Source organism: Micropterus salmoides, unplaced genomic scaffold (assembly GCF_014851395.1).
Source record: "Micropterus salmoides isolate LMB-PRFRI ecotype aquatic unplaced genomic scaffold, ASM1485139v1 Ms_hic_scaffold_5, whole genome shotgun sequence".
NCBI classification, from domain to species: domain Eukaryota; kingdom Metazoa; phylum Chordata; class Actinopteri; order Centrarchiformes; family Centrarchidae; genus Micropterus; species Micropterus salmoides.
Window position 1 is genome coordinate 32,213,925 of NW_024044237.1, and position 121,740 is coordinate 32,335,664.

General features: G+C 39.8%; 1 protein-coding gene across 1 annotated transcript; it reads left to right on the forward strand.

The window, feature by feature from the left end:
- The first annotated feature begins 24,484 nt into the window (after positions 1-24,484).
- On the forward strand, positions 24,485-117,872 carry ppargc1b (peroxisome proliferator-activated receptor gamma, coactivator 1 beta). Its single transcript, XM_038698848.1, has 12 exons — positions 24,485-24,604; positions 84,791-84,976; positions 90,509-90,712; positions 100,597-100,722; positions 103,173-104,202; positions 104,759-104,804; positions 106,696-106,760; positions 107,224-107,881; positions 109,003-109,060; positions 109,458-109,576; positions 111,530-111,657; positions 112,051-117,872. The coding sequence occupies exons 1-12, from the start codon at positions 24,524-24,526 to the stop codon at positions 112,140-112,142; spliced, it is 2,793 nt and encodes a 930-aa protein (XP_038554776.1). The 5' UTR covers positions 24,485-24,523; the 3' UTR covers positions 112,143-117,872.
- The last annotated feature ends 3,868 nt before the right edge of the window (positions 117,873-121,740 follow it).

The following is a 121,740-nucleotide window of genomic DNA, read 5'->3' on the forward strand; positions in this document are numbered from 1 at the left end:
CTTCAACTCTCTGTGATTTGTGGAGTTTCTGATGGACAGATAGCTTTATTTGGAAAGTAACCGCTATCTACACAGCTAACTGTAGCTGTTCAGGTAGTGGTACTATTAATGCCAGCTGACTCAGCCTTGACTAGGAGCTTGGAGCCCTGGGGGAGCGTTGCTGTTAACAACGCTTGCACAGGATCTGCGGACCGCCTGGAGAAGGTATAACTTAATAAAGCTATTGAAGAGAGAGAGGGATGTGGCACAGCAGCCGGAGGACAGCAAAAACCAATAAATATTTTTTCCACAAACCATGATCCGGATTCTATGTAAGCCCTAAGAGGCCATACATTCATGCATTTTGTTTACTCAATTTTCCTGTGATAACGAGTTATTATTTGTGACAATAAATATTGTTTTTCCGCAAGACATTCTCACTCCCAACTCGGCACATATGGACGCTTCAAGACCCCTTGGAATCGCTTTTCAACACCCCTTTAGCGTCATTTTTTGACATTTAGGGCTCCATGGCAACAAAACTACTTGGTTAGGTTTAGGAAAAGATCATGGTTTGGGTTAAAAACTTTATTTTCATTATACAACCATGTACCTTGTGCCTAAAATAACCCCGTTACTTATGTCAGTTCACTTACATAAGTTAAGTAACGTTACTTGCTAAACTTATGTAACCTTCATAACTTTAATAAAAACATTCAATATTGACTTTTTCACACGGGAAACAAACGCTGGCCTCCTGGATGAAAGTCCAGTTTCTGGCGCACTGTCCACCCCAACCACCTCCTTCCTTGATCTGTTCTGTTAAAAATCGTACAGCTACTTTAGTTCATAAATGACGCTACAGGGTTTCCCCCAGTGCCTTTAATTATGATGCTAAGTGCCTCCCCAGTGCATTACAAACTGATGGCAATGGGTCTTTACTATGCGTCCATTTGCGATGACTTGGGAGTGTCTCTCGAGATAACTGGATAATTTTCTCAAGATAACAAAGCTTCGTTTTCATGAGATAGTGACATAATTAATTAGAGAACTCCAGAAAACAAAACGATAGACTAGTGTGTTAATTGACTACAGTAAACAACATTCAGTGTAGCAATGTCACAGGAGGAGAAGAATACTGATCACTGCCTCACATATCTCTTCAATTAAGGCCTGACACCGGCTGAAATAGCTTTATGCCTTACAGATTATGTACACATCAGTGTGCGTCATCTAAGACGGCGGTTAGCAAGGTTATAGCTTTATCAGCACCTATCACAATAAATTTATTATTGTTTTCTCAAGATCTCAAAATTATTATGTCATTATCTTGGGAAAACAGTTTAGTGATCTTGAGAAAACAAGTAATCATGGGAAAACATGAACAGTAATCAGTGAGGATTTAATAAGACAGGTGTGAACTGACGTACTTGGACCTGTCCACCTTTGATGTTTTTACCGTTTTGTCCTGTTCCTTTTGTTTCTACAAAAAACTAAAATAGAAAATCCCAGATGCATTTGCACTCTGTTTATTTTCTACTTCTTGGGGTAGCTGGATACTAGTGGAAGATACAAATCTTATGGTTGTGCGAGTGCTCATGTGCAGCTCAGCTAGCGAGATGGCAGAGAGGACAGCCTTTTTGTTCTAGAAGTAAGTAACTAAGCATTGACCTAGTTAACTGATTGCATGTTGAAACATCAACCTTAAGATGTAGTACCCTGTGTTTTCACAGAGGCAGCTGTGCTTAATGTGCCTCTGCCCAGTTTGCTGTCAGATCTTTAGCAGCCAAAAGGATGCACAGGTTCCACATATCAGGTATCCTCGGTTTCGATATACATTCATGTACTTATATATATATATAAATAATTTTTCATTGCAGTTGCATTACAAAAATGTACAAGTATGTACTTGTTAGAGTATTTGCATTGAGCCTTGGTACTCTCTCGATATGTCATACACCATTGAGCTGTAAAGGGAATGCTGCTTCTGTAATTCTCGTTATTAGCTTGAAGAGTTATGGATTATAGGCCATAGACTAGGCTGGGCTGTAAGATACGCATGGGATTTTAACTAGACAGGAGTATATTTGCAGGAGTGGGATGTGACAGAAGTGAAAAAAGAAATATTAACAGGAGAAGGACAGAAAGAGATCGAGAGTGGGGGGGAAATGGACAAAATTGATAAAAAATGAAGAGCATGTAAACCATATACAGCCTGCTTTGTCAATGCTGTACTTTATGGTTATGTCAGTAAAGCTAATTTTAATTTGCATTTAAGAGGCAGAGATTTGAAGATTCTGGGATGTTTACTGTGGGATAATACATGTTCCTTAATCTACTTCTTTGATTTACATTTGTTATTTCATACTTTGTTGGTTAGGATGAAGTGTTCTAAAGAATGCAAATGAAGTCCATTAAATCAGAAACAAAACATGAGAAACCAGAGAAAGAAACAGATCGAATGGTAGCAATGAAGAGAGAGCAGACACTTGAGAAGAGAGGAAAGAAAAAAGGCGTGGTGAGAAAGAGGTTAAGAAGATAACAGATGGAAATGAGAGAGACCGAGTGTGAATGCAAGATAGAGGAAAATAAAATAAAATAAGGAGGAATGAGAAAGTAACTGAGGGGGAAATTAAAAGGGTGGAAAAGCAGTGCTGGAGAGACTGGTGATGGGTAAGTGGGATGGAAGATGAAGAGAAAAAGAGAAATAGAAGAACAGAGAGCATGGGAAAAGAAAGAGCAAGGGAAAGGCCAAAGCATCAGCAGAGAAAAGGATCATAGTGAGAATGAAAAGACACAGGTAGAGTGACAGAGAGAGAGAGAGTATTGAGTCATGTGACACAGCAGCACGTGTCGGCCAGCAGTTTCAACTCTCTCTCTCGCTCTATCCCTCTCCCTCGCTCCCTTTCCTTCCACTCAGATACAAGAGATCCTCTCAGCCAATCCAGACGCAGTGTCTCTGTGTCACACTGCCTTTCTGTCTCTTTCTCTCTCTCTCCTTCTCTGTGTGACTTTGAGTGGCTGTGTGACCCACCAGCACACACACGAATGGAAGGTTTCTAGATGTTGTGTATTGTCTGCCATTTTTCCTACATTTACAGTGACATAATTTACTTAAATTTAAAGTTCCATGATTTTGAACAACTATTGGCTACACAGTACATACTTCTAAAGACTATCCTGTGGGCAGGACAGTGGGATTTAAAAGCCCCTGCACACTAGAGCTGAAAGGATTTGTCAATTAATCTACAGAAATCAACAGAAAATAAATCCTGAAAAATAAACTAGTCTTTGTCTAGTCCAAACAAACATTTTTGTGTTTTGGATACTTAGTATGACTATTTTTCACATTTTATAGACCAAGTGATTAATCACATTAGAAAAATATTAAGGAAAAAGCAGACTGATCAATAATGAAAATAATTGTTCAAACCCACACAGGTGTTTGTTAGTTTGTTTTGTTAATTGCTAAAGTTGAAAATGGCCATTGCTATGCTTAAAGTTACATGGGGTCACCAGACTCATGTCAGAATAATAACATGTATAACAAAGCAGTGAGTCAGAAAGACGATAAATCAGTACAGTTTGTACAAGCTCAAACACTCCTCCAAAGAAGAGTGCAGAAATGCTGGAATATATATTATATGGGTAAAGTAATAACACCGTTTTACTAAGCTTTATATATATCTTGTAGTTGGTTTATGTACATCGATTAACTGATAGAAATATGAAGTTTAAATGAAACTAGCACATTACTTGTTTTGAATACAAACCCAGTCCACACAGCCTAATCCTATGTTGTCAAATTAACTTTGCACTATTCATTCCCGGCCCCTCTGCTGCCTCGCTTTAGTAAGCTAACATTTGCCACAAGACAGTTGCATTTCAAAGTCGAAGTCAGCAGCCCCAGTTTATCCACAATTTTTCCATCTGTGGTGTTGAATTTAAATTGCTTCTTAACTTTACTTCTCAGTGTAGTGTCATGATTATCCAATTCAGCATGGCTCGCTAGTTTTCTTCATTAGAGAACAATAACCTAGTTTACTGAGGGCAACATGACATACAATGTTTCAAATGGAGTACCGCAAGGCGCTGCCTGTTCGACGTGATCCGGATATTGTGTACGTGCTTTTGAAACGTGTACAATGTTTAGTGTATGGTAACTGTGCAGGTAAATTACTTAACTTTAACTGTTCATGAGTGTGATGTAGTGATTGAATGTAAACATTTCTCTTTAATAATCACTCACTTCCCGTCATTGTCATCTTACTATAACTCTTTAAATGTGGATGCATATTTCTATCTCTCTGTTTCCATCTGTTTTACTTCCTGACGTGTGTTTAGTCATGGATGAAAAGCTCACACACACTAAATGACTAGGTTCAGCACAATGCATGTTAAGCCTCCAAGTCAGCATGTGGCAGATGGAAGGAGGGAGCAAGGGTGAGATACATTCTCCCCCTCTTAGCAAATGTACTAGCCCTGCGGCCGCAGCCTCCAGTGTTCTACAAAAGCTCCAGGGTTTATTGCCATCATTCCCCTCTTCCATTACAAGAGTAATAGTCCCCGTGGGAACAAATTACAGTCCGAGTAGACCAAATCTCTTTAATTTCCTAAAGCACGGTCTCATTCCCACCTGGTCGTTTCAGCAGAATCCTTAGCCTCTGTAGAAATCCACTAAGATCCTTAACAACATGGTTAAGGATGTGAGGGAAATCTAATAACCAAATGCAACCATAGAGTCCTAACCCATCAACAACAGTATCATACCTGCTCGTCCTGATGTGCCTCCTGATGTGTCAAATCAGCATTGCAGTAACTTTCTCTCTTTCTTTGTGAATTAGATTAGAGACGTCAGGGCAAGAATCGTCCCCTCTTCTTCTCCCTTTTCTGTTTATCCAACTAGGCCATCAATTGTGAACTGTGTCACTCCTATTTCCCTGCAAGTCCTCAGTGAACAAAAACAAAGAATGAATTGCTGACCAAACCTAAATAACTAAGAACAAATCTAGGAAAATAAAACAGAGAGCACAAAACAAGAGAGCAAGGACAAAACAAAACATAACCATGGACAAGGAACGAGAATACAGAGGTAGGGAGTGATGAAGGACAGAAGGACATTAACTATGAACAAACTCAACATAACTCAAAAACCATAACTACAACAGTAGATGTGCAGCCTACTTGTAAAAAAATAACCATGATCCATTTCTTCCCAGATACTATCGGCCTATATTTAAGATACATTTTTCCAAAAGACATTTAGAGAAAGTTGCTGCCAAACAGCTCATTGCTCTCTTGACTGAACATAACATTTTAGATAAATTCCAGTCTGGTTTTCCATCATTCCACAGAAACAGCTCTTCTCAGGGTCTCCAATGACATAATAATGTCTTCTGATGCGGGTGAATGCTCTGTTTTGGTGCTGCTGGATTTGAGCTTTTAATACTGTAGATCACAGCATCCTGACTGAAAGGCTTAGACAGTGGGTGGGTGTCTCTTGGAGCGCCACGGTTCTCCTTCTATTTTTCAGATTCCTATGGTGTGCCTCAGGGTTCTGTCTTTGGGACTATATTATTTTCTTTGTATATGCTTTCCTCAGGTTTTTAGCAAATTTAAAGGTATTTCTTATCACTGTTACGCTGATAATAGCCAGACGTATGTCTCTTTTGCCTGATGAGACTGTTTTGTACAAGTGTCTCACTGCCATTAAGGACTGGATAGCTAACATCTTTTTACAGCTCAATGCAGATAAGACTGAGGTCCTTATTGTTGCTTCAGATAGCATAGATTTCATGTTTGCTCAGTGTATTGGGCATCTTGTATTTGATCAGGCTATGTACTTTGACCAACATATTGAAACAGTACATGTTTTTTTCATTTAAGAAACTAAACAAACAAACTCAAGTCTGCTGTATCACAACCTGAGCTAAAGATGACCATTCTCTCGTATATATAATATAATCCCGGTTAGACTACTGCGATTCTCTTTTCACCTGCCTCAGCAAGTGGTCTGTGGACCATCTACAAATGGTCAAAAATGCAGCTGCAAAGCAGCTGACCAGGTCCAGCAGGTGGAGTCACATCAAAACCATCCTGTTGTTTTTACAATTGGCTTTCAGGTTCAGGATAAATTTTACAGTTCTTGTTTTCACATCCTGAACCTTGAGTGGTCAGGCGCCTGTTACATGTCTGATCTGCTCCACCTTTTTATCTCCAGTAGGTCACTTTGGTCGTCTGACTAGGGCTTACTGGTCATTCATCCGCTCGACTGCAAACAAAAGGTGATCATGCTTTTACACTGGTGGCTCCATACTGTGGAAAGCTCTTCCTGCAGACTCTGTTGACGCCATAATAAGGCAGCTGAAGATTCGAATAGGCAATTGTCTGTCCTTGTGCTGTTTAGTGTTTTTAAGGTCTGTTGTTGAATGTTTGATTGTTTTGAAAAATTCAATCTTTATCATTATACTGTTGTGAAGCACTTTGTAAAGTGCTATACTAAATAACTTTACTTACTTACTTTATTTTATCCCTTTTATTTTATTGTATTTTACTAATTTTATATTAATCTGTATTTTAGTCTTTTCAATGTTTTCATGCTCTTATCTTGTTTTTTTTTGTATTATTCTTTACACTTGTTAAAGCACTTTATAACTTGTTTTTGAAAAGTGCTCTACAAATAATAAAATAATTATTATTATTATTACCTGCATGCGTGCCTGCGTGTCTGTTTACATCTACATTGTATGGACACTGATGACAAATTTGTGTGGACTGATATACATGATGTTATGTGAGTGAACATGGCATAACCAGTAGAGGGCTGGAGGAAGAAAGCTGAAAATGGAGTGGTAGTATGTTTGTGTGTTTGTGTGTGTGTATGTGTGTGTGTATGTGTGTGTGGGTATGCACATGTGTGTGCATGTGTGCGTGCCTGCTTGTGCGTGTGTGTGGGCTGACAGATGTGACTGTGTAGTCTAATCACTATGTTGAATGTAAACATTCCTCTGAGGAAAACGACATAAGCCTCAACAGAGATTATGAGTATTTTCCCCTTTCTTTAAACCACTATTTCTATGCAGCTGTCATGCAGAAAGAGACCCCTATAACATTTATAGTATTAAGAGCAGACTAAGCATTTTGTTTTTAGTCTCTGTTTAACAAGGAAGTCTCTTGAAATACAATATACAATATGTTTAACAAAACAAACCTGATCAAAATGGCAGCATATTGAAAAACACATTTGCAAATAGTGCAACAATAAAGTCCATGCTTTTATCTTAAAATGGAGATACAGAAATACAGTGTAAGTATCAGTACAGTGTATCAACTAATGGGTGAACAACCTTGATGGGCTGGGAGATGATTAAACCTCTGGATTATAGAAGGATAAGGAGCAAACATATAAGAAGTCTTATTGTATTGATTAAGAGAACTCATCAACAGAAAAAGCACTCGTCACATGTCCGTACACTGGTCTAATTATATTTTAAGAAATAAAATTGCCAGAGGGGATCTCTAATGTGACAAGTTGACAGCGAAGTTGCCATGTTGACATTAGTGTCAACATTCTTTGATTTACAGCAACAGGCTCGGTGTTAATACATCTGCATAAAACAGGGCTTGTGGTCTCCACGCAGAGTCATGGGTTATGCTGCTGACACATTTATCTATTTGCTCAAAAACTTATTCATCCATAATTCACTGCCATAAATCTTGTGTGTTTCTCCTTAGGTGAACAGATAGATATGCATTTAAAGAGAAAGCAAATAACAGAGGAACAGAAGATTCATCAATAATCCTACCTGGATCTTCCATCATATCCATCTAGTAAATACGCCAATGCACACCAAGGATACTGTGTAAAATCCCAATGCTTCACATCATGTAAAAACAAAAATGAAACAGTAACAGGCGTTGTATTTTAAATGATATCAGTCTCCCTACCTCCCCATATACACAACTACTTTACCTGTGTCTCTGACAAGTTTGCAGTTGCCAGTGGTCTGAGAAAGTGTTCAAAAACAATACACACAAATCACCACTTTTAGGACTAGTTCAGGTTTGCTTTTAAACACTTAGGAGTCCTCTTGGTTAAAGTTAAGAAGCTACACTCATATCTAAACTAATTTACTTTGGAGCTTGGAACTAAACTTTAAAATCAGAGCAGGCATGAATGTTTTTTAATGAAAATGTACTGATCAAGGACGTACAGTGTTATGAAAGCAAATACAATGTTGGGAGACTAGCCTGCAGGGCCTGTCAGGATGGCGGATATGTCTAAGGCGCCAGGCTCATGGTTCATCCTTCCCAAATAATGGAACTTCTGGTCTCTTAATTGAGATGTGGGTTCAAACCCAACTCCTGAGACAACCTACAGTTATTCTTCCTTGTTTAGTGAAGTAGAAGTAGTGTATCACAATCAGCACAGCCTGAAATTGTCTTTCATGGTGATGGGATAGTCTACCTAACACTACAAAATTTATCGTCTTTTAATTAAGTATCAAACCAGTCACACCCTCATGACCATTGAAAAAAATGTGAAGTTTAAGGTTAAGTTGAGCAGAAGTCTTCGATCTCAAGAGAGAAGGTAGAGCTGAGAGGGAGTGCATTAAAAAAGGAAAGTGCTAAATGCTGTAAAATTACAGATAACTCCACAAGCAAAGGACGTGGTTGGTATGTAAAAAAGAACAAAAAATACTAGCAGGGCCTTTCCCGAGTTTATTCTATGTTCTTTCAGGTTGGAGTGTCTCTAGTTATTCAAAGCTACCAGAGCTTCATGATGATAAACAAAAGTCCAGTCAGAGCTCTGAAGAAATGTCATGAGTAAAACAAACATTCCAAAAGTGCACAAAAATATATATATGAATATTTATTCTTGTTGCCTTAATTATGAAACTGAAGACACTTTTGATGTTGTTTTAAAGTAAAAGATATGTTTCTGGCATAAACAGTAAACAGATAAATATTTAATTCAACAGCCCTTAGGATATGGGGTCAATTGTGAATAAAATGAATGTGATTTGCCTGACATTCGATTCCTGGTGTATATTATTATCCCAGTCCAGCCCTGTTAGAAGCTCACACTGGGGTTCATTCACATTAATCACAGTAGGCTACTATAAAATGTTTCAAATAAAAACCTTTTCCACATAAACACCATTTTATTTTTGCATGCATTTTTATTCTTGCTGCATAATTAGTAGTTAGCATACAGACAGATCTTGCTGACAGACATGCACCAACTCTCTCCCTGTTTAGCTTTGGAAGAGGAGGAATGCACTCCTGTGTCCTAGTTTTCACAGAACACTTTTGGGTCCTCTCAATGGAAATCAAGCAGCAAGATTATGGGAATCATGTAGTTTTTAGGATGGCTTTTACAGAAGCACCTCACATGAGGATAGCTGTTCAGCAGTCAGCTTTTATCTCCCAGGTCGAAGAGAATGAGCTAGTCAGGATGCGTGCCTGGTGATCCAAGACCTGCAATTCTGCTCATGGAGGCTTGAAAAATGCTGGCCTAAAGATAGAGTGTGCCAAAGTAAATATAGACAGTGGGATGTTTTAACGCTGCTAGTGCATGACAACTTAACTCCCAGTTCTGGTCATTTTTAACGTTTGGAACTGAATTATACTCAAGTGAATAAGATTTGTGACATCAGTACACTGCCAGCCCACTGCAGAGGCCTTAAAAACTTTCCAAATACTGTCAGCCCAAATACTGTCCTTAGAACCAAAATGCAAGTTTGGTGTTTATTCAATATTTTGTCATCATAATAATTTCACACGTTTTCTCTTTTAGGTCTTAAATGCAATGACATTTGACTTTTTGAAACAATATTTAACTCCTGCCCCCTGTCCCCCAGCTATATAACTGGTAATGGAAAGTGGCAGAAGACTCTAGTGCTAAATTAATGAAAAGGTGGAACAAAAGGTGATTAGAGTTAGGTGTTTGCTGTGGAAGCTGTTAAATTTGCAGATACTGTGAAAGAACTGAAAAGCTCTCCTTTCTCCTCTTTATCAGGAATTAGTGCTCCGTGAGACAGCATATAAATGAGGATACTTTAAAACTCTGCATGTTTGCACCTCAATTGTGAGACAAAAAGAAGACATATAATACAGAAATGAGAATGAGGATGATGATGATGATGATAGGGGAGACAGAAGGTGGAGAGGAGTGGAGTTAGAAAGAGGAGGAGCAAGGGAAAAAGATGGAGGGAAATGTGGCATGAGAAAGAGCAAAGTAGGTTCAAAAGGAAAGCTGTAAGAGGGAGCAGTAAATACAGTGGGGGTGGTGGAAGAGAGATGGCAAGGAAGGATGGGAGATGGACAAACAATATAAAGGAGAGGGGGCAAGCTATTAGAAAAGAAGAGGTGAAGGTAAAGAAGACCAAGGAAGGGGAACAGAGGAAGGTGTTGGGCAAGGGGACAAGGGGGAAGAACAGAACAAATGAATGAAGATGAGATTATAATGAAGCGGAACATATTGAGGGGTAAAAGTGGAAGAGGAGAGAGCTGAAGGAATTAAATGAGTGGGAATGGTGGGGATAATGATATGGAAGTAGGTAAGCAGGGAAGACAAAAGAGGAAGAGGAGAAAAAGGTAACGGATAGGATGAGAGACCACCACCTCAATTGTTTGCACTGTACTTGAGAGGATCCTCACTGACAAGATATATTCCCAGAATGTAACATTGAGCATCACAGCTACATGTCTAACCCCAACCATATAACCATAAACTACTTCCAACCTTAACCCTAAATCTAAGCCTTAACCTTCAAATAGCCAACTGAAGACAGAATCTGATCACTTTCCAAAAATATCTGTCTTCACTATCAAGGTCTCAAATTGCTCTTCACAAAGACAGACACACATAAAAGCAACACTTCAGACAAAGATAGAAGAGAATGTCCCTTACGTCCCCCTTGATTTTGACAGACCCAGACACACACACACACACACACACACACACACACACACACACCATTTCTGTCTAGCTGTCTTTACACATAATGTCGGCACATGTTTTCTGCATTACCAGTGGTGATGGTTGGTTTACTCTGTTCACACTCCGAACTGTGAAACCTCATTATTCCTGTCATTCATATAACATGACAGGCCTTGATGTTACTTTTAAATGGGCACTCAAATCCAACAAATAGCCTTCCTTCAAAATGTGGATCTGTACTACAGCTCAAGAAAATTAGACATACTGTACATTGAAGGATCAGTTGGGAAATAAATAAAAACATCAATATTAATTGTATCTAATGACTTGATACATATGAAGGAACTTGTACCCTGATCCAAGCAGTGGCTGAACACTGGACACTGACACAAGATTTACCGTATTGGTTATTTCTTTCTGTTAGTTATGTTGGGCTGTGTTTCTGGCATGGACGTGGGTGTGGTGGATTTGGGCAAGGGTCTATACATTGAAAATGTGATTAAACTTCGCTCGTCTCAATCTCTACAAAACAGTGTTTTTATCGACCGCCTGCTTTGGCACAGTTGGGGTTGCACATGCTTCCCCTCTCCCTGCCGATCAATGAACACATGACCCGTCTATGAAATAGGCCACGGCACTGATAGATAACTACAAACAAGACAGATAAATAAAGGATGTTGACTGTGCTGCTGTGTGTAAGGCTTATATTATATTATTACATTTACATATATACAGTATAGTATATAATAGCAGCCTTATACTGTATATATACATGAAGACAATTCATTAAGCAGGATTTTGGTGGACAGTTTTAGTGTCCCATGATGGTCTAAATGCTGTAATCAGTGTCTGTATCAATGGTTGTTCAATTGTTTATGAGTAACAAATAATGGGAGAAACATTGTGAAGTGACCCTTTTATTTTAGTTTATTTTTATCTAGTTCTAGTTCTTGAAATAAAAACAGATGATAAAGATCAAGACCCACATTTGTATCCTTGTCTGTACAATGCAAACAACAGAGCAAGCTCCCTCTTTGTGTAGGTATTATTGGATCACTGAAATGATATAGTGTAGTTGTAATGGGAATACAATGTTGTCTCGGTGTAAATTGCATCATTATCACTGCTGTTTAGTGTGAGGGAACAACATTCTAGTGGGATGAGAGAAAGTAATAAAAACATGAATGAAACATTTAATGGGACGATTGTATTCATCATTGACAGGCATTGAGAGGGAGGGAGAGAGAGGTTGAGCTCAGCAAAATGAATGATTATCTGTGTTGAGTTGTTATAGCAAAACACAGACATGTTTACTAATTACGTTCCCATTAAAATGCTGCACGAGTTTTAGGCAAACTCCTGAACTTTTGCTAAAAGTTGTGAATTAGAGCTCAATTCCATCTACTAGTTTTATCCAAAGAGGCTATTTATAGGATTTGCCAAAATTGCATAAAGAAAGACCAGGAAATATGGTACATCATTGCATTTCATTGTTGCTTCCCTGTTTTGATGTGTGTATGTGTGTGTGTAGGACTGTGGATTTTTTCGCCCATTGCTTACAGTGAAATTGCTATAAGCGGGGATCTCTTTGCAGCCAGTATGTGACGAGAGGAACAATTACAGCAACCAATAACTCCTTCAATGTACATAGGGTCATCGTAGAGTAGTTTGGAAAAAAGTTAGAATTTTTATTTTAAAGTTACTTAAAATTACAAAGATTGCTGAGATCTACTGATGTGTTTTCTTGATGACAGACTTGATGATGCTGTTAATTCTGCTTCCAAAAACATGTTCTGCTATTCTCTGCTCTGCTGCTCTCATGCTGTTTCCTCTCCTCTCCTCCATTAGATCTTATCAAGTCTTATTGGTTCTTTTTCAATACTAAAAGTGCTGTCGATATATGTATATTATTTGAAGAGAGAATAAATTCAGAACAGAATTAGAGATATTATTGAATATATTCAAATGTTAAATAAGGGGTGGTGATAAGATTCCTTTGATGTGAGAGACCTGGGTTCAAATCCACTGAGAGACACCATTGTGTCCCTGAGCAAGACCCTTAACCCCTAGTTGCTTCAGAGGTGTGTGACTTATGAAATATATAGCAATTGTAAGTCGCTTTGGATAAAAGTGTCAGCTTAATGAATAAATGTAAATGTTGTTTCTAGAGCAGCAAGTGTAAAGTTTACAACAGCAAAGTTATACTCTCTACATTCGATATATGCTTTATTTATATGTTTATGCTTGTTGAACAGGTGTACTGATTAAGTACTGGCTTTTTGCAGTCGAAGGTTTTACTGCACCTACTTACGGTAACAAGCGCGTTGTCGTCAACTCAAGTAATCTTGGAGATATCATCACTTCACCTGGCTAACTTCTCTGCTCGGCTGACCACTGACTTTGTCCCGTATGTGTTTGTGTAGAAGCTCACAGAGAACAGGATTTCTATGATTTCAGCACAGATTTGTTGTTCACAATGTAAAGCATAATCAGCATTATCATGGGGGAAAAAATAGGGTGCATCAATAGTGAATTTACTGCGTCCTCCAGCACACCTGTAGCCAGTAGCGATGATAACACTGACACAGAAACACTACTTTGAGGACTGGTTCCAGGGACACATTTGTGGTGCATAGAAGCATAAAAATCATATTTGTTTCATGCACAGGCTTTAGAAACAGTGTGAAACAGCTATAAGGGATATTCCGCCAACTTTACTTAAGGGATCGGTGTTCACATGCGTCCCCCACCCCCATTACCACCAATGTTCACAAGGCAGTGTGAATGTGAAAAACTGTATATATGTTTACTGTCAAGTCAGCACTTTGTGGGCATTGTGTGCATGTGTGGGTGTATTTAATTTCCATATTCAGTGTATTATTCTTTATCTATGAATGTATGGAGCCTTGGGCAAAGGGAGGGTATATGAGTAGCTGAGACCAGCTGCTCCAAGCTGGTATGTTTTTATTTTGTTTTATCGTTCCAGTTTCTAGCAGCATACTGTACAGATGACACATAGCTGAAAAGAGAGATTTATGAAAGAGATGTGTGAACAGCTGAGGTTGGTTTGCAGCTGAAGTGAGCGAATTATGGAGAGAGAGTGGTTGGGTGTGACTGAAGACCTGACTAGTGTTCTCTTCAGTGTGTTCCAGTGCTGTAAAAAGCTGGGGGGTGGGGCTGCTTAAATCAAGTCTAATGCGAACCTGTGAAGCCTATAATTCACCTTAATGCCTGAAACAAATAACAAGAAATTTAAAAATGTATGCATTTTATAGATAACTTTTAATTAAATTAAATTGACCTTCACAGTTACGGCAGAGTTAAACCAGCTCAGAGTGACTGTATGCTGCTGTATGCATAGATATCTTAACAGCACCGCTTCATTACAATTCAATTTCCATTGAAAACTGTAATTTCCCTGGTTGTAAGCTTCACTCTACAAGGCTGTGCATGTGCACTTGTCCACCAACTATATTTACAACAGCACTTGAAGGCAAGCAGCACACTCATGCAAACAGTACAAAAGATAATGTCAGTTACAAAACCAGAACTTTTTGAACAGCTTGAATTAGGGTTTTCACCTAAATGTGTTTTGCCAGGGCCTTCAATTACATTATGTATGACAAATGTATGAGAAATGTGACTATTGTGTCTTGCAATGAAATATTGTTTTGTAAGATGTCGTCAAATGAACTGCTTCAAATTAATCTTCTGGTTTCTTAATTCTGACCTTGAAACTTAAAATCACAAACACAATCAAATCTACAAACTACAACCAAGTCCTGGGTGTTTTGCAATCCTAGTTTTGGGCATGTAGGATGTTGACGGTGTAGGGCGAGAAAAAGGATTACACAAAGACAAAGACTGAAGGAATGAAGGAAGTAAAAGTATACTACTGTACTAAAGTACTAAAGGCATGTGTTGCTCACCATACAGGGTTGCCAGGCAATAGTACAGTTGAGTTCCCCACCCATTTGTAGCATTGGGGTGCTTTTTTTATTTGAGTACACACAATGGGACATGGGACTAATATGACAGATAAAACCAAATGTCAATTCAGTTTATACACCTTAGATTAAAACTTTTCTTTAAATTATTTTCAGTTCCAAAGTCATGGCTCTGTGACAAAATACTTGAAAAATCAATGCTTCTCTCTGTTCATATAGGTGAAGACATTTATACTTAATGTAACAGTATCAAAAAGAGACTTGGTAGAGATAATTTTTCACTATACAGTAGTAACATCGTTTACTCATAGTCTACTGATAAAACAGAGGCCCATCTTTATTTCTCTTCCTACACTCATCATCAGCCACTGAACATATTAGGGAGACTCTGCGAGCTCAGTATTTCTTTGTAGAACCACAGGACAAACCCAATAATGGCCAATACTAATACGTTCGATATACAGTATGTGGAGTTGTTGAGATGCATGCATAGTTGCGATATAGCTGCATGTGTGAAACATTGTTATTATTTTCATATCCCTCTTCAGACTAAGAAAAACAATTGGTCAGCCTTGAGGCTCAGACTGGGCTGTTTGATGTTAGTCAATCTGGCAACAGTGACAGCATATCACAGTAGTCTCCAGTCAAGGATACAAAATATCAGTCCAACACAAAAGCAACTTTTGCAGATTATCAAGAACAAGGGAGAAACTTATTAGTGAGCTGCTCAAGTGTTTAGTAGGTGAAATGAAAAACTGTCCATGGATTCTAATGAAAGACAGCTGGTACAACCTTGCTCAATACATCCTACTGCACAATTTGGTTTTGGTTTGTTTTTGTAACAGGTGTCTGTGTCTGACTTGTAATCCAACAGCATCAGCAACCACATCTCTCCTTCACCATTTTATATCACTGCAATTGCAAGAAGTGTGAAAACAGACAGGCAGGCGACAGACATGTCGATAAAAATGCCAAACGTCACATGATGGGTTATTAATACAGCAATAGTATTTGACAGGTCACTATGTGAGGACATACCCGATAAAATCTATTTACAGTGTCTTCTTACCAGACCTTTCATAAGCATCTTAGGCTGTGATGTAACACCGACTTGGAACAGCGAGCCTGGCTTTAACCCCAGATCATGTCATAAATTATATCACAAATCACGGATACACAAGAGGCTACATGAGAACCCTGCAGGCTGCTGCCTACAGGCAGTGTTACATGCAGCCTCTCCGTACACCATGGAGCTCGGAAATAACATCTGTTTCTACAAGTAAGCATTAAACCGATATCTTATTGTTTATACAGCAGTTACGGAAGCCCATCTTTTGTTCAAATTGCATTTTCCCCTTAAACACAGAAGGACTGCAGAGGCAGCAACTTGCCTAAAACGTTTCACCTGCAGTAAATCCAGGAAACCTTAAGGTGCTCTTAAAGTTGAAAAAAAAAAAAGAAGATCTTAAAAAAGTAAAAGTAAAGCAAGAAGTAAAGTTATGTTAAAAGCCTTTATTTAGTCAGGCACAATGGTTTTATCACATTTTCAAGACAAACCATGAATGAGTTAATGAGTCCATCCGTGGTGGTGACCATACAACAAAAAGAGGAAAACCTATTACCTATTTTCTAATTTGAAGCCTTAGTATATTTGGGTCTGAAGAAAGAAATACTATTTTTAACCATTCTTATAAACAAAATGAAGTATTGTACCCATTATTGAGACTGCATTATACATTATAATACAATTTGTATGGTTAATACTTAATCACATTTGTATATTGATGTTGTTGTGATAGTTTCTTGTCTCATATAGAGTACCATTTGTAATAAATATGTTTTTATTATGTCTGCCTCTTTGAAGATGTGATCAAAACCAGGGGAGATTTATGGTGTTTTAACATAACTTACGATTTGTTCTTTTTTCTCACCCAGAGTGCCAACCAAACCAAAAAAATGATGAACTGCTTAAATAGAGTCCTCATAGTTTGGTCCCCTTAAAATGTTATTTAAGACATTTTATGTAGTTTGAAAGGCATTTGGAAGCCCATATGTGATTCATGATCACAAACTCACAAAGAAATCAAAACCATTTTCTTCACAAGATGTTTCCATTGGGATCACTGAACTGATTGTTTAGCCATCTTATCATACTTCTACTTTTATACACATATATTCTTACAGCAGAGAAAACAAAGCTGGTTGTTTCATAAAGTAATTATTTATTAGTGGGGACGAGTCCGCCTACAGGTGAGAGATCGACCATCTGGTGACCTGGTGCAGCCAGAACAGTGGAGATGGTCGCGGACTTCAGAAAGAGCCCAGCCCCACCCTCCCCCCTCATCCTGTGTGACTGTCCACCACCACTGTGGACTCCTTCCGCTTCCTGGGCACCATCATCAAGTGGGAACTGAACATCACCTCCATCATCAAAAAGGCCCGGCACAATGATGGTGCACTTCTACACCGCCATCATTGAGTCCATCCTCACCTCCTCCATCACCATCTGGTACGCTGCTGCCACTGCCAGGGACAATGGCAGGCTGCAGCGCATCATTCACTCTGCAGAGAAGGTGATTGGCTGCAATCTTCCTTCTCTTCTGGACCTGTACTCCTCCAGGACTCTGAGGCGTGCAGGAAAGATTGCAGCTGACCCCTCCCTCCCTGGACACAAACTGTTTCAGACTCTCTCCTCTGGCAGGAGGCTGCGGTCCATCAGGAGCAAAACCTCTCGCCACAAGAATAGTTTCTTTCCAATGGCAGCGGGCTTCCTCAACAAGGCCCGGGTCCCCACTGTCAGTGAGTCTCATGTCCCCCTCACCAAACTCACAAACACTCATACACTCTCCTGACCCCACACTTTACAACAACACTCAACTGTGCTTTATGCTCACGTGGCCAACTTTTGCACATACTTGTCAGCATTGTATAGTATTATTGTAAATTTTTATATTTTTTGTATACTTGTAAAGTTTTATATATTTATATTACTATTTATGTTATGTGTACTGTAAGCACCAATTCATACCAGGGCAAATTCCTCTTATGTGAAAATGCAGCTGGCATTAAACACGATTCTGATTCTTATTCTGATTCTGATTTCAGATTGTGAAAAAAACTAAATTTGAGAATATGACACTCGATGCCTTGCTGACATATCTGATTTAAGATGAAAGAAATTATTCATCTTGCAATGAGCAAATAATACGTGAGTTAGAAGTGACTGCAAATACTAGCTTGGATTTGGGGGTTAAAGGCACAACACACATAAATTGCATGGATGTACATAACCTTAACACGTTAATAAGCATCTAAGTAAAGTATTGCATGGCTGTATTTGGACGCACCAATATTAGAGCGGACAGACACACACATGACACACTAAGTTATGCAGTGCAAAGGTCAAGGTCTGCCGGCAGCTGAGTGAGCCAACGGATGATTGAAGAAGCGACTGTAGGAGAGAAAATGGTTGAACAAGCATGACCACAAGTGAACACACCACACAGGATGAATTAATACCTATATCACTCAGATTCACTCTCTACACAGTATATTTCCTGCAGCCTTTCACCAGATTGGCCAACCAAGTAATGAAATTCCCCAGTTACATGTCAATGATTCCTGCTGCCTTGAATTAAATACAGCCATAAATCAGAGCACTCTCGATTCAGTAATGTCCTCTGCAAGATGCCTTTAAGGATGAGAAATGTAAAATGATTCATTTTTAGGATCCCATGCCTAAATATAACACAGGGAGAGGCAGAGGTAAGTGGTGAGTCTGGGAGCTAACATTGGTTTTTGCATTTATACTGTTTAAAATGAAGGTCAACAACAACTCAATCACAGAGGAAACTGACCTTTGCTTGAGATTCATCTTGTAATTTGAATATCTGCCTATAAAAGCTTTCACATAATTTACAGTTAATGTTTAAATGATCAAAGCCCAATTACAGTGCCAAAAATGATTGTGACTTTAGAATTACTGATGATTTATTAGTTCTTTATGGAAATACTTGATACTATATGTATTACACTGGTGCACACATCACACATTTTATTGGCCTATTTCACAGTAAAATACTTTTCATGGGTCCCGCTGTGAGGCTGCTCTGTTGGCTCAGTGGCAGCACGGCTGACTGTCTTTAGTGTGTCTGGCTAGTGACTGCTTGGCTTTCTCACAGACTGCTTCTCTGTCTATTTAATGCTTAAAACTACTTGAATACTTTTTGTACCATAAGTAGCAATGACTGAATATCAATAAGACAATGGAACCACTTTCAAACAAGTCCTGCATTTAGAATTTTACTGTTTAGTAAATCAAACAAAGTATTAGCAATACAATGTACCTAAATGCCTAAATTGTTACTTTTTGAGAGTATTCTGTTGACTTTTTGGCATGTTAGACAGAATTTTAACCTGCCAGGTAGTTCACATATTGGGTACAAATACATCATACTGCTGGAAATGGTTGGGGAAAGCATCATATTTTATAAGCTCATCAGATGTCTGGAATGTAAACCTTTACCCTTCTAGTAATTACTGTTACTGTTTTTAATTGGCGAGATATAAATACAACAGAATTGAATAGATTTAAACATTGCCTTACGTAAATGTACCCTGTGGAGTTTTTTACACAAGTAAAAACCAAGTAGCGCTATGGAGCAATGTATACCAAGTGCTTCCCCGTTTTACTTGTATTGTGCAACAAAAGCAAGGAAAAGGAGGATTGCTAGCAAAAAAAACATGGACGCAAACAGTGCATGATGGTATATATTGAAACTTTTTGCAAAGGTTTTATGAAGAAGAAAGTGCATTCAATGCTTTAGTTAGATCTCATGCATGCATTTTGGCGAGCACTGAATTTTAAAAGAAATCTTGTTTACAAGAATACTCCATCGAGCACCTTAAACATGCAGTCGCTGCATGTCTGGATAAGTATGTACCAATGTGTTCCCTAGCCCTGGCTGGTTATATTTGAAACATCCATCTTAAATGACTGGATTCCTCTCAGCCACTGACTGACTAACTGTTTAATCTGGAAATCCTGAGATTCGTTAACATACAGTAGGTGTAACTTATATAACAGTTTGCATGGTTTCGTAGTAATTTATCTGTATTGATGTGTTGCAGCAGGAAGGTTTTGACAGTAGTCAGCCTCTCCACTGTGAACAAAATGCAAAAGTTCAAAAGCAATTTTCAACCAACAAAGGCACTTTAAAAGTGTGGTAATTTCATGTGTGACAACTCTGTGCTATGCCAGTGTCCATCTTAATGACTATTCTCTCTGTCCTTTTTCATATTGTTGTATTTTTTGTTGGAAAATGTTTTTTCACATGAGATACAATTTAATACTCAGTCTTAAAATAGAAAAACTCAGCAATTGTTGATCCTTTAAGAAACTGTTCTATGAAAATTGTAGTACACGACAATACACATTGTGAAAATCAATGCATCTAACGAAAAGCACAAAAACTTCCTGGTGCTAAACTGTTTACATTCATTACAAATATTTCACCCAAAGAAGCTAAGCTTGTTTGGTTTTTTTGCTTATTCACCATGACCGTGAAAGTGCGACACTGGAATGTTCAATTATCCCTTAAGTCATCTGAGGTCAACCTGACCGTTCAGACGAGTTCAGAAGCTCACTGTGAACAGAACAGTTATTTTTTGATAAGCAGAAATCAAAGCACAGAGGGGCTGAGGACATAACCTGGAATATTACTTGAATGACCACCTGACACATACCAGCCCTGCTTAGTAACAATCTGACCTTAGATTGCAGCCTTGTTTTTGTATGGGTGAATGCTTCCTGAGAACTAAACATTATTGAAATGTCAACTTGGATGGTCTGGATGCTGCTAAAACACACATCATCTCAGCTTACAGTTAAGACACCTGGATTGCTTTTAGTGTTTTGGTGGTGATCTGCTGCAGCTCAGTGTGATATACTGAGCCACTAACACTGCCTGCGTTTCTGCAGCTTATAGCCTGTTTGTCATCTTGAGTGGAGTTTTCTTTTGGGTTGAGACATTTGTTTTGTAAGCCCCCACAGCATTTCCTTGTCTCTCCGGCACATTTTGTGTTTCTTGCCATTCTCTTTTACTTTTGCATGTTTGCACACAGAGGTAACTAAATATAAAAAATGCACAACAATGCAGTTGTTTGTGGTCAGGAGATGTTTCCCTGAAGAGTTAGTTATTTTAAAAGACAACTTTGTTCAGAGCTTATATTATAAAAGCAAACTCTTGTTCTGTTTGGCTTTTCTGCATTCAAAAACCTTTCTCCAGTCTTTCTTTATCTCTTCTCACTGATCCAAAATCTCAACAGGAATATTTAGTTCCATTCATCAAGTCTCACCTCTGACCTTTAACCTACTGTGTAGTTTCCTATGATTCTGATGATTTAGAGGTTATTCTGCTGTTGACCTCCCTGGCAGTCTTTCTGGACCGCAGAGATGGCTCAAGGCCTAAAATGTAAATAGAAAAGTAGTAACATAAGAAGAGGTCATCACTGGAACTTGGAACAGTTTGACGGCATTACAGTAATGTTGGCTTCTACTTCTGAGGCCACTGCCGATCAGACAACATGCAATATGGCAGGTTAGCAAATTGAATTTATTTAATGTTGCACTCCCATCAAGTTGGTAGACTTGTAAGCGACATACTAATACAAACGGTCAAAATGGTCCCAAAAAATGGCAAATGGCAAATTATTTATGCTAAACCCTAGCATTTCAACACAAGACAATAAACTATTCTGAAAGCAGAAGAGCAAAGTCACATTGTGTAATGATTGGGAAATAAGTGAAAATTGAGGTTGGTTAAAAGTCCTGTGGTTGCGCAAGAGCCACGATTGGTCATTTACTCAAAACAAAACCAGCTGTTTGCCCCTAATGTTTTGACCAAAACATGTTCTGCATTCAAACTTTAAGCTACTGGAAATGTCTGGATATGGAATCACATTTGTCTCCTCTCACTTCTTCATTCAGTGACCAAACACCGCACAACTACAGTAAATTGAGCAAGAAATACAAAGTACATATCCAATGGCATATTTTACAACAGTTTTTAAGAGTTTAAAGGAGGAATATTTCCTGGCATTGCATATTTATATTTGATAAGGAGATCTAGGTGTGGTTTATGATATTTGACGAACAAGCTTGACTGTACATGTGGTTTAATGAGCACTTATTTTACATACCTTTTGATTGCAACACCGTGACAAGTAGAAACAAATAGAGATCCACAATGTTTTTGATTTAAAGCTGCTGGTGACTGAAAACGTATATCTTTAATACCTGCAGTCTCACCATCGACGGTCTCCACTCTGTGTGTTATAGTATCTTCAAATGACACACATAGTAATATCTAAGAATGCACAAACATTTGACTTTTTTCTCTGTTAAACACATCCTCTCTTTTAACACATAAATAAAAACGTCTTGTACTTGCGATGACTTTTTTGCAAAATGTTTTCCATAGCTACATACCCTCTTTACCTCAACCATAAAAGATAATTCCTGTTTTTTACAATTTGGGTCTTATATTTATAGTTTCAACCCTGATTTTTATCGGTTATGATAATATTTGCTGAGACGCGGTCATTAGACTGTGTTGGGTGTTTCCAACAGACAGTTCAGGAAACTGTTTCACTTTTTCCTCCAAACTAATTTGGCTAACCTGGGTGGCTATGTTTAAAAAAGAGTCTGATCAGCTTGTTTTTGTCTTTCCAGCGACAATGTAATTGTTACAAATAAATGATGATGACCCAAGTTGTAATGAGAAGACATGTGGACCACAGAAAATGTTTTAACTTGTCCTGTCTAGTTACACTCATTGTATTAATGTCAGTGTTGTCAGGCAGGCTTTTTGAAAGACACCCAGAGCTCTGTATATGGCCATCATCTGCCTCAGATGACCAACACACACGCACGCACGCACACACACATTTACAGAGCATGAAGCCATGTGAGATAATATTGCAATCATCGCTGTTAGTGTGTGTGTCCTAACGTTTTATTCCCCCCTCTGGTCTATATTATCTGCTTGTGGCAATAGCTGCAATTGTGGAAACTCATAGCACAGAGTGCCATAAAAATGTCATAAAATCTGACATTACACTGAAAGTTTAGATTCCATCATGTAATAATTCTGGTGCATGATGTAACATCACGCACATGGTATTCTGAGATTTTTTTTAAGAATAGGTTATTGTAATAATTTCACATTGAATAAAATACCAAACTAGTGTAAAATCACATTCAGATGTGAAGTGTGCTATCCTGATTCATGACATGTTTTGATGTTGACACAAAGCTGACTGCCTGCTCATTCACTGTAACTCACTGGGATCACATCATCCCTAATGTATTTGTCTTTATGCAAACTGCATAATTCACTGATGTGAAACTAATCAAACACACTTAAAGGTTTACTTTTATACCCAAAGTCACACACACACACACACACACACATCCCAAACCGGCAGCTACAAACAACATGCGGCAACTGCTTGCACATACAGTGAGTTTGTAGCAAATAGCGTTTATCTGCCCCTTATTTAGTGAAATTTCCTTAGTTCCCTTAGATTTCGGCTCTGTGTGTAAAGTTAACAACAACAACAGAGTGAAAACATTGAATTTCAAAAGTATATCTGCTTCTTAGTGAAAAAAGATCAGCAAAAACACTGCATATCGCTGACTTTTTAAAATATAACTGGAAAAGTGGCTGTTAATGTCCGGCCTTTGACACCAACTGAAGCACCAAAAGAAAAAAGTAAATAAACTGCACCAGTGTTGCGACTGCAGCTTTTTCTTTGGTTACAGTGTTACAGCAGCATCAGCTAATGTCATCAACGATGCTAGCTACATGACTGACAGAAGTTGGTTTTGCAGTTGCCCGGCAACAGCAACGGGGTGATGCTAACGCTTATGTCTGCTGGCTTCTCAAAACAAAGGCAGAGTGGTTCATCAGGGATTTTCAAGAATACAAAGTGTGTCCTGAGTGATCAGGCCCTTTGTATTTTGTGTTTGAGATAACGACTGAAGTTACTCAGCGTCCAACTGGACAACCAGTTTTTTTTGTGCTAGCTTGCTTGCTTGCTTTTTCTGGCTTTGATAAATGTAAAAAATGTTGAACTCTTGATCTTAGGTGCTGCACATGGAGTTTTATTACCACTGAATCTGTATTATAGGCTACTGATGTGGAGAAATTACTAATCTATAAATAAGTAGTAGTAACCATGTTTGTTGTGGATTCCTTTCCAAAAATCTATCAATCTATCAATCTATCTATCTATCTATCTATACTAGTATGCTAATACTGAATACCTTCATATTTGACATTAACACTTATAATTTCAAGTAATTTTTTGTTAAACTTTAAAATCATTTGTTTTTGCAAATTCTCTTTTGGCAATAATTTTCTTTTAATCCAATCAGAAAGAAATAAACCCATCCTCATTTTATTGTGGGACCAAGTGGAGCCACTGCATTGACCCCTGGAGGTTCCCAGACCCCACTTTGGAGAGCCGCATGTCTTGGTTTGTTTCTGTGCGGTTTCAACAGATGCGCCCCCTGCAGGCTGCCTTCCCCACTGCTCCTCCTCCACCTATACTCCGCTTTCTGACTCCACGGCTCTTCATTCACTAGAAGATGGCGGACTGCGCTCCACTATTAGATGAGGAACTCTCGTCCTTTGTCTTCAATTACCTGACAGAAAACTCCGGAAGCCAGGTAAGATCTTGGCGTCTTTGGACACATGGGACATTGGGCTTTCTAGGCCGGGGTGCATCTTTGCACGTCGCCGGCCGTGGCTCACGCTTTGCCCGGTTGATGCGAGGCTTTCGCCCGGCTTGTCAGCAGCATCTCGCTGGTACAGCGCGAACCGGTATCACGGTCTGTGTGCGTGCGTGTATGTGTGAATGTCTACTATGTCTTGACGTCTGGCTTTCACGTGTTTTTCGGAGGATATGTCATCAGCCATGGTGACGGATTTAACGAATATATTTTTGTGTTGGTGCTTGAAGCGGAGCGCAGCCGGTGTATGTCTGCTTGGGGAGGATTATTTGGTATGCAGAGGGGCGCCTTGGAAACTTTTGACGCATTCTTGAGGGAAGTTTTAATTGCAGTGCCGGAGACTTGGACACGTGGTGCGCCTCTGAACGCATGGACTTAGCCTGAAGACTATTATGATAGTATGACATTATGGTATTAATCCACTGGCTACAAGACTGACTGGCTATAAAATTGTGCAGAGAAAAGGCATTCTTGCGTGTCTTTCGTTGATGCGTTACTCGGCTAGTTGGATATTATGCTTTATTTATTTTTCTCGCATAATCGAAACGGTTGTTTAATAAAGTGTCTGTCTGTGGAAACACTACAGTACATCAGTGATGTCTAATGTTATTTACCCACTCCACTAACGTATAAGCTGCTTGCCACAGCACCGTGAGCTTAACTGGGGATCTCTGTCCATCCGCAGGCTGTTTCAGCGCTTCAAAGTTGAGCAACTCCCACCTATGATTCCTGTCATTTCTTCAGATTGGTCAATTTATCTGACCACATTATGCAAAGCAATGAGATGAAGAGGAGACAGTGGGTTTTAGTCAGCTGAGAAAGTTGGTGCGATTTTTACGTTTTCATAATCGTTTGCGTAATCGTTAGACGACGGTTACAAAACGTCTGTCTGGTTCACGTGGTTGTATGCTTTGGCAAACTGGGTAGTGTTTCTGAATGAGTGATGATGAAACACCGTTTATTAATCCACGGTGTGGGAAGTGGTTTTTCATTAAATTTCAAGGAATGTCAAGCCGCCAAATTACGTTAGAAAATCTTGTGTAATTCATTGCTTCTTAGCAATGATGAATATGAACATGTGACAACATGAACGTGAATATAGTCTACTTCTAATTAGGCTAAGGGGTAGCATTGAATTCGGTATTCGGTCAACACACCAAGCAGCATTTAGTAAAACAATATGTGAACTTGTATAACTGGCTGTCCTGGTAATCCCAGAATAATCTCCTGCACAAGCACCCGCGCAGGGCGGTAGAGAGTGGCGGTTCACAGAAGTTGAGATTTCATCCAAAAGAAGTGATGCTTTGCACATAAAATGCATGCCGAATTTTCTAGGAGAAATAATTTTTAGCAGTAGCTCATAGGCTGTATCATATAACATGTGTCGTCTTGCTTTAATGGAAGGAAACAATACATTTGCATATTTCCTAATTGGCTTTGGTGTAAAAATTCAGATTCTCACACAGCAGAACGGAACCTATCAGATCTAATCTCGATCTCCCTCCTGGCTGTAGAGTCTTGCTTCGGAAATGCGCATGGATCATTACCATGCAACTAAACCCATAACAGGGACTCTCATAGGAATTCAGGGCCCGCGGTGTTTACCGCATCACAATGTGACGTAGTTGCGTCGTTATGATTGTTATTGCTGGCAATTGTTATTGATTGAAGATCATCCAGGGTGCCATGGGGGTGGGTGATGTGTTTTTGTTTGTGTGCGTGGAGGGGGTGTCTGTCACACCTGATTGGCACTGAAGCAGGTCACTTCAGTGTGTGGTGGGATCAAAGGAGACTGTGGGCTATTGATAAGGTGCAGCAATGAGGTGCTTCCACAGAACACATAGGCCTACATATCTAAGATGTAAAGGAGAAGAAATACACCAAACATTCCTTAATATAGGAGCTAACACTATGCCAACAAATGTTAGTAACATCCAGTTCAATATAATTAGATACTGACATTCTACATCGATATGTTATGTCCTATCGCTCAACTATAACATGCCTATTATATACATGTAGGACTCAACAGATACAGTTATTGTGAGTTTATACAATGGCTTTATCATACTTTTAAAATTGGTATGTCTCATGGAGTCACCACAATACAATATACCCAATGGTAATATTTATATGATAATCGCAAAGATCCTACAATGTGTCTGTTCTCAATCAATGTCTATATGCCTTAAATGCTATTACTAACTCACACTGTGCAGCCAAACATTGTTCAAACCTAGTGGAGAAGATCCCAACGTTTCCAAAGATACCAAATATGTCAGGCTGAATTCTGGGGAAACGTGATGTTAAAGGGAAATAATAAGACGTCTAGAATATCTCAATTTGATGACATGGCGTTGCCATAAAAATCTCAGGTTTGAATGTTTCACTGAGCGTAAACATCATACAGCTTCAGCAAAGAGATAGATTATATAGAATGTATGATACTGTCAGACAGTGCTACTTAAATGCAAACATTAAATACAAAACATATGCATGCTTTTAGTAGCATGCATGCTAGTATCTTTGCTGTAAAATCTTTGCAGCTCTTTCTTCTCAGACTTGTCGTGCTGGATAGCTCCAAAGTCCTTGAGTGATACAGAGGGAGAAAGATCAGGAAAGGGACCGGAAAACAATCTAATTGTACATTTTATCACTGCTGAAGTTTTTTCTTCATGTGTAGTCTGATAAGATTATCTATTCTACCAATGCTGTGTTAACATGTTAATATTTACTCAGGGTTATTAGGGCAGGCTGGTGGCTTTCTTTTGGTCCCTCTCTCGCTCTCTGTCTCTGTTTCAGTGTGTGTCTATGCCGCTCTACCCTGCCGGCCGGTTATTGTAATACTACTCTATCCTCGTGACTGGCGTTACAGAACAGGGCTGCTGCAGTCATGTGAGTTGTAGTGGAGGGAGGGAGGAAGGGAGGGAGGCGTTCCCATGATGACGTAGACAGTGACAGACAGTCCCCCCCACCTCCTCCCCTTCCTAACATGTGACTGCTCCCCCTTCTCTCTGTCATACAGTCTCTACCTCCCTCGCTTACTCTATTCATACATACAGTACACATGCTTGCTGTAATTTCTCTCCCTTTTCTGTCTTTTTCTCATTAAAACACATTCTTTTTTTCTTCCTGTTTTTCAGAAGCAGTTTATGGTATATTTGAATTGCATTTGCTTATTGCACATGGAATCAATGAAAATTTGAACCTTTGCACCTCATTTTTGGAAATGAGAATGGTCCTGATTAGCAAAGAATTGTTAGCTTCTCATGTCATTTATCAGCTAAAAATGACAAGAAAGGCTGCTGTTTACTAGTGACTGTACTGGTCACCTTGACCATGTGGCACAATTGATTTCTTTCTGCTCTTTGCCAGTAACAAAACACTCAGTATTTGCATCAAAGCTCGATTTTTTTTGTTAATTTAACCACCAAGGCACTTACATCATCTGAAGAGCTATACGTGCTTCAGTGGAAGGGATGGTGGTGAATGTGATGTTTTTCTAACAGCAGTCTTTGGATATATTCTCCTTCAAAGTGATCACAACTTTGTACAGGACCATTGACCACATGCTCATGTGTTGTCTCATTGGTTGACCGATGCCTCACTCTTTGGTTTAAATACACTGTGCTCTAAAAACAAATATGTGGTTTTCATTATAGCACGTCATTAGTGTCTGGTTTGTGCAACTTATACTACTGATACCAAATATGATTTTATATGAATTTAAGTAGCAAAGAGTATACTGTAGTTTCACAATGCTGCATTGCAACTTGCTGAGATAATATTCAACATCTCTAAGATTTAGAGGACTTTGAAAATGTTAGCAAATATTTAGATCTACAAACAATTCATTCCAATTTAAATAATGTGTTTATTGGCGATTTAGCCAGTAACCAGCCAGCAGCCTCACTGAGCAAAGATGTTCATGTCTGTGTGGAGCTGACACTACTTGCCTACAAGTCGGATACGTCATTTTCTAAACAAATTCAATCAGATGGGTTATTAGTGAAATAAATCCCAAATCATTTTTTGTCACTTTTTCTTTATAAACAGCAGATCTGGAAAACAGGTCTTCTTCATTAATTTGAGACAGTCAAGTCTGATGGTAGCATAATCATAGGCAGTGTTCTGAGTGGTACCTCGAATACAGCTGCCACGGGGGCCCCTGAAAGCCCTAAACATAAAGCTCATATTCCGTGATTAAAAGAAACTAAAAAATCTCCAGCTATATGACTGAATTTACTGAAAGGTTGCTTTAGAGTAAAGTTGGTCTGCCAGATCTATTTCAGTGTTAATCATTGACTGGCAAGTCTGGGTCCATCCAGGGAATTGAGTCTGGGAAGATCAGGCCGACTTAAAGTCAGTCACCACATCCTGCTATAACAGGACACAACCAGCCACAGGGAATATGCTAGTAAAATATTAGCCGTGGCTTGTCAGATACTCTACCTCCAGTGTGGCAGCTGAGCAACCTTGCTGTTGAAGAGAAAGTCGCATGTACATTCAAGCACATCTCCCACTTCCTATTTGAAATTTGCATATTTACCCCTAAGAATGACGTTCTGAGGCTGGAGGTCCAGTAAAATAGCTGCACCAGTTTCCTCACAGGGATCATAAATGTTTTATGTGCATCCAAGTTATTCTGCTTCGCTGTTCTACTGTAAAAATGTTATCAGGATCTAAAAAAAAGTCCAAATGGTTGACTGATTTTGACATCTTGTGGAATTAATAACAGTTGTTTTATACTCAAATGTAATGACTTTCAACTGCAGCTATTCACACCATTAAATTCATACTTAATTGTGAGGGTGTGATCAAAAAACCACAAAGAAGAAAACAGTTCCTGCTTGAGGGACTAACAAGATGTGAGTACTACTAAGAACACATTGTTCCCTCACATCAACAAATTGCTCACTGCTTGCATGTTTTCCTCCTCTGTGACCCAAGATACATGTAAACTAATGAAGATAAAACTCAGCCCTTAAGTGCTTAAAACAGTAATTGCATCTCTGAAATGATGCCTACACGTACCAAATGGAAAACTTAATAAAGCTTAAAGCCATTACTGTGATGCTGTGTAGCCCTATAGAGCCTCAAACTGTCAGTCAGCACTATAGGAAATAACCAGGGATATAACCATAATGTGTGTGTGTGTGTGTGTATGCATGCGCTCCTACACAGCAGGCGGTCAGCTCTCATCCTTGGCTATCAGATGATCTTATCCAATTTCGTATCGGAAGTCACGTGGCCCCTTTCTGACTACATTTAGCTAGATGGCTGGACATCGGATATAAACCACCCTTACTTAATCTGGGAGCAGGTAGATGTGTCACTTTCTTGATGTCCATAAATCCAATTTAAATTGGGCAGTGAAGGATCCAGACAGCCAGGTAGGCAGATGGACAGGTGTATAAATAACAAGGCTTTGAAGTTCCACCCGAGAGTGATGGATACAAGTGTTATTGGCAGTGACTGGGATTTGCACCGTGCCAGGGACAGAAAGACAAATTCTCTTTAACTGTTTCTTTCTCTTTCCGCTGATTTTTGCTTTTCGAAATGTCGTCAGTTTTTAGTTTTTTTCTCTGTTTTTTGTCTGCCGCTCCCCGTTTTATCCCCAATTTTGCGTTATTATCTTTCTCTGTTTCTTTAATGTCTGTCTGAGTCGTGATGTGCAGTGCTGCAGTGCAATGTGTTCAGCTTGCAGCCTTGCAGTGACTCACCTGTCCCTTCTGTTACTGTGTACTGGACACACACACACACACACACACACACACACTTGAGCTCATGAGCATCCCTTGCACATACACACATGCATACACTTACAATAGTTTGTACACTATACGTGTGAAAATGTGCTAACATGCACATATAAGCTTTTACTATGGTTACATTTTTAAATTACAGCATTGATACTTCAGGGATGTATCAGAGAGAATACTATAAATCACAATTACTGCAACCAACAGTGAGCAGCTCAAAGTTCGGGGGGTCAAGGCATTGTGTCAGTAGATTGTGTCAATGCGTTCCCTTGTCCATAATATGAGAGAGTAAGATAGGAAAGTGTAGGGAAGAGCATGGTCTTCTGATAGTGGATTTCCTCTGTGCTAAGATGAATGGCAAAGTGTTCAGTTGATGAAACAGATACAGCTTCGCTCTGTGATTGCCGCTAGAATTGACTGTTCTGGGTAATGTTTCTTAACTCAATGTTGTGGGAGTCTGGCTGTTCGCTGGTGATTACTGTGATGCTGCAACGAGATGCCTAGTAGATATATTTGTGTGTGTGTGTTCACGTGTAGTTAACTGTTCATTTGTGTTTATGTGTGGTTGATCCTCCTCGTGTGTGTGTGCGTCACAGTGGGCGCTGGGAATATGGCTGCTTCCTCCCAAATCCCTCTGAGGTTTATCAGGCATCCGGCTTAGACGCTGACCCCCCCACAGGGCGACCGAGTGTGTCTGCCTGTAAGCAAAGATCATAAACTGCGTGTCTGTATGTTTCTGTGTGTTATATGTTGGAGTGTGCTGTTGATGGCAAACATGCTACCAGAGGCGAGGTGAGGGGTCTCTCAATAATTAATTGCGTGGAGATTCGTCAGCTGCTCACTCAGGCCTGCCTGGCATCACAGGCTATATACTCACATTAGGGCTGCAAGAAGAATCATGATTGAGACTCAGATTTGAGATTACAAATATCTCACTGTGCTTAGAGGAAGCCAATAAAATAGTGCCTCTGTAATGTTGTTCCTATGAGATCTTTTCTGGTGTGCTCATGTAATGCATAAGGCTGATGTCATTAGCGCAGTCAGTTGGTTTTCCTAATCTTTTTAGATTCATCATCACCTGAAATATCAGGTGGTTGTATGCTCACAAAATATGTCCCAACGATCTGCATAATATTCTTGCAATATAAAAAGCTCCAAACAAAAGAGAGTACCATGTTATTTTCCAAACTGTGGATCTATTTGTTGACGTCACTCAGAAGTAATTAAAAGCTCTTGATTCGATGCATCAGTTATCCCTGCTGATGCAAATATTGCAGAATTGATTTCATTGAGATTGCATAAAGATATGAATCCAAATTGCAAATTTAATGTGATTAATTGTGCAGCTCACACAGGATAGAGAGCGACTAAAGATATCACCCAGATTCATTAAGTGTTTGCTACCGATTGTGAAACGTTATCGCTACGAACCAGCCACTGACGTCCATCGTGATAATTTGTCATTTACAGATTCTCTTTTAATTGGTTTTATCTTTGGTCTTCCCTAAACAAAACAGTAAGGCTGTGACAGCGCTAACCGTTAGCCTGCCTTCTAACACAGGGATAAACAGGCCTAGCAAAGGCTTACTGTAGCAGCAGAGTTTAGGACACAACACACCTTCATAATTCTTCTTAATTAGAATAGTTTCCACTAGCAAGGCTATATCAGGCCACACCTCAGCTTTCTTTCTCTTGAGCCTAATTTGGACCTACAAAGAGTGTGTAGTCTTATTCTGCAGCCTGGTTTCCATCACAGGACCTACTAAGCCTAATTTTTATAGTAGTGAAAATGTGTGATAGTAAATATGAAATGAAGTAGCTTATGATTTATCAGTTACTTTACAATTTTTTAATATTAAATTTGACATTTTAGACTAATCTGTCTCTCCAGAGTAACGCAGTGAAATGAATGCCTACAGCACAAGGGAACCGAAAGAGTCAGAGGTCACAGTGTCAGCAAAAGAAACTGCTCTCAGATCAGGACATGGACAGGGCAGGTCTTTATAGACTGAGAACTGCTGCAGAATCTCTAAAACCAGTTTGCATTCACACTGCAGGATTTTCCAAGCAGTTCTTCCCCTGAGGTGGAGCAGAACAGCACTCAACCGTGCAAAGTGTCCAACATGCACAGTGGCTTCATTGCGTGTATTACAGTGCTAGGCAGAGAGATCAGATATGGTGGGAGAAAGAAGATGGAAAAAAAACAACAGCAAAGGGGACACCAGTGAGCGAGAGTCTTATTAGGTATTCATCATCTGCCGTCTTAATTCATACAACAATCTATTTGGTTTGCCGTTGTGTTCCAGGTTGTTGCCGTTCTTGCTGTGACTCAAACCGGAGTGGGATGTGAGGATGTAAATTTCTTCTCCATCTTTTTTTTCTCTCTCTCTCTTTCCAGCCTGTGGTTTTAATACAGATTATATACTTTACAGTCAGAGCTGTGATTCACTGTTCAGTTCTCATCACATTTTCTTCCTTCTTTCCTTCTCTTTTTTTATCTTATCTTTATGCCACATTCAGACACTCAGCAGACCACAGGGAATAGATCATTTTGGTTATTTACTGTTAAATCATCATTTACATACCATTTAACCTTTGCAGCTCACTGGTGGGGAGCAGGTTCATCTTGCCCATGTCATTTGAATAAATGAATGTGCTTGCTTTTGGGGTTTTAACCTAACACTTTTTTCCTGTTGTGGTCCAAGGCTCAATACCAGGGGCACACAAAAACACATTTTATTGTATTGTGTTTGTCTTTGTTTTTGCTTCAGGTGAACAATAAAGTGGCCTTGTGTCGTGTTAAGACAATCTGTTCCTCTAAGCATGAAGGATGAAATGTAGAAGCACAGGATGAGTGTTTGTATACATGTCGCATTTTCGCTTTAAAACTGATGCATGCATACAATTCCTCCTCACATCCAAGCACACGTTACATCATGTTGTATATATGTGCAGATGTGTGTGTGTGTGTGTGTGTATGGATGCCAGCTGTCCTTAGCTAACCTTTACTGGCAATTTGTAGTCGTCACAGGGAACCTGTTCGTGTATTTATAGCGTCAACATGAGCATGAGGCTGCTTGTCATTCTCCGCACACGGAGTGGTCACACACACGCGGCAGCTTTGTACAACACCTGAAGGAGAGGGGAAGGGGTTGAAGGAGAGGGAATCCATTCTCACCCAGCAGCTCAGGAATTTGTAGGGATGTATGTAGAGGGCCAGAAGTTGCGGAGCTAGCTGGTTGCCCTGTTTCTGTAAAGGTCTCCTCCTCTTTTACCTAATTTATACCAGGGGCAGCCACAAGGGAAATGGCTTATTTGAAAGCAGAAAGAGCATACTCAGGGCTCTGTATCTTGAGAGTTCTTCATACAGAGCCTGATGTTAGTAATCTCTCCACATCTGTACAAGAAGTGGCATTTGAGGCATTGAAGTGGATGGATTGGATGTTGGGAATCTGGGGATTGCACATTGTAAAATGGAAGTGAACTACTGTGTTGTAAAGGGAATTATACAACTATATTTCTGCTAATGGAATGTGACAAAAAAAAAAAAAGAAATTTGCAATTTTTCAAATTGTGTATCATGGGATGAATGATACTGCAAAAAGTGGATATTTTATGATGCTTATGACTAGAATAGTGGACATATTTATTTCTTTTAAAACCGGGTGTACATTAAAGGTTAACCAATATGTTTTTATTGTTGTCCACAGCTGTAAAAAGTGTGGCTTGTTCATTGTCTACTACAGTTAAAATATTGGACTTTGACATTTTCTGCTGTTGTTAAAATTGAGACTTTGACGCTGCGCAACTCTGTAATAAAACATGGGAGATGAATGAGAGTTGTTTGGGGGCTGGAGGTGTAAATGCTGCTCTGATATTGGTTTGGGCTCCCACAATGTAGGTCTCTCTCTCTCTCTCCTTGACGTTTTGCCAGTGTTTTGGCTGGGGATCGCCCCGACTTAGCCGCCAGACAGATCGAGTTGTAAAGATGTCTGGATTGTGGATGGGCAAACACCCAACTGCACAAACACATCATCACTGCTCTGACACCAACACTATAGTCTGCTGGACCGAAGAGGTGACACACACGCATGCATGCTGGTAGTCTGCCAACCAAAATGTATATACCTGTATTTCTTTCCCCTCCCAATATCCACTGATCCAGCAGGATTATTGTATGTGATTATGACTCATGCTGCACAAGGTTAGGGATTACCAAGTACGTTCATGGGTAATGCATAGTTTCTCATGCTGGGCTTAATAAAGTATTGCAAAAGGGAAGAATGCGAGCTTGTTAATACACTGACTAGACTAGAAGTAGTACACATGATAGTAGTGAGAGTTAATGCGGTGGCAGAGCTTGTTGTAGCAGCAGTTACAGATGCAGTTGTATCAGTAGGAGAAATTGTGAAACTTGTAGTAGTAATGCCATTGATGCGTTAGTAGTAATAATGCTAAAAATATTACTAATTACTAATAGTATTAAAGCAGTGATGGCAGCAGTACTGCAAATAGCAGCATCAGTGGAAGTAGTAGTAGTAGTAGTAGTAGTAGTAGTAGTAGTAGTAGTAGTGGAAAAAGTTATTTCTCCCCAGCTGGCCCGCATGTGGAAGTGTCCTTGGGCAACATACTGAAGCCCAAATTGCTGTTGCCATCAGTGTGTGAGTTTCTTTCTTATGAATAATTGGCACCTTACATGGTAACTTCTGCCATTAATGTATGAATGTGCGTAAATGTGACATAGTATAAAGCGCTTTGAGTGGTCGGAATACTAGAAAAGCTCTATACAAGTACAGCATTTACCATTTACCAAAGGAAATTTCCATGGCATCGTGTCAGAGGACACGCACAGACAAACAAAGATGCCAGGATGGCATATAGTCGTGGCAACCAGGTGCCAGGGGAAGGCAAGCACAGACTGGTGTGAACATGCACATTAACACAAACACACACACTCACTAAGCTGGCTGCACTTATCTAGAAACACAGCCAATCACATTCAGTGCAGTGTTATTTGATATGGTTCAATGCAGTAACGCACACTAGAAACTCTCCTCTTCCATTACTCCACTTTAAAAACCATTTGTTGTTATTTTTAGATGTTGTTGCTTCCTCAGATAAAAGGCGCATTAATGTGTTTGTGTGTGCGGATGTGTGTGCTACAGCAGCAAATGTGTGTTTATAAATAGGTTTCTTGGCACAGATCGCACTCGTCACTGTCGCATCACACACATTTGACCTGTGTGTGACCTCTGGTTCAAAGTCATAATTACTAGAATATCTCCATGTGGGTTTAGGTAGTTATAGCACTCAATCACAGCTGGAACCACCAACCTTGATTCCATCTCAGCCTACAAAATAAAAGAAAGTAAATTACCAGTTACAAGCCTTGCAGTAACTTAGTAACTGCCGACTAATGCAATAACTCATCAGAACTTAATAAATTGCCTTTCTGTGGGAGTCCAAAATGTAATAACCCCGATATTGTGATATATTCTCCTGATAATGTGATGTAATTTCACTGATAATTCATAATGATAAACACATCAGGGTGGAATTGGCTTGCAGTGATGGAGTCAGGCTGCTCCACAGGGCTTAGTAATGGAAAGTTTAAAGGTGTGTGTGTGTGTGTGTGTGTGTGTGTGTGCTGTAGAGGTGCTCCAATCAGGATTTTTTGGGCCGAGTCAAAACTGTCATCAATGAGATTTGAAAATAAGGGAAATTTAAATAAATAAAAGTACAATGTTAAGTCCACAATATTTTTTGTGTATTGGTAGTATTACTTATAGGTATGTTCATTATAATTTCACATGGTTTACCACTAGTATAAGCCTAATATTATTTCAGTGGGTATTCATTTATTAAATCCTTGAAGCACAGTCTAAATCTTTTACATAGGCCTACTGCCACCAGCTTTCCCAGAGAAGAGAGTAGCAAACACTTTAAATACGACCAGTAGGTTTTTATTTGATTTTATAAAGGTTAAAGATACAGGGGATTTACAGTGAAACGGGAGGGTTGACATGAGAGGAGAAGAGAGAGGAGTGGGGTAATGTGAGGCTACATCCACACTAAACTTTAAACAGTTTTATAACTAATACAATCTTCTCTGTCCACAGCAGCGTTTTAGCTGCGTTTCAGAGTTGATCTCCCTCCATATTAAAACGACTGAAAACGCATCTAGTGACCGTTCACGTACACTGGGCATGCCCGTGCCGGTGTAAACATGAAGCAGATGGTCTACTTCGTAGTTGCAGAAGATTAGGCGAAAGAAGAAAGTAATACAGACGAAGAACCACAGAGGATTTTTTTTTTGCATTGACCAACAACGAAGTGGAACTGTTTCTGAAAGTAACACGGGAGTACAAAGAGACTGTGACGGCGGAAAACAGACTTGGAGTCGTTGCAAAGTATACACGGCGCCATGCACAGTAGCCTACAAGTGTTATTTACACAGTACAAAATATTTTAATAAAAATACCGAAACTAAACCTGACTGATGAGAGCAAATCAGAAAGCCAAATGTGAGTGTCTGGACTTTATAAAGCCTTCCGTTTTTGCCCACGGATTCACCGTTTTAATCTGGACGGGAGGTGGAAACACATCAAAAGGAGAGAGAGTGGCAGTCTGCTGATTGATTGATCGTAAATGATTAACTTGGCGCATAAATCGATTCCTGTCTGAAAAGGAATTTGGTGCTAGCTAGCTTTGAAAACTGCTCTGACAGGGTAGTGAAACCATTTTGAAAATTTGTCTGGCCAGTATTGCATCATCTGATCGGCTTTCTTGATTGGCCTTTTTAAAGACCACCGTCCTTATCGGCCGATTACGATCGGTGACCGATCGACTGGAGCACCCTTAGTGTGTTGTGTCTGAGTTTGTGAGTCGTGTGTGTTGCATATGGGAGAAGTGAGAGTGAGTCACAAGTGAGTCAGGGCATCAGTGTCCTTTGGGATGCATATACAAACACATTGCCACATGCATTTTTACTGCACACGTCAGCATTCATGCCATATATGGCATGTGTATACATGTTCCCAGTAAAATCCTGCTAGTTTCTCACTGGTAACTTTCCACTATCATTTCTCCCTTCTGCTTCTGCATGTGTTCTTATTTCTTCTTCCACTTTATATACCGTCATGATTTTTTTTCTCTCTCATTCATCTCTTTCTTTCTCTCTCTCTCTCTCTCTCTCTCATTGACCTACTTCCAAAGGCTGCTCAGGCTTGCGTGACCACAGTACTACAGTGATATGGCATTACAAAACACACTACACCCACATGCATAATACTTCCGGCATACATATTTACAGCTACACACACATAAGCGTTCGTGCCATGCATGAAGAGAGTAGACCCAGTAGATTAACAGTGAATTAATAAATTACCACCCAGCCCTAGCAATAGTTCACTGTATGGATTTGATTGCAAAATCCAATATCACTGTTTTACAGTGGCAGATATTTCACTGTCACAATCACCATGTCCGCAGTTATTTTGCATCATCGAACAGCTTTAGTCAGATCCTCTTTTTTATTGCAACCTTTCTCTAATTATTGCAATCAGTTGATTTTGTCAAAAACTGCATGCATTTTTCAACTTACTCGTGTTTGTTTTCTGCTTTTGTAAAATGTTCATAATTTCATGTGAGAATGCGCCATAATTGTCAAAATTCACCTGCAGTCTGTTGATCTGAAGCGCTGTCAGATGCTGCACAGATTGATCTAATAATTTGTATTAATTGCTGTAATTACACAACTGACACCTGTCTGGAGGGAGAATCAGGTTGAGGTTAATGAGGAAATGATTTCAAATGAACTCTAACTTATTATTATTGTGTGTTGTCTCTTTCACATCCTCATTCTGTCCGTCTGTAGCCAGTGAATATCTCATCGCTATCAACGGATTAAAAAGGAGCTGCCTCTTGATGATTGCACCTCGAAAATATTGACACACCCATGCTGTAGTGTGTAGTTTGTTTCTGCTCCCCCTTTCCTGTTCATAGTTTCCCTCTTACACACCGAGGTGGGGGTGCTGTTGACAGGACAAACTTCACTACTTTGATGCAATATAAATACCACGCCAAATTCTTTCATGGTGTGTGTGTGTGTTTGTATGTGTTTGAACATGTGTGCAACTGCAGGCATGTTTTATAGGCTGTGTGTGTGTCAGAGGTGTTTGTTTTTAAGTGGTTATTGTATTTGTTTATGTGGGTAAATAAAGGCTTTCCTTAAAGTTAACTGAATTTTGCCTTGTAACATGAACATACATCTACAGAATAGACCAAGTATTGGCTAAAAAATGGACAGGCCAATCAATTGGTATGCGGTAATAACTTTAAGCTATTTTTCAAAAACAGAGTAGGCCTTTAACTGTACTGTATAATTACACTGGGTCTCCAACTAATGACACTGTATAAAATACTGTAAATTAACACATCTCTCTGGCCTCTCAAACCCAGTGTAATGGTAACCTAATAAGCCTGTAATGTTACGTGGTAGACAATAAACCTGTAATCTGCCTGTTGCCGACGTTAATAATGAACACAGTTTTTCTCTCGGTTTTATGTAAGCCAGATGGTGGAAGTGGAACGTGGAAGATTATGTTACCCGACCATTTATATATTCATTTCAAAGCCAGCATTTGGACAAGTGTGTCAAGCAAAAGCATCTTTACAACACTCATATTTTAAAATATTCAGCGAAACTCTAAAGCAAAGTCTAAATAGTTAATCTCACTTAGCTACAAAGCCATAGCAAGCTAACGTTAGATAGCTAATTCTGAGTTAAACATGTTTCCCAACAGTCCAGGTGACTCACCTATCTCCGTTTTCAGGTGCCTGATAAAGTTTGATGCGGTCAATCCAACATCTTTTATTTTGATACTGCAGATGTTGCATTTAGTGATTATTTTGTTTGGGACATTTCTGAAGTTATTATAGCCAGAGATTATGACAAATGCAGCTGTGGATGTGCTCGCTGTGGTGTTGTTTCTGCAGCTTTACCGCACCAGTTGCGTAAGGTTACTGTTAGAAAATCTAGAAAATTTTGATTTGAGCTTCTGCACTGATAAGGAAACAACACTTCTTTCCTCCACCCTACTCTGAGGAATATAAACATTTTGGGACTTTGGAACTTCAGCAGCCATACGAGAAGTTGGCTTAAATACATTACAATCTAAATTAAGCAAAACTAGGAAACAATGATTAAAGAATAATGAAAATAAGACGAAAAATCTGACCAAGCTTACAATACCAGCTTTCAATTCATGACATTTTTTGATGCTACGGACAGATTTTAGTTAGTAAAACATACTGAGGTCTGACACCTCACCACACCACACCATTACTACTTCTACTGCATAGTCATAATAGGCATAATCTCCATAAATTGCCCTTTGATGTTTTATTGTAAGGCAGGGCCTTTCACCCAGTGTGATCTGGGACAGGCTTCTGACCCCAACAACTCCATGGCTGGATATAATAAATGCATGATGGTCTGCTTGGTGTTGTGTTTGTAAGTTTATTTTTGTTTAGTCAGTGTAACCTATAGAAGGGCTGGGTGATTATTCGAATTTTGTTTTTTTGATTGTGATTTTGGCTACCAATTATTATGAAAATAAGTAAATCACCCATCTTAGGATGGGTTAAATGCAGAGAACGAATTACCTGATGGGGATCAATAAAGGATAATTTAACTTAAATAAGTCATTTGCAAAGTTCAAAGTTCAATAAAGTCAATGAGTAATCATAAAATATTAAATATTCATGATCTCAACATTGACCAGCACCATCATGATTATAATTATTGATCTAGAAGCCCTAACCTATAGTTAGGTCACTTTCACCAGTGAAAGTATTGATCCAGCATTAAGCAGATGTACTGCGGGTAGTTCAAGTAATCAAACTGTGTTCCGATACAATTTTAACAAACTTATCTGATGTGAGGACATGTCATTGTTTAAAAGCTGTAAAAACAATGAATATTGGCTGCAACAACCTCATCAGTAGCTGTGCTATTGGTTTTCGTTGCCTGATACTTCCTTAATGTGTCAGCTAGTAAGTCACTGGTTAATCATGTCGCTGGTCACTGTTGGTTACAGACACATTATGCTGCATTCAGAAACCCACCTTCCAATCACAGCAGCACTTTGTGTGTCGTTTGTGTCTTTGAGTGTACGTGTTGTGTGCAGAGTGTTCAAGCCCCAAGCCTTTCTCGGTCTGTCTAGCCCTTCACACTTCTCTTTGCTGTCATCACACACCTTTCAGTATCTCCCTTTTACTACACACACACAAACCTCCTGTGTTTCTCTCTCCTGCTTTGTGCTTTTCCCTCAGCTCTGCTCTGCTTTGTGCTTTTCTCAGCAGCGCCTGACCTCATTTCAACTCTCTCCTTCTCTTTATTTCTCTCACTCTTTTCACTTTTCATTTAATCCCTCTCCCATTTGCTCTTTGGCAATGTCTCTCTCTCCCCCTCTTTTCACTCCTCCTCTCCATTTACTGTATTCATTCCTTTCACTCTTTTCTCTCTGTCTGATTTGCTTTCGTTCTCTTTGAGCATTGCTCTCTCTCTCTCTCTCTCGCTGCATTTTACTTAAATATCTTTTTACCAATACACACATCTTTTTACACACACACACACACACACACACACACACACACACACACACAGACACAGTGACATGTACAAGTTGCCATAAGTGACTGATGGATGTTTTGTCAATCAAATCTGGGATTTAGTTTGACAGCACACACTTACGCACACACTCCCACACCGACAGGATCAGGGGCACAAACACTGTCAGAGGCAGACTGAGAGCCAGTTGACACAGCATGAAATACAGAGAGAGAAAGTCTGGGAGTCTTCATGGTCTGATAGCTTATCGATTCCTCTGCAGGTGATTTCAGGAGGAAGACAACTGGGGGAGGAATAGAGAAAGTAGTCAAAAGAGGCAGACAGGTGAGGAGAGTGGGTGAGAGAGATAGTGAAGTAAATATAACATTATTTAGGCAGAGGAAAGCAGATGTCGAAAGAGTCTACTCTGAGATAAAGTATGATTTTGAAAAATAGAGAGGGAAAGACCTCTGACCTTTGATCTTCCTGCTTTCAGCTACATGTAGATTTGTTTAATCGCCTTTCTAGGAATTGAAGCTTATTCAGCTGGTGCACTCACATTATATTCGGGTGAAAAATTAAGTTTTCATCACACAGATAAGTACCAAAGTTATCGTTTTAAGGACTAACAGAAATGGAGAATAAATAACTTAGGATTGTATAACTGAGTTTGTGGCAATGAGTGGAAAGCAAGCTAATCAGTAAGCCTTAGAAAAGCTACATTTCAACCTCTAGTAGACGTCCTGGCTGAAAAGTAGCCATTTATGGCCCTGGTTTCTCCTGCTAGGCTAATTAGTAAGCCCAGGAAAGCCCTTTCTGGCCATTATAGTGGGCAGCAGGGTGAAGAACAGTCCTGCAAAGCGTTGTCGTGCCCTGCAGAGCAAAGCAGGCTAATGAGCATGTGTTGGCTAGTACTTTATACCTCTGCAGTTGATGTTAATACCAACAACTAAGCATCATATAGCTATGTTTCGTCGTGAGACACCATCGCAGCACAGGCCACTGAGTACATCTTGGTCAGTCCGGTGTGACGCTGCAGTATAGTCTTGGCTGCATCTCCATTTAAATTTAGTTAATTGAGTGAGCCTTGGTTGGTCCCTATTGATTCTGCAGTACAAACCATGCTAGTTGGAAGGCCTTGTTTAGCGCCAGTCTGGCTCTGTGCCGGAACACAGGGTAATGCTATTTGATACTCAGGTCAGAGCCAGGTCTGCCTTCTCTCGTTTGTGGCTTTTATGTGTGTTTGGTTGGTGTTACTGCTATATTGTCTGGTAATATAGTGGACCGCCTACTAGGAAGACTGAATGATCACCCTGTGTGTGTATGTGTGTGTGTGTGTGTGTAAGGGTATGTGTTTACGTCTTGGTCTCATGAGAATAGCAGCCTCGGTCCGGTTCATTAGCCCTGTTGCCAGCAGCTGAATGAGGAGCTGAACACCTTGGAAACCAGCAGAGAAAAGCTTTCTAGAGCTTTCTGTGCTTCCTAGCATTCTGGATGTGTTCTTGTATTGTGGCCACCAGCGCAACAGGAAGACACACTGCCAATACAAAATTTCATCTGTCCTGACAAACCAACAGTTTGCTGTGTGCAGGGATGCTCTGATGCTGCCCCACAACTTTGCTTAAGTGTCTGGATGTAGGGATTTTTGCATGCAGAGGTGTAAAGCAGAAGACTAAGTGAAAATCTAAATAAAATAATCAAATGATCCAAATTAATATTTAACAGTACCCTATATGTGAAACAAATGTACTTTATCAGGCTGTTCACTTTTCTTTATAATGTCCTCTTAATGGATCAACTGATGTCTCAGGTTTTTCAGCCTGCTTGTCAACCAAAGGAAAATCTGAGGGGTCACGAGATTAACAGGATAGAAAAGAAGACAAAAGATATTTCTGCTAAACAAAATTATGTATACTGCATGAATAGCTTTTTTCGTAGTCTACTTTTATCTCCAACGTTCTAAGGAAGGACAATCTAAGGAAAATCAGCCCTTAGCTTAAATGCTCACAGGTCTTGGACATGTGCAACCTGCAGGTGGACATCACTAAGCATCACAAATCAAAAGATTTATTGGTTTAATTATTTTGACAGTAAGAAACCAATTTTCCATTGGATCTGGTGATAAAGTCAGACACAGCTTGTCAAAGAGACAAAAGCCATTGTATGTTGCTGTCAGGAGGGTTACCATTGGTAACAAGGCTTGAGCTGCCATCAAGGTAAAAGTGCAATAACAATCCTGTACCTCAAATCTTAAATCCTAGAGGGATTACTACCCTAGGACAGGTATGTGAGTGAATATTTTCTAGTAATAATGGGTCAGTCTCATATTTGCTGCACCCTATGACATGAAAATACAGCATTCTCTTAGTAGGATTGTAGTAATAAATGACTACTGTATGAGGTTGTATAGTTATCCTGCTCGGTTGATGATTGACTGGAAGCAAATGTGCCTGTTTCCTGTCAAATGGAAAGAAATGTCAAGACTGCTAAGATGACTAACGCTTGCATAAGAACATCCTACACACACACACACACACACACACACACACACACACGCACGCTCGCACACTTTACAGCTCGTCAAACACCCACAAATTTGCACATTCACAGAGTGACAGTGTGTACTTCCATAATTTATCCCCTATTTCGTGGAGTGTGTTTCCTAGAGTCCTAGAGAGAAGGGGGGGGGGGGGGGGGGGGGTGTTTGTGACAGATAGATACTGGAGAGTTGAAACATTGTTCCTGGTTGGACAAGTCTGCTTTATAAAGTTAAATATGTACCTGATTTTCCTTTGAACCTAAGCTGTTGCTTACGCACACACACACGTACACACACACACACACACACACACACACACACACATCATGACATGCACTTGCGTTGGTTTTGTGTGCGTGTGTGTATAAAAGAATGAGGGTGATAGTAATAGAATGAGGTGGTGTTGTGAAGGTCGTTCTGCCACTATAAATATGGCCGCGCGCACACACACACACACACACACACACACACACACACAGCACTAACACACAAGGTCTCACATCAGCTGTCTATCCCACCCTGTGTGTTATTTACTGCGACATTTTTCCAGCTAACCAGCTACCTGAGCTTTGTCTGAGTGTGAGTGTTTGTGTGCGCGTGCATGCGTGCGTGTGTGAAGGCCAGTTCCAGCCTGCCAGGTGAAAGATTTGCTGCAGATAAGGTGACAGCGAGGGACATTTACCAAAGCAGCTGCTACATGAGAGAGAGAAGAGAAAAACAGAATGCAGATATTTTTCTTTTTAGGCTCTTTGAACAGATTTTTCTGACATTTGAATATGAGTGAAAATTAAATGAATGCTCAAGCAAGAATGATAATTAAGTAATCATTTATTAACCAACAATTCCAATTTTTCACTGGTTCTAGACCCTTAAATGTAAGGTTTACCTCTTCTCATAATCAATAAATTATCTATGTTGTTTGTGTGGACAAACCAAGCCATGATGACAAAATAAAGAGGACTTTGTGTTTCTGTGTGTGTGCGCGCTCAGAAGCTCTTTTTATACATACAGCATTTAGCATGTCTTAATGTGTGCGTGTATGTGTGTGTGTTCTTTTTCACTGTGTTTTTGTGAGGCAGCCAGAACATAATGGTAAAATAAAAGTGCATGTAGTGTGTGTGTGATGTAGAGAGGAAGCAGATCTTTTGATGGGACAGCTGGGAAGTTCAAAGCCCGCGCGGCTTCACATCTGATGATTAACACACACTTACAAACACGCACACACACACACACTTATTCTGGTTTTTGTACTTGGCACAGCTGCAGTGACACTCTCACACAAACACGTGCACACACGCGCACAGACACACCTCTCAGAAGCAGGTTCACTTTTTTTGCAGAACTGTAATGTATTCAGAGATAAACCAGGAGGTCAAAGGTTGTAGTACAGAGTCTGTGTCTCTCTGTCTTTGTTTCTCTCTGTCTTTTCTACCTAATATGGCTCTGCTGCTGCATGAGTCTCTCCGTCACGTGCTTTGCAGTCCAGCGAGGAGACCATACAAACATACACACACACGTACAGTTCACTGTAAGACGTCTCATATGCTGTGATTCTTGTTACTCCAGAAGTTGCTGTATTGTGTTAAGTGTTTGATTTGTTGTGTGTGTTTGTGTGAGTGTCCATATTTCCTTCTCTTGTTCCATCTCCTTTCTCTTTGTCTCTTCTTCTTTCTGCTCATCTCCACCTGTCTTCCTCACCATGTTTTCCTCCATCCTTGTCTCTCCTCTTCTCCCCTACTTTTCTCCCCTTCTTTTAGTCTTATATCCTCTTTTCTCCTTTAGCCATTTCCCCTCCTACATATCCTCATTATTCTCCTTATCTGTCTCCTTTTCCTTACCCCTTTCTTTTCTTCCTTTGATTGCTCCTCTCCTCTCCTCCCCTCCCTACTTTTCAGATGTCAGCTTGTGATTTCTTGTTTTCAGACGTTTGTTTGATTGGGAACATTTTAAGCTCTCTTTTATTAGTGTGTGTGTTTGGGTGTATGCATGCAAGTGTGTGTTAGGACAGACCGTTGTTGTGTTTTACAGGCAAATCTCAAACGTTTAACCATCTGTGAGATTAGTGAAATGGGTCCTTTCTTGCCGCTGCAGCTATAAAAGCGCCTTTAGATTCGGGGAACTTTAGAACAGAAACTGTCACTGGGAAAGTGAGCCATTTTGAGAAAATGTTTGAAAAAACAAATCTATTTCTATCGTGTTTAGTACGAACACCACTCCTGTGTTTTTGTTTTAGTGTTCAGTGACATTTAAATTGGTCTGAAACACAGCAGTTTCAGTGTGTTGGACTGGAACTTCCGGAGGAGTACAGCTGGTTATAATGGACTAGACCTTTAGGCCCTCCTCACATTTGGCTAACCAGCATATGTGATGTGGAAATAGTGTGGACCTGCTCTAATGACATTGTCTTGCAAGTACAGACTGAAATTGCAAACTAATTTGAGCGCTAAATTGTAGAAATGACAAAGACATAAAAAATTACCCTCTTGTCAGAAAGTAAAATAAGGTGTGCATGTTTTTTTTCAAATCAAACATGTTATTTTAAAGACCTAACACTAAGCTAAAAGCAACATCTGAAATTATATTATAGCAGAAAACGATGACAAAAAAGCTTCAAATACAAAAAAAGATAATAATAAAATGAGGGAAAGAAGGATAAAGAGAGAATATGAAGCATCTCTTCAGTTTAATTGAAAAATGAGAGTGTAAAAGATGAAGACATAGAAGAAGAGGGAAATTGAGAGAGAAAAGGGGAAAGGGCTACAGAAAGAATGAGAGGTTCAGCACCATTCCTCATCTCTGACAGGAAACAACCTAAAATGTTACAGAATTGGAGGAGAATATTAAGGTGATTCACAGACACACAAAATACAAATTTGACTTCTAACCATGTCTGTGTTGAACATGACATTTCAGCTTTTCTAATATACCACACATGTGTGTGCATGTGTTAAAGCATGGACCTGTAAAAGCTGTAGTTTATTGCTTTGTCTGTGCATGTCATGAGTCTGTGTACATGCGTGTGTGTTTGTGTGTGAGCTGCCTCTGCGATGAAGTGGCTCCCTGGCATTCCTCACTCCGCTCAAGGACAGAGGCGCTGATTGCACTGGCCACCCTCCACTGCCTCTGTGTGTTTGTGTGTGTGAGTTTGAGTGATAGTATGACGAGTTGTTTGCATGAGCGTGCATCTATGCGTGCGCATGGGTTTGTGTGTGCGTTGGTGTTCTTGTAAATTTCTTTGTGTATGTGAAATGCTGACAGGTTGCCCGTGGTAAGAGGTGACTATGTGGGGGACTAAGGTGAAGGGGGGGGGGGGGGGTTATAGATATACGAGCAGATCCTGCACTTGATACAGGTTTGTGTGTGTGTGTGTGTGTGCGTGTTGAAGACACACACTTGTCATCATGGCAGAGGTGGGAGGTCTGATACTTGATCATAGCAGCAACTGATATGCCACTAACTGCCAACCTGTGCGGCTCTCAGTGTGTGTTGGATGTTTGTGTGTGTGTTTCTGTCATGCATGTGCTCCCGTGCATATCTGTATATTGTGGGAAATGTGTGCACACTCTGGCCTTGGAAGGCATATGCAAGGACTATATTTTCTTTGCCTTGTTTTGTCAAGATCAAAATGGGTTTGACGCCATGAATCTGCTGGTTTCTCTGCTGGAGCTCTTACAACAAACTTTCTATACTATTATTTGTTTTTTTACTTTTACCTCTTTTTATATATGTGGCTTTGACTGTGTTCTGACTTTGTTGTTTATCTGCAACCTGTCTGTCTGTCTCAGTGCTATTTGCTTGGCAGGTCTCCCTTGAAAAATGTTCTTGATCTCAGCGGGGCTAACCTTTTTTGAAAGTATGGTTAACCAAGAACACAGCGTTAGCTTTGCCCTAACAAAAATCTTTGGCAGGAGCTGCTAGTGTTCTTCTAAACTTACCAGTGAACCGGTAACAGTCATCCCAATCGTCTACATCTGAGTAGAGGAAGGGCATTAGAAGTCATGGACCGTGTGTCATTAAGTTTTAATGACGTGACCTTTTAGGAAGGTGCTTACAGACCAACTGTTTCATATCTGCAGCAGTACTGGTGCTCTGTGTTCCCACAGAGTTTTACAGTATGTATTTTTGTGCTGCAGCCATAAATATCTGCATTTTAGTCAGCTTGCTAGCTCCTAAGAAGGGTTAAGAGGTCAAAGGTCAAGGCCCTGTACACTCTGTATATTCTAGTCACGCAGACATCAAGCCCCGCGTGCTCTTGACCTCCATTTATGTTGTGTGCAACTGGCTCAGCATTAAAAGCTCCTGTAAGTAGATGTGTTGATGCCCAATCATTCTTTTCATTTTTCCCTTTCCTTGCTTTTCTGTATGCATATGATGACAGTGATGGATAGTATGGGCTTCAGAGCTAGGTTTGCATCTGCTGTCACCTCTCTGCACGCGTGCACACATGCATACAAACATGAAAGCAAGCACGTGCAATGTATTTATAGCTGTGTGTGTACTGTGTGTTGTAAGTGTACACGTAACTAAAATACCCTGTTCTGTTTTGGCGTGGAAGTATTTGGTGTGCCTAGAGGATGTGCCCAAAAAGCTCCCATTATCTGCGTGCTTGTGAGGTCATTCTTTTATTTTCCCCTTTCCTTGATTTTCTGTATGCATATGATGACTTGTGTAGGCACTCGTGGGTATATAGATATGCATGGGTGTGCGTGCAAGTGTGTGTGTGTGCATGTGATGCCTGTGCCAGAGGACAAAGTGCTCTTGTGATGAAACTGAGGCCCTTGAAGAAAAGTGAAAGGGCTCATAACGACATTATTTTCTTCTGGCTCAAAGTTTCACTCATTTTTGTTTTACTCAACACCCACTCGACCTCTGCACAGCACCCGTCACCTTTAGACTCTAAGTTCATATTGAGCAACCTGATTGTGTGTGTTGTTGCTGCAAGAGAGGCCAGCATCTTTGATTGGCCAGTATGCCAGCCTATGCTTACTGGTGGCCATCGCACAGGCTGCTTTTGAAGTTCTCACATTGAATTTTGTAGAGGCTGTTTTGGAGTCAGAGGGTGGTTTAAGCCTGCCAGAAAATGTAAGAGAAGCTGTCAGGATGCTTAAAGCCTCGCGCATCTTAATGTTGTTGATCTCAGAAACTGAAGCTCATTCCGCTGCTGCATAAGAGCTGATTAAAATGGGCTCTGCTGAAATTGGATCTTAAAGAGAATATTGTTGTCATTTAGAGGTACAGCCCCCTTAATTCTCTCTATATCTAGTTTACATTTTGTCCAGTCATTACGCAGCACACTCCTTATGTAATTGGATTTGTTTAATTTAGGTGATGTTCAGATGCAACAACTGGTATTCAAGCATTCAAGTCTAATTAATTATAATTGTATTTGATGATAATTAAGTTGCAGTCTTTTTATGTTCTTCGCAATCTCTTTCATATATTAACACTTAACTGTCATTGAATAACATGAGGTTTTACACAGTTGTATCTATCGTTAGGAATTTTTGCACCTTAAATATAGACTCTTATTGTCACATAATTTGCTGCATTTGCCATTAAGGGAGGCTTGTATTGTCAGTCTACATTACGCGTATTATAGCACCAGACGGGCTGTTACTGTAGGTTAGCCTTGTGTCTATCTGGGCCATGCACAGTGTTCTGAGCCCTGGGGAAGAGAAACACTTTCTTAGCCATCAGACCTCGGTAAAAAATAGAGCCTCAGTGAAAATTGTTCTAGATAAAAGCTGCAACGCACATGATGCGCTCTTGGTGTAGACTTGAAATAACTGCATGTTTGGAAACTGCTTCACTTACTAAAAACATCTGAGCGTCTTCTACAAGTTGAGCTAAATCAGGTGCTTAAAACATAATTAGTGGGATATTGAGCTACACTTTTGACAAGCCAAGCAAGTTAATGTATTCTGACTGATGTTTTCACATAAACAAATCCATGGCTTCTGTAGCAGCTCAGATATCATGAAATAAATCAAAACTAAAGCAATACAATATCCCCAAAACAACATCGGTTGCCTAAAATGCAATAATTGTGCAAGTAATCTTTCTTTTAGATCTTTCCTCACCAGATATCCATTAATAAGCTCTATTGAAGTGAGTAAACACTGATGATAAAAATAAATGAAAAGCATGATGTTTCAAGCAAGCATAGCAAAGTGAATCAGAGTGAATAGATGAGCTTTTGCAAGCTTGTAGAGAGACTGATTGTTAAATATTAAAATACATTTTTTAATAAATCAACCCGTTAGAAACAAATAAATTAACTCCAGTGAATTTTACGTTTATTGTCCCATGAGAGTCTGAATACGGAAGTGTTACCAAACTCACAATAGGAAAAACCTTGGAATAACAGTGAGACTTTGTAATTGTTTGTCATAAAAAGGGTCACATTTGGAGCTAAACTAATCAATTTTACACATTTGTCATTCCAAATGGCATTCACAGGCAAGAGTTTGAATAATTATAGCTTTGATAGGCAGAATTCCCATTAAAAGACATGGATAAATGGCATACAACATGCTCACGCTAACCTGTTTGGTTAGTTTGTTTCTTTTTACTAAGAGAGTGATAAATGATCTATCTATCTTTCACAAAACATTCACTGTTTATGAATTCAAATACATTTGTGGGCTTTTAGTTGTGGACCTGATCTGAACCATTTGTCTTTGATACATTCTCACATTGTGATGTGATTAGTATTGGTTTCAAGGTCGGCCTTCAAAACCCATATAGGCTGGGCCCCGGTGTGGGTAACTAGATGCTTTTCCATGGATCCCATGTCTATAAATAAAAGAGAGATGCGGAGATGAGAGGTTGCAGAGCTTCAAGCTGAATTCAATAATTCTCTGACATGTCTTGTGTTCTGTTTCTTTGGTCTTTGGTGTAACACTTTTACACTTACAGGTATTGCAGGCAGCACTACAGAGAGCAGAAGGAAGGGAGGAAGGATTCAAGGAGCCATACTATATTTATAGCTGCACTGTTTCCATGCTACACTCACATGTCGTACTGCATAGTAGCATATGCTGCATCCGCCGACGTTGCGTGCAGGGAGCTCTGCGACCTTCATGACTGCTGCATATCAGCAGATATGGACGGAAGAGGAGGAGGAGGAGATGGGGTAACTCAAGGAAAGGAGGACAGAGGAGCAAATGAGATGAGAGCAAAGGGGAAAGGGTGGGAAGGAGGTGAAAGGAGAGGAGACGGGTTGAGAGGAGGGAGAAAGGAGAATAGAAGGAGGTGAAAAGTGCGATATCATTTAGGAATGTGAATAACAGCATTCGCACAAGCTCTTCTGATGGAGCATACTGGCCCATTAAGAAGGAAGGAGAGTAAGTGGAAGAAAACGGATGAAGTGAAACAAGAGGGAGAGAAGAGGTCACACCATGTGAAAAGGTCAAAAAAAGAGGAAGGAAACGATGACAGGGAGTAAAATCAGCGGGAGGAGACGAAAGAACAAGGGGAGTGGAGGAAAAGAGGAAGAAGAAAATAAAGAGAAAGCAAATGTCTGAGGGGAGTAGAGGAATAGATGTGGAAAGGAGATTCGATAACAGGAGAAAATGAGAGTTGAGGAAAATGGTGAGCGGAAAAGAGCAAAATAGATAGGAAAGAGAGTTAGAGGAGAAGGTAAGATAAAAGAAAGCAGATGATGAAAGGGAAGAAGAGGAATGGGGGAGTGGACTCTTCTTCGTCTTTAGAGAAAGCAGTAGTTGTGAAAGTGCATTTGAATTCAAACAGAGCTCACTTTTTCTCGAACAGTTGGCCTCAGAAACCATCCCTCTCGCTCTTTCTGTCTCTCCCTCTCTTTTTGTTGAGTGCCTAAGGCGAGATCATGTGTGTGTGTATGTTCACGTATGTGTGTTTGTTCTTCAGTGTGTATTGTGGGTCACATGAGAACGACACAGCCTGCCAGTGTTACCCTCTTCCATTTTTCTTCTTCTTTTCCACTTTGGCTGCTAAAATAAAGACGATTCACAGATTAGAGTGTGAGGGGAGATAATTAATAGTGTTTATGCGTGTGTGTTCCTCTATGTCTGTGCGGGCCAATTCTGTAATGCTGACCGTCTCCAAGGAGATGCAGGAGACAAGGGAAGCAGCCAACATGGTGTAGTAAACCCAAGAAATGTCATTGTGTGAGTGTGTGCGCGCGTGTGTGTGTGTGTGTGGGTGTGTGTGTGTGGTGGCAGGGGCGTTAAAGTAAACCCTTTACCTGCTTATTTGTTGCCTAGCAACTGTGTTTATGTGTCTTTCATCTCCTTCTAGAGATGCTTGGTCACAGGTAGCCCAGGTGTTTTTGGGCAAGCGAGGTTTTCAAACATGCCAAAGTGTGTGAGCGAGAGATTATGTTACAGCCGCGTGTTTAATTGTCAAATCCTCTCCTCCCTATTTTGTTTCACTTGTTAATTAACTTTTTGTATCCCTAATCCATCTATCCTTTTCTGTCTTCCTTTCATCACTGGGCACCTTTATCCCGTCTTACTTTGCCATCTTTACTTTTTTTATTTCCTTCTCCTCCTCCTCAGCCTCACTTCCTTTGATACTTTATATTTCCCATCCTGTTTCCTTTATTTTCCTCCATCCTGCTTTGCTTTTCACCATACCTCTCTTACCCCTCCACCCCCTTTTCCTTTCCTCTCTTCCTTACTTCTTTGGTTCCTCACTTTCCTCCATTCTATATTTGGACACCTACCTCAAGTCTGTTTGAACAGTGAGGTTAAAATTTAACCAGACTTCATCTTTAGGATTTCCTTTGTCCCAACTTTGCCGTAGATTTAGTTTGATATGGTGAAAGTAAGTCTTTGTAAGTTGTTGAGTGCATTTGTCAATTATACTGATCTGTAGCGTTCAGCAAGTTTGCTTCCTTAAGTTGGATCAAAGTTGAGAAGCTGTTCTAAAGTTTTCACACAGTCAGAAATTTTAGATATTTAGTCAATACTTCAGCCTGCATGGAAGCTTGTTTTGTCATACAGAACATCAGAAGATTGTTAAACGTATAACATCAGTAGAGTTTTGGGTTTAAGGATTTGATAGAATTTGTGAGCTTGGTCTTTCACTCTCTACAAACAATTTCATAGATTCATTATTATAAGTCATGTGGACAACAAGTTGAGACAAGTCAGATTTACAAACATCCTATCACTGGCAGTGGGTAAAGAGAACTCAGTCTCACGATAGTTTTGAAGAGTCTTTTTCTATGGCGCCCAGTGGTTCAATAGAAGAGGATCCTCTGTTTTAAATGAAAACTTCATCTGGGTCGAGGATTGAAGCTGTGTGACATTGCATTATATTAGTTTAACAGACTTCACAGGTAGCCCAGGTGTGATATTTTCAATGATATTTTCTGGATCCTGCTTCTGTTGAATATAATACAGATAATAATGATGCTTTTTCAGCTCTGCCTTTTATTTATTTTTATTTAACCTTTCTTTAACCAGTGGAGAAGAACCATTGAGATAAATGCCCTGCTTTTGTTTGACCTGAGTTTCAGAATATTAGAGTGATGAGTTTTGGGTAAGACTGGACTCCCTATTGTCCTTTTACCCCCCTAGCACACAGACTGTTGAGGCTTTGTCGTAAGATGTTAATTTGTTCTTACGTAAGTGCTGTACTTCGTATTAATGCTGCCAGACCCATCTCAAGTAGCTTCCTAAGGTAAAAAAAAACTAAAACTGAGTGACTGCCAACAGTCCAGCAGGGATACGATAAAGTTGCCATAGTAACGCTGGTCCCGCTCAGGTTAATGAAATGTTGATTGCAGTCCCAACTATTGTTGTTGCTGTTTATACAGAGCGCAGTGTTTGATGAGCAAATTAAATAATTGAGAACAAACTGAACAAAGAAGGAGAAATCTGGGTTGTTAGAAAGATAAAAACTCCCTGTATATTGCAATAAAAAAAAAATGATTTGAAGGAATTCTCCGGTACAAAAAGAGTGTTTATCAAATCCTTTAGTTCCTCGCAGAGTTAAATTTGTGTCTAACTCTACAAAATATATTATTAGGATGCTGTATGCAGCTGGGCATCCCCCCTTACAGACGCAAACACCATTCCAGGTGCCGTTTTCTCAGCTTGGTCAGTTGTCTGAAAAACAAAGGTAGGAAAAAACAAAAGAAAATGTAGCCTATAGAGATTTCTTCTGTTGCTTACAGTTTACCTGATTGTTTTATATCCTGATAATGAAGCCAAATTAGTAATCAAACAATAGACATTTCCGCTTCAGCTGTCTGAAATACTATAATTACGCAGTTTGTTTGTTTGTTTGTTTGTGTGTGTGTGTGTGTGTGTGGCTGGAGAGAGATGAAGGTTTGTGTTGGCTTCTGGCCAATAATGGGAATTACAGGTTATTTGTCAGAATAATGCTGTCAGTTAACTGGAGGTGTGTGTGAAGCGGCAGAGTTGGATGACTTTGAGTTGTATTTTTGGTACTTTGTTAATTATGTGCGTGTGCGTTTACACAACACTGAACACAGAAAAAAATTACACATTTTGTCACAGTGGATCTCTGTCTATTTGACGGAATACTTTTGTTTCTGACACCTTTGTAGATCTTCTCATTATAATTAAGTTACTTCAAAGTTTGTATTTATCTTGCAAAGATAAATTACCTGTAACACCATATATTTATGCATGTGCTTGCATGAGAATCAGCCAAAGCACTCTCCTTTCATAAGCTGGTAAAATCATCATTTGACAGCAGTAGTGCATCAGTAATCATGTACATGTTTGCATTTTATGTCACCAATGACTAGATACCCGCTTACCCTAATTTCATGGATATATTGCTGAATGAAGCCTTGTATCCTCAGAATGTAAACTTTTTACCCACTTAGCATTTATAGTTTCAAAATACAAAGTCTCATTTCTCAACCTGTTGATGGGCCTGCTTTCCTTCATCAGAAGTTTCAACATCCACCATAGCATTACCATGCTCGGAGTTACAGGGTTTTTACTTGATAGCGCTGATAATAGCGTAAAGGCCTAATTCACACAGTCACCCATGTATGACCTTGGCGTGCCAGTTGCCAGTGTAATCTCGGATTTGCCAACAGTAATTTATAGTCACTCAACTTCTCTTCCTGCATGTACCCCCCCACCCCCCACCAACACCCTCCTACATGCTAACAGCCTTTTTCACCCCCTTTTTGATGCATCTTTAAGCTGCAAATCTCCTACCTCACCCAAACAAGGTCTCCCTCTAATCCCTCTGTATTGACTGGCAGATGAATTCTGGGAACAAGGCGGCACAGTGCACTACAGAGAGGTGATTTTGCCAATAATTGCAACAAATGCAGTTTGCTCATAATAATTCTCTGTGGTGTTATCAGTATTGATTTTTTTCTTTCTTTTTTTGTAGACTTCTAGAGTCAGAGGAAGTAACAATAGCGGAAATTGTTCAAATGAGTCAAATTTGATATAGAACAAATTAAATGATTTACTAGTTTATTATAAGGTATCACTCTAGCTAGTTACCATAAGAAAAAACTTACTAAATCACTTAGCTTTTTCTAGCTCTGGGTAGACACCAGACTCACGTTAAGCTCCATGTTGCCTTACTTGGCTGCACAGCTAACCTTTGCGTAGCCTTTAGAAGCCCTGCACCCAAAGTCAGGCTAAAGATTAGCCAAGTAGAGCCTGACTTGGCCTTTAGCTGGAACCAGGCTAATTACTATGCCTTATTTAGCCTTGTAGACACAACCAGGCTAAAGATTAGCCCACAGCTACAGGCTACAGGATGTTACGTCTGTTCAAAGAAATTAAGAACAAAATGTACCATATGAATCTGCATCCTCTTTCTGTTTAAGCTGAATTTATTTCAGCCAGTCAGTGTGCTCTCTGAGAGCAATGTTGCCATGTGCCGGTGGACGTTGCTTTAAAAGTTGCTGGTGTGCGGTTGTCTTGTGAGCAGATGGCCCAGCCGTCTGTCTCCACATTAGCAAGATACTGATGAGATGAGTCACTTAACAAACACACACACACACACTTCTTTTTCCATTTCTGTGTGTGTATCAGTGTTTCTGTATTCTGTCATATTCATGTATGAACTAGGCTATGTTCCTTACCCTTTGCATATGCACACACCTACCTGTGTGTGTGTGTTTGTGTGTGTGTGTGTGTGTGTATATGTGTGTGTGTTATTGCTCACATTCTCCTCTGTTCTGCTTCCTCTGAGACAGCAGGGAACATCGCTGACTCACACTACCCACCACAAACACACACACAAACACACACACACACACACACACACACACACACAAAGTGACTGTGTTGTGAACGACTGAAACACAAAAGCTGCCGGGGAATGCAATTGCTTTTTCTGATAGAAAATCAATGTATTTCTGATAGAAAACTGTTTTTTGAACGCAGAATCAAAAACAATCAAACTCTGAAGAGAAAAACATCTGTGTGTGTGTATATGGTGAGTGGCCTAGCCTTGAAAACACACACTTAATGGCAAGATGGGATAACATATTCAACTCTCAACGCCTGAGTGCATCTGATAGACAATCCACTTTATGATGCATTTGGAAGATGTGGGGGGAAAATTTAAAAAAGCCATGATGGATGCAAAAACAGAGTTAGAGCTAGAAGAGTGAATGTAAAATTCAACACACACAGAGAAGAGATGGGCGTTTGATTCAAACACCAGGGTGCATTGATTGAGCTCACTCTGTGTGGAGGGTTGTGCATTCTGTGGATCAGACTTGAGATATTCTCAAACAATTTGGTTTGTTTGCTATCAGTCTGATAATATTAAACCACTAATCTGACACCTTTACCAAGTAAGCAGGCAGGGTTAACTCTTGTTCATGCTCACTTTAACACTTAAGAGGGATTTCCTTTGTGTAAAGGAAAAAGAGACGACAGTGGAGGCATTGTGTCTCATGTAACTCACATTAGCATTCGGTGTGTTTGGACCACATTTCCCTAAAAAACATTTTTGTTGGAGGGAAGATGCATGTTCAGTTAAAGGTCTTCCTATATTGGAAGCAATGATTTTCTTATCGATCAGTTTTTCATTGCTTGCACCCAAACCTCTAAAAATCTGTTTGATCTGGAAGAACAGCACCCTTTTGTTTTGTTATTGGAGCAGATTTCCCTCCTAATTTAGAGGCTGGCTCTTTTTCGGGAATCCTTTGGGTCATGAGATTCCTGTGGGAATACCGCGGGATCTGAGTCAGTTTCACTAATTTCACGTGACTGGGATGGCACAAGTCAAGGGGAATAGGCTGGAAATGATTCATAGTTGAGTTTTTATATATAACTATGCAGTTCTAATATGAATAAATGCTATTATACATTTTTATGAACTGGAAGGGATGGTAGTTATTCTTTCGGGAGTGGAATGGTACAAGAATAAAAAATCCACTCCTGTGTCACCCTTTACCATGTAATTTACAATATGAAAAAACAAGTACATGCTGTGAGAGGCTGACAGTCGTTACAGCAAAGATCTTGTTCTTCATTAGATTAATACGTCTTGTATTTGCTTTTAATGGTAAACAAGAGGATTCTTTTTTTAAGGAATATAGTTTCACATTTTGGGGAATATATTTATTCAGTTTTTCCGCCAAAAGTAAAAATAAAATAAAATCTGCATCTAAAGATCAGTCATTAACATGCTATATCTTCTTAAATCTGTCTTGGCCGGGAGCAGTGACTTCGTCACAACAAGACTCCACTTCTGGCTGACAGATATGACTCATATCTATCTTCTCAATCAACTCTTGACAAGAAATATATAAATAAATGTATTTGGCCAAATTTATATGTATATGGAAATGTAAATACATTTACTTTTACCTTATTTGCTGTCTTTTATTCTTTCTTAAATACGGTATAATAATCTAGTGCATGCATGCAACTGAATGTGAAGTTAAACTGTGCTTAGAGCACACTTAATAAATATATATTTCAATGCATCCTCACCTAAACTGACAGCACAGAGTTTCCCTGCTCAGTTAGTTTTCCCTGAAAATAAATCCGAAAGATAGAAGAGTCAGAGGTGAAGTTTGCTGCTGACTGCTTATGATGTTTTATAGTGCGGTTGGTTGTGTTAGCAGATCCAGACTCTGCTTGCTGTTCTACTACAGCAAAACTGATTAAACTGCTCTGCGCTACTGCTAGAAATTTCAAAGCAGGGTTATTGTGTCTATGCGTGTAGGAGCGGAATAAGCTGTCAGAATGGGCAGGAAAACTTTATAAGGCTTGGCAATTACCATTAGCTGAAATAACACGCACAGATACATAAGCACACACACGGTGTTAAGAATTGCTGAACACACTGGCTGGCTCAGTCAGTGCAGAGTGAATTTGAGATGCATGTGTAGGGCATTGAGACTTATAATCTTTTTATTACCTATTTATTAGAAGTTAATTCAATACCAGGGAGACAGTGAAAGAAAGAATGAAAGATGATCGTCCTGATAAGTAAGAAAATGCTGGATGATGTCTTTAAGCAGTACATTGGACGGTAACCTTATTGCTTTTTAAACAAGGGTAGATGAAGAACTCTTGTGTTTTTCCAATAATAAATGTACAATTTTACCTTGTTATCAACTGGTAGTTGCCTGGTTTGATACTGTCCAATTTGTAGACATCCAATTTAAATATCAACAGCCTTAATGGTTTTCAAACTTCCAATTTTCAAATGAAAAAGAACTGCTGCAGGGTTCAGCTGGTGGAGACCTCGTTGCTTATCGTTACTCGAACATTCCCATCATATAAAGAAAACACACACACAATGACAGGGAATTAGTTAAGGCTGTTTAGAAAGCAAAAAAAACAAAACAAATCAATTTATTTCATAACCGCAAGTTGACAAAGTCGTGTGATTGAAATGTTTACCCTTTTCATGTTTTTTGCCCACTTTTCACTGTTTGGATGCACAAAAAAGTATTTTGAAATCTTTGCATCTAAAGAGCTGCACTTCTTCTGTATAAAAGGGACTGTTTACCTTTGCAACATGCCCCTGATACCACATTTTTTAATAAGCCAGAAGTCAAGAGTGAAAAGCTTTCACTCTAGCATTGCAAAGAAAGATTTCTATGAATTCCACCAGATTTTATTTCCTAAATATCTATTTTACTCCCCTCATGATCCCTGGATGAAGTTGCCTGTGTGAGAAAAGACACGGTGAATATGAGTTGGTGGTAGCAGGACACATCAGCACATGAGAACACTCTTTTTGATCTTAGTTTAGCTGGCTGTTAATGTAGGAGTGATTCATGGCCAGAGGTCAGCATAAATCACACCGTTATTCTTGGGTCTGGTGGTGTACAGGCCAGGTTAGCTGAGACAGTTAAAGGACAGTACTGCTGTTTTTTAAGTTATTATCGGTCGTCTTATTGCCTGCACACAGTCAGCACAGTGGAAGAACATATTCATGATTTAAAACTTATTTTGCCTGTGTGTCTTGTCATTTGTTCAATGTGAGAGAATAAAATGGAATAATAATGATGATACATAATAAATAATACATATTGCTGCTTCCATAAACATAAAGCACATCCTTTCCTGTTTAGTGGACTGTTTTTCCTGGAAAAGACCTACCAGATACGGAGGATATACTGTCTCTAAAATGCATTGCAGAACATTTAAATGTATTAAAGTTGTGGATTATTGTCTTAACAGTATAGAAAAGCAGATTCTGGTTGTGTAATGTCTTTAAATGTACAGAAACGTTGCTGAGCGTGTGTGACAGCTGTGTTCGTTTTTACTGTAATACCATCTCTTCTGGGCCAAGTGGTGTGGGTGTTTGTACAGTGAGGGAAAAACCTATTTCATCCCCTGCTGATTACAACTACAAAAAACATCTGACCTTTGATTGCCAACAATGGTTTTGCCACCAAGTACTAAGTCGTGTTTTGCAGAGGGGTCAAATACTTATTTCACTCATTAAAAGGAAATCAATTAATAACATTTTTGACATGCGGTTATCATTTTTTTGTTGTTGTTGTTATTCTGTCTGTCACGGTTCAAATAAACCCACCATTAAAATTAAAGACTGATCATTTCTTTGTCAGTGGGCAAACATACAAAATCAGCAGGGGATCAAATAGTTTTTTCCCTCACTGTATCTCCTGGAAGTCTGTGTTTGTATGGGGAATGTGTTGAAAGCATTTGGTAGAAGTATATGTGTAGCCTGATATGTGTGTGTGCTTTTGTGTCTTTGTTCCTGGTAATGTGTGTATGAGTGGATTCGCTCAAACCACTTTTGCTACACTACATGTCACCAACTGCTCATCAGAAAGGAGAAAGCCGGGGATCGAACGGCCGATCTTCCGATCAGAAGACGATCCGCTTTAGCCACAGTGGGCTCTTTCTATGTGTGTGTGTGTGTTTGTGTGTGAGTGTTTTGTTTTTTGTGTTCAGCTGGAAGGGTTTATTTTTTTCCTTTAGGGCACATCAGCTGTTGGAATCAAACCTGTGACCTTTCTGGTACTAGACAGGAGGCCTGCTGTATCAAAATGAATGGAAGTCCATGGGAGAAAGCACAGCAACCCTGAGGCCTATTTTTACACGTGTGTGTAAGTGTGTGTGTGTGTGTGTGTGTGTGAGAAAAGACCACCGTCGCCGCTATGCTAGCTGCCAGCATTGTGTGTATGCGTGTGTGTATTTGTGAGTGTGTTTGTTGGAAATCTGTGTGTGTACAACTTGGGACAGCTGTTTCTCACAGTGTCCTTTGCAACCCCACACACACAGACCCCCAGCCACCCTGTGTAAAGGTCAGAGCTCCACCCCTCCAGGCCACGCTAGAGTTTCAAAACAAACCAACCCCCCTGTTCCAAACCCCCAGCATTTCCCACTGCCTCACGAAGGGGGATGTTAGGATACGGTGACACCCCAAAAATTCCCACACACATGCATACACACACCTCCAGGCTGTTTTTTTCACGACACGTTACAATGATGTTAGATTAGATGAGAGTTGAACGGTTTGATCCTTTTTTTTTTTTTTTTCATACCTTTTGTTGACATGAGTGTGTTTGTATGATGAAAGAAGTAGCACTGTAAGATGATGGGTGATTTTAGGAAGCATGCGTTGGTCAAAGTCGAGCTTATGTTTAGAATTCTGTCGGTGTCTCTCACAAGCATTTCCCTGAGGAGGAATGAAGAGGGGAGAGAGGGAGAGAGCTGACGACTATGGCTGCAAAAATAACTTCCATATTTAGACTCAGAGGAACAGAGTAATACAGAGACGTACAGAGGAGAGAGAGGAGAGATCCTGCGAGAGACAGATTAAGAAAAGAGCATCATTGGTCATAAGGCTCTTATACAGTGTGCAGTTTTTGGCAGCTCTGGACTAATCTGGAGAAAGCAAGACTTTTATTTGACTAGTAAAACTCAATAAATACTCACTTCACCTTTATGTTGAAATGCACTCTGATTTTTACAATTGAAGCAGAAACATGGAATGTAGATTGAGGTGAAAGATAGTGGGTATTATTACACTTTATCACAAATTAACTCCTGGTAAGAACCGAACACTGAATTAGATCCCAAGTTTAAGAATAGCCTCATTGCTCAGATGAAAAACTAGACAATCAGACCAAGATTATAGTAGCAAGCAGCAGAAGATGGTGGCTGCAGTGGGAAGTGCTTAGCAGAACTGGTATTTTTAAGACTTGAAACTTGCTTGAAAAAAGTAATCTATCACAGTGAGCAACATGTCCTCTTTGATTTTTGTCAAAGTTATTGTTGTGTGTTGATGCAATATAAAGCAGCGACTGTTCGGAAACTTTTTGTTAGTTGCATTCAGGTGCTTTTAGGAAAGTGGGAACAAAAAATAAATACATCAACATAAAAAACGAGTGTCGCAGTTTTGCATGACTTGCTTATTTCTCTAGGTCTGTCTCTCTCCTTTTTTCTTCACCCTATTTTGTTCTCATCCTTCCTTTTCCATCCATCTTTTTCTCCATCTCCCTCTCTCTGACTCAGTGTTTTCCTCTCTTGTCCTACCTCCTCCTTGCACCATTAAGGAGTCGTGACTGGACCGATGGACGAAGGGATGGATGCAAGGACTCATGGATGGAAGGGGGAGGGTAGGAGAGAGGAATGGGTGTGTCGTGCTCGGCTTCACCTTTGTGTTCTGCAGCGCTGGGAAGAGAGGAAGTGATGGACAGGCTGGAGAAAAGAGGGAGAGATAATGGAAAGCAAGTGGAGGGGGTTAAAGAGCATGAAAACAGACTGGAAGACAGAAAGAGTGAGGGGAAAAATTAAATGAAAGAAGGAGGAGTGAGTGTTTAAAAGAAAGAAGAAGGGATGAGGAGGGAGGGGATAAAGAAAAGGACAGAGAGAGAGAGGGTGAGTTTGCAGACAAACTGCGCACTGCATGAGAATGAGACACACACACACTCAGTCGTGATGCATCTGCTATATGAGCCATTAGCTCAGATGACCGACGTCTGGTCCGTTACCTTTTACCTTCTTCTCTTCTCCCCTCCTTCTCTACATCCTTTAATTTTATCACCTTTTTTTCTCCCTTTTCTCTTTGCATCAGCGGTCTCTCTTTTTTCATTTTCACCTGTCTGCCTCCTCTTCTTCCCTCTCTCCTACTATCCCTCTCGTTGTTCTCCCTTTTCTCTCCTTATCTTATTTTATTTTATTTCCTGTTTATTCTTTCGAACATCTCTTCTTTTCCCTTTTTTTTAAACCCCTCTCTACCTCCTTCCCTTCCTCTGCTTTCTCTCTTTTCTCAACACTCTTTACTCGTCTTGCCTTTTTTTTTCCTCTTTCACTCTTATCGCTGCTTTTTCGCCCCGTTTTTATCTCAGTCTTCTGTCCTTCCTTAATCTGTGTCTTCAGTAATGAAACTCATCACTGTTCACACTAATAGAACAGCTGCAATGCAGGCCATAAATCAGCCTTTATGTGTGTGTGACCAGGCCAATTAGATTTGTCACTGTGATATAAGTGCTCAATCTGCCTAGAAACAGTACCTGGATCACGTGCACACATGCACACATTGACACACAGATCTAGGTGGTGCCACTACCTCGTGAGGTCTTGACAAATTTAGGGTTTAAACACCTCCTTCAGATTTTCTTCTTGGGTCACAGTCTCTTTACATGTGTGTATGGTGTATTTTTGACACCCTGGGAAAACGCAAGTGTTATGCAGTCATGCATATGCAAGTATGTGTGTGTGACAGCTGCCAGCTGGGCTAACCAGCAGCATACACGCAGCAGGTGTGTCTTTATTCTACCTGACAGTATGATACGATATTACATTAAGGCTGCGCTAATGATTGTTTTCGATAACAACAATATTTTTTCTTTTTTTATTGATTGATTTAGTCAATAAAATATCATGAAATAAGAACAAATGCACATTCTACCTAAATTTGTTTAATCAACAGATATGAATAGACTTGCACTTTTGAGAAGCAGGAACCTCATAATATTTGGCATAAATTGATTATTCAAAATGTTGCTGATTGATTTGCTGTTATTTATTAATTCATTACTCTATATTAAAATGGCTTTCTACACAACTATTTTACATTATCAGTATTGTTGTTATCATGGAAACATTGACTTACCTCATGACCATGGCATCAAAAATGCATAACTTCAGGTTTTAGCATCAACAAAATATTGGCATGTACATTTTGAGGAACTAATAGACTGTAATTACAAAAAAAGTTTACATTACATAGAAGTAAAGAGAAATTTGTTGAATTGCTGTACATCACAAAACAAGAAATGGGGTGTTATTCTTCTAGAGCAAATTGAGTTGAAGTTTGTTGAAGTGAGTTTATGGTGACAGCAAATGATAGAAGGAGAGTGATGATGCTAGCTCATTTAAACTCTTTAACCCCAGTTTCTCTCCTATCTATATTTGTTTTTGTTTTGTTTTTTCTCCTTATCCCTCCAACCTCACAGTTCTCATGGTGAGTTGGGCTTATCTACACATTTCCTAGAAATCTCCCATCGACCTTGAGAAGCCACCGGCGTGTTTCATTGTGTGTGTGTGTGTGTGTGTGTGTTGCTGAACTGTGATAAGCTTTTCTATTAGTTACAGCTAGCTAGGCTCATTACAATTGAATTGAGACTATAGGATTTACTCACACAAATAGGCTCCCACTGATATCACTGATACACATATTCAAATACATGAATAGGTATTTTTAATGTGTTAGTTGGATGCTTTTGTGCGTGTGTTCGCAAGCTAGGCTTCACACTATTACTCAGTAATGAGAAGTCAGTTTGCATGGGGACCAATCTTCACGATGAAGCTCCACACTATAATGTACAGGCTGCAACCGATGGAGAAATCAGCTGCAATTTGTCACACACACACACACACACACACACAGACAGGTTTGTTTATATTTTTGTGGGACTGCAAACAGGATGTGGTTAGGCTTGTGATTAGCTGTGAGTGCTAAGGCTTTCATCAAGTTTATCCTTCTGTTCAGGCAGTGTTAGGAGGCTGCTCCGACCTGAGAGAGAGAGAGAGAGAGAGAGAGAGAGAGAGAGAGAGAGAGATGCAACTGCGTCAAAATTTTTGAGCATTCACCTTATGGAGTCCGATCCATCTGCTTTGGCCATGTGCTCTGTCTTTCAAGGTTGACCTTGTCAAGAATTGATTGGTTGTTAAGGCGATTGACGGATTAATTGACTGATTAATTGACTGATTAATTGACTGATTGGCGATGAAAAGTATGAAACAGAAGGAGCTTCTCTTTTTAAAATTCTCCTTCATACTTTATTTGTCCTCTATTTTATGGCCTACTTAGTGGAACATTTTGTCAACTTGGCCTCTGTCTTTTTTTAAACGTAACTTACTTTGAGGAATGCCAATGTGCTTTTTCTACAAACCCCCAAACCAAACTTCTCATATTTTAAATAACAGCTAATAGCTAATAATACTTTAACTAAACTAACTTTGCATGTATTAAATCAAAAATTTGAAAAACAATTATTTAAATCAGATGCTGTGTAATGGAAAAACAGTCTGTGTTGGCTGGCTAACCTTAATCATTGGGACTGAACCCAAAATACTCCCAAACGGGGGCAGAGGCTGTCAATACTAAAAAGGTATTGATGTTCAAAACTCACTATACTACATCCATAAAAGCACGACTTCTTGCATCACAGTCCTGTTGGGATGGTCCAGGAAGTTAAAGGAGACAGCGTGGCTGTTGATGGAAACTTTTCGGGTCATTAGCTTGCTAAAAGAGGTTGCTTTGGTCCTCTTCTTTTGCTTCCTCTATAGTAACCCCACCTCTATGTCTCTGTTATTTCAGTGTCAAATATCAGCAGTGGTGTCTGGGATGTGGTGCTGTAGAGGAAACGGATGAAGTAATGCTAGTGAACGCACCTGTCATATTTTAGCACCTTTTCCAGCATTTTAGTCCACCATAAAAAGCTCTCCTTATGGGAGTTTGAGTACATTCAGGTCATTCCACACACGGAGGCATTATTTAATTTGACTCTTGATAATTGATTAAGGCCCGCTGCCCGCGGTGACTCAGAGATATCGCAGGATCGTATTTCCCCACAACGCCCTTGCTCTGCGCTGACTTCCCCCTCCTCTCTGTAGCTCTGTTTCTATGACGTTATAGAGATTCAGCTGTCCTTTTGTCAGAATAAGCAGATAGAGCTTGTGTTGCTGCAGCATCGTCCTTTTATTTTGCCGACAGCATCGTCAGGAAGCAAGAAGGACAACACAACATCAGCAGGTCGCAGGCTGGTCCAGGGTCAAGAGATGCAAATCCAGAGTATTAATATGTTTGGGCCAGAACCTAGACTGTATGTTTATAGAAATGTTCCAAAGTTTCATTTAATTTTAAATGAACCACCAAAATGCATGTACAAAATATAAGTAATATATGCGTGACTCTTCTTTCTTGCTGATGAAATTGCTTTTGAAATAGATAGCTAATGAGTAAATTTAATACATTTTAACAAATTTAATTGAACAAATACTGGAAATCTCGCTAATTAAATGTGATTGGGTGAGATCGGGGTGAAAACTGCCCATCGAAGGAGTTTAAATGAAGGTGAAGTAAATCTGATTGGCTGACCTGTTGCAGCTGAATTAAGGTCAGGAGTTTGGAGTTTCAAAATGAGTGTGGTGCATGTGTATGTGCACACAGTATTGACACAAAAAAGTAATGAAAACATACAACCTTTATACCCTGTGATTTTGAGGGTATTGAAAGTCATATCGTCACGATTTCAAAATACACAAACATATGTACATAATATCATTAACCCCCCAGCTGACCTTTGACCCAACCCCTGTGATAAGGTCACTTCAGATTTTCTCCAATCCGGTTAAGGGCTTTACAAACAGTCTCCCTGAAAAGATAGATTATCAGCTGAGAGGAGGAATAGAGGGGTGGACAGATAAAAAGAAAGATGGAGGTGGAGAATAGGGTTTTAACAGACATGGATTATTGGAAAACGATCACTTATATATTATAGGAAGTCACAGTTAGCCAATATTTAGTGCCAATTACCCTAACCCTATCCATTGTCATGCAGAATATCCAGATAATCCAGTGTTCAGGATGGGAAAGCCTCCAATGTGTGATAGATGTTTTAATAATGTAATAAGTCATGTGCAGGGAATAATGAGTGTCATGCCGCCAACATGTGGCAGAAAGAATAGGAGGATGAGGAGAAAGATGAAGGGAGGAGGAAAATGAGAAGCAAGAGGTTGCACGGGTTGATGGGTATTCCTATTTGTTGCCTCCTAATGACTTCCTTAGTGAGACTGATTGGGGAGGTTTCACCTTGATGCCTTGTATGCAGAAACAAGCATGCATGCTGTTAATACATTGTAGAAGTCACATGCATTAATGCAACATCTATGCAAACAGAAAATTGAGCATTAAGGGAATTTAGAAAAAATTTAAAGGGGGAGAGATGGAAAGACGGAAGGGAGGGGCGGGAAAGAATTACGGTATAGCAAGGTGGAAAACATTAGGGAAAGTAAGTTAAATGTGTGGAGTGAAGAGAGGGGAAGCAGGACGGCAAGAGGCAAGGAAGGTAAAATAGGTAGGAAGGACGGAAACAAGTCAGGATAGAAAGTGAGGAGGTAATATAGAAAAGGGTGATAAAATAAACTATGAAAGGACTACAAAAAAGGACAAAGGAAGATAAGGATGGGAAAGAGATAGAAGAGGTAAAGATGCAAGGAGGGATGATGGAAAAGGGCAGGGTGGATCACTGCGAATAATGGATGAAAACTGAAGCTTCAGTTGAGTTGAGTTCTGGACAGCTAGCCAATCCAATCTGCTGGTTTGCTGGGATCAGCGTATGCCGTTAATTGCTAACGAAGCTATTGAGAATGCCATCAGATACACTGATCTCACGGTGATGGATTCAGTCCGGAAGCAGCAGAGGAAAGGGTGCAGCAGAGTCTGGAGCTGCAGCCTTTCCTAAACAGCAAGAGTCACTTAAGCTTATTTTAGGTTCACTGGTCCCCTATGTGCGTACAGGGTCGCAGGGGGCTGGAGCCAATCCCAGCTGACATCGGGCGAAAGGCGGGGTACACCCTGGACAGGTCGCCATTCCATCGCAGGGCCACACATAGACAAACAACCAGGCTCTTCTTAAATCACTTCTCTAAAATACAAATGTATCAAAACTTCAAATTTAAGCTCATGCCCTGATTTTAATAAACAATTCATATCATTGGTTGATTACATGTAAATAGTTTTCCCAGTTTTAACCTTCTAATAACTCGCTAAATATTTAATAATAGACTTGGACTTGGATTATTGATCCGTATACCTTAATAAAAGTCAGTTTAATTGTTTCTTTACTCCATGAAAAAGCTGCACTATTCGAATACGTACAAATTGTCAACTTCTTTTACTTTTTCAGTTTTAAAAGTGATGCAAACCTACTCCGACAGCTCAACTGAAAGTGAAACCGATTCAATCCTATTAAACTCTGAGCGTCTCATCATACACTCTCAGCCTCCCGACTCTCTCTTTCCTTTTTCCATTCAACACCCAAATGTTTGTCCTTTCTTTTTCATTCTTTCCATTCTGTTCTCCCACTGAAGTGTTGCCCTGAATGAACCTGGCTGGCAGGGCCTCCACGCCGTCTCAGCTGCCTCCACCGCTCCTATTTCTGAGCTCTGAATCGGCTTTCCCCCTCCGATCCCATTACCCGGCAGGCCCGCTACCTGCAGAGTCAAGATGACAGCTCTCTGCTCCTTTTAGCAAACCGTTCTCTCTCGTCTTCATCCCTCCGTCATCATCATCCTCAGCCACTCTGTCGCTTACAATTTTCCGGGTCTTCAAGCTTGTGGATGTTCACAATTTTGACTTCGATGCTGCTGTCAGCCCAGGTTTGGTTCTGGAAGTACACTAGTACTACACTTACACAGCTTTTTAATGGTCGGTACTGAAATTTTTAGATTAACTATAAAAAATGAGAACGTTTGTATAAAAATAAATGTATTTAAACACTTAAAACACATTACATTCCCAATGCTATTGCACCACATGTTCAATATTGACACAGTGGTAGTTAACTAAAAGAAATATTTAAAGAGAAGACAATCAAACACTACACTACAGTGATTTTATTACGTCACAGACGTTTCAACTAAACTTATTCTTTTTCCGAGTTTGTCTCTAAAGTGGATGAATTGACAACGAGTCACTGGAGCTTGGCGTGCAGTAAATCTCTTTTCAAATATGTCATTAGCATGTCTAGCACCTTATTAGTATGTAAAAAGTCAAGTTTATCTATTTCACCCAAAAAAAGAATTGATCTTTTGTTTTAGTACCGTTTTGCATCCGAAATATATTGAAAACACTTTTCTCAGACTTGTAATAATTACACATCTACTTAAACACAGAGTTTAAAACTATATATAACATTATACCACTTTAAAAAGCTTTACAGCCGTACAAGGGCACAGATGGAGTAAACAATGTCGAAACAATTTATTTTTATTTTCCTCAAATGTCAGGAATGTCACATGAAAATTCTGGTGTGGACTTTTGTGTAGGACTTTTTGAGGTAGCGGAACGCTAACCAGATTACTGTATTTTGGTATCTCTCCACATTTATCCTCCGTTTATGATCCGAGCTCAGCATCTGTCATCCTCTGACCCCTCTTGCATTTTACTGAGCTGCTCCGCTGCCCTTCACTCGCTCTAGATTGGCTGTGGCTTTATCCATCGGCCAGTGGAACAGTCCGATTTAGCCTTGACTGCTAATCTGACAACAATTAAGCAGGGTGCTTACCGATGAGGTGATGATGATGGCCCTGCCTACTGCTCAGAGAATATAGGCAGGAAGTACGTCTACTGCAATGTTATGTATCTGTAGATCGATCGATCAGTAGATGCATCTACATACGGATGTGGCTGACATAATTTACCTGAGCCTTGGCTGCATTTAGCAGATAGGACAGGCAGATAAAGAAAAGATAACAAGCAAACACACCTCCACCACATGCAGCAGATCTATATGCTGCAGTTTAATCGGCCTGTTGAATCTAGTAAAGTCTGTTTGGCTTAATGTGTATATTTCCATCCCTTCGTCATTAGCCTCTTACAGGGAAGGGGACAGGCGAGCTTTCACCTGGGCTGCCGCTTCCAGATTAGGCTCAGTGCCACCACCGCTCTTCCTAGCCGAGGGATGGTGGAGGAGGGAGGGATAGAGCCAGATTAGGTTGCAGACTGACAGAGGTTGACTGGAGGTGAGATCAGTGTAACGGATCTCCCAGCAGGAAGGAAGATCCGTAGACGGACTGGATTCCATGCCGTCAGTGACCCGAAGAAACTTCGATAAATTAACCAAAGAAAGTGACTCAGTGGGAGATCACACTTGATTTTTAATGTTATGCTATTTGCGGGCATTTAATTTGGATGATTTGCAATAGGTTATTAATAGAGCAACCAATTGCCAGCAGTATTAAGGTTTGAGATCCAAAGGAAGGCTGTGGCTTTAATTTGTGGGTTTTTTGGGAGTCATTAGTAAAATTTATGAGGGTCATTATGAAAGTTATGAGAGCATTAGTGCCATGTTCTCCCCCTCTCATGTGAAACTTTTTGGCATCCAAGGGAAATAAAAGGCAAAGACTGAAGCACTAAAACAAAACAAAAGGGACGTTTTCTTCTTTTTGAGGACATGTTACAGCTTTTCACTTCTTTTGAAGTTAGATGCATATAAGGTGCTATCCGGAGCTGAAAGATCAGAAGCAAAATCAAAACTTATTGTGTTTTAATATCGAACAAGACTTGAATTGAAACTGCTGAAAAGACTCAAACTTCCTCGGGTCTAAACCTTTCTTTTTACCTAACCCTGTTGTTGTAACTCTGAGATCTTCACCTTTTAAAGGCAGCTGCAGATTGACCAAAAGAAACAGGAATGAGAGAATGAGCATTTGATTGAACTCCTGATTGTTTTTGAGTTGAGACTGGAAGCGGCATCAGCAGCACTCAATAACACTTGTTCTATTGACTGAAAGCCAGAAATCATTTTGAGACTGTTTGTGAGAGAGAGAGAGGGAGAGAGACAGATAGGAATGAAGCGAATGTGCATGTGTGTCTAAGACAGAGAGGAAGAGAGACTTTGATGATACATTGATGATGATGTGTTATAGAGAGAGAAAGAACAAAGAATGTAGAAATGTGTTTTGTGTCACGAGTCCATATATGAGAATTTGGCATTCTTCACTACATCTTACCCTTTAGCACATATCTATATATCTTTTCATCAATTCAGCTCTACTGTTGTCTGTTTTTCCAACATTACAAGCAACTCATAGTAGAGAGCGCTAAGATCAGAGGCCATAGTGCCATAGAAACCAGAGAAAGATTATATGAGCCCACCTGGACAGAAATGACAGAATTTTTGTCACAAATGCTTAATTGGATTAAGTCTAATCCTTAATATGTAATACAATAAGTTAAATTCTTGCACAGATTCAAATTAGTTATGCAGTACCTGGATTAACTATAATTGCAGTTACACTATAAATGACTAATTTTTTCCAAAATCCATTCTAAAAACTATTTTTAAGCAGGTTTGATGTAGTGTGTTCACACTGGAAAAGTGACAATATGAAATATACTCAAACCAAAAAGAATGCATACTAAAGTTGCAGTTGATTTTTTTTTATTATCCCACAATGGAATACACTATGGAAATAGGGAAGCTACTCACATCTGGGAAGAATTCAAATGAATGGTTGGTGGTGAGAAAGCTCCTTAAGATTCGGAAAACAACAAGAGTTTAGAGAGGTATAGTTAATAAGTATTTAGAAGGACATTTAGCTTCACTTTGGGAAGTCTCAGTTTGATTTACATCTGCGTATGACATCACATGATGTTGAACCTCACAGCAGCGCTATCTCTGGTGTTGCGCACTGCTCTGATTTTACACTTTTCAGTGTGAAATCTGTGAGACAACAGCTGTCTGTGATGATGTCTAAACACAACCTACAATGTACAAAAAGCTCCCAGAACGGAAAACTACTTTAGCAGAGAATACATATCAGAAGTGCAGACTATATTCTTTCTCTTCAACATTCAAGTTGGTAAACTTCATATATGCAGAGCTGTTTAGGTTAGAAAGCTCTTTATGCATACACACTGTAGCTCCGCTTTAAGTGTAATTTATACTTCTGCGTCGAAACGACAGCGTAGACTCTGCGTAGCCCCGTAGCCTACACCATCACCTACGCCGTCGCCTGACGTGCACCTCCTGAAAAATGTAACTACACGTCGAAGCGCCGCGGACCGTAAGCTCTGTGATTGGTCGGCTGGGTAGCACCGCAATGCCTCCGAGCCGACAGGAAGTGCACCGTGTTTTAAAGTGACTTTTACTAGCGGCCAAAACAGCGGCTGTACCACGGTGGATCAATATATTTGACCTTCGCAACCCGAGCAAAATGACATCAATCAGAATATGATCCTTTCGGTCGATAACATTTGAAAAGGCTACACCAGCCGCACGTATACAATTTTATCCCCATTCACGTTAGCGGAGCGCTAAACTGGAAGTTAGCCTGCTTGGGTGTAATTGCAGAATGACGGAGACATCGACGCACAAGTATAAATGCATGGCTACGTGCGTAGCCTACGGCGTAGACCCTACGCAGGAGTATACATCAAGCTTTAATCTTAAGAAGCTGCAGAGCTGTCTCTATTTATTAGTCACTGTGACTTAAAATGTAGCCTACATTTCCAGTTAAACTGAGGCTTAATGTTGACCCTTTACTCTCTGTTCGCCTGGCACTCACTGGTCTTTGCCGAGTTTTGCGTGCGTCCCGTGCGCCTGACGACTGCACACACGCCATGCTTCCTCTCGGGTCTATTTCGCGTAGTGTTTAAAAACAACATAATATTCTTTGTGTGGTTCATCAGTGGCGATAAATGATCAGAATGTCTCACAAGGTGCGTACAACTCGGCACAACACCAGCGAAGCTGGGGCTACATCTCTTCAGCAAATGTTCTTCTGCCAGCACACGCACACATAACGCCCACACATGCGCACTGACCCACCTACCTTAAGGGTTAGGTTTACAATTTTGGATTTATTCACACACTTTAAAAACATTTATTATAAGCTTCTTTCTTTTCACATTTTTATTTACAGCATTATATGTTGAAATATATATTTTAATAGGCTGTAACTTATTGGGAGAAAACTCCGCCCGTCGAAGCACCAAATCTTTGACCAATCAGGGTCAGCCCTGTGACACACACACACACACACACACACACACACACACACACACACACCGTGTCCCACTTCTCCCTCATTTGGCCTCATTTGTGCTCATCACAGCCCATTCACAAAAACACAGCAAACACACACATCTACTTTGACTTCATGACTTACTGACTAACTGCAAGCCTGATCGGCTCCTGGTCAATGAGTTCATAAAATTAAGTAATTAATTTAAGAGGAAATTTAAACAGAATGTTCCTTTAAAGGTTCAGCAATTGTAACACAGTTCTCTCTCTTTAAACTCTTTCTCATTTACACACCCTCTCTTTCACTACTGATGCATGTAATAGGAAACACTAGCTGCCAATTTAGCCCTTCATCCATTAAAGCTAGTATGTGTGTGACAGAGGCTCACGTTCAAATAAATCACTTTATCTGTCATGCGGTAGCAACACTGCTTGAGGTCAAGGTCACACACACGCACAATCACACACACACACACACACACACACACGCACAATCACACACACACTTGCTACCAGAGCTCGTCTGATAAGACTTGATTGATTCCACGATAATCCCCATTCATTTGCATCATCAAGCTTTAAGGTGTGTGTGTCTGGTCTGTGTTTGTTTGTATATGAGGGGTCATCTGTGTCTGGCAGCAGCTCATCAAGTCACCAGCAGCCTGTGGAAGAACTGATCATGAGACCAGGAAAAGGGCTAAATATAGACACAGACACACACACACACTGATAGCTGTCGGTGTGTAAGTGCAGTATCTGAATGAACCAGTGAACTTATCAAAGAAACACACTGCAGATTTGCATTCTGGGTAATGTCTCCTTTCTTTTCATTTATTTCTTCTTCCCTCGTTCATCTTTCATTCCTACTAAGAAAAGAGAAACTCCAGAGGGAGCACAGTGACAAACTCTGTCTCTCTTCTCCTCCCCGTCTCTGTCTTCCTGTGAGTCTCTGAGGATCAGACCGACCGCTTGGTTTGTCAGAAACATGTTTCATTTAGGAGAATCCAAATTTGAAAGACTTCTCTTTCTCTTTCTGTCACTGTTTTTCGTCTAACGTTTTCATCCACGGTCTCACTTTAGGCTCATGATATACTTGCTTTAAACCAATGCAAATGCATAAAAAAAGCTTGTTAGAACCTAGAGGAATCAAAATCAAATTCACAAGGGGAAAGATGATGTGTTGATTCATCCACGGCCGATATTGAATTTTAAAGTATTTTATATTTACTTAACCAATAATAGACATCACATGACAGAAACATTTGAATGGAGAGTAAAAATAGTTGCAAAAAGAAGAGAGAGAGAAAAAATTACAGTTGTGCAGAAACCATCAATTTCTGGTGGTTGAATATCAATCAACAATTTTGATAATCAACTTAGCGAATATAAATAACACAAATGAATAGCTGACAGAATCATTAGTTGCAGCCCTCTAGTATGAAAGGGTTTGACAAGTGAGCTCCTGGGGCCGTAGGTTTGAAGCTTGTTTGGATAAATTCAGATTAGAGGAAGGAAACAAGCTGCAGCAGAAGACAGCGTTTGTACTAGGCTGCTCCCGCTGTGAATGTATGTTAACTTTGTGAATGTGAAGCAAGTTGCTGCTAAAGAAAACATTTTGGTGCTCAGTCAAGCTTTTCTGGATAAATAAAGATTAAACTGTGTGAGATAATGATTCCCATTGATCTGCATCCTAATGTTGCTTCCGACCCTTGTGAGTTTTCATTGTCTGACTTTGTACCTCAATAATCAAACAGCACATAATTGGCTTTTTGTGGCCCTTATTAAACATGGAGGTGGGCTACGGATGGAGGGTACGTCCTTTTTGTTCGCAGTAATTAAGCACATCCATTCTCTGTTGGCTGCAGAGGGGAAAATGATTTGGGAAGTTTAAATTGTGCAGCTTTCCCTTCTCATTACCTGTCAACAAATTACTCACTGAGTCACAGGGGACTCTTTCATGTTATGATGAAGCATAGTTCATCATCAAAAAATCAGCTCTTCAGAAGGTCATGGCATAATTCTACAGGGTCACAAGATGATATATAGAATGTAAGTAATCATATTATAGGACATAAATGTGAAATATTTAGTTTTAAAAATTTCTATAATACGGATATATGACTAAGTTATCTGTAATTCAACGCATAAACAGTCGAGTTGAGTATTAGCTGTTTCCTGGAAATGATCTCCTTATGCACAGGGTAGATTTAAAGTTTCTGCTTTGTTTTGAAATTAGGAAAAAAGACAATAAAATAACAAGCAATACTAGCTGTACACAAAAAAGCGTAGCCAAAAATCCAAAGAGAAGATCACCCTGACTGTGCAATTGACAGAATGTGTTCTCTAGGAAATGCTCTGCTGAAATACCATAACAATTACTGTTTGGCACCAAAGATGGAGACAAAATTTAAATTCAGACTGTCTGGATTACCACTTGCTAAGGGAAAATTATAATAATATATATAATAATTTAGTTTAAATTTTCATTGCTCGACGTTTGAATTTCTTGTGCAGGGTCTCCTCATTTATGGAAGTCGTGAGTCAATAAGTTTGAGTAGTACTGTGGGGACATCTGAGGTGTCGTTTATAAACCACTTCCTGTCAAAGTGACCTACAAGAAAGTGAGCGTTAAGGTGATAGGACACTTAACGGAGTCCCCAGCCTGGCATGCTGCCTTATATCTTCCATGTCACTTCAATGTGTGAGGCAGGAAAGTGATTACAACTCTCTATCAGGCTCCTCTCATCACCATTTTTCAGCTATATGGGCTCAGGTCTCTCACTTAACCTTCACATGTACCCCCTCCCCATTTTCTCTCAAAGACAGGTTTAAGTCATCAGTTTGAATAATTTAAAGTTCAAAGCCTGGTTCACATATTTGGTGGAAGTGTCAATTTATGCAGATCAAGTACAGTATATTGTCACTTTGATTTCTGACTACATGCAACATATATAACATATGCTGTAGTGGTGTATAAGACCCTTGTTCTCCTCAGTCCATTATTCCCAATCACTCCTGCGTTACTGCTGCTAATAAAAATGTTGTGAAATATAATCACTTTTGCATCAAAGTGTTAGCTTTTTTAGAAGGATAATTGACATTTTATACCTTTTCAAAAGAAATAATTTGTTAGAAAGATTCCCATAAAATCTGTTTTCTGTTGTTGTGGTCAGTTATGAACCTATATCATATTCATAAAGGTCAATAGCCGAATTTAACTCTCTGCTGGACTGTAGCTCATAACTTCTAATGAATGACAAAAATAGCTAAATTCGTTGGGAATTGAGTTAAAGTTCATAAGTAGTTCAGCAATTGTGCAATAAATAAGAGGGATGTCTGCAACATGTTGCAAACTCTTGTTGTGGTAGTCTAAAAACTCTTGAGCCTGTGCTTTTGCAATTCAGAACAAGTGGTACCAAAGCTTTTCAGGGTCAGATCAAATTATTCATGTAGCACACCAGTGGATGTAGTAGCTAACCAGTGAATCCATCCCTTATATTCAGCGGAGACTTATAGTCTTCTTTCCCTTCACCTAACTGTGATCTACAGCCAAGGGTTGAGAGTGCTTGACCTTGTATGGTGATGGTGTATCTGTGTGTGTGCGTAACTGAGCGTGAGAGTGTGTGTCTAAAGGGAAGTTTGGACAGTCCAGAACACTGGCGAGGACACACCGGCACATGACTGGGCTTGTGACTGACCTTACATAAGATTACAAAAGGCCTGCTGTAGAGCTGCCAGGAAAGCTTTTGATTTCACTGTGTGGATCAATAAAGTATCACGTTTATATCAGAAACACGTAGTCATTGGTTTATGTGAAGGGGTTATTTCATTTTAAACTAAGATTGCATGCATTCATGACTACTTGTATGTTTGCTGTAATTTATGGCACAAATGTTGGGAAAAGGGGCACTAAAACTCTGCACCACAGAGTAAAAATGGGTCATAATTGCAAACTATTCCTAAGCAGGTTTTGAGTGTGTAATGTGTTTACACTAGAATAGCAGAATACGCGTGCCGATATGCGTTCTAAACACGCTTCAAGAAAGACATTTTGCTTTCTTTTTGTGAAATGTATTCTAAAGTCTAGTTGCAGTTTGAATATTGATTTCTTGTACTGCAAAAATTTTAGCAATGGAAGTGGAACACAGTATACTTTCAGGTTGTTTAGCTAATCCCTAGTTTGAATTTATATGCTAAGCTAACTAGCTTGTAAGTACATAGTTGTAGTTGTATATAGTGTTTCTCGAGGTTGCTCAGGTTCATTTTTTTAGAAGAAGAAGTGTCATTTTAATCCCACCCCTGAAGATCTAACTCAACCAGTAAGATAATTCCAGCCTCCAAGAAGTTCTTGTGTAACTGAAATCCCAATATGCTATTCATAGAACCGCAATTGAAAATGATGGATCTTTACCTCACCACCATGGTTAGAAGTCAAACAAGAGATAACCCTTGAAAGAATGTGTGTGTGTGTTTAAAGATACAAGTGAAGGATGCAGTCCAGCACATCCACTTGCTAGAGCACCACACAGAGTCTCCCTGGCCTTTCCATATCCACTTGCTCGTTTTAGCCCAGATAGCTCTCCCACGTGCAGGCCTGCTATAAATAGCACAGGTTTAATGCGCGATTGTCCCAGCAGGCTTTTTATGACTGAACGGGCCAGTAGGTTTTCACTGTTGTTACTAAGGCAGAGATTAACCACAAATGGAAGTCACCACACTTCCCCCAATACTATTATTGCACTGTGATGCCCTTTACAAGTAGACATTAGCAAATATATTTGATAGGTTTGATAAGTTTTGCATCCACACTAGCACAAATTGTACATGTAAATACTGTGAGTTTATATGAAATCCACCTCTGTGCTACAATTTCCTCAGGTTCATTTGCATTTATTTTGTTTTGATTGCTCTTATATTTCTGTGGCCAGAGCTTACAATTCATAGTTATGTTTCCATCTGTTTATAAACCTCCTTAGTCTGTTGTAATTTTCACCTAAGTATGCCCATTCAATAAATTCAAAGGTGTCTGTATTCTACGTTAATTTCATACCCATTTACTTAATCTGCCCATTTTAATGCTTCATTTAGGCCATAGTAGATTGATACACACACAGTGAGTGATGTTTTCATTCCAGAGATGCTATTGTGTTATTCTACTGCCATTATAGTATATTCAAACAGGGAAGAATAATACACTTCTTCCCCACTTTTTCCCCTCTTGAGCATGCGTAACATGTATTTTCCTATAGGAGTACTGAGCAATGTTGTGTTTTTCAGCAAAAACACAGATTTATATTCATACTCAGACTTCTGGATTTCAAACTCTTTTTCTGTTTTGCTTAAGGCCACCTCAGTAGGGGATTTTCAGGCTTTCAGAGTGATTCTTTTTAACTCATGCATTGAGATTTTTCATGGATTCAAACATGCAAATGTAGGTACAGACTCATTCATCTCACCTATAGGCTGTTTCACTGCTTTACTGGGCTTATCGTGTTATGAACTATATTTGACCCAGTGCAGCTCATGTCCTCTGAAAAAGGAGATGAGCTGCAAAGCTTTATCCATTTTCTCCATACAAAGAAACTTTCCTCACCCGAAAAATGACCGTGTTAGTCTTTGTTCAAATGCTTAAAACACCCTATGTTTGTTTTCCCAACAAGCATCTTATTTTCATTTCAGTTGTGTGAAAGACAGATTTAGATTTCAGATGTGTACTCTATGATATAATCACACCATAGCTGATTTAACTTAAAGTAACGGCAGAATTGAGACTAGAGACTCGACTTTAGTCAAACTCAAGTCACAAAAAATGAGGACTTGAGTCCCTAAAGACTTGTGAAACTGAAAATGTGTATCAAGTCTCAAGTTTTGACCAGGTAAAGTCACAAAACAATAAGCAAACAATAAAAAATACATTTAACAGTGTCAGTAAACCATATGAATGTTTAATTATTTGGCCTATGCAAAAGGATGTGGATGCGTCTGACTCATTTATGGAATAGTTACGTGGATCAATTGAAAACGCCGTTGACAGTCATCGTTTTTGGTTGTTTTAGGACTTTCTGAATCTAACCCAGTGCAAAGTATTGTATGTGCACTGTATGTGTGTTTTGAGCGACATATTAACCAGCTATGGTCAATCTAATTCATATAAGGTTGCACTGACTTGTGTCACCTCCTTTGGAAGATCTTAGTAGTAATCAGCCAAAGTTAGAGTGAAAAGACTAATCAACTAAAAATATCTTTCAAGTAGTAAACACCCCCTGTAATATGAAAAGTCTGTTGCTTTCTCTTTTGCAGAGGACGGCAGCTGTAGTCAGCTAGGATTCTCAACATTTACAAAATTAAGAGCAGAGCAGAGAAGGCATCGCTTCTCGCTGTGCTGCTCGGTCGCCTGCTTCCTCCTCCCGGCGTCTGTGAGTCATGTTGTGTAGCTGTCAGGGGCTTCATCATTATTCACAGTCAGCACGGCATTGGGAACACGCTGCAGCCACATTCATTGGCCACCTATCGCCTTCTGCTGCTGCAGAGAGGATGTTCAAATGCACGTCACGTGTGTTGTGGTGCTTGGTCATGTTTGTGTGTAGCATAGTTTTATATGCGTAAGGATGACCCATTGTTCTGTGTATGTGTGTTTTAGCATGTGAAATGGGCCAATCCCTATTGGAAGATGTATGAGTTTGATTGTGTGTGACAGATAGCAGTACGTGTCGCCGATGACATGACGACATGTGCTCCTTGAATATCTGTATATGTCCTGCTCATTCTCCACTTCACATATATGTCCACTTTACCTGTTTTCTGGCGCAACATGTGTACATGTATTATTTGTTGTATGTGTTTAGGAGTGGGTGTGTCATGTCCAAGGATGTTGTTGTTATTGATTGATGGCTGCAATGGAAAGAAGAAGGGAGAGAGCGAGGGATGACTGAAGGGAGACAGGCCGGGTGGAAACAAAGAAATCAATTAGCTGAGTTTTATGAGGAGGAGGGAGAGAGAAAGAGAAAGATAGAAGGATGGAGGACATAGAAAGGAAGAGAAGAAGTTGAGATGGAGGAGAGGGGAGAAGGACAGACTACGAAAGAAAAGCAGAAGAAGAGCGAGAAAGAACAAAGAACGGAGGAGATACAAGGAAAGAGAGACAGAATATAGGAGAATAAAACAGGAAGAGGAGATGAGAGAGATGAAGAGGAAAAGGACAGCAGGAAGGAAAAGAAGTGAGAGAAGAAAAGGAAAGAACTGAAAGGGAATGAGTGGAGAAAAGATGATGCTAGAAAAGAGGAAAGAAAAGAAGAGAGGAGAAAAGGTGATGGCTAGAAAAGAGGAGGTAGAAGAGGCAAGGAAAGGATAGAAGGATAGGAAAGATGGTGAGGAGAAAGAGGGGGAAAAAAGAAGGCGGGATCAAAAGAAGTAGGGAGTAAGAAGAAACAGAGATGACAATGATGACATTGGTGAGAGGATACCAAGAGATAGGGAAGAAAAGAAGCAGAGGAGAAGAAAGTTAAAGATAGAGGGAGGAGAGGAGGAAACAGCAGAAGAATACGAGAGGGGGTTGAAGAAAAGTGAGAAAGAGGAAAGGGAATGCGAGAGGATAAAAGACTAAAAGGGGGAGAAAAGAGCTGGGATGATGGATGGATGGAGAGGAAAGAGAGCAGATGGGAGAAAAGGATGCTGGTGGAAGGAAAGGGGAGAGTGGTTCAAGAAGGGAAAGTAAAGGAAGGAAGTGAGGTAAGAAGAAGAGAACGAGATGAAAGAGGGGGGGATGAGTCAGGCGCACGTGAGAGGGATGTGAGCTGACTAACATACACACACGCTAGATGAAAACACACACCTGTACCAGCAACTGGAGGGAGAGGAAGCAATGGGAGGGTCATATAGAGGACATCCTCTCTCCTTTCCTTCTTCTTCTTCTCTATAGTCACGACAGCCGTCCCCCTCTTTCTCTCAATTGCCTCTCTTATAATTCTCTCTTCTGACCCACATCTCTCTTTTTTTTTCTCCCTCCCCTTTTTCCTCTCTTCTTTACTTCACTCAATGCAGCTCCTTCTCCTCCTGCCTGTAAATTTCTTTTCACCTTCTCCCATTTACGCTCATCTTCTTCCATCCCTCCGTTTTCTCTTTTTCTCTCCAATTTGCCGATTGTCTCTTTGATCATGTCCGCTCTGGTCTACTGTATAATTTTGCTCACTAATTTATGAAACCATTAATGATATCAGCTCCTGTTATCCATTCCTCGACCCTAAAAATACTCCTCACACCGACCAAATAAACTAACACATAAACACACTGCAAGGCAGAGTGGGAACAGCTGTACTTGGAGTTGTATGAGGTCATACATCAAAGCATTACTAGCAGTGATCATTAATACAACATGATATTGGATCTGATTAAAAAACTAAAGCTGGATGTGGTTTTCTGGATGTTGGGAAATGGCATCATTATCCTTATATTTGAACATGAAATGAACAGTGTGTGTTTGTGTATGTGTAGATTTGCATGCTGAAGTGTGTAGAGCAGAAAAGATTTTAAGGCAAAAGCTCTGCAGACATAAGTGGTGATTATGAATTGCTATAAAAATGGTTATATAAGATAGGTACTGTTTATATGAAATTTATTAATTTATTAAAATTATTAAGTAATGGAATTATTATTGTCATAGACATTGACAGGTACATTCATATGTTGTAATGATGAGAAAAGAATTTCTAAAATTAAAGAAATTAAGGAAGCTGTAATTCAATACATTCAAATTTAAAATACACAGTGGCAAAGTCACAAAAAGGCGAGCGATGATCATAAACCCATTGTATAGCTATAAATGGTGATGAAACAGCAACAAAAGTCAACAAATGTAGCCTATTTAAGGTTTTTCCAGCAAACCTAAATCAAAGAATAGAAAATCCTAACATTTTATTGTTGTTGTTTTTTTATTACTTTTAATGGACATGCTTAATATGTTTTATACTTTCTGTGAATATGATATAATCCCTTTTATATTTTTCCATACTGGATAGACACCTTATTCTGACAACCGGACGTTGTCACATATGTATCCTCGCACTAAATTCATCAAGTCCGACCCAATTTGATAAATAATGTTGTATGTGGTTCTCGTATGGCGTAACATAAAGACTTCACAGCCTCTCTTCAGGTGGGACTCTCATACTGCAACACTTGTCTTTGTAAAGAGACAAACTGACAGGATGAAGTCACTAACCTGCCTGTCAGCTCGCTCTGGTCCGTTTCAGTGAATTTACCATAAAAGCTTGAATACGCGTGCACTCCTAATTTAGGCGCGGCTAACTTAATCGCCTTCTCACAAAGCTCACAAACGAGTGACAGAAAGAGACCGTTAACGTTACCGTAGTTACCTCAAAAAGTGGTTGTCTCGAGTCGGAAGCATACACTGTAGGGGTTGGAAGTGTGTGAGCGTGCCAGCGCCCACGAAACACAACGTTAGAGGTTTGAAACGTGTGAAAATATTTTTGGCTCATTTTGAGACTATGGCGGAGCAAATTAGTGAATTATTAGTAAAGTTCATTTATAGATCATCAAACTGCTATCTCCTGCTGATCCAACTTTAGATGAAATAGATTGAACAAAATGAGGAAAATATGGTGATTAGTCATATTTACATGTTGACTATTAAAAGTAACTTAAACCCTGGTTTTGTTAATTATTAATCATACTGAGCTTTGACTGGCCTAGCTAGCTGTTGCGGCAGATCTTCCTGTTGGACAGCCGTGATCCAATGTGACGTAAAACTCAAATGTCCTGCTTAGGTGTTGGACAGTAGACCAAGTAAACTATTCAGTTGTGTTAAATGAGCTTTTGACAGTTAGGCGAGCAACAGTATTTGTTAACTGACTAGGCTATGCCAGTACAACTGCAAAGTTTTATTTAATTTTAACACATTTCCAGACATAACTGACTGATTTGGACCAGTTCAGTGGCTACCTTAAAACAATCATAGAATAAACTTAAAGGAATCAACCGAGGGACTATGTAAGCCATTCATTTTATCATATAATTAAGCTTTCCGGTAGAGTCAAGGTTAAACCTGTCATATCAATTTTTATTCACTGTGAAGGGTTGATATAAATTACCAATACCACTTGTGTTATATTCTCATCAACACTATTGTTGCCAACTTTGTCACTATGAAATAAGGGACAAGAAGTGGCCTGCTTCAGCAGTGCAGGTATGGTTTTTGCGTGAATATACGGTGTATTATTTTAAGCAATTTGTCATAATGATAGCTAATCTCTTAATTAAATATTTGGTAGGATTAATAATAGTTTATATATAGCAGGTACCTTTAAAACAGTCCTTTCATTGTACCACTACCTGTTACCTTTACTCTATTTGTCTAATACAAAACAATTGTGACTCTGTAGGTTAGAAAAGGGTATCCCCTTCATGTACATATGACAAACAAAGTGTATGCTGTACCTTTACTATTAAACACTTGTGATGTGTTTTATTTCCAGTTCATGCTTTTTCAGGCAGTTCATCAGAAATTGATGAATAACATTTGCAGTTTCATCACTGTCTTCATAAAAGTCAAGTAACTTGCACCGAATTCCATCAGACACAGAAAAATATCTCACGGACACTGATTGGATGATGACAGGTGTCGGTGACCATTGTCAAATGTCGTGATCGGCACTGTTGCTGTTGTATCAGTTAGTCAAAAAATGGGACAAGGCAGGTCACGTATGGGACAACTCAATTAGGCCTAATATAAGGGACATCCTGGGTAATACGGGACAGTTGGCAACCCTAGACAGAACATTTACTCGCAGGGTTCAAAGACAACAAGGAGGCAATGTGCAGTTTAGCCAGTCAGTTCAAGATTAAATAACCTCAGAGGAAATCTGATAGTTTAAAAACCATTGGTTTCATTCAGTTAGAAAGATGATTGGTCTAACTGGTCGACCCTGTCTGCTTACTCAGTGAGATGATGATGATTTAAGTGAGTGAGTGAGAACAACTTGTAACAGAGCATGCTTCCTCCTCATATGTACAATAGGACATTGATCTCTTGCTCTGCGGTGGAAACGTGCACTCACACACACACACACACACACACAGATATATTCAACAAGTATGCAGTTCTTGTAAAAATCCAGTTTGACTGCCTTCTTTCCCCACATGCCCGCTCTATTCTCCTGTCTCAACGCTACTACTATACTATACTTTCCTCCTTCCACAGAATCCTCCCTCCTCCCTCTGTCGCCTCCCCCAAGAGACGGCAGTTACTTCCCTTCACACTGAGTCACGTACACACACTTCCTGCTCTTCTTTTTTTCTGTTCTCTCAATGACATAGCTCCGTGTTTCTGTCTGACTCTCAGCCACCATGTGTTGTGGCTGCAGACCACGTGGCAGTTAACTTCTGACTGGAACGTTATTTTAGTAGATCTGTAAAATAATCACGGGTCTCTTACCAGTGTTTCAGGTTGTTTGAAGAGTTCTTCAGGGTGTTCCAGGAGTTTGTAAGAGGTTTCCATGTGTTTTTGAGAGCATTTGCTGGATTGCTGAAGGGGTGTCTTAAGGTGGCTATAGGGTCCCTTGAGGGACACCTTTTAAGGGCTCACTCATTTGGTCATTCTTTAGAGTTGTTCATTGGATTGTCTCTTACATTTTATGTGCACAGAGCAAATTCTTATACAGAAACTAAATACAGTTTCAGGAGATTTTCCTGACGTGATCAACAATGTGCTACCAAGACCACATATTAAACAAACTACACAGAGCAGCTCATTTCACTGATAAACACACTTTGGTCGCAGTTGCACTTTGTTGTGAGCTACAGGGAAATGTGCAGGATAAATGAATGCAGACTTCCGGATAGGTGCTTCTGGTGTACGTGACACATTAACACATCTAATCCTGTGTTGTGCTGGTGCACACGCCTCTATTGGTTTCAGTTTCAAACCTCCGCTAACATGAAAGTCTCATTATGCATAATGAGTAGCTGTTGAGTGATGAGGGGTTGTTGATGAGAGCTCCTTGTGACTCCGACAGTGAACAGTGTAATAATATGCAGTATATGCCAGATGATGGAGGCTTTTATCCAAAGTGCCTCATAGTACTTCAACTGCATACATATTTTAGAAAGGGTGGTCCAATGGGAACTAAACCCCTAATTCTAACAATGGCAGTGCTGCGCTGAGCAATGAACTTCACAGAAAACACCAACCATGGCAGTCTCGTAGAGGGAAAATAATTATTTCTCATGTTTGGTTGCTTGTGTCTCAGAGAGAAGTGGTTACACAGATATTTCCTTTGTGATCGCATAAGAGAGCAGAGCTGCAGACACGGGTGACGCTTGCAAACTTGTTTTTTTCTCACTGAGGCTCTTTCCAGTTTTTTGGGTTCATGTTTTACAAAGTGACTCATGCACTTTTGTTGCATCTCAAAAAAGACAAACCCCTGGGAGTTTTGCTTTAATCTCGATGTTTGACTAACATGACCTTTTTCTCTCTCTCCCTCTCTTTTTCCATCATCAGTATGGGGAGGAGGAGGTGTGTTCGGACCGCTTGGACACAGACTTCCCGGACATCGACCTCTCCCAGCTGGACACCAGCGACTTTGACAGCGTCAACTGTCTCAGCGAGCTACAGTGGTGCAACGATCAGCCGGCAGACGCTTCCCCGGCCTCCATCAACTACCGTACAGCAGATGAGCTTTTTGAGGTGAGGCTTACGAGTTCAGGTATTCTGTGCAACTGATGTTGCTCTCTTCTGCTGTAATGGGTGCATCAGAAATATATACAGAGACTCTTCGGTATTAAAAATAAATAGATCGATTTAAATAAGATTTATCAGTAGATTGATTGAAATTTGGTGGACAGGCTTCTGGTTCACTAAATAAATTGATGCAAAAGATGTTACCAGTACAAGTACAAAGTTAAAGGCACCAACAAGCCATTGCGCAAGAAAATAACCCCCTTCATCAACAAATTAAAGTCATGATTGCTTCAGGTTTAAGGCTAATCCACAAAGTTGGCACCCTGAAGTCACACTTCAACTGAAAAGTTCTCAAATCCAATTACATTTTGGAAAAACATTCTGCTGGAACCCTTAACACAACATTAGTGATTCAGCTATGATATAAGGCACCTTAAAAGGACAAACCCATTGCTTAATATCTTGAGGACAGCTTTCAAAAGTGAATGTACTTTAGAATAGTTTGTGGATTTAAAGGAGACCTATTATACTGCTATTCCAGTCCTATATTGTAGTTCTGTGACTCCTGTATAGCCGCTTTGCATGATTCACATATTTATACTGATTCTTCATTTCAGCCTCTGTCTGAACAAGCTGTAGATGCTCCTGTCTCTTTAAGGCCCCCCTCCTCTCAAAGTCTGGCCAAAGCATGTTACCAGGCTTTTGTTGTTGCTGGGCAGAACAGGCAGACTGACCCTGGACTCACAGGCAGCGTGTGCGCCGCGTTACGGCTACGCCACGGTTTTAACCCGTCCTCAGCCCGGCGTCAACTCACATTGGAAGCGTTTCAGCAACAGAGCGTTTAGCCTGCCCCACGTTGTTGACTCCGGGACAGTCCCGAATTACAAGCAGTTGTCCCGACTGTAGTCCGGTTTGTCCCAAAAATTGGACCTAACATGTTGAGTTTTGATTATAACCTAATTAAACATTAAATATTGATCATTGTAGTTCACTTGCTCCAGCAGGGGTTGCAGGTTATCTGTACATTGTGTCAACAGCATTGTTATAGCCACAAAGTAACACTCGTGCTCTTTTCCCCTTTTTGTTTTCTTGTGGTTAGTGGAAGTTACAGTCGCAAGGACAAGGAAAGTGTAGCTTCAGGCAGCCATGGAACAGCGGAGAGACACTGCACTGATGATTAGATTAGGTTAAAAATTAGGTAAACGATCATGATTTACTTACATATCCACAGTTGTGTTTTTCCTAATGACAGACAGGTGACTTTATGAAAAAAAATGATTAATTTTAGCGTTGTGTTTTGATTTTCACATGTGTTAATGTCCATTGACACTCAATGTACCGGTGGCCACACCCCCTCCCGTCTCCATCCCCGTCCCAAATTTCACCCATTCTCATCTGGTCACCCTGTCTACAACCAATCACAACACTCTGTGAACCATTTTCCCTCAGTTCCTTGCAGGGCTGAATTTCCCACATGGAGCATTTCAGAATAAGAAGGTTTTGCCAGCCTGATTTTGCTGAATTGTTTAGATTTAGTTCATTTGGTAAGTTGTCCTTGATTTTTGTGCTTCTACCGTGGTTAAAAAGGCTACATAGTTAAATTGTTTCTTTTTTGGTCTGTTCTAACTGTGTTTATTGTTTATATACGATCGGGAGTCTGTACAAGGTATTTTATTTTGAAAATCAACTGGATTCTTATTGCCGTTTCTGTATCTGACTTCCTGCTCGGCTCATCTGCTTGGTGCTGCTCGACGCGTCTTCCGTCAAGAATAGGCCGGCTGCCTATTCTTCGGGTGTGAGCACAAGCATTGACAACAATGGCAGCGATTTGCAGCCATAACGCGGCGCACATGCCTCCTGTGCAAGTCTGCTGTTTCGTAGAACAGAGCCGTTGGTAGAAAAAGCAGTTCAAAACAGAGCGTTCACAACAGGAGGAAACCTGAGGTTTTTGCTCACAGAGATTTCTTATAAATGCTTTAACCTCATTTTTTGAAGCTTTGGCCATGTTTAACATAAACATCCAAGATTATAACATTGTAGAAAAGTCATAAAATGTGGAAAAGCACTAGGTCTTCTTTAATGTTGTGCAGTGTCCCTGAGTAAAAAAGCATAGTCCCATGGAGGTGCTAAGGGATTTTTGTTTTTCAGATAGTGTTTAGGTTATGGGTGAGATGGGGGCTTTGCGCAAACTTTTTTAATTTCTGATAATAACCCATAGAAATCTTGACTGCTTCTTGGAAGTGTTTTTCAGTGGGTCTTCAACAGATTTTGCAACATGCAAAACTCTGAAATGTGGACATGCAGCATGTCTCAGAGGGCGCTGCCAAGAAAGTAATTCCCAGTTACACTGTGTGTAACATGATGGTGAAAGCAGTTTGGATCGGCCCGATGCTTCTACAGGGCCAGTGAAAGCCCTGAGGCTCCAGTTTCACGTACCTTGCTGGATGAATTCAGGGAACACCCTTTGTATTTTTCTCTATCTGAAATCAAAACCTGCATCATTGATTGTCTATAGGTTTCCAGCCCCTGTGATGTCTTCTGGTCCCATTACAAAAGCTAAATTGAGTGCATCTCAAGAATAAAAAGACTGCAGCGAAGAGATAAAGTAGCATTTAGGTCCAGATCATCAGCTATGTAATGCAACTCTGTTGGTGGAAATTGCTCTAATGCTCAGCAGAGTATTGGTTAAAGGAAGACAGGCAAGACATGATGGGAATGCAGGTGAAGTAGACACAGACTGTCTCTGTACTCTGTGACTGTCTGTATATGTGCTTTTATTCCTATTTTGATCACCATTACCCGACGCCTGATTGACTGTTTATCTTCCGGCTGTCAACACACAACTTTATGACGCAGGTGGCATTTGTAGACATACTCAAAGTACTACATTAAAAGTAATAGATATTGGTATTGACATCAGAACCTTTATAAGAAAGATGCAACACATAAGACAATGGTGCCCTACTTTCCTTTTTCATAGACTGTTTCTTGTGTGTAGCTATTTTTTGGTCTGTCTTTTTATTTTCACTTTTTAGAAAGTTCACATTTGTTTCTAATTGTCTTTATCTGACTTTAACCCTTTTTTCTCTTTGACAATACATACAGATATTCTGACTGCTTCTCTTTCCTAGCTTTCTTTCTAAACTTTCTCTTCTTCTGCTCACTTTCATAATTAATTAAATATGTTTTCGAGATTGTATACAGTTTTACTTTTTATACCGTCCCCTGTATCACCTGCAAAGACCTGTTTAAGAAAAATGTTTTTCTCAGCTTTCCAAATCTCTGCTGCTACCCACCAACCCCCTAGCAAATTCCCTGCCCCGGTATATTATATTTTGCCAATATTGTATTGATCAGACTACTACAGCAGAGAAGACTGTCAGACGGTGTTCGCTTATAAACAAACAGTAATGAATTGAGTGATAAGCAGATGGATGAAGTCCCCTGTGTCACTGTCTCTCTGATGTTCGTCAATACACCGCTTATTTATAGTAGTGTATCAGAATCTAATCCCATGTGGGGTGGGATTGATCTGTGTGTGTGTGTGGTAGGGCTTCATTTAACCTTGGAAAATATAAAGAGAGAAATGGTTTGAGTTAGAAAGGTTAGGCTAATAATATATTATTACTTTAATATTAATCATAATGCTATATGCATCTATTATTGTAAAGTAAATTATACGTTATGCTGCTTTCTGTCATTGATGTAACTGTCTTTCTCTCTGTTTCTTTTCCACTCATTTTGGAATCTAACTATCCAGAAAATCTAAATAATATCCTTCTAATCAAATTTATATTATCAGTTAATATCTGTGAGTGCTGTTGAATGTACAAACAGAATGGTAGTAATGCTAATAAACCCTTTCTGATTATGATTTAGCGTCTAGGCCAGACAGAACATGTAAAATAGAAAGAACAGTAAATGAACATTTATTTACAAAAATGCTAGCTAAATTATTTTACAAATGTATCAGTAGTTAAATTCGAACCCATGCCTCTGGTGATGTAGCACTATACTGGAAAGAGAGTAAACTGGGCAAAAAAGAAACAGAATTAACCCAAAGACAACTGTCACTATCAGGAACAGCATCATTTATATTGCCACAAACTTTACCGTTGATGCTGCTGACTTATGACTGTTATGAGAATTTAAAATGTAAAATTGCACCATCCTGGGAAGAGACAGAGAGGCAGGCAGCAAGCCAGAGAGACAGAGAATAAATGTAATAATAAATAGTTTGGCAGCCGGGACAGCTCGGATGATAAAAAGAGAGAGACAGATGAATGGAGCTTGGTGGCTTCCCGTAGGCCAGTCATACTATCACCTCTCCACCAGATTCTGCTCTCAGCAAGATGGCAACTCTGTAAAAGTAAACAACCCATGTGTGGATCTGACAGGAGGGATTTTGGACCAAAATTACAGATAAATATTTTCTGCTGATTATCTAACAGTTGACCATTTTCATGCTTGAAAATTGTGAAAAAGCACGTAAACCATTGTGGGAAACCCGAATCCAAGATAGTTGTGAGTCAAACTAGATCACATCAAATGAGATGGAAACCTGTGTGTTGTTCTTTTTAATTAGGTCAAGGGTCAGAGTTACATCATCCTGACCACGTTAATAAGTTAGAAAATAAGAAAGAATAGACTGTCAATAACAGCTGATTACAGTGAATGGACGAGGAAGATGGAGTAGAGGGGGATTCGAGGAGTGATTTAGCAATGACACAGAGCTTCCAAAATACTTTCATCTGCTGAGGACAATCATTTCCAGACATAAATGTGGTTTACATGTATAAATCTGTCAGTTGTGGTTATTTTCAGTTATTTTACAGGTATCAGGTATAACTGATATAACTGGACATTATTGATTTATCTTGCTTTGGGGGTCCAATTAGCTGATTTTCTTCTAGCCAAAATTAGATAGTGTTACATCAATCAAAATATTATCTCTAAAAGTGATAGCATGAATCCTTTCAAGAGCTGCTATTTAGCTCTGACGTTCAACAATCATACAGGGAGGAATCAGAGGAAATAGACCGTAGGTATTTTAGGTTATAAGTAAAGGTGACTGTCAGCATTTCTTCCTCCTATAGTCTGAACAGCAGCTGAAAGCAATACATTAATGCTGCTTACCTCAAGTGTTGTTGAATTCTGGGAAATGTAGGAATTCTCTAATTCAAATATAAGCTGACAAGGCAGGAAAAAATTCCCCAAAAGCTAACCATATCACATTAAACTGAAAGTTAACTCTTGAGGTTTTGTGGAGTTGTCATGAAATTGGAGATGGTCAAAGCACTTTAAGGATTTCTTGTCCATGTTGGCTTCAAAGTTAGCAAAGTTAGCAAAGTTAGCAAGGCAAAGAATTAACTTAATTTATTTACTTAATATCTCAACTTTTACAACGGCTGCAAAATAGACCATGTGGCGAGATTGTTTTGTCAGCAACTTAAGAAATGTTCTGAACAATAGACTTCTCTTTTAAAAGTTTTCCACTGTATTCTCACCAATGCTCTCACTGTGTTTGGCTCTCTTCAGATAGAAGAGGAGAATGCGGCTCTACTCGCCGCTCTGACTGACAGTTTGGATGGCATGGTGGATGCCGAAGTGGGTGGGCTCTCCGTATTCCCTACCCTGGGGGAGGAGCCTGACCAGGAAGAGGAGGAAGAAGAAGACAATCTTCCTCTCAGTGCAGAGGACTTCAGCCAGTCCCTGGGGGCCGAGACAGAGGACCCGTCTCTAGTAAGGACACCACTATACTTTTCCTTTCCTATAGATTTGCTTATGGTAATTGTAATTGAGATAACATTAAGTGGAGAGACCTCTAATCAGAACACTTTCATCTACCCTGAGGTTCCCTGACATCACTTTTGCATCCCATTTTTGAACTTTTACTCCCATTTAAGAACTTGATATCTTCACCTCATATTCTCTGTTTCATTTGTCAGTGGACTGCGAATCAAAAAGTCACTGCCTCTTGAAGTGGAGCCTTTCATACATGCATCAAAGAACCTCCACTCCCCCTACACAGCACTCCCCCCTCTCACCCCGCCACGTTGTGCCTGTCCTTTCCCATGCTCTCCTCTTTCTTTCTCCCCAGTATCTTAATCTGTGTCGCATTTGCTAACCTTGATGTTCCCCTTGTTGGCCCGCGAGGTTTAAAGTCTGCCTTTAACTCCAGGAAAACAGAGGGGCGCTGAGGCACACAGTGAACTTTCATCCAGTCCCGTCCTGTGTGTGTGTGTGTGTGTGTTATTGTATTTCCACCAGGACCACGTGTCCTTACAAGAATAGAAAGGGAGGTTAAAATCCTTCTGACTAAGGACACGTTGCAGATACTTGTTCAAGGAGTTTGTATTGGAATAAAATTTTGTTTTGGGCAATGATTAGAATTATGATTAGTTTTCAGTTTGGTTAAGATCAGTAGTATTAAATTCAAAAATAGTAGTAGATTTAGGTTGGGACTAGGACTCTTACTTAAGTTGAAACAAGTATCAATGGAATGTAATACAGTTCAGTACATGAACAGGGAAAAAAAATAAAAGGTATCTTTTATTCACAATGTCAAAGATGACAAAAGAAAAAAAATATAAAACAGATTAAAACTATTTTTAAATATGTTGCATACTGTTTCACAGGTTAGAGCCCCTACATCTTAGTAAAAATTGACTTTAATAAAAACTGTATGGTTTACAGAAAGTGTCACATCCCGGCTCATAGCATGTGACAAAAAGGGGGAGACCAAGCAGATTAAAGTGCCAAAAAGATGTTTTATTATTAAAGAAACTAAACTAAAGAAACTAACAACATATCTGTTTGCAGTGGTGAGTGGTATGCATGGATGAGTGAGAAATGTATGAATGAAGGTTGATAGCAACTCAGGACAGCTAACAAACCCAAAGCAGGAGATATGGAGCCTAGGAGAGAGAGACAGACAATGAGACAGGTGTCAGCCCATTATCTAAGGAGCCCTCCCAAACTGCCAGCTTCTGCATGAAGCAACCAATGAAGCCACAGCAGGCAGAAAGTCGTAATAACCATTTGCCGACAAGCTAACATTATCTTGTTTGAACCAACTTAAACACAAAATCACACTGTGTTTCACATAATTTGCAGTAATGTTGCACACATAAACGTCATAGCCTACGTACGACAATGGATTTTCGCTGGAAATCCGATAAGTCCTGGAAATCCGATAACAGTCGGCCTATACAGGCTGCTGTAGGCAACTGAGAAAGTTTTTGAGGTCACATATAGGCAATAAAATCTTAGACATATATTTAAATTCATTTTAAAAACTTCACAATGCCCCTTTTAAATGGCGTGTGGCTGACTTAACCGGTTACAGCTCAAAGTGGCTCGGCAGTCTTACGTAATATGTTAAGGTCAATATCAAGTTCATAAAAGGTATTGAATTTTACTTCAGGATTCTGTATATAACCTGTCATCAACTACTTTAGTGAGTGCAATACTATCATAACTGATAGAAACAATAAAATAATAAAATAAGACCAAAGTTGTGATGGACCTTAATATTCCTGGATCAGGTTTAGGTTTAGCAATCCAAAGGTTTTTGTGGACACAACAAATTGCTAAATCCCTTAACGCTGAATATTGTACCCTACTTTCCCCCTGGTTCACTCTGCTGTCAGACGGATTCAGGCCTACACCCAGCACTGGAGCTTAATTGAAGCAGGAAGCTATTTCACTGCAATAAACGACATGTGATTACGGCTGTAATGCGGCCTTATTGCACTTGTCAAGATTAATCCAGCCCGCTTCCTTAATTTGACTTAAATTTCACAGCAAAGGGGTTGCTTATATGGTTTGCTTGAGTGCTCTGATTTAGCGACAGTCTACAAAGATACTATTGTTTCATGGCCATGAGTCATGCTGGATGGCTGAATACCTACAGTGTAAATATTCACCGAGCTGCACTGCCTCCCTATTTGCAATTACATGCCCAGTCGTACTATAAAACAAGTCTGTCAGTGAAGTAAGAAGAGGTTTGTTAAGCTCTACAATGAAAGGTTGGGTGTTTAGCAACACTTGAGGTTCAAGGAAGTAAAGTAAGTGAACAACAGGACTCAACAGAACCTGCTTTTAAAGCTTGCAGAAAACATTCTGATGATTAATGAAAAAGGGAGAAGCCAAAATAACTTTTAACTGAGTCATATTTGTTTGGTTTATAAATGACTACAAGTCAACATACAGAAAATCTGCAAGTTTCATAATGCCAAATTTAAGAATTGTGAAGACCTTTTTTCACTTCTGTCATGAATAAGGATAGCTATTCACGTGCTATACTTTGATTACATTACTTATGATCAAAAGTACGAAGTTGACAACTTTGCTAACCCAGCCAAACATCAAGCAAGTGCCACAACACAAGACACAGCAAGCCAGCTAATAAGGCCAGCTCGGCATTTGTCTTGCATTCTTTCTTTTAGCTCACGCCATCAAGAAAAAGCCAGTCCGATATTTAATATTGTCCGATCTCTTGCTCGGTCACTCTCTGTTTCTCTTCCTCCGACAACGTCTTCTTCAGTCTCTACGCAGCCAATGATATCCATTCTGAGAATGCCGAGCTTGCTTCTTTTTATAGGTAGCTTGCTGAAGAGTGTGACGTGGTGCGGTAAAGCATTACAACGTTCTCGCGATAGGTTTCCTGTCCGGGATTCCAGTGCTAACACTGTGCAATACCAGGCACTCCAGGCTCCGATTGGCAATGACAGAGATGGCATTCTCGCAATTACAAGTCAGTGTACCATCAAAATGACCTTGGAACATACTGTTTAAGCCTAAAACACGACAGTGCGTGAGTACTGCTCACAGATATACTAGCATGGTTCTAAACTCTCTAATCTCCTTATCTCTGATGGGACTTTGCTAATATAATGTGCAAAATATAAAAATGGATACTAAGAAATTAATAATGGAGCAAGAGGTTCAACTGTGTTTAGTAAAGCATATTATATTCGAGCACAAGTATACTGCACCTGTTTTTCCCCCCTAGATTTTAAATATACAGTTAAGTTGGATTTTATCCTTTCAGAGGCTTTGGAAGCTTCAACATTCTTATGGACTTCAAGGAGCTGGGATCATGTGACATATTTTACCCTTCTGTTTAATTAAGGCTGCACTACCACTGCTAGCATTGCAAGATCTGACTGGGGCATTCCTTCCAAATTGGTGGAAATGATAATGACTGTAATGACCTTAGATAGTTCAGGACAGGAAGCTGAGAAAGCCAAAACAATGCCAAGCCTTACTGTGATAGACATCAGTGTGGCTTACACTATTCTGGCAAAGTAACAGCAAACAGGATGCAGCAAGAGAGAACTGGGCTTGTTGCTGTTAAATGCCATGAAGGTATTGTTTAGTCCAAAGCAATAAATCGGCAATATTAAGGGCTCAAGCCACCAAATGCCATCATCTTCACTGTTTTGTTGCACAACATTGTCACGCTTCACATGACTGCCCTGCCCTTGTTTCACCTTGAAGACTCCTTAGTTGTCAGTCAACCTGTATCAAAATAAGAATGAGTGTAGGCTGGTTAATCAGTTACGCCTGCCAGTTTTCTGCATTTCCACCTGCATATGTTAAGAAAACACAGTGAAGGTCAAGTGAGAAGTGGTAGGTTCTGTTGGATAGTTACCATTATATACTGGGAAGAACGTGATTAAGTACAGTGTAAGTCATCATAGAAACCCTGTCAATCATGCTTACATCTTTTGTCAGCTGGGTGTCTTGGTCTGTGTTTTGAATTATCTGATACCACAATGACTTTGGGTTCAAACAACAGGAGGTGATCATTACACGAACAGTAAGCAGATTGATGCTGAGAGAGCACATTGAGAAATAATGGTGTGGAGTTTAGGCCCAAATCTTCAACCTAAATGTTAAGTTTAGTGCCATAAACTCTCGGTGTGTGCTCAGCTTAGTGATTAGCTGTGCTCTCTTTACCCTGCACCATCGCTGTTCCAGCGTTTTTCTTGCTGGTAGAGCTGAAAAAGTATTTTCTATCCCCAGAAACACAGCATTCAGTCAGCTGGTTGCTGCTTCATTCCTCTGACAGCTGACAAGATAACACTTTTCAAAAAAGTTTCCTCACATACACACAGGTCCCTTTTTCTGTCAAACAGCCACATACTACTACTATTTCTGCTGGTAAGGTACAACTACAGTTTCTAGCTATACTTTCTACCTCTCTTTTGTTGCCACTAAAACTTCAGAAATAATTTCCCTAAGGCATCATTTTGGTATGCCTACAGGCAGCAAGTTTGTGACTAGCACGACAAGTCAAGCCTCCTATTGCTTTGGGGGATTCAGAGTTTTCTACATCTCTAGTAGAGAGATGCCTACTATCGTTTACATCTCAGGATCACTGGTGAACAGTACTGGGTGTTTTTCCGAAGCACAGGATCCACTTAGGATCAACCAAATATTTTTGATGCAAGCAGTTGATAGTAGGAATGTAATTAATATGTAATGTAAAAAATTTGAATTTAAGTGGCACGTTGATTGACAAATTAGTGCCATTTTTAGCATTTCACATTTCCTGATTGTGAACTGATGAAACGTGCAATCACCATCTGTTAATAACTACACTACTACTACTATTACTATTCACCTGTAGCAGCCACTTAACTGTTGTAATACCTAACCATTCACAGTTCAAATTGCTGTTTACACTTTTACAAGAACCTATATTTACATGAGAGCACTTCCATGACCCAGTGTTTTTCTTTCTGTCTATTTAATTAATGTTATCCAAATCTGGTATCTTGTCCTCTTTGCCCAAGAAAAAAAAATCTACTCAAACAAAACTGAAAAATAATTGTGCATCTTTGGTATAAACTTACTAATTAGTTTCATAATGATATTCCCTGACTTCTGAGGATTTTTTTTATATTCACTGAATGAATCGTCTGGAATGCGCAGTCTCAAAACTCATTGAGGACCGACTCCGGGCCCCCTGACAGAAAGCAGAATATTTCTCTTGACTGTATATAAATCATATCATCCTGCATCCTAGCTCTGTTTCCATTGCGTATACTATCAGTGACAAAAATAGCAACCTGACATTCACATCCACTCACACAGAAAAGCCTGTTGTAATAACATTATACTGTTTACTCCACTGAAGCTGCCAGATGTGTGTGTGGGCTTCATCCCCTATTTCTATCAGTTGAGTAGTTTACTGTCACATGACTGCTGTCACTCGTGTTTAGGCCTGAGTGCAGCTCTGCCCTCTACTGGTGAGAAGTGATACTGTGGAGTGTCTGTCTGTCCATTCAGTACACATCAATCTGCAAGTTTTATTAGCTTGATTAGATTCACATTAAATATCAGCAATTTATTCATGACCTGTTACCAATGTAATGACGCATTACCTAGTTATAACTCTTATGTGATCCGATTACATTCTTTTGTATTACTTTGTATGTAATACATTTATACACCAATACTGACAAATAGATGTGCATATAAAATCACATTCAGCCTAATGGAAAAAGTAATTTCAGTCTAACTAGTCTGAATGTAATGGTATGTATGTTATATTCATGTTTTCACAAGTTATAAACTGTTTGATTACAACGACTCGATCACATCTCTAATAACATTAAATATATCTTTACTGGAAATAGGACTATTTAAATTGAATTTCAGGAGAGCAACATAACAACAAAATGAAATGTATTAATAAGATGCTGGTCCACCATGAGCCTCCAAAACAACTTCAGTGCTGCTTTACATATTTTCTATGTCTCCTAACTCTATTAGAGGGATGAACACCATTCTTCCAAAAGATATTACCTAATTTGGTGTTTTGATGTTGATGTTTTAAAATGCTGTTTAACACGTTCTTCCAAAATCTCCCAAAAGTGCTCAGTTCAGATTTGGTAACTGCAAAGGATATGAATCACAAAACTTTCATACTCTTCTAAACCATTCAGTGAGGAAGCCGCAAACCCTTTATGGAAACATTTGTATTACATGCGTAGCTCATTTATTTAGAACTTTACTGTATTTTGTCACCATTTGTATCTTGAATTATTATTAATCATATTCTAATTGCAGACCAGGTTGTCATTGAGATTGGTCACTTTGCAATTATGACTTGAAAACGCACTTGTAGACATCTAAAATATTAAAAAGCTTAAACATTTTATAGTATATAATAAAAATAAAGCCAGTCATGTGTATTTGTGTGTTTATTTGTCTAGATTGTTCTTAAGTTAAAATTGTGTATCTCCAAATGTTAAGTTTCAATTTGTGATCTAAGAAGAATGGTCTTTTTATATCTAGACAGTATTTGTTAGCGTATTTCAGATGGTTTGCTGTTGTTGAAAAGCTCGTAAATCACCATACCTGGATACATGGTACAACCTAGTGTTTGAGTTGCACCTTAATTTGCTCGCCTGTTTGTGAGTACACGTTATTTGTTAGCTTGCATGTGTTTTCTCTATTGAGTAAGCCAGTCACACTGTTTTATTGTATTTGCTCCCTAATGTTTTTTTTACACCACCAAATATGTTCATATAATCTTCTTGTGTACATGTTTATGTTTCCTCACTGACGTGTTTGCATTGTACTTTCATTTGTGTGTATATCACTATATTCATGTGGGATTACAATTGCACCTCCAGTTTTTCCGTATGTGTGTGCGCGCGCGCGTGTCCCACCACAGAACAAGGCCTCCATTGATGATGCCAGTGGAGCACTGGAAGGCATCCAGAGTAGAGTAGAGTAGAGCGGAGAAGAGTAGAGTGTTTGAGGGGCCCGGATGCTGCCGGAAGGCTTTCAATGTTTCACACAGACACAAACCTTCAGTCTCCTCTTCACTTTCCTCAATGGGACTCTCAAAGAAGCATCATCACACAATCTGAGCCAAGTTGGCTCGTCCACAAAGGGCCCCATTAGAGAAGCGGGCGATCATCCTGTCAGTCATTTGACCCAGATAGTATTCTGTGGTTACAGCCAGTTCTGTTGGGTGGTGATGTTGTACTCATTAAAGCATTCCAGTAAAATACCATGATAGTGTTGTAAATAAAATGTAGTTTTAACTATGACCCCCTGAACCATGAGCTGTAGCTGTATGGCAAACAACCATTATAAGCAAAAATCTGCTGTAATGTTTACAGAGAAGCATCTTTTAAAGCTTATTGCTTCAGTTTTATTTATGAGTTTTCTCTCCATACTATTTAACATTACTTTCTCATAAAGATGTATGCCAACTTCAAAAGCATATAAAGTCTTTTTAAGAGCCCTTCTCAGATATATTTAGTTCCCCGTACAAAGTTGAACTAGAGGTGGGTCAGCAGATTTGATGTATGTTCTGGCGCCATCAGAGGTCCATTGGATTATTAAATGTCAAAGCTAATCGCTAATTATATAACAAAGGGACTAGATAATCATAAACATGAAACATTTGTAGCGTGGTTTTCTGTCTAGTCAGTAATTTTATATTTTTTAAGTAAGTTTAAAGTGAATAGTCTGTGGTAAATTTATTTAACTAGCTAGCAGGCTAATGTATTAAACAACATGCTGATAACTGAGCTCGTACATGTTAGGTTGGCACAAGTTTGATGTTTAAATGAAGGTGAGGGTCAGCTGAGCAGATACCTTAGCTAACAAACTACCATTATACTAAAGCCACTGAAAATACACGTTTCTGATTGGATCCAGTTCTTGTTTCAAATGTTTTTTCCCCAGCTGTGAATACCCCATTTCAAAGTTTTCTGTCTGTGATATTCTCATTGTTTCACAAAACAGGTGTCTCCTGGATAATTTAATCATATGATAGGTTTATATTGTGGCCATCGGGTTTGAATATTTCATAATCATTTCTTTCATATTCGATATGGTAGATACAAAATACTACAATTCATATGAGCCCCATGACAAAGAAACAAGTCAGAAGTGCAGGGCTGTAGATTTAAATGTATTTTCAGGTTTCTACTTTAGCTTAAACTCACTAGATACACAATAGTAATTCAAGCTTGGTAATTTGGTATTTATTGTTGAAATTCACCTGGGTAGACAGTTTGTGACTATGACTTTTTGATGCTTTTTTCCAAAGAAAATCATCTTTTTTAACTGATTATTCAACTTCAATAAGTGTATTAATTCCCAGTAGGCATGAATTGTTGACAAACAAAATCAGGTGACCTCAGTCACTGTTTCCCAAGAGATTAGGACCTCAAATATGGCTGCCAGAGGGTGTGTTGCATTAAGAGAGTGTGCAGGGCCCTTTGCTGTAAATCATTTGGGAATCCTACTGCTCCAATCCTCATTCCCATCACATCTGTATTTTCTACATCTTCTTCTCCTGGAGCAAACACTGCATAGCTTAGTGGGGGATTTTCTCCCTAAGCTGATTTATATCAGCTGATAGCGCTGTCATGAAGCTTGGTACTGGGATGAATGGATGAATAGACAAATGGAAAAAAGCTATGAAAGGATGGAAGGAATGAGGAGCGGTAGTGTTAGTATCCATGTGAAAGGTAATACCCATGGATTCAGGAGGGGTTTGTTTCTTCTCTCTATTTTAACTGTGGCTTCCTATTTGATCTTAAGGAATGGGAAAATGGAAAGAAGAGAGAGAGGTAAAAGACAACATTAAGGCGGCTGCACAGAAGAAAGAGCAAAGAGTTGATGTAAAAGTACATAGATTTAGATTAAGATGGCTGTCAAATGTCAGAAATAGAAAGAAAGGATGAAGATCAGAAATGGGAAAGTAAGAGGGGACTGTGGCAAAGATTTATGGATGAAAACAGAGAAAATGGGCTGAAAGACAGGACAAGGATTAAACAAAAGGAAGAGCTGATGGAGATAGGTGGTAGAGAAAGAGGGAAGGAAAGAAAGACGGGGAGGATGGGATGGAAGGAGGGGTGTTGGAACAAATGGGAGCAGAGGAAGAAGCAGACAAAAGACATCAGGAGAGACCAGAACAATTTAGAGGGACTGATGGACAAAACTGGATGGAGGAGAAAGGGAGGAGCAGAAGTCATATTCTATGTTTTTATAGACAGAGAAATGGCTGAATCCAGATCTTTAATGGGAAACGTGAATGTGCCATGTAGCCGTCAGCTTTAGAGATATGATAGATGTGCAGTCTCATAACCTCATGGCCTCTTCTGCACATTATTCCCTTGTACAAAGATCCATCTGCAGGACGTTAACACCCGACAGAATATAGATTAAAAATTGTATTGAAAGCCTATAGGAGTGAAATGTTGGACACCTTCGTTTCACTATTAACCCTTTAAATTTTTTTCAGCCTCTTTTGTTATTCTGAATAAAATGTGTAAAAAGATCTTTAAGACTTATGTAGCTTTTTTTTACTTTTCCTTCTTCAACCTCCCATCTCCCTAATACACGTTTTTATTATGATACTTGTATCAATTACATTTATAACTCAAATGTATCATGTAGACTAATCTTAACCAAATCTTATCCTAAATATCATTTTAAGGGAGCAAGGACTCAAAAATTGCTATCCATCCAGAGGGACACATTTGGTCCTCATTAGGACATAATTACAAGAACAAAAGTACATCCTACTTTTATTTTACTTTTTATTTTGCCTAACTGACTTCTCCCACTGTCTTCCTCACTAGCTGAAGAAGCTGCTGCTGACTCCTCCCAACGTGCCCACGGGCATCGACGCACACAAAGATAGAGTCAACGGCCATCGCTATAGCAACAGAAGCCTGCACCTACGGACAGTCAGACCTCTGGTCAAGGTGAGGCACAAATTACTGTGAATACTTGTTGATTAAAGGTAGATACAGTATGTGATAGTTGAATATGAAATTAAAGCTCTCCCTTCACTTATTTATTAACAATGCACATCGCTTTCCTCAGTCTTTCTTAGAGTGTGAAGTGGAATTGAAGCAGTATGTTATCTTGTAACCCTAGACACATCTCTCTGTTCACCGGTTACCGCCTCATTCCCTGTGTCTTCTGAAGGCTGGCAAGATAACAAAATTGGATTTTTTCCAATCACTTTCCTTCAGAGGTGGCGAGTTTAGACAGAAGTAATTCACTGTTGCATGCACGGCTTGCAGTCAGCATCACTGCCGCTGCAGAAGTTGGTCTTCCAGCAGGTGCCTGCAGACCAACACGTAGATCATATATCAGCATTTGATTATGAATTATTCCTACACTGTCAAGGCATTTGAGACTGTTTGCTAGAAAAGTTAGAGTAATAGTTTGTTTACATGCTTGAAATGACCTATGTTATGTTTTGTTCCTCACACAAATAAAAGCAAGGTTAAGGTAAAGTTAAGTAGTAGGCTGCAAAACCAAGGGGGGGGGGGGTTGAGATGTATGGTTTGGTCTACTAACTGTCTGACTTTGACACCAGAGCTTGCATTTTGCAGCCCTTTTCTATTAATAGTCAACAATGATTTATTTGAGCTATGATAATCTTTTTTAAAGTTAACCAACCCTTAACTTTATAGGTTGCAGATTAGAAAAGGCGTATATGAATCACAACAGACATACGGGTCGCTTTGAAAAGCATTGACATTTGTTAGATACGCTGGACCAGGGACATTTCTCAATGTCTTTGTGGGTGCGTGCATCATCCTGCCTTAAACAACATCAGTATTGGTCTGTAAGAACTTGTATTGCCAAAACCCTACTTATAACATGAACAGAAAAAAAACAGCAAAGCAGCCAGTAGTTGTCCAGCTAGTGCAACAATAGTTTTATTTTCCAAATTACACATCTCCTTTTGGACTGGAAACTCACTGAGCCTTCAAGCTTGCAGAGACCTTCAGCTGCTGCCCATGATAGATGTGGTGTTGTGGAGGAGAGGACATTTACAATGGCTACTGCTGTATGACTTAGCAGTAATTGGATAGCTGTCTAGCATTGTGCTTCAAGTGGTCATTGATTACAACACCAGTAATTTATCATGTACAAGCACAAAACAGTCTTCTGCTCTGGCTCAAGCAAAGAGGATACAAAATCCCCCCAGGATGCAGCGCGGGAATAAGCCAAGCCTGTATCCATCACACACCATCCTTACCGCACTGTTGCCGGTAGTGTGCATGTCTGTGTTCGTTTTTTAGAGTAGTGTGGCTTTGCTATGGCAGATGGTGAGAGTATTGACTGACAGGGCAAGAGGTCAACAGTGAATCATAGTCTCTCTCCTCTCCCTGTAGGAGTAAAATAGAATCAGCCATTTCATCGCAGCTGCACACTGAATCATCTCTCACGACGTCGGAAGCAAAACTTACTGCTGTGTGCTCAGTGTTGCTGTATCCAGGGCAGGAAATTGAAGATACACCCATGCGTTCATGAGTCAGTTACTGTTGTTAGTGGTTCATTTTTCTTGTTCCTGTTAACATCTGTAGACAGTGTGATGTGACATGTCCAGCACAGTAACAGAGTTTAATAGAAAATGTAAAATGGTTTTAGTGTCAGTTTCTCAAAGTCAAAGACCAATGTGTCGATCTAGATAGATGATCTGTTGCTTTGGATGAGTCAAAAGGCATTTTTCAGTGTGTACAAAATCAAATAATAAAAAATGTGTACAAAGCTGGTATAGGGTAAGTGGGTAACTATTCATAAAGACATACAGTTAGAACAGTTAAAATTATTTTCATTTTTAATTTAAAAACCAATAACGTGAAAATGTATTTCAATTTAAAAAAAACCTGATTACAATATTTAGATGAATAACTTTTAAATAAATGTTATTTATTTCAACCGCAGGTTCTGGAAAAACCCCAAATGATCAAAAGTGTGGTAGAGAGTAACTTACTAGACAGGCCATATTGGCTAGTAGTTGTCTATTTAATGGTTACTTCACTCTCATCACTTACTTACTATTGCAGCATTAAATTCTTGTAGTCTAATCCCCAGTTCACAGACAAGTTTAACAAGATCAGAGTTACAGGTGTAGATTCTCTCCTTTTGCTCTCCTCTCGCAAATTCATTTTCATCCATTTACCTCTTCATTTGCCTCAGTTCAGTGGCTCTTTATTGTCATAACATCAGAAAAGCTCAAAATGTAGAACATTTTTCTCCATTCAATAATTAAACTCATCTCTGTTGATATGTGACTGCAGTCGTAACATTTTTCAGCTTGTAGGCTAAATTTTTTAGCCATGTACAGAGCAAGCAGTTTGAGGATAAAGTCTCACACTGGGATTCATGCATGTGTGTCTCTACCCTCACACAGAGTGACCTCCCACAGGAGCGTAAGCCCCGAGCGGTGCGTCCAGCGGGCCGCCTGTGCACCGAGCTTCACCGCCACCTCACCACCGCCAAGGACTCAGAGGACACCCCTGCCCCAGACACAGAGGAGGACGAAGAGGAAGAAGAGGATGAGGACAGTGAGTCGGAGGAGGATGATGAGGAAGGGGAGGAAGAAGAGGAGGAGTCTTCCAGCAGTGAGGTGGAGGGTGTGGCACTTGTGGCTGCTGTCCCCACTGAGCCAGCCAAGCCTCAGTTCAGCTCAGAGAAAGAACTGCACTCAGTGGTGGAGCTGATCACCTACATGCACACCTACTGCTTGCCCACACGCAAGCAGCAGGGCTCGGAGCGTAAGGACCGTGACCTCCAGAGGCCTCGGGCCAGACCTGAAGCCTCCCGCCTGGCCACCACAAGCTCTCACAGCAGAGTTGTCTTGGTGGCTACTCCTGGGACTAGTGGGGCTTTGACTGGGACAGGCAACAGTGCCCCTAGGAGGCTCCCATTCGCAAAGCGAAGGGAGATGAAGGCCAGCTCCCTTCTCCGTGAGCTCCTGCAGCAGAGCAGCTCTTTTGATGTGAGCAAGCCTTACAGACTGCACAGCCCCCCCTACTCCCACTCCCTCAGCCCCAACAGAGAAGGAGTATCTGCTTCTTCTGCCCTGGCTAAATCAGCCCCAGCCCACTCCCCCAGCTCCACTACCCCTAAATTGGAACTTCGTAAAGACTCTCCGTCCCCTGAGAGGAGATACTACTCCTCTGAGGTGCCTCAAACCTCTGAGGAAACAGCAGAGGACAGCGGCTCCTTCTCAGTTCGGCGCTCCCGACGTCTTGCGTCCTACCCCAGCCGGTTCGCCAAGAGGCTGCGGCCTGGACGGGCGCGGGAAGGAGAAGGGAAGGACAAGAAGGAGGAGGGACGAGCAGGAGTCAAACTCCTACCAACCCAAGCAGGAGGGGCAACCACGACGGTGACGCAGCCAGAGCTGCTAACAGAATCGACCAAACCCTGCTGCCAAAACGGTGAGATGGACAGGAAAGATACAGGTTACATTCATACTACAAGCTTTTATTGTGTAGTTTTTATAGCTGTTAATATCAACTTTTTTTTTAACGACTAATTGTAATCCATATCTCAAAGTATTCAGGTTTTTTACAATTTTATTTTGTTCCCTATACTTATACTGGCTCAGCCAATAATTTATAATGATAAATTTAACAATGTGAATGATGTAGGATTTACTGAATGTCCTTGGAGATGTGAGCATTATAATGTAAGTCACATATACTGCAGCTCTTATGTCTGGTTATGGTCTGAGATCCAGACCAGAGTTGAAAAAATGTGACTAGAAAATGTGACTGCTGATCACACTGATAATAAAGATCAGAGTCACATAAGCGGTTAGAAAATACCAGTGTTGAGTGTAAATGAAGCCCAAGATACAAACACAACAGACTTACACATTCATGCTCATTGTTAATGGAAAAAGTGACAGACATGCATCTTCCCATGTATCTGCATCTTCACATGCATGTAATGTAATGCATGGTTGTAATTGGCTTTTTATTCCGATTGCAGAAAAGCGAGCCTGCCTCTGTCTGCCTCTCAACCCCAAGTCCACAGCGTGAGTATCACCATATAAAGTACCTGCTGTGTTTTGTCATACAGTAGATGCTTAGTAAAAGTACTCCTTCATTTTTCATGCAGCGTCAAGCCTGCAGTAGCAGAGTACTTCATGTAAAGCATCCTTTAATGAATGTCTTTTTTCCTGGCCTCTTATTGCACTAAATTCTTCTAATTCATAGCCAGTTATTTTGTAAGCTAAAAGGAGACCGACATTGTAGGGTTTTTTTTTTTTCAAATAGTTTATTTTGAAGACCAGACAAAATGCAGTGGTAGTTCACCAATCATTCAGTTTTTAACTTCATTAAATTTAAAGGCTATATCCATACATGAAATCTTTGAAATTGTAACTAAATAATCCTAAATTGCTCAATAAATGTGCATTACTGATTACTACTAATTAAAAAAACTGTCTTCTAATAACCTTAACCGTGAACAAATGTTAACTATAGCTAAACTGTTGGTTTGCTAATTACCAATCATTCTTTTTATTTTGATGTAGTGTTTTCGCTATTTTGCTACTAGGTTGTGATCTAGATTCTGGTAACTAGAGCCACATGCACAGTAGAGCATGGCTGGGATCTTTTTCCAATAGAGTCCCACTTAAGTCTGATCTAAATTCCAAATGGATATAATGGAGGCTACTGTTCCACATTGCCGAGGAAATGCAGTCAACATATTGGGAATCGCTTATTTATGAGTATTGAGTGAGAGGCGGTTTACCATTAAGGAGCACAGGATTTTTTCAGTTATACTAATCTAATGCTTGTAAATGTGCAAATTACTGTGTTAATCACCTTTGCTGTAATTTTTAACATTCAGCACCAATTGATTTGATCCTATTTAGGTATTTGTTTCATTGTCTCTATTATATAATCTCATGCTTCACAATCTGGCAGTAGTCCATAATTAATACATATTCACTTAAAGGTATTAAGTGTTTGGTCTGGAGATTTGTTGTTACAGGGTGGAAAAGCCTCTGAAACAAAGTTAGTGACACTAATGTACATAATTACACTCAGCATAACAAAGCTTGACAGCGCTATCTAGACCATGTTTGACCATAATTGTCTTCATGCTTCAAAAAGAAAGCCTGTGTTTTAATCCATATCAGTAAGCACAGTTTGCAGTCATGTCATGTATAATGTCATAAGAGTGTATACTATTCTGAACTTGTAACAAGATAAACCAGGCCCAAATTCAGCTATTTTTTTCACAAGATCCCTAATGAATTGGGACCCCTGGCTGGCTTACTCAGATTTTAATCTCTGCCAGACAGAGTGTCCTCAATGTTCTTACTTTTCCAAATTAACCCCCCCACCCACCCATCCAGGCTCAAAGCCTGGAACTTCTCCAGCTCTAACCAGTCACAAAGCTGAATGTTTTCCTGTACAAACCCCTGGCGTCCGTCCATCTTCTAAATGAATCTGTCTTCTAAAGCGCTCACCAAAAAAAAACCAAAAGTTGTTTTTTAAAAATTTATTTTACTCTCCTGTTCTCTGTGGAGGGTAAGTAATATCCCCCCTGAAGCCAATCGGCTCGGCACTGCTCCTGCCTTTCATGGCAACTGGAGAAACAGAAACAGACAGCCAGAAATAGAAAGCAGAAGAAGAATAGGGGAGAGGACAGCGGAGTACATATGGTTGTTGTGATAAGAAATGAGGAGCGCCGAGAAATGCCAGTAGCATTTACAGGGAGAAACATAATTCAAATTCAGCAGACATCATCTGAAACTGTGCTGTTTCTGTATTTTAGGGAGGGAAAGAGCTTTTACTGAGAGCCTATTAAAGATTGTTATTGGATTGCTGTTAACTTGAATGTTTGAAAAATACAACAGATTCCAACATGACACAGCAATCTTTAATTTCTCTCTGTCCTCTCTTCACCACCAGAGAGTCCCAGTACGGCACCAAGCCCTTCGAGCAGACGCTCAGTGTCGATCTGTGTGGAACGGCAGGTAAACACATCATGTTTACTAAGTTGTTTGTTTGTATGCACATCAACATGTTACATCCCTCAAGACACAGTCATAAAGGGACAGGGATAGTGGGACCAAATCTTATTGTTTGGGAAGTAAGAGGAAAACGTGCATTGACATTGTCAGTTAGATTCCTCCTTGAGCTGATGCTGAAAGTGTCTTGGGAAATATGCTTATTCTTGCAGTGAGTTACAGTAGATGAAAAAACTGCCGATTAGCTTAGAATTAAAACTGAGACTGGGGGAAACGGCTAGCCTGGTTCTGTCCAAAGGTAACATCTGCCGACCAGCCACTCAAAGCTCAATAATTAACAAGTTAAATATCATTTGTTTAATCAGTATGAAAACGGAACTGCAAAAACGTCTACAGGGGGTTATGTGTTGGATTATTTCTTGGTAGTTCGAATCCTGCTCATGTGGTTATGTCTTCCCTTCCCCTTCAGGTCTCACCCCTCCCACCACCCCACCTCACAAACCAGTGGAGGATGAGCTCTTCAAACCGGCAGAGGGAGGAAAGAGTGGTGAAGGAGCAGGTGGTGGCAGCAGTGGCGAAGGAGGGGGTTGCAGCGAGTCTGTTCACCTGGCTTCAAGCACCAACGTTGCCACAAAGGGCTCGTCCTGGGCTCAGCGTGCCCACCACCAGCGGAAGCTTCCAGAGCAGACGGAGCTGTATGCCCAACTGCGCCGCATGGGCCAGGCAGGTGACAGTGACACCCATGGCACCTTTGGCGACCATGACTACTGTGCGCTGAGCCTCAGGGAGAGCCGCAAGCGTAGTGCTGCCATGCTTGGCGCCATGTTGCAGTCGCAAGGAGGGAGCGATGGAGTTAGCACCCTAGCATCCAAAGCAGCCAACGATCAGGTATCGGATGGAAAGGGCAACGAGAACGGTGAAAAGCTTGTGGCATCAGAAGACGCAGAACCACTCGAGAAGCAGAAGATGACAGTGGTGATATCATCATCGCCGCCGTCAGAGTGCCCGTCCACAGCTGCCACACCACCAGCCTCAGAGGAAGAGGCGGAGCGCTCATCTGTGTCTCGCTCACCCTCACCCACCCTCCACCTGTGTCCCGACTCCCCCGCCAGCAAGACAGACTCCAGGTGAGACAGAGAGACAACGACCGTGAGAGGAGGGAAGGGAGAGCTGTCAAGATGTGGGTCAAGGAGATTAGATCAACAGTGAGAGAGCGAAGTATCAGATAGAGGGAAAGAGAAAGGAATGAATGTGGCAGAGGAAAGGAGCTAAGAAAGAACAATTCTGCATTATTGAAAGGCTATCCAAGTATGAGTCTTTAGTGTAGTTTTCTCAGCATATTGTTCGACATAGGTAAAACCAACTGCGTCATAACAGAGGCTGTTACGTTGACTCTACTCTTACTGTATGTTGCAGTAAAAAATGTCTAAAAGTACAGTGTTTTCGCAAAATTTTAATAGAGAGATATTACAGTGAGAGACGCCCCAGTATAGACAGTTTAGCAAAATCTCTGATGGTTGACCCATTTTTATCGTCTTATGGTATACAGTCTATTATCACCCAACCCAAGAGACAAGAGAAAACAAATATGTGACACATCACAAAGGTTGAATGCTGCTGGCTGATGTCAAACAAACTTCAACTCAAGGCATCAACCGTGGTGTGTTCTCACATCAACTTGTTTTGTTGTTTCTGGCTGCAAAAAAGAACCCCGCCCTATTTCCATTGCCATATCTAGCCATGCGACCAACCTTGTTGCTTTTGAATTTTAAGTTAAATTCAGTTACAGTTAAACACTTGTTTGAGATTTTTGTTGCGTTTGTCAGCCACAATTTTGCATTTACATAGGGTGATGCTCTTATCACATGCAAACAGAAATACAGTATGAATGGAATAGTTCCATAAACAACTCATGGAAACATTTTAATCCAAGACTATACTGTCTTACTTCGAATAGGCCAGTGCTCGTTTTTATCCTTGCAAGTTACAGTTTGACTGTCTCACATAGAAGAAGGTCAGTAGTCCTATTGTTTTTGCACATGAAAGACATGAGTAACAGAGAAAAGGGGGTGGGAATGTAGGAGAAAGAGATGATAAAGAACACAGTGATTCCGTACTGCAGTCAGTGGAAGAAAGTCTCCTTTTTTGCTGCAGTTCACCTGTTTCCTCATGTCTGACATTTCAGTTTCACCTTGTGCCCATCCTTATCTCACTATCCTCTCCTCTTTCCGTCCTCGTCCTCTTTTAGTGAGAACTCGGAGATCTGTCCTGACGACAAGCAGAGGAACAAAGCCAAGTCTGACGAGGTACAGGAAACATTCATGCCCTACAGTCTTCTGCATACTGCAATACTATTGAATTCAAACTTTTTTGCTATTAATCAAAAAAGCAAATTCCCCCTGAATTGGCACAGACTATACAACACACGTCTAAAGCAAATGGTTTATGCGGAAAAACATCTAAATATTTTTAGATTTTGGTACAAATGTTTGGACATAAAAACACAAACTGAGCATATATCTGCAGATGCATATTGCACCTGCAAGATCAGAATAATGCACTGCATGTAAATGACCACAGGGTCTGAAGTGTTGAGCCTCGTGATGCCGCCCTACACACAGCCTTCCTACTTCAGTTCCCACGTCTATCTGTATTCTGTATTGTCCTTTGTCCTGACTGTTACCATGGTTTCCCTGTTGCCAGGACAACTGCCAGGTGTTTTACATCCACAACCTGCCAACCAGCGTGACCCAGAACATGCTGAGGAAACGCTTCCAGGTTTTTGGCAAAGCAGACGACTGCAAAGTCATCATCTGCAATGAGTAAGTGTCCTGATCTGGATTCCTTGATCTGAAGATATGGGAACCTTGATGATACAGTACAGTTTTGCGCTGTGGATCACAGTCTGTGTATATGCAAGTTGCACTGACTTTATAATCAGATCGAAGTTTTGTAGTCACATCATGTTGTCATGTCATTAATTCATGGTAGATTGAGACATTTGTAAAATTGAGTTACTGGGCTTGGTAAATTAAATATAAATAGCAAGAAAATCAGAAATGCCTGTCTTGATTTCCCTGAAGTAATCTGGCAACCTTGTGCGAAACAGAGTTGAGATGCAATAAACACAAAAAACGATGATGAGAAATAAGGCAGTATTTGTTGTCTATCCTATTTGTATATGGAAAACATCTAGTGAGACACCTAGTATCAACAGCAGTCAACATTTTCTCATGTTAGTTTAGGTTACTTCAGAAGCTTTGGTTCTCACACACCATAAAAAGGGAAACTATTAAAATATTAGATACTGTGACTACTCCTACCATCGCCCTCAACCAAGGCACTGGAGTTAGTCTAGGGCTTCGCACTGATGGTGGCCACTGCTCCTAAATAGTTAAAGTGGGTCAAGGACAAATTTCTACATAGGGATAAAATAGTTGCCCTCTTTTTGTTGCAGAAAACATTTGTCATTTCACTTATTTTGCATATATGTTCTTTTAAATTTGATACAGAGCTATAATGTACTTGATGTAGTAAATACAAATCAGGCATCAGTCCAGAGACTAGGGGTGTGTATCTTCACTGGTCTCACGATTCGATTACGATTATCCTGTCAACCATTCGATTTGATAGCTCGATCACCTCTAGGGGTGGGAATCTCTAGGCACCTCTACGATGATGAGGGCTACGATGCGATTGTAAAACGAATAGGATAAAGATGCATTTTTTTCACTGTGTGACTTCTTGGACCAACTAAGTAGGTAGTAATGAAATGCAGCTCTTAATGTTAATTAATTTTTTTACATAGCTTTTTTACATTATTACAGAATTATTACTGACCTCTGTTGCTGCTATATTCATTTCTGATGCTGCTGTTATTAGTATAAATTCAGATACGGGTTGAACTACACACTTTGCAATGCTCCAGCTGTTCTTTTTTTTGTCTCGTCTAGTGTAGTTACATATTTGTGTATTGTCTTGTAAGTTGATTATTGTAATCTAGCAGCCCAAAAAAGTCCTGCTCAGCTTCCAAACCGCAGTCTGAAAAGATATTAGCTAACGATAACTGCCTTCACTTTTCTAACAGTTGTAAAACAACAGACATTTAATTAACGGACGCACTGTGACCTACACTGTACATTTACTGCCAGACTGAAACCTATCGTTCATATTTTCCTCTGCTCCGCTCGCTTTCACCGTCAACTATACCGCCTGTCATGTAGCTGTCCTTTGAAGAATGAGCAGGGGACGCTAGCTAAGCGCTACCATGCTGCACAGTGTGCCGGTGAAAATCATTAACATTAGTTGCATATTGATTTTATTAATCATGTGAAAGTTTAGTAGCAACAGTCATTCATTCAACAGCTGCCTGCCTTGCCGAACAGGGAGCACACATCTCTGTTGTGTGCACACCGCATTTCCGAGTTCCCCCTTTTTCGTTCCGTCAACATTACGTTATCAGTTAACCTTTAGGTAATTCAGAATTGTCCAAGTCCGCATCGCGATGCGTCTAAGAATCAATTATTTTCCACACCCCTATCAGAGAGAGATCAGATCAGTAAAGCAGGAGATTTCCTCTGGAGTTTTCTGTATTGGACCATTACAGTCCAATTAATCTTTCAATTTGTGCGCTCAATGCACATTGAATGATAGGATTCATGTGACTGATTCAGGATTCTCCATCACGACTGATGCCGGCATGTACCTTCTTTATCTCCTCAAAAGCAAACTGTCATTATCTTAATGCATGTGTCTCTCTATCCATCTGGTTGTAGGGAGCGCTGTGGGGTGATAAAGATCTGCCAGCCGGGGGTTCAGAGACATTGGAGAGAACGGGAGACTCTTTTCCAGAACGGACCTGCTGGCCTAAGGAGGCTAACAAGGAAACGCTACATAGATCTTGGTAATGAAAACACACACACAGACAGTTATAAGTGGTTCAAATAGTAGACCAGCATGACCTGCACTACAGTGTACCAGGCAACTATGGTGCCCCTAGTGGCAGTGACAGATAGTATTTTTTCTCACAAAATTGGTAGTGCTGGAAGCTTGGTGATGTGGTGACTACTGGGTGGTTTTGCAGTAGAGCTACTGACTATTAGTAGTAGCTTATGCTTAAATAGTCAAAATCCACCAAAGCTGAACTCTGCACGAGCGCACCAGGCAAGTTTACTGTACCTTCTTTCTGGCTTTAAGAAGCACACAGTCCATCTGAAATGGTCTTATATTTTCCACTAGGACCCGGAATTTGACTTCTGATTTCTTGCATTTGACAATTACCTTTTTTGTTTTGCAGATGAGGCAGGTCCAGGCCCTGTCAAGAGTAAGTACGATGCACTGGACTTTGACACTCTGCTAAAGGAGGCCCAGAAGTCACTGCACCGCTGACAGACTGGCCAGTCTTCGTAGACTGCAGCAACACCCCTCCGGCTACACGGCCCTGCCCTCAGACAGGCCTCTCAGTACCTCCATGCAAGGCAACCTCGCAAAATGTTTACATTTTTATCATTGGAATAAAACGAGTTTCTTTCACCGGAGGATACTGCTTAAAAATGAGGATGTCGCTGGGAGTCTGGTGGAGTTAAGAGACAATGGAGGAAATGGGACTTTTAACAGCAATGGTACAACAACTCCCAATGATGATACAGTTCTCTGCTGAACAACAATAAGACAACTTTGTTGGTAACATCGCCCTGCCTTGAAAGAGTGGGCATGAGAGACCGCTGTAGCAAATCCTTGCTATTCCTGCGTTGTGTTGGTCGTCGTCGTGTGCGTTTCTGCGTGTGCGTGTTCTTTGTTCTGTTTGTTTTGTAGAAAAAGAAGAAAATCTCCCTCTTTCCGGTCATGGGTGGTGAGCCTGCAAACTGTGTTCACCATAAAGTTGTGCGGTTGTATAACGAGGAAAAAAAAAAAAAAACCTGCTTTGTTTTAGCGAAAAATTGTGGATGTTATAAATTTTAAAATCTATTGTGTGTGTGTTATGGACAAAGAGTATATTAAAAAAACATTTAATGTAATCATTTGATGACTGATAAAAGTTTACAAATCTAAAATGAAGAAGAAAAAAATCATGTTTTTTTCTTTTTTGTAACTGTAGTGCTTCCTTGATTTGATCTATGCACTGTAAGGAGACAAATGTCTCCGTTGTCCTCCACTTTCCCCCTTTTGACTCTAATCTCTAACTCTGTCATGCTGACTATTTTGGCTTCTGCTACTGGCTGCTGCAGGTTCTGTTTGGTAGGCGTTAAAATTAAGACCCCAACTGGATCCTGGGAAAAAGTTCCTCTCAAAATTTTTTCCAACCTTGTGAACTAAAGCAGTTATTGGAAAAGCATGTATTTAAATGTTGCTCAGTGTGAATGAATTTCAAAAAATATTTACTGGGTTTGAGCAAATCCCAGGATTGGCTTCATCGGTTGATTCCATGTAAATTTTTTCCACACCTAGAGGGGTCTTAATGTATCTTGGTAGGGTCCCACTGAACATGTGTCCAATAAAGGCTGCAGCCTAATGACACCCCCCGAATGCCACAGCCAATGCAACAGTTACTGTTTACATTTGGACTGCAGCAAGCAGGATTAAAATGGGGAAATTGAAGTTGGTAGCCATAGGCGCTTTCAGTAATGAACTCACTATGAATTCATCACAGCCGCCCTTCATCTAGACCATCACAGTCCAATCGTCTTTCACACAAAGTCCATCAGTCATTGCAGGGCAAAGTACTGTAAATGAAATTCAACTACTTGTATTGTCCAGGAATCCTTGGGGGTAGCTTGATGTTGGGTTTCAAAGAACAAAACAGACAAATTTTCTCTCAATTATCCACCCATGGAACATTGTTATTGACAGAAGTAGACAAATCTGTTGGTTAAAATGGAATGTATTCAATAATCTGAATGTAAACGTGTTTTCCCCATTTCTGCTTGCCCAAAGATTGTGAAGCTTTTTGGTGCTTTAAAAAGGTAGACTTGCTTAGTCGATTTTGGCTTGCAGTCCAGATAGCGCCTAATTTACATTCCTGATGCAGCCAGTAGCACCCGCCATGAAAAGGGAGAGAGCCCAAGCCTGCCAATCCGGTGGCACCTCACAGCCACCTACAACACAGCCAGGGAAGGAGCAAGGGATGGGCGTGAAAGTAATGAAAAGTTTCGGCCGAGAATCTGGATTTCTCGTCTGCGAGGTACTGCATCAGCTGAGCATCTCTACCTCACATCCATCCATCCCTGCTCCCCCTGTCTTTTTATTTCCTCATTCTACTGGCCCCTACCCTCTTATAAATGTCTCACACTTGGTGTAATTTTTTGTCAGAAATGTTCTCTGTGTGAGGGTTTCCTCAGCTGACGGGCGGGTATGGGCAGCCTGGGGGGTTTGCGTTTGATTTTTTTATACTATGACTCCTACCACTAAGCCACTTGTGAGGGGAATAATCCCCGTCTCTCTCTAAATCCTTCCTTTGCCGGCCTCAATACGTTTTTTAGCGGGTCCGTTCTTTTGGAGTCTCGATCTTGTGTCCTTGTGTAACTGAGTGTTTTGTCTTTGTCTCGTGTTTGAGTCGGACACTGCTGACGCTCGGAGGTTGGCGAGGAGAGGGCTGGAGAGGTTGAACGGTGGCTCCTTGGTTGAAGAAGAAGATTCCCAATCTTCTCCCCCTGCCCTCGTTTTGTTGTTTTCTTCAGGGACACGCCATTCCTCCTGATTTCCCTGTTCCTCCGCAACTGTCCCAGGCATTTTAATGAACGCAGCCCGCCTCTTTCTCTAACTTTAACTCTATCGTTTTCTGTCTCTCGTGAATTCAAGGCCTTGTTTCCAGGTCTTCTCCAAACCCTGGTTATTCCCCGCTTTTAAACAGATAATCCCTCTTTCCTCATCTTTTTCCTTTCTTTATCTAATCAACTCCTTGGTAACACACAAAAAATTGAATGTTTACATCACTCGATTCTCCTTTGACTTTATTAGGAACGCACACTAAGTACAAAGGCGCCTTATTCAGTGATTCAAAAGAAATAACAGCAAGTAAAGTGGCCTAGAGGGACGCACCTTCTCCAGGCTCACTGATGTCCAAAACTAACAAAAACAATTTAGTGATATACATACTGATTGAGAAACAAGGTACCTTTAAAAAAAAAAAAAAAAAGGGGGGGGGTCTTTAATATTTACAAAAGTAATTGCGAACAACTGAACTGAGTATTTGTGCTTAGTATGTATACTACTAAAAAGTGAGAGAATGTGCTGGTTTACATATTAAAAAAAGAAAATATAATATATGAATATGAAATGTGTATATAGCACTATGCCTCGTTGTAAACATAAAATGTATTGTGTGTGTTTTTTAAAGGTGGCGGGTCATAGTTGATTGCTAATCAGACAGGAGACGATCAGGTTGGTTTTGTTCCAATAAGTTGTTTGTTCAGTACAGGGAGGAAATTAAGGGAAAAAATTAAGTTGAAATGACTTCACACAAAGTCCAACACTGTTGTAAAAGAAAGACAAAAAACATCCCTTTATAACTATCACACTAGAAGGTTTATTTGCTGTTTATGAAATTACAAATTTTTCTGTGTTTTATTATTTTTTTGGTTTGTTTCTTAAAAAGCAATTTGAAATGCAATACATAATAATCTTATCTTTAAGACAGCCTTTCCGAAAACTGAGTTAATAATGTACAGTGTATGGTTGGTTGTTGAACTACAACATGGGCAATATTTGAGCTGCAGATTGAAAAGGCAACTGTACTGTATGTAGACTGCTGTTAAACACAAAAAATCCTAAAAACAAACTAGGAAGAATGTGGTCAGTTGTGTCGTAAACACATAACACATATACAAAAGAAATCGTACTAATATACTCTTGCACAAATAACATCCCAAGTAGTGAAATATCTTCATAATATTTTCTTCTAATTGAAAGGAAGCTATATCTATGTTATTACCACATTTTGAATGTGGGAGGGAGGAAAAGAACAAAAAAATTTAAAATGGTTGCTGGTTTGGCCTAGTTTAATGTTCAGACTTGTTGATACAGATGATGTGGACACTGTAGTTATCCCAGTTTCATTGCTGCATCCCTAAAAGGAAGCATTTGGATTAAATCAATTACAATTAAATACAAGTTACAGAATGGTATAATGGTCTGAGAGGCGGAGGTGTTTTGTGTTTGAAAGACTATGCAGACTAAAGCAGGACAAATGCATAAAGCATGAAGGCAGCCTGATTTGATACATTTGTCAATTCTGCATGTACAAAAATGCAGAAGATGTAAATTTCTTCGTCACCCGAAGGGGACATGACAAGAAGTAGTTTTACATTGGAGGGAGGGAAAGGGGTGGAGTTCAACGAAGAGAAGAAGAAGAAGAAGAAGAAATTTGCCTTCAAACCTATGTGGAAAGTTTCCCAATAGTTTCTCTTACTGATGACCAAAAAAGGCTTTAGGTAGCAAACCTAAATAGTTAAAACATGGCAAATATTTTTTATTCAAAACTAGTTCCTGTTTGGCCTTTAGCTTTGTTTTCCTTTTCGTGGAGGAAGTGCATACAGTTTCTATATGTAATTCAAAATTTAGATTTCCACTTATTTGCAGCATGTTTTGGGATTGCTACAGTGGCTGTCACTGTTCCTCTGAGGGTGCCCCCATTGTTCTAGAGGTGAGTTACATCGCAACTACCCCCTTTTTCATCATGGCAAGCCTTAAAAATCAATCGTGGGTGGGGGGGAAGAATCTACCACTAGCTTTTATTATTACAACTCCTTTCCAATCCAATGTGGTTTATTATTAAATAATTACTGACGTAATTAAAACGTTTTTCAATAGCCATATTATAAAAAGGTATATACATATATATGAATATATATATTTGTGTGTTTGTGTAGATATCTAGATGATTATATACTTTCTTATAGAAAACTTTGATGTTGACCATTCTCCTCAGTGTTTTGAGAACACTGATGCATTGCAACATAATACCGCTGTCCACTTCTAGGATCCTAGGTCGATGGACAACAAATCCAAATAAAAAAAAGTTTAAAAAAAAAACCTTCCAAAGGGAATTACCCTCGTCAGAATGCAATACCTTTCTTTCCACTCTTCATTTCAGAAAAATGGAAAATGGCAAGAAAACCATAAAACTTGATAGGCAAGTTGACCAAAAAATAAAACCTCACCAATAAAGAGCGTGTGACGGCTCCTGAAAAATGTGTCATTATCAACGGCCGCGTCAGATTCAGTTTTATAGGGGTCATGTTTCCAATGCCATGGCCCACTAAAAACATTTCTTGGTTTTTATGTCGCTCACTGTTTCTTTAGTTCAGCAAACAATGTATCTGTCACCGAGCTACACCAACAAATTAGCCCCTGCCAGGACAGGAGTGCTTGCAATACCGGCCTGATTCTGGTTTCAGATTCCTCTTCTATCTTTGATCTGCAAAATGGTTTCAACATCAACAGTTGTATAATACACAGAAACTAATGGCTAATCTGTCAAACTTGATGGCAACAGTGATGTCAAATAGGCACTTAGTAGGGACTGCAAACTGTCAAAATCTGCTAAATGTGAGTGGGTGTTTTTTTTGGTGGAAGGAAATATTTTGACAAAGGGCATACATTGTTTTTGTTGATTTTCATTACTGTTGATTTCATTGTCTATTTACATCTAATGACTATCAATTCACATAAATGATTTTTTTTTCTTTTTTAACTTAGTTTTTGGTAAAACAAAGGTAAATACAGCTAGTGAGATTTTATATTTTTACATATGTTGGTTTTATTTTGCGTTTCTTCTTTTTTTATTTATATGCCACTTAGTTTGGATGTCTTTAAATGGTGTTATTTTCTCCTTTTTGTGTGATTTCATATGTCTTGAGAATGTGGAGACAAAGGCATTTCAGTATTTTTGAATTGTTAAAATCTAGTTTCATAGAAGCGGAAGTATCTGATGTTATAAATTATATTTTAATTCATGTAAATAGTTTAAAACAGAAGACTATGGCTTCCTTTTAAACTGAATACATTTCTCTTCAGAGATTGTTTACATTATGAAACTGTAGAGATGTGCTCCTCATATACTGTATAAAGTACATATATACATTGATTTGCCTCCAAAAAATAAAATCCTAATGAACAGCATTTTTTCAGTGCATGTGGTGATTTTTGAACGAGGAAGAAAATCATCAAAATTTAAAGCTTTTGTTTAACCTAACTGTTGTCAAGAATGTCTCTCCACGTTCACAGACTGCAGCATCGTTTACGATGTTTTGGGAAAAAAATAAAACTTTCTCGGGACTCCTCCAGATCTGCAAACTTACGTCTCCCTTCCCTAATACTGACAATTTGTCTATTTGGAGACTTGCCAGACAGTAACTTTCCACCTCTGAGTAAATATGTATTGGCAAGATGTGAAGAACCATAAACCATCTTTTGTTTATATTACCCAAAATCATTACCTTTCACCCCCCCACACACACATACATACACATGATTATTGTACAGTATAATATAATTCAGAGATATTTTTATTTTTTATGTTTTTTGAGGGGGGCTTTTTTGCCTTTTTTGTGACAGGACAGTTGAGAGAGAGACAGGAAACTTGGGAGAGAGAGGGGGCGACACACAACACCTTTGTACATGGGGCGTGCCCTCTAGTGGTGAGCTAAGTGGCGCCCCTTAATTCAGCGATGATGAGTGTTGAGTGTTGATGATGAGGTAAGTGTTGAAGCAACATGAAAAAACTGGTTCCGGCATCCAACCCACTACTTATTGTCTTGTCTAGCTTAACGCAAAGTTTCTCTTGACTGTCCCTCAGTATTACAAAATTAGTCCAACTACTTTTTTGCCGAAAAACATAGTGCTAGGTTACAAAAATACTCACTCACTGGTCATCTGCCCGCTTATTTGCTGGTTGTCTTATCCAATTTATTTTCTAGATCCTGAAGAAGGTCCCCTGCGCACAAATATTTTATGCATGGTAAAGCACACTCGGGGTCTTTCTGGGATTCCATCGTGACCGCATCTAACAAAAACTGCTAATGCTGAAATTTATTACAGCAGAATGATTCCGTTTCTGTTGGCACCTGAGGGCATTTTGAGCAAAGGCACCACCAGACGCTTTTTGCTGTCATGGCTCAGGTTCGGGGGGAGGGGGATATGGCCATATCCTCTTGCATGGCTGCAGCCTCAGCCTCTCTGCTGAATTTCTTCAGCTGTATACTATGGCTCAAATAAATACGGCTGAATATCCAAGTCAGCCAAAACATTGTAAAATACATGCTCGTCCACAATACCCTCTACACTCATATTTTGATGTAGGACGAACTACTTGGCAAACTCTGCTTTCTCGCTCAATATAGCAAGCACGGAGTAATTTATTGCTTCAATGGACCGCATTTACCATCAACACTGATTAGACATCCACATAAAATGTGCCAAATTTTCAAAACATTAGAAGAAAGCATAGGCTACAGCAGGATATTTTGGGATATTGTTTTAAATCACTGCTTTTGTACCCTTTACCCTTTTTTTAAATTATTTTATAAGTGATGAATTACCTGGATGAAGATGGTCAAGCGTATTTATATGTATAAACACACACACACACACAATGCATTTAGGCATGTAGATGTGGTCAAGACAACTTGCTGTAGTTCAAACCAGGCATCAGAATGTGGAAGAAAGGGGATTTAAGTGACTTTGAACGTGGCATGGTTGTTGGAGCCAGACGGGCTGGTCTGAGTATTTCAGAAACTGCTTATCTACTGGGATTTTCACGCACAACCATGAGCACAGAGAATTGTCTATCCATCCAGTCTATCCATGCTGTGAAGAGGTTCAGCTTGAGAAAGGGGTACCCTCTTTCCACTCTTCCCCTGGTTAAACAGCTTCCTATTAACAGGCCACTGGCAATTTTCCGCCTGGCTAAACTGTGATTCACATGTCAGTGATTGCACTGGTTATGCCTGTGCATGGGACATCACTATACGAGCACTGCTGTACTGTTGGTCTCTGGTCTACTGCTACTCCCCCACCAGTAAAAACACATGAAAACATTTATGTTTCACAAATCCCCAAGGCTATGAGGGGAGGGGTAAATTTAAATGTACCAGGCTGAATCTAAATGATATTAAACCTGGTATGGAGAAAAATGACCCTTTGGGCAGAAGGTAGGACTAAGGATATAAATAATAGTGAACAAAATGTTTTAGATGGTGAAGGTTTAACACAGATATGATCTCAGATTACAGCATTATAGCAAGACAGGGCATAGAAAAAAGAACCATAAAAAGTCAGCTATGTGAGATTGTGCAGCCAGCCAAATAAGTAGCTCTTTGACCCCAACTATGAGTTGAATCTGTCCAAAAAATGGTCCAAATTCCTGGAGTTCTGCACCTCTACTCCTCAACAGGGACTTAAAAGAATCTCAATCATTGCAGAATTTCTCAAACAAGACAAGGATACCAGGTTAGAAAATGAATGTTGTGAACTGATTTGGGCTGTTCTTCATCTGCGCATTAGTTTGTTCAAACTATTCCTTATCGCATGTTTGTATATGTGTATTATAGTCTGGAACCAGACTATAGTGGCATCAAGAATTTGCACCCAGATCCAAACTACAGGAAATGATCTAACAATTTTTCACCTCTGGTAGTAAGAATTCAAAATAAAGCTCTAAACTATTGATAGAACGACCAATTCATCGGGCCCATATCTGGCATTTTGAGATAAACTAATAACTCGATTCTTCTATTTTCCAATTTTGGTGAGCCTGTGTGAATTGTAGCCTCAGTTTCCTGTTCTTAGCCCACAGGAGTGGCACACGGTGTGGTTTTCTGCTGCTATAGCCCATCTGCTTCAAGCTTCAAAGTGTAGTGGTATTCTGCATACCTTGTACGCAACAAGTGGTTATGTGGAGTTAGTGTTGCCTTTCTCTCATCTCAAACCACTCTGGCCATTCTGCTCTGACCTCAACAAAGCATTTTATTCCGCACAACTGTCACTCACAGGATATTTTCTCTTTTTCTTACCATTTTCTGTAAACCCAAGAGATGGTTGTGCATGAAAATCCCAGTAGATCAGCAATTTCTGAAATACACAGGCCAGCCCGTCTGGCACCAACAAACATGTCACGTTTAAAGTCACTTAAATTCCCTTTCTTCCCCATTCTGAATGCTCGATTTGAACAAGTTGTTGCTGTCAAGTGTTTGGCTCATTAGCTATTTGTGTTAACAAGCAATTGAAAAGGTGTACCTAATAAAGTGGCCAGTGAGTGTATATTGTTATACTGTAGAGAATAATGCGAAATCTACAGCATAACCCAATGTATTTTTCTGTTTATTTAATTAATTAATAAAAACTCCATCTAGAAACAACACATTAGTGGCTAAGATTCCCGATCTTATTTGACTTTATTTTATCCCTTTTATTTTATTGTATTTTACTAATTTTATATTAAATTTTCATGCTCTTATCTTTTTTGTATTATTCTTTACACTTGTTAAAGCACTTTGTAACTTGTTTTTGAAAAGTGCTCTACAAATAAGGATTATTATTATTATTATTATTATTAAGATAACCATGTATACTAGATTGTGCTCTGCATGGAAAGAGGGAATTATACATGACTTTTCTTTGTTTTGGAGTCATTCAACTGCATCGGCAATTGAAAAACCCATATCAGTTTAACCACTACTCTAAACAACTGCTTGTTTATTGAGTTTCACATATTCTACAACTTTCTTTCTTCCACCATGAATGTCCGGTTCAACGCAATTGTACACAACAAACTTACCCTCAACTTTGAACACGACTTGTGTACTTTCATTTGGGGCAGCAACTCACTCCTAATCTGAAGGGGGCAAATCACTGTTCAATGGCCTCAGACTCTTATTCCAACCACTTCCCATTTTGGCAACCTACTAACACAGTGTACACTTGGGGTCACTGTTCGGTGAAGCCAGCAGAACTACATCATTTGCAAAAAGCAGAGATAAAACCCTGAGAG

What these genes read in the sequence shown, in the direction of transcription:
- ppargc1b (XM_038698848.1), top strand. Translation starts at nt 24,524, where the DNA reads ATGGCGGACTGCGCTCCACTATTAGATGAGGAACTCTCGTCCTTTGTC. An exon ending in AGACAGAGGACCCGTCTCTA is followed by an intron (nt 90,713 to 100,596) that starts GTAAGGACACCA and finishes CTTCCTCACTAG; the next exon opens with CTGAAGAAGCTGCTGCTGAC. An exon ending in GCCAGCAAGACAGACTCCAG is followed by an intron (nt 107,882 to 109,002) that starts GTGAGACAGAGA and finishes GTCCTCTTTTAG; the next exon opens with TGAGAACTCGGAGATCTGTC.